The sequence below is a fragment of the Tauraco erythrolophus genome, chromosome 29, assembly GCF_009769465.1.
Source record: "Tauraco erythrolophus isolate bTauEry1 chromosome 29, bTauEry1.pri, whole genome shotgun sequence".
Lineage (NCBI taxonomy): Eukaryota > Metazoa > Chordata > Aves > Musophagiformes > Musophagidae > Tauraco > Tauraco erythrolophus.
The window spans coordinates 5,857,817-5,992,431 of NC_141493.1; the positions used below are offsets into that span (position 1 = coordinate 5,857,817).

At 60.4% G+C, this 134,615-nt stretch overlaps 8 protein-coding genes across 14 annotated transcripts in view; 5 read left to right on the forward strand and 3 right to left on the reverse strand.

Annotated features, from left to right (window-relative positions):
* The window catches only part of NUDCD3 (NudC domain containing 3), a 22,662-nt gene extending 3,290 nt beyond the window's left edge, over positions 1-19,372 (reverse strand). Inside the window, exons 1-3 of the mRNA XM_086628009.1 lie at positions 19,148-19,372; positions 16,639-16,946; positions 1,508-1,640 (exon numbers count right to left, since the gene is read on the reverse strand). Of these exons, the coding sequence (XP_086484135.1) occupies positions 1,508-1,640; positions 16,639-16,946; positions 19,148-19,345 (639 nt within the window). The 5' untranslated portion in view covers positions 19,346-19,372. The remainder of the gene's footprint in view (positions 1-1,507; positions 1,641-16,638; positions 16,947-19,147) is intronic.
* A 21,621-nt stretch (positions 19,373-40,993) lies between these two features.
* SLC20A1 (solute carrier family 20 member 1) lies at positions 40,994-49,164 on the forward strand. Of its 2 annotated transcripts, none has more exons than XM_086628175.1 (10): positions 40,994-41,385; positions 41,492-41,632; positions 41,720-41,805; positions 43,390-43,486; positions 45,165-45,284; positions 46,669-46,923; positions 47,012-47,564; positions 47,658-47,831; positions 48,151-48,235; positions 48,693-49,164. In XM_086628175.1, the coding sequence occupies exons 1-10, from the start codon at positions 41,070-41,072 to the stop codon at positions 48,852-48,854; spliced, it is 1,989 nt and encodes a 662-aa protein (XP_086484301.1). In that variant the 5' UTR covers positions 40,994-41,069; the 3' UTR covers positions 48,855-49,164. The 2 variants fall into 2 exon arrangements, with proteins under 2 accessions (XP_086484301.1, XP_086484300.1); XM_086628174.1 differs by having other exon boundaries at positions 46,669-46,917; positions 47,015-47,564.
* A 1,575-nt stretch (positions 49,165-50,739) lies between these two features.
* LOC147526687 (cytosolic purine 5'-nucleotidase-like) lies at positions 50,740-54,652 on the forward strand. Its single transcript, XM_086628176.1, has 18 exons — positions 50,740-50,834; positions 51,306-51,379; positions 51,475-51,592; positions 51,681-51,776; positions 51,863-51,954; positions 52,052-52,109; positions 52,236-52,329; positions 52,446-52,499; positions 52,595-52,678; positions 52,826-52,867; positions 52,926-53,045; positions 53,192-53,258; positions 53,335-53,505; positions 53,687-53,738; positions 53,826-53,886; positions 54,001-54,177; positions 54,335-54,436; positions 54,544-54,652. The coding sequence occupies exons 1-18, from the start codon at positions 50,740-50,742 to the stop codon at positions 54,598-54,600; spliced, it is 1,614 nt and encodes a 537-aa protein (XP_086484302.1). The 3' UTR covers positions 54,601-54,652.
* Positions 54,653-55,842: 1,190 nt separating this feature from the next.
* Positions 55,843-60,875, reverse strand: CKAP2L (cytoskeleton associated protein 2L). The gene is made up of 8 exons (XM_086628010.1): positions 60,807-60,875; positions 60,409-60,513; positions 58,935-60,070; positions 58,302-58,494; positions 57,536-57,691; positions 56,981-57,044; positions 56,615-56,762; positions 55,843-56,522 (listed from the first exon to the last, which is right to left on the reverse strand). Exons 1-8 carry the CDS (start codon positions 60,873-60,875, stop codon positions 56,279-56,281), a joined length of 2,115 nt encoding a protein of 704 aa, XP_086484136.1. The 3' UTR covers positions 55,843-56,278.
* Positions 60,876-64,688: 3,813 nt separating this feature from the next.
* On the reverse strand, positions 64,689-65,978 carry LOC104374678 (interleukin-1 receptor antagonist protein). Of its 2 annotated transcripts, XM_086628104.1 has the most exons (6): positions 65,938-65,978; positions 65,795-65,843; positions 65,521-65,710; positions 65,240-65,410; positions 64,985-65,130; positions 64,689-64,901 (listed from the first exon to the last, which is right to left on the reverse strand). In XM_086628104.1, exons 1-6 carry the CDS (start codon positions 65,976-65,978, stop codon positions 64,689-64,691), a joined length of 810 nt encoding a protein of 269 aa, XP_086484230.1. The 2 variants fall into 2 exon arrangements, with proteins under 2 accessions (XP_086484230.1, XP_086484229.1); XM_086628103.1 differs by having other exon boundaries at positions 65,521-65,843.
* Positions 65,979-67,946: 1,968 nt separating this feature from the next.
* On the forward strand, positions 67,947-102,864 carry OGDH (oxoglutarate dehydrogenase). 4 transcript variants are annotated; one of them, XM_086628179.1, is made up of 24 exons: positions 67,947-67,980; positions 71,169-71,417; positions 79,354-79,542; positions 83,749-83,839; positions 89,061-89,105; positions 91,466-91,581; positions 92,726-92,880; positions 93,323-93,469; positions 93,959-94,049; positions 95,028-95,207; positions 96,246-96,374; positions 96,870-97,049; positions 97,397-97,549; positions 98,197-98,299; positions 98,506-98,634; positions 99,548-99,698; positions 99,794-99,921; positions 100,007-100,185; positions 100,330-100,401; positions 100,883-101,005; positions 101,545-101,617; positions 102,165-102,328; positions 102,416-102,570; positions 102,657-102,864. In XM_086628179.1, the coding sequence occupies exons 2-24, from the start codon at positions 71,196-71,198 to the stop codon at positions 102,775-102,777; spliced, it is 3,096 nt and encodes a 1,031-aa protein (XP_086484305.1). In that variant the 5' UTR covers positions 67,947-67,980; positions 71,169-71,195; the 3' UTR covers positions 102,778-102,864. The 4 variants fall into 4 exon arrangements, with proteins under 4 accessions (XP_086484305.1, XP_086484306.1, XP_086484308.1 ...); XM_086628180.1 differs by lacking the exon at positions 83,749-83,839 and adding an exon at positions 83,964-84,066; XM_086628182.1 differs by lacking the exon at positions 89,061-89,105.
* Positions 102,865-104,996: 2,132 nt separating this feature from the next.
* ZMIZ2 (zinc finger MIZ-type containing 2) lies at positions 104,997-110,620 on the forward strand. Of its 2 annotated transcripts, none has more exons than XM_086628062.1 (18): positions 104,997-105,061; positions 105,152-105,266; positions 105,360-105,562; positions 105,649-105,841; positions 105,922-106,176; positions 106,257-106,430; positions 106,523-106,588; positions 106,666-106,837; positions 107,570-107,714; positions 108,271-108,481; positions 108,561-108,666; positions 108,964-109,121; positions 109,211-109,278; positions 109,366-109,434; positions 109,560-109,804; positions 109,862-110,058; positions 110,177-110,395; positions 110,513-110,620. In XM_086628062.1, exons 1-18 carry the CDS (start codon positions 105,012-105,014, stop codon positions 110,618-110,620), a joined length of 2,754 nt encoding a protein of 917 aa, XP_086484188.1. In that variant the 5' UTR covers positions 104,997-105,011. The 2 variants fall into 2 exon arrangements, with proteins under 2 accessions (XP_086484188.1, XP_086484187.1); XM_086628061.1 differs by having other exon boundaries at positions 105,012-105,061; positions 109,883-110,058.
* Positions 110,621-111,793: 1,173 nt separating this feature from the next.
* Positions 111,794-114,071, forward strand: PPIA (peptidylprolyl isomerase A). Its single transcript, XM_086628035.1, has 5 exons — positions 111,794-111,898; positions 113,060-113,090; positions 113,194-113,282; positions 113,455-113,627; positions 113,752-114,071. Exons 1-5 carry the CDS (start codon positions 111,830-111,832, stop codon positions 113,885-113,887), a joined length of 498 nt encoding a protein of 165 aa, XP_086484161.1. The 5' UTR covers positions 111,794-111,829; the 3' UTR covers positions 113,888-114,071.
* The last annotated feature ends 20,544 nt before the right edge of the window (positions 114,072-134,615 follow it).

Genomic DNA, 134,615 nt, shown 5'->3' on the forward strand with positions numbered 1-134,615 from the left:
CTGCTTTGGCCCCTGACCCAGCCTGACTGCTTCCAGCCCCCGAGGCTGGGAGAGATTTAAAGAATCACTTTAAAATGAAAAGTCAGCTGCCAAGAGGATCCCCAAGAGGGAATACCACGAGACGCCTCGCAAGGATAAGGAAAGTCCGACATCCCAGAGGGATGCCCGCAGAGGGAAGGGCAGGCAGAACGCAGGGCCCGGCAGGCAGAGCCGTGCCACAGGCAGCAGTGTGGGACGGAGCTGCCCTGACAATCGCTCCCGCTGACACGGAGAGGCTCTTCCGCAGCGATGGCATGGTCTCCAGTCGAGAATCCTGTCCCAGCCACTCTGAGCACCTGCAAGGCCCCCGTGCTCCTGGGTGGCAAAGAACGGGGCGGACAAAGCCTGCTGCTCTTTTTTTTTGGCAAGGGCGCAAAGTTCCCTGGCACAAAGGGCACTTCCCTGGGCAGGGAGAGGCATCGTGATCGCAGTACGATGCAGAGGGATGGAACATCCTTCTGGAGGCTCCCGAATCCTTCCAAGAAACAGCCTGGGTTTGTTTTAGAGACCCACTAGGAAAGATGCATCTCCTGGCCCCCCTGCTGTCCCCGTGGCAGCCGTTTGCACCCTCACCCCTCCAGTGCGGGCTGCTGCTGCCAATTCCACTCTTTTGGCATGATCAGAAGCTGTGTAGGCTGGAGCCGGTGAACAAACCCAAGCGTGCTCATTTCAGCCGCCCTGGCAGCAGAGGAGAAGGAGAGGTGGGGGAGCGCGGACTTCCCAAGTGGAAAAATACAGAATCAGTCGTGGTGAGGGCAGCACTCGGGAAAGACAGGAGAGCCCGAACTTCTGGATCCAACCAACCCCAGCGGCGGGCCATCGCCTCGCCAGTCCCTCGCTGAGAGGGGAGAGCAGCAAAGGAAAAACGAGGCGACCGCTCGTTTTTGAGTAGGGAAGGAAGTTCCTGCCCGAGCTGAGGGGGCAGGCGAGACCCCCCTGCCCACATGCAGGCAGCCAGGGAGAGGGTCCGGCCGCCCAGCCTGTGCCCCAGCTCCCTTCCACCCAGAGCAGGTCAAGTCCCACGTGGGCTGTGCCTGCTCCAGCTCCCAAGTGCCAGAGGAGCTGTTCCAGCAGCTCCTGCTTCAAACGAAAGACAGGAGAAACTCCAAGGTAGAGAGAGCAACTGGGGAAGGGGCGTCCATGCCCAGCCAGGCTCACAAACCTGCGTGTGAGCCTGCAGCCAGTGGAAGCGGAGAGAAAAAAGCGGAGAAAGCACCACGCTGCGCCAGGGAACCCCGCTGGGGCCGGAGCAACAGGACACTGCAGTCACAACGGGAACACGGCCAGGCTGGGACTGTCGGTCCCCACCGGCCGCACACCCAGCACCGGAGAAACAGGCACAACTGCATCCTGCTCCTTGAGTACGAAGGACAAGGAGCCTTCCCGCTCCAAAAACAGCTTCCCAGGAAAGCTGGGCACCTCGAGGGAAAGTGAAAGGCTGACAGACACACCGCTAACGCCGCTTTACCTGCTTGCCTTTCACGATGTGCTTGGGCACCGGCACTTTAATCTCCAGGTCACTGTAGTCTTGGGACCAGGTGTAATTCTCTCGCACGGCTCCGTTGTAGCTGTCAGGGTTTGTCTGGAACTGTTCCTGTCTCCTGGGGGGGCAAAAAAAGGGGTGACATGCTAAGTGTCGGACAGGTCGGAGCCTGGAGAGAGCAGGAAACCTGAGAGCAGGGGATGAGGAGCAGAAGGAGAGGGCAGAGCCTCTGCTCGGCCGTCCTGTGAGCATCCCTAATGCCTCAGGCTGATGCCCGGTCTCTCCCTCGCTGCTGGCAATATCTGGGAAGGGAGAAGGTTGGGGTCGGCCGCCCCAGGATGCAGAGACCCCAGCCACCCTGCCCGTTGCGGGCCACCCGCACGCCCCTCACTGTGGTGTGCCACAGCACGAGCCAGGCCGCCAACGGGACAACTGGTGGGACACACGGCAACTTGGCTGCCCAAAAGGTGCAGAGCTGGCCCCTGGCTGCCTCGAGGCACCTTCCCTGCTAACTCCACTCTTCCCGACCACCACATCTGGCGCAGGGGACACCGTCATGTGCCGCAGGGGGTGTGCTGTCTCCTGAGCCACCACAGAGGTGGTGGCCCATTGCTGCGACCTGGCTTCACCACGGAAAAACAGAGCTGGTCGTTGTCCTCCTGATTTTAGCATGTTTGAGGAAAGCATCAGCTGTCGTGAGCGGGGCAGCTGCTGACACAGAGGTGGTGGGGCTGTGGAGCGGGACATCTGAAGAGCCAGCCTGGCATGGCACTGGAAGGGGGCAACTCAACAAGCGGCTCAGGAGCAAAACACAGCTGCTTCCAGCCGCAGAAATCATAGAATCATGGAATGGTTTGGGTTGGAAGGGACCTCAGAGATCATCCAGCTCCAAACCCCCTGCCATGGGCAGGGACACCTTCCACTACACCAGGCTGCTCAAAGCCTCATCCAACCTGGCCTTGAACACTTCCAGGGATGGGGCAGCCACAGCTTCTCCGGGCAACCTGCTCCAGTGCCTCAGCACCCTCAGAGGAAGGAATTTCTTGCTTAGATCCCATCAAAATCTCCCCTCTTCCAGTTTAAAGCCATTGCCCCTTGTCCTGTCACTACACACTCTTGTAAAAAGCCCCTCTCCAGCTTTCCTGTAGCCCCTTTAGGCACTGGAAGGCTGCAGTAAGATCCCCCCAGAGCCTTCTCTTCTCCAGGCTGAACAGCCCCACCTCTCTCAGCCTGTCTCCATAGCAGAGGTGCTCCAGCCCTCGGATCAAATCTCGAGAGAAGGATGAGGAGGCAGTTGTGAGGGGAGGATGGGATTTATCGGATCGATAAGCAATAATCGATACAGCACTTCCAGCCAAGAAAGGAAATCTCCATCACACCCATGTCCCTTCAAACTGCTGGCAGGCGGAGGATCTGCTTCATCGCAACCTCCCGGACAGGGCTTTCCAATAAACCCAAATCTTTCCCAAAGCCCGCTGCGGCGCTAACAAAAGGCAGAGTTATTTAAAACGTTTCGATACACACCCAGTCCTCAACCTGGAGCTGCACAAACACGGGGCTGCAGCGACTCACGTAAGGGGGGGGCCGGTGACGAGTGGCCCCGGGGGGCAGTGGCGCTGGGGACCGCGTCTCCCCATGCCCCGCCGCCTTCTGGACACCCCCACACCAAGGGGCCTTTGCCAGCACGGGGCGGGGGCAGCTTCCAGCAGCGCGGAGCCCCGAGGATTATGTAAAATCCATTGATTTTAATTAAATTAGGCTCCGAGACCGTCGGAGGGTGTTGTCAAAGGGGCTGTGTGTACAAACATACGCCTTTTTTTTTTTTTTCTTGATGATTTCATGGGGTTTTACCCGCCCTGTTACAACCACCCGCACCCTGGGGCGGATTCGATCCAGTTCTCCGGGCAGCACAGGCAGCACTGGGGTCTGGCAGTGGCCGCAGGCTCCCAGCCACAGGCCAGCGATTTTGGGGGACACCACATCACTTTTTTCGGCATCTTGGCCTTGCCTGGCTGTCACCCATTGGGTGCCCATTGCCATGGAAACGGGGTTGGCATGGCAGCGCCAAACCGGAGCTGGCGCGGGTTGGCTCCAGCTGTCGGTTTCCCAACCGCCCCCGGATTGTAGGAGTCGAACCGGCTGGAGGGCGAGAGGGGGAGCGGTGCGGGGGGTCGGGGTCTGCGGGGCCCCACTCCCACCCCACAGGAAGCAGAGGGGATGAAAGGAGGCGGCGCGTCCCCGAGCATCGTCTCGTGTGTGCCCGGGTCCTCACCTGGAGCCAGCCCAGCTGGGGCACCTGTCCAGCTCTTGGGGCACGATTATCTCTGAGACCATCCTGTGCAAGCCCCTGGCAGAGAGAAGGGATGTTCCTCTGCCAGGCGAGCATCCGTGCACTGCCCGGGGCAGCTTGGCAGGTTAAACGCCCTGGCAGGACATATCCCTGCGTGGCAGGGTGTGCCCAGGCACGGAGCAGTTCCGTGGGCTCTACTTGGGTTGGAGCAAGCACGTACGTGGCTGCACGATGAATCAGAGCACAAACCTGATCAGGCTTTAAAACCTCCTGGGTTTTGTCCTCCTAAGAGAGTGTTTCATTCTCATTGGCACGAACCTGAGCCGCGAGGCAGAGCTCACTACGCTCCTTCCAACCTTGCCAGCGGGACACCTGAGGAAAGGCATTTGGGCCGAGGGTCACCATCCCAAGCACTGGTGGCCCCCTGAGAGCCAGTACAGAACCACACAAGAACCAGCAAATGGCTATTTACTCCCCGGCCGCTTCTCCTCCCAACCTTCCCTGGGAAAAGCTCGAGGGCTGGAGGAGGAGGAGCGAGCGCCGGCCCAGGACAAGGCTAGTTGGGCAGACGCAGAGCACCAAAGATGGGAGAAAACCCATCAGCACAAAGGCAAGTAAGAGGCCAGCTGCAAACGCCATACGGCCACAACACGGATAAAAACGATCCCGAGGCAGCCGCTCGCTGCCACAAAGCCACCAGCTCCGTCCTTGCTGTGCCTCTCAGTGCTGGGGCTGAGCAGACCTGAGCCAGGCACGTCCGGACGTTTGAGCCCCTGGGAGAGCTCGCCGAGCATTATCCCATCGCCCTGTGAGGGCACGAGTGGCTTCACGGCAGCCCTGGGAGGAGTCAGCATTAATTGGGTTATTTCCACAGGGAAACTGAGGCAGGACTCGCTCTGTGACTTCTCTTCGCATGGCATTGCTACCGAACAAGCGGTACGGCTCTGTCCTCGCTCCCTCCGGGCCGTAACTGAAGCGGCGCGCCGGGTGACAGATGGACGTTTCACGGCCATCCCTGCCTCCGCGCGTGCTGCCGGGACGAGCTCGCAGCCCTTCCTGCAGCCCCAGCCAAACCATCCCCGTGCTCGGCCGGCTTCAGCGGGGAGAAGCTTCCCCTTGTGCCTAAACCTCCTTCCAGCCGTGGCTGCTTGTCCTGGGGGCGCGGGGCCGGGCGCCGTCGCTTCCCCACTTCCCTCTTCTCCCTACCAGCCAGCCCGAACCCCTCCAGCCCTTCCCACAGGTCGCTCCTGCTGATCTCTGCTCCTGACATCCAAAATCCTCAGATGTGAAACTAATGGGGTGATTTGTGTCCCCAAACTGGACCACAGGGGGAACTCACGAAGTCCTCAGTAAATTCCCCTGCAAGTTTGAGCAAACGAGGATTCGGGGGGACGAAGGCAGGCCTCCGCCTTGTTAGGCGCCTCTGACAGCTCCACCATCTCCTGGAGCAACTCTTCCTTTCCTGGAGGTTTTCCAGCCAGATCCTGGCCTGGTCCAACTGTGCTTGGCACATGCCAGCGGCACTCAAGAAATTGGACCCATCTCCCTGGTCGGGAGGCAGCTTCCCTCGTCGTCTGCAGGAGACGGCCCCGGCTCACGGCACACTGGGCCGAGTGGTGCCGCCGCGCCAGAGGTGGCTCTCCGGGCCAAACCTGTCCCTTGTGCCGATCCAACAGCACCACCACACAGCGGGCAGAGAATTTCCTGCACAAACACCATCGCCAGGACACACCTCCATCCCCGGACCCACCAGGCAGAGATCGAGGCTGGATCCGGAGCACAGCAGCGCGGGTTGGACGGTGATCCTCCCGGCAGCCCAGTGCCGGCAGAGCTGCTCCCAGTGCGACGGTCAGCTTGCCAGGATGCCAAACCACCCGCCGGGCCAGGGCAGGTGGTGGCAGGGCTGAGGAGAGGCAGAGTGAAAAGGCTTCGTCTTTTAAAAGCCACCAGAGCTTGGCACCGCGTGCACTTGGCTGCCGGGTGGTGGGGATGGTGTGGGTGGGTCTGTGTGTTCTGTCTTGTTCTATTTTTGCTCGCAATGTGTCATTTTGGGGGAGGTGAAACCTTTAACAATGCACCGTCGAGAAGCAGCTGATCTGTTTTCCACTCCCAGGAGCTGCACTGCCACCAGTATCGGAGCCGCTCCCCTCACAGGGGGTCAGACCCCCGACAGCGGCGAGAGGGGACCGGGACCCGCTGAGAGGTGGTGGTGTCACCCAGAGGTGCCGCTTGGGCGAGGCTGGCCAGGGCAGAGCTGGCCCTGGCGAGCAGGCTGGCTGCCCGAGGGTCGAGCCCCACACACAGATTTCTGGGCATTTCTTACTCCGGGATTTCCAGCTCCGCGGGTTGGTGATGCACAAGGAGCCGAGCGATGCAGAAGCGTCGGCAGAGCAACCCTCTCCTGTGCAGACACACGGCTGAACGCGCTTCCCACCTCCAAGTGCAACAGCTCCAGCACCGGACGCAAACCAAGAGCAGGAACCAAACGCCGAAGGATTTGGTTTAATGCTTTGTCCGAGGAGAAGGAGGGCAGCTCAACGAGTTCCCCCTTGCTGAGGATTTTTGATGCAGGAACGCAAAAGTTGAGGAATAGATGGAGCGGCACGGGAGCAGCCACCCTCCAGCCCAATGCTGACGCCCCAGGGTGGGCGAGCGTCGTGGGAAGGAGTTAACACAGGCTCATCCCAATGGACTTTTCATTTCTTCGTAAAAAGAAGAAAAGAAAAACAATCCCAAAGATTTTCAGAACCCAGGAGGGCTTCTGCACCTTACCGGCACCACCGCCGCCGGCCGGTACGGCAGATACCCTCCAGTCACTTGGCATTCACGGAGAGCTTCCTCCGGGGCCGGCGCTGCTGTTTGCTCTTAGACAAGGTGAATTATTTAGGCAGCTTTAAGGAAAACGTGTCAAGCCAGTTAAGTGATGCAGATGTGGAGGCGGGTGAAGAAGAGAAACAACCTCAACAGCCAAAGCTGGGTGAGAGGGACTGGCTGAGGCTGAAGAGGATGATGTGGGGAGAAAGTTGGGCTGGCGCAGCAAAGCAACCAACCCAGCGTACGCAGGAACGCAGACCTAGACCCGCTCCCTCTGCAAAGCTGCTCCTGCAGGAAGTATTTATCACAGTCCTACCCACCCTGTGGTCTGCCATCAGCAACACATCCCATCAACTCCCACAAGCACATCCCAACCGCACCAGCAGGCCTCTCCCCTCCATTCGGAGTGGGGAAAACAGAGGGGAACAGCATTGTACAGAGTCACCCTGCAGGCAAACAGCAGAGAAAACCCACCCCAGCTCAGGATTTTAACCACTGGCAGAGGCCTCGTGTGATGCACGAAACCCTCTTCAAGCTCCAGAGGTTGCCAAGAATGGAAAGATCTCATTAAGTAATAACGAAGTTCTGAGCAAGCAGGGAAAGAGACAACGAGGCACAAGGCGTCCGCGTAACCCGAATACGGATGCGGCGAGCGCGGCCCTTCCAGGGAGACGCACTGCACGGCGTCAATCCAGCCAGCGTTTAGTGCAACCCTCAGACGTTTGGATCAAGGCTGCTGCTCCATGACAGCAGCCTCGAGCGAGTGGCGTCCATCAGCATAATGAATCCCACGGCCCCGGCGCTGCGCTGACTCCAGGAGGCACTGGAAATTCAGAAGGAGAAGTTGCTGCTGACGTGTGAGCGGCTCGGGCAGGCTGCAGGACACCCAGCACCGCGGTGGGGCTGCAGCCGGGGGCTCCTCCCTGTGACTCGCTTGGAAATGCCCACCCTGGGGTGGGTTTCTCCAAGCCAGATGCCTCCGACGCAGCTCCCGGTGCCAGCACCGGCAGGAGCGGAGATGCGACAGCAGAAGGACCCTGCCACCTCTGCCCCACCCAAGGCAGAAGCGTTCAGATGTTCCCACAGCTCGTGGTTAGCATCGCTCAGCCCGGAGCCTCTTGCTGGGCTTCCAAGCAAGTGAGGAGGACAACGTGGAGAAGGACAAGAGGAGCGTTTGCAGTCTGTGCCCCAAACCCCGCTGCGATACGCTCAGCGCTGCTGGGAACCAGCCACTGTCCTCCTGCCCCTGGGCTCCTGCTCCCGTCACACCCCTGGAAGCTTCCAGGCCTTCATGTGATCATAAATCCCCCGCTGGGGATGCACCCTGGAGCACACCTGCACCCAGCCTTCCCAGTGCTGCCCGCAGCCCGCTGGGGTGGGAATCATTGCGGGAGAAGCGGGATGAGGGCTGGCCAAACTGAGCAGGCAGCAGGCAGCCGGCAGGGACCTCTCCGCATCGCTGCGTGAAGGCCACGTTCGCCCGACGGCATCAACATGAGCACTGGAATACAGATTTCCAGAGCTCCTGGCTCCTGGTCCCCTGCCTGCCAGCACGGCCAGACGGAAACTCAAAGCCACCCTAAGTCCCAGGAAGGTCTGTGCACCCCGAGCAGAAGCTTGAGCCGGACCACGGCCAGAGCTACGAGCTTCCCCCGGCTTTTAAGGTGAATTTGAAGAGGGTCAAACACGCCCTCAGCTCCTCGGGGTCCCAGCGCGGCTGCTGGAGCAACTGGTAGAGCAGCCGACGCTTTGAAAAGCGGCGTTTCCAAAGCTGCAGCGACTGCGTGCCTGGAAAACACGGGGTTCGCGCTCCTTCCGCAAGCGAGCTGCGCGGGAGCCGCCCCCTGCCTCCGCGCTTCCCGGCTTTCGGCACGGAAACGTCGGACCGTGGCACTTCACCGCTCCTGGTTTTGCCTGAGAAGCGCCGAGGCAAGAGGAACACTTCCCGCGGGCTCTCGGCATCGCCGCGGCCCCGGAGGCACCCGGTGTTCCGTAACGGCTCCCTTCGTACACGGCACTCCCATCAATTAGGTCTCCGGCAAAGCGTTCGGCAAGCTGAATCCCAAACCCTTCCCTCGTACAGCTCAACTCACACCCGCGCCGGGATCCACTCCGACCCACTCCGCCGCTCTCCAGCTGTCAGCTCTGAGCTCGGCAGGGGCCCAGGGGGGTCTCCCCAACTCTCAGGGTCTCCTCCAGCCCAGGTGTGTTTTGGTTGCTGGGGGAAAACACCCCAAATCCAGTTGTGGAAGGTCTCCTTCACCCCTGAGTGGACAGAAATCCATCAGTGGTTCCCCAGTTGCCCACTGCCCTAGCCTCGGGGCTCCTGGGCACACACCTCCAGGGCTGCAAGGCACTTCTCAATACTGAGACAGGCCCAAGCCGGCAGTCCTGCTCCCAAAAAAAGACTGAGGAATGGAAGTCAATGCCTCCCCCCTCACTCTCAGAAGTCAGGCGTGTCCTGGCCGGGCCATGCAGCCCAGGCTCCAGCCTGTGGGGACCACCATCAACTCTACAGAAAGGTCTCCTCACCTTCAGGAAGCTTCAGGATGAGCTTCAACTCATCACCAATGATCAAAACCAGAGCACATCAAGACACTTTCCCCCTGTATCCCACTGTACCATCAAGCCCAGACAATACGGCAGGGAGAGGGGGTCTGGGCTCCCCTGTACGAGGTGCCCAACGTACCACCCGCATGAGGTGATGCCTCTACTGCCTGATCCAGCAACCAAACAGCGAACCCACCCAACCCCAACCGAGATGCTCAGCCCCTCTCTGTGCCAGGCGAGATGCTTGGTCTTTTCCAAGCTCGCGCTCTTCGGGGGAGCTTTTAGCCTTCCCTTTCGGTTTCCGAGTTATTTACGGAGCCATCCGACAGAGCCAACTTACTGACATTAGGCGAGTTGAAATGCCACCACCAGCTCGCAGGAGAGCTTCGGAGCATCATCACCAGAGGGCTGGATTTCACCGCTGCTGGGATATCTAGGTCAAGGACAGCAGGACATGCTACTGTTCGGAAAAGTCCCCTGGGATCCTTACTGTTCGCACAACCTTGGGTTTCGGAGGTCTCCTCTGAGAGACCTACGCGTGGCCAAACCAGGCTGGATTCAATTATAGTTCCCTTGGAAAAAGGGGATAAGGCCAAAGAAATCCAACGGGATTGAACTGTGGAAGCACAGGAGAAGGTGGTCTCTCAGACCCCGATGCCACCGACACGACCTGGCACCCGGCGGCACAACGGGACCGTGCCAGACCCGCACATCCATGGTAGTTTTCCACATGAAGCTGCTTCCTTCGGTGAACAACGCGACATTAAACCAAGCAAACGGATATCGCTTTTTTAAACAAGAATCAGGCACATGCTGTCCCTCGGCCTCCAGCCCTGGGATTTTCTGCTTGTTAGGAGAAAAATTTATAGGTTTTAATTTAGTTATTTTTGGTCCTGGGACCTAATTTTGGAGCTCAGTACCTTGGTAGGGCAACCAAAGCCCTAAGCAATTCAGTGCGTGACAGGGGAACTGGCGCTCCGCTGCTGATCTCAGCAGCTGGAGGAGTCCGATTCCCTGGGAAAACGCTGGAAAATTGGGCCCTGGCTGATTCCTCCTCAGCTGCAAAAGGCTCGTTACACTCGAGGGCTGCACCGGGCAGAGGGCCGGGGGGATCTCATCCTCGGCTCCAGCATTCCAGCCCTTTGAGAAGCTGCTTCCCCAGCAGCCGAGTTCCCACTGCTACAGGAGAAGGCTTATGTATTAAAATAATTCTCCCAGCGGGAAGCCGCGGCCTCTCTCCGTTGCAAGAAAAAAGACTCCGCTTGGCAAGGGGACTTAACTTGAAGACAAGTTTCTCCACTTCCTCCAAGTACAACCTGAACACATCCCTCCCGGAAACTAAACACGGCGGCACCGCAAAGGCAGCGCTGCGGCTCCGAGAGCAAGACGGCCTTTGTGTTGCACGACGAGCCGAGGATGCGCCGCCTTCCCTCTCCCGGGCGCGTTGGAGGAGGGAGGAATGGCCGACACGGGGCTTTTGAGCAGGGAGGTCTGCATGGAGCTCATGTTCCCAGCCAGCACAGGTTGCAGCTCCCACCTGGAATGCTGGTTGTCAGCGTTGAGGGAGCGCTGGGAGGGGAGGAAAATGGTTTGAGTGATGTCCCTTGACTCGGCGGGACCACGTGGCTGGAAGAGGGTTTCCTGGCCCCATCGGGACAGCCCAGGAGCAAAGAAATGGGGTAGGAAGTGGAGAACCCTGACAGTTTCACACATACAGAGCAGGGGGACAGCCTTCGGCACCCCAGCATCGGCAAGGAACAACGGAGGATCGTGTAGGACCAGGAGGATGCTTCAATAAGAAACAACTGAGCAAATGAGGGCTCTTCGGCTGAAGGGGGAACAGGACACGACAGGAAAACCCCCCACGGCAGAGAAGGGGAACGGGGAAGCGCCTGCTGCCTCTCCACCTGCACGGAGCGGTTCCAAAGCCGCATGGCAGTGCACCCGCTGCCCGGTGGTGGACCTGGTGGCCGGTGGTGGACCTGCTGCAGGACACCGCCACAGAGACCCCAGGCTGAAATAAAGAAACAAAAGGGAAAAAAAAAAGAAATCCACCGAGAGACATGAACAACCAAGCACTCGCTCTGGCTCCAAAGTCACTGAGCCGCGGTTTGCCGCCGGCAGGGGAAAGGCACGGAGGAAGTACCACCGCACGCTCGTTCTGTTCTTCTCCTCTTCCTCAAGCGCCTGCCGCTGTTCCAGGCAGGATACGGGGCCAGATGGAGCTCGGCTGTACCAGGTCAGGCTGTTCTCCGGAGGCCTGGCTGGCTGCTGCTCGTGACGGGCCTCGGCCGCGCCGGGGCAATTCCCTGCACGCAGCCCCGGGTGCCTGGCGGCACTTCTGCGCAGCTCACATGCGCGAAAGGAATCGGAACCAGGACAGGCTCTCCCTTAAATATGGATCGGGATCAGCTCCGTCTTTCTGGGGCAGGCTGGAAGAACAGCACAGACCCTGAGCTCTTGTGGTGAGCTCACCACGAAAGCCCAAGGGGACATCAGGGAAGGAAACCAGTTTAACTGGCTTCTGGTCTGGACAGGTCCCACGCAGAGCCTACTGAACGGGAGCATCCATGGGCTCCACTCCCTTCCCATGCCCATTCTCCTGGAAAAGGCTTGGGAGAAGAAAGCTTGGGATAACGCCGCTTCCGAGTCAAACAAAACTGACCTTAAAGCCAGCAGCGTGCGGTGATACCTCCTCCCCACAGCCCTGCTCCTCCGCTGAGGGTGACCAGCAGCGAAATTCCCCTCCCCGGCACCCAGAGGAGAACGAAGCCACGCCAGAAAGCCCATCCTGCAAGCACCTCGCAAGGAAAAAAAATCCATCTGGGCTCCCGGCAAAGCCAAGTCGTTGCTAAGTCAGATGAGATTCACACAGGAGCCTCATGGAAATTTCCCAGAGCGCTGCTGTGTCATCTCCAGGATGCTCCCCAGCGTGCCCCGCAAAGGGTTAACCCCAGACAGCGCGGGGCTCGGGGAATGGAGTCAGCTCACCAGATGAACACATTTCAGTTCAATTTTGTTCCCTTCTCGCTGGGGACAGTGAAGAAAACACACGAGTGACTTTTGTAGGTCAGCGCTGGGTCCCACCACTCACGTACAGGATGGGACGGCGGAGCAGCGGGCAGGCGGCCCCGGGGCAGAGCTCACCTGGACAGGGTGGCCAGGGTGGCCTCGGGCCAGTGAGGGCCAGGACGGGGCACAGGCCACGCTGTCGCCTGTTCGTGCCCTTCCCTGGAACAACCACACATCACGCGCAGGGCACAGGGAGTCTCCTCCCCAGGCAGCACACGGCACAAGACCTGCGGGGTGTCCTTCGAGGTGTGACCAAGGCAGTGGTGGCACTGCAAACAGACCCTTTCTCACCACAGCCCCATCCTACGGCTTCTTCTCCCTCTCCGTGCCGAAGGAGACAAACCGTCAGTCCACAGAGGCCCCAGGGTTTCGCTCTGCGCTGGCTCAGCAGCGCCAGTCACCATGCCAGGTCCCCTGGCAGGTGCCACAAACCTTCCCCAGGGATGAGGTGCTGCACGTCCCCCTTGGCCTGCCCGGTGCTCACTGGTGCTCCGAGTCCTGCTGGATCTGTCCCGAGCCCTGGGTGCACCGTGCCCAGCATGGCAGCCCATCCCGGGGTGGGTGGGTGCCACGGCTCCATGCCAGCCTGCTCTGACCTGTGGCCCTGCATGGTCAGGGGAGCAGAGGGACCAGCAGCTCCCCCGACTCCCCACTGCCTGGGGGAGGCAGAAGCCAGGCTGGAATCACCTGGAGGGAACCCTCATCTTTGGGGGAACCCTTCAACATCTGTCTGCCCCTAAAGATTCTTCTCTGGGAGACCTCCCAACCTGACAAACCGCTCTTTCTGGTGGATCGTTATCCCGAGATCCAAGACAGTCTCTCACAGATCACCCCAAACAGCCCAGTCCTGAGCATGCCTGGCTGGAGCATCCAGCAGAGATGCAAAGGAAAGGTGAAGGTGAGGCATTCAGCATCACGCCCAGGCTCCAGAGCTGCCATCCCTAACCTCCTGCCACTACCTCTTGCCCGCACACGGAGTAACCCCTGGGATGGGGCTCACGGCACAATGGGAGGAGAGCTTTCCTTTCCATTCATACTCGGAGAAAGAAAGCAGCAGAGGGGAGCCAGGAACCGGAGTTGGAAAGCACAAGCCGAGCGCCCAGGCCGGGCTGCACGGTGCCACACGTGGGCTGCCGGGCTCTATTTTAAATGCTGTGTGGCAAATGTATGCAGGATGACATCCAAGCTGGGGGAAGGAAGGGTGCTGGGCGGCGGAGGTGTTCAAAATTAGGAGCTGAGCTCAGGCGAGGATGGCTGCTGGGAGCAGATGGGGGGAGAGCTGGAGCAGGGGCCGGCGTGAGGCACAGCTGCAACGCTGGCCCCGGCCGAGTGCTCCCGGGATGAAGAGCCCCGCGGCGGGGGGCACGGCCAAGGTGGGGAGAGCACGTCAGAAAAGCTGGTACCATCTCGCAAGATGCTCACCAACCGCGCCCTGGCACCCGGTGAGGCTCTGATGGGAGCTGGCAGATCTGGGATGGTACCTGCCCTACATTTACGGAGCAGTCAGGTTGACGGAATGAGCGAGTTTTTATATAGATTTTGATGGCGGCGGTTTCCTTTACCAGCAGCGGGGCGGGGGGAGCTGGGGGGAAGGAGGAGATGGAAAATATTCTCGTTTAAGCTCTTTCCTGCAATCTCGCTGCCGGAGCGGCACATTATTCATGCGCCCCTCGTAACCAGGCTGGTGGCTCTGGGCTCTGCTCAGAAGGGGCCGTGCGGAATTAAGCAGCCGGTTAAATTATTAATAGTCTGTCGGGGGGTGCCCAGGACACCGCTCCTGGCCTCGCTGCCTTTCGGGGGGCTCCAGTGCCCCCCAGAGGCACAGGAACCAACTACAGCCGCTTGACAAACGCGCTGCCTGCCCTACTTAGCGCCCGCGGGCACCCTGTTCCCCCGGCCTGGAGACCACCGCGCTGCCAAGCCTCGCCGGACGGGTCCTCCTGCTCCCGGTCTCACCCACCACGCACCCAAACCGGGCAGGTGTCAACAGGGGCTGCGGGTGTTTTACCCCGCCGGGGTGTTTGGGGCAGCGGGAGTGGGCGCGGGCAGGAACAGGGAAGGGGGAAAAGCCCGTCGGGCGGGCGGAATGTGCAGGGGCACCTGTATTCAGCTGAAGGCACTTTGTTTTCACAGCTAGACCAGCAGGAGAGCTGTGTTCCATGCCATGTCTGCAGGCTGTCAAGCAGCGCCCGAGGTCTGTCAGGGCTCCGGCGGTGCCAGGACAGATGCTCCAAGGGTGGAGGATGCCGGGGCTGCGCTTCGCACCCACCCGAGGATGCGACAGGTCGGCTCTTCCCACCCACAGCAAAAACCATCCCCGTCGGCTCCACCGCACTTGCCGTCGGACACGTGCTGCCCCAACACCTTCCTGATGCCTCCAGGTTCCTTCCCGCAGCCTTGACATGTTTCCAGGCAGCTCAACACCACCCGTGCCAGCTGCTGCCCCCACAGTGAAGGGCCCGACTCCAAATTCCCCATGGCAGAACGCGACAAACGTCGGCTGCGAAGGGGCACGAGCAGCCGGGGCTCCAGCAGCCCCGCTCCTCCCGCCCGGAGCCTCGCGGGGGACTCCAGCCTCTCCCTCTCCTTTCCCTTTAGGATAAGGCCAGGCTGGAAACGGGTAAAGCCAGGCGCAGCCCGGCCGCAGAGACCCACCAGCTCTAAAGGCTTTTTTTGGCTCGTTAATTTTGGGCTGGGAGAGGTGTCAGACTGACGGCCCCGGGGACAATCCTTCTTTTTCACCGGACCGCTCCAGCACAGGCAGCAGAACGGGGCTTTTCAGGTGATTTCATTTTTGGCTTCTGGCTTATTTTTATCCCGCAGGATGTGTGCCAGACTGGTCAGGTTAAGCACGAGTCCTTCTCCTCCTCCCCACTGGATCAAGTTACTTGGCAGGCGCTGTGTCCGGGCGCAGCCGGCACCTTTCCCCCTCCATACACGGGCTACACTGGGACCCTCCTCTCCTGCTGCCTTGAGCCGAGGCCACCAGCTCCAACTCCACCACAGTCCTGCCACTTCCCGTTCCACTGCCCCCCAGTTTTGGTCCTCAGACCACCCCATCCACACGCTGAGGGCTGATGGCCCCCAAAGTCTGGGCTCTGAAGCCTCTCTGCGCCCCAGAGGCACTGGCCAGCCCACTCCTCCCAGGACTTGTGGCTCTCCCAGCAAACTCTGCTTCTCTCTGGTGCCTCGTCAGCCTGGCCTGGAGGACAGGGATCACTGGCCCTGGCTGCCCTCCTCGCCAAGTGCCACTGGGAGAGTGGGGACGGACCCCAGCGAAGCTGCACGTACGGCCAGGAAAGCAGCAGTGAGTAGGTGACAGGCATCACATGGGGCTCTGGCCACGAGAGAGACACCAGGGAGGAAGGAGACGGCGATCTGCCACAGCCTGCTCGCGGCATTGCTCCCCGAGGAGAGGTGAAGCACTGACTTGGGCAGCGAGGGCACACGGGAGCTTGAAATTAAAGGACAGGTGAGGCCCCAAGAGAGGGTGAGATGGCTTTGCCTCAGCTCAGGGCCATGGTGATGCCCAGGGAAGGAGAAGCAAACCCTGCGCAGGACCCTGCGCTCAGGTAGGCCACGCTGGCCCGCTGGAGCTCACCTCCCACCGCTCTGCGGGCAGAGCCGAGCTGCAAGGGTCAGAAATGCTCTGGCAGGACTTTGAAACAAAGACATTTTTGTAGAAAGCAAGGCTGCCCAGTCCCGCTTGAAAGCGACTGCGGCTGGTGAAAGAGCACAGCTGGAGGGAAAACGCTCTGCAGCACTCGACTGACCTTCAAAGCCGGCCCGCTCCGAGCACAGCGCCGGGCCAGAGACCTTCCGAGGGCTCCGAACCCATTTTTTGCCACACACCTTTGACGCTGCGGCGGGCTCTGCTGCCTGCCAGCCTGCCCGCACCAACCGCGGGTATCAGTGCAACCCTGCCAGGCTGTTCACACCTCTCACAGCACACCCGGCGAGTCTGACGCCAAATTCCCATGGGAAAAAGGCTCAGGATGGTGCCAGGGTTTCGGTGACAGTCAGACAGGTCCATCACCACAGCGGCACGATGGCAAGCGCCAGAAAAGGGACGCTGCTTGCTGCAGGCAGCACGAGGAGAAGCCACATGGACCAGTCCAGCTCTGCGGGGCCGTGTACAGGGACGTGCCACCCTCCCTGCCCAGCGTGGATGGGAAAACACCAAATCCCCCTCAGGAGAACCAACCCCTGCCCTCCCGTGGGGAATTACACGCCACCTCCGGCCACAGGAGCCCGCGAGGGGACTCCTGGCAGCCCCCCGAAGGGCTGAGTGCCCACCCCCACCGAGAAGGGCCGCATGGCAGGACAGCAAACACCACCTCAGGGCTTTTGCCTTCCTCCCTGTGAGGAGCACAAAGAAAGAGACCCTTACGTGGGCAGGTCTGCTGGCTGGGGCTCCGCCGGGGCAGCAGCCCCCAGCGGCTCCGTCGACACTGGGCTGGGGGCTGTGCCCTGGGCTCTGTCTGACTCCTGCACCCCCACAGCCCCCTCGGCATCCGGCGCTGGGATGTACTCCGCTGTCGTCTCTACCTCGACCTCCTGAGCCGCAGGGGACAGCTTTACCCTCTCGGCAGATGCGGCAGCCTCCTCCTCCTCCTCCTTCTTCCTTAGCTTCGCCTCCAGCTCTCGGTGCCTCTTCTCATCGTCCTGCCGGGCCATCCGCTCGAAGACTTTGAACGCCTGGAAGACAAAAAGCGAGCGGAGCAGGTCATCCAGCTGCCAGGCTCTGCCTGGGAAGCTGGGGGAGGAGGAGAGGAGAAGCATCGCGCACTTGGGGCACTTCTTACTGTCCCCCCCACTCCGGTCACCACAGGCCCCTCGCTCCCGACATCAAGTTGCTTCAATTGCCAACAGAACCAGCTGCCGCCATTTCAAAACTCACACGGCTACATTAAACACACCTCGGGACAAAGGCTGAGCTCCTGGGAGCCGCTTTGAATCGCTGAAATCCCTCTGCTGCTGGGAAAAGGGATGATTACTCCAGAGAGAAGCAACGAGCTCCGACTCCTGGCTGGGAAGGGAGCTCTGAGGGAGCTGCTGCCCCTTCAGCCTCCCCTGGCCCGGTGTCCCAGCACTCACTGGTGGACCATTTGCAAACAAACCGACCTGTAAGGCGCAAACGAGATGAGGTGTCCCAGGAGAAGATGGAGGATGGCTTACCTGGTGCCCAGAACTGACTGGTTCAGGCCAAAAACACGCACTCGCTCAGTGAAAAGCCATCCCTCCCCATCCCCGGGGGCAAGGCGGCCGCTGCCCACGCCAGCAGCAGCAGGAGAAGGTCTAATCCCTCAAAGGAGCCTCGAACACGGCCCTCCCTCGCTTCCCGGGAATGTTTCCAAGCCAGCTGCAGTGCTTCCAGCAGGAGACTGACCCTGAGCTGTGCACTTGGCCACAGTGCCGCTCAGTCGCGTCTCCGTCAGGGTGCAGGACACGCAGGGCAAAGGGAGGCAGCACCGGGAGGGCTCTGCCGGCACGGCCGCGGCAGGACTGGAGCAGTGTGTGCTCACACCCCCCGTCCCGGGCTTCTTCCCCACATGGCGACCAGCCTGTGGAACCGGGACACAGGACAGGAGGGTGCCAGGCATCATCCCCACTCTGTTTCATGGAATCATGGAATGGTTTGGGTCAGAAGGGACCTCAAAGATCATCCAGTTCCAACCCACTGTCATGGGCAGGGACACCCTCCACTACACCAGGTTGCCCAAAGCCCCATCCAGCCTGGCCTTGGACACCTCCAGGAATGGGAAGCGTTTGCCTCTTTCTTCACCATCGCTTTTCCTCCATGTGTCCGTCCCCAGCTCCTTCTCTCAGCCAAGCCTGAGCTCAAGCCGGTCCCATGCGGACCGTGCAGAATGACTCCTCGAAACCACGTCCTTGTTCTGGGCTGTGGCCGAGCCAGGGATGGAGGCGAGTCCCTTTGACCACCCCCCGGACCCTCCCTCAGCTCCAGGGCTCTGTGGCACAGCCGCCAGGCCGCCCTGGGCAGCACGTTTCTGGGCACAGCCAACGCTGCGGCTGCTCTGTGTGCCCAGGTGTCCTGCCGCCACCTTCCCACTGCGGAGCAGTCCAGGCTCCGTGCTCTCCTCTCTGCAGCCCGAGACGTCCCTGGGCTCGTTCTCAGAGCCCAGCGCACTCCCGCTGGGGGGACGAACTCTGGGACACGGGGGGTGACAAGGACCCCTCGTGTCACAGAGCAGCACAGGGAGAGGGGCAGGGATCTCCTGCCAGCCTGCCCGGCCTGGGAAGGGAACCTTGCCCAGTCTGAGCAGGGGAACACCCCAAATCCAGCCTTACCCCAGTTTTTATGAGCTTCTTTCCTGCCTGCTAATAAAGATGAATGACAGATCGGACAAGCCCTGACTCAGAGACCCCCAGCGCCACGCCCAGCCCAGCCAGGTGGCAAAACCAGCGGGTCAGGGGCTTGTGCCACCTTCCACTGGTGATCGAGGCTCTTTCCACCAGCGTGTCCCAGCCCGTGGCTGCCCGCGGGGCCCCTCGCCTTGTTACAGGGGTGACGCTTCCCACCCACACCAGCACCCAGCCCCCACCCGACACCTCTCCCGCCTCCTCCTCCTCCTCCTCCCCCACCCCAGCCAGAGGCCGTAACTGGGGGGCTTCTGTGCTGCCCGCCCGCCGTTCCCGCTCTCCTCCACCCTGCCCCCGGCTCCACCGCAGCCGTGACCCGGGGGGCACCCGGCCGGACACGGGGGGGCACGAACACTGTTGGGGCCCAGCGACAGGGACAGCACTGGCCGCCACGGCCTCCGCCTGCCCCGACCGCCAGCACGGCCGGGCCCCGCCGCCGCCGCCCGCCGAGGAGCACTGGTGCCGGGAGGCCGTCCCGGGCGGGGGCGCGGCAGGCGTGGGCGCCCCGCCGGTACCTGGAGGGCCATGGCCTGCGCGGCGCCCGGCGGGAAGCCCAGGCGGTCCCCGGGCCGCAGGAGGAGGCGGTAGAAGTCGGTTTTGCGGTAGAGGAACCCGAAGAGGACGCGCAGGAACTCCTCCACGTTCCCGACGTGCTGCAGGATCCCCAGCAGCGCCTGGTCGTACATGTCGGTGAGCGCCGCCGCGGCCTCCATGGCGGCCCCGGACCCGCTGTCACGGCAACCGCGCGCGGCCGCGCTTCCGGTCCGCCCCGCGCTTCCGGTTCCGGTCCGCTCCCCCCCCACCCCCCCGCGCGCCTCGGCCCGCCCGGAACCCGCCCCGCGCCGCCACGTTCCGGCGGCCCCGATGCCCCCCCACATCGTTCCCCGGGGACCCCCCAGTGGCACCAGTGCCCTTCCAGCACCACTGCGGCTCCCCGGGGACCCCCTCGGTGCCCCCGGGGCACCCCCGGCCCCCCCCGAGAGCGCCGGTGGGACCCCCGACAGCACCGTTGGGCCCGCCCCCCCCCTCACCGCCCACCCCGCTGCGGTACCCGGGAGACCCCCGGAGACCACAGCTCGGTGGCGCCCCCAGCCCCCGGCGGCACCAGTGCCCCCCCGCCCCGCCACAGTGCTCAGGGACCCCCGCCCCAGCAGCGGCAGTGCCCCCCTGCCCCGCCGCAGCACCCAGCGCCCCCCAGCAGCTCCCACTGTCCCCTCCAGCCCGGAGACACGGGGCCCCTCTCGGCCTCACCCCAAGTGGCCCCAGCTCGGGGCCCCGGGGGGCACAGCGCCCCACAGCCCGGGCACTGGGGGGGCACGGGGGGGGCCTGCGGCAGGTTGGCCTCCGCATCTGCCGCGTCACCCCCCGGGGCTGACACCCCAGCCGTACACCAGGCACGGGCCGCCGTGACCTCGGGGTGCGGGGGTCCTGCCCCCCCCGGAGCGGGAGGGTGCCCCATGGCAGGTGGCAGCACCCACTTTCCTCCCCCAGGCAGGGGGACGACAGGGTGCTTCAGGCCCCCGCGGGTGGGCAGCGCCCCCAGCCCGAGCCCCTTACCTCCGCACTGTCCCCTTGTCACCCGTGTCCTCTGCAACCCGCTACCCCCACCCTGTCCCTGCCCCCCACAGCCCCGTCCCCCCCTTGGCCCCACTCCCATGTCCCTTTGTGCCCTCATGCCCCTGGGCACCTCCTCCCACTCCCCCCACGCCCCCCATGCCCCCCATGTCCCCACCGCCCCATCCCCACTCCCGTGTTCCTGTGTGCCCCCACGCCCCGGGCACCCCCTCCCACTCCCCCGATGCCCCCCATGTCCCTGCCGCCCCGTCCCCACTCCTGTGTCCCCCCTCCCGTGGTGCCGCGTCCCCTCACATCCGTTTGGATCTCAAATTCACAGGACGCCGCGCTCCGTGAATTCAGCTCTAATTTCCGTGCTCGTTCGGGAGGCGGCCAAACGCGCGAACGAGGGCACCGTCCCCTCCGCGCGACCCCCCAGCTCGCCACTTGTGGCACGAGTTGCTCACCGGCAAGTTCTCTGATCCGTAACTCGTTACTCCTGCTCCCACGAGGTGCAGGAAGGTGTCCCACAAGGTGGAGGAAGGTGTCCCCTGCTCTCGCTCGGCTGCTGCGGGATCCCCATCCAACGTTGCGTTCGCACCCTCAGCTTGGGCGGTTGGCCCGTCCTGCTCCACGGAGACAGCGGGTTCTGCAGGAACTGCCGGACAATTGGCACAGAAGGACACTGGCTGCAGGAGAGCCTGCGGGGGGCCTGCGGGGGGACCCCCGTGACCCTTCAGGGGACTCTCCGCAGGACTCTCCATGGTGGTCCCCACTGGTGTCTCCTCTGAGCTCTCCAGGACACTCCGTTGGACTCTCCTGAGGCTCCCCGGGACCCTGTGGCAGCCAGGTGGGGACGACGGTTGCCACCTGCCCTGCTCCCTGCCGGGGTCTGGGGAGGGGGACACCGCCACCCCCTGGGACCCCGCTGGCGTCCCCCAGCACCGCCACGGCCACCCAGCCCCCGGGGCGGTTGCCCTCCACCCTGCGCTCCAAGAAGTCTTTGGGAGCTGGTTGAGGCTGTCAGGGATGCCAGGGCCATCGGGGATGGTGTCCTGAGTGCCCGCGGCGCGGCGCCAGGCGGCCACGCTGTTGACATGGGGATGTCCATGGGTCCCGCACCGGCACGTTGGCCCCCGCTAGCTCCGGGAAGCTGCTGCCGGCTTCTGGGCGCTGCCAGGCGGGTGTGGAGCACAGTGGGGGCTGCGCCCAGTGCTGAGCTGTGGGGTGGGGGCATGGCGGGGGGCTGCGGTGGTGAAGCTCACACTGGGCACCACCGATGCCATCAGAGAGGGAGCCATATCGGGGAACGCAATGTCGGCGGGCAGAGCGGGCTGGGGGTCACCCGGAGCGCCAGGAGGAGCAGGAGCCTCGTGCGGTACCTGCTGTGGCGGTTGGGCAGGGGGGGTTTGGTGGGGGCAGACACCGTTCCGGGGGGTCCGTCCCCATGGCGACCACGATGGTTTGACTTTTTGTTCCGCAACTTCCCGTCCCAATGGCTTCCCACCCCCACGACCCCCCACCCCCACAATCTCCCACCCCACGATCCCCCATGATCCCCCATGACCCTCCACCCTCCCGGTTCCCCCCCCCCACGACCTCCCACCCCACGACCCCCCATGACCCCCCATCCCCATGATCCCCACCCCACGACCCCCCACGATCCCCCATGACCCCCCCACCCCCCCGGTTCCCCACCCCTCGACTCCCCCCACCCCACGATCCCCCACCCCGCTGCCCATCGCGGGACCGGGGCCGCAGGACCCGCACCGAGCCGCCAGGCGGCGCCACGCTCCAGCCACGGCCGCTCCGGGGGCGGGGCCTGCGCTCCGGGGGCGGGGCCTGCGCTCCGGGGGCGGGGCCTGCGCTCCGGGGGCGCGGGCGGCGGCGCAGCGCGTGCGGGGCGCGTCGTTCCCGCCGCGCGCTCTCCGTTTGCGGGGTGAGCGAGTCCCGGCCCCGCGGCACGTGGCTCCGGCCCTTCCTCCGCCGCCTCGTCCCCGCCGCTCCCGCCGGAGCGGGGGTGACGGGAAGGGGCCTCGGCCGACTGGCGGCTGGCGGTGAGACACGTCGCGTCTCCCTGCCCGTGCGGGGGGCTCAGGTGCCCGATGGCGTCAGGAGGCTGTGCCCGGGTCACTCCAGCGCACCACTGTGTCCAGACTCCGGCTGTGCCCTCCGCTCGCCTTCGGATCCCCCGGCTGACAGCGACTGGGAGGACTGTCTGTGGTCACCGTGCTGGGCTGGGACTTGGCGGCTGGGGCACCGCGTGGAAGGAGACAGGGATGTGGGGAGACAAACGGTACCGCCGGTTAACCGCCTCCGGCACGCCCAGGTGGCCCCGGGTGACTGGAGATGATGCGGTGGTTCAACTTTGCTCCGCGTGGAATGGGGCAAAGAGTTTCCAAGCCCAGCGCCACTTCCGGCTGCAGGACTGTCCCGCTCCTGGAGTCACGATGGGAACTCGTAAGGCAGAAAGGAGGTCAACATCCAGCGAGCGCACGCTGGGTGAGAAACACACAGGATGAACTGGAAGCGCTGGTCAGTCAGAGCTGCGCGAGGTGCAGCCAGCCACGGGGAGCAGGGTCCCTGCCTGGCTGCAGCTCCCTCCCCGGGCGCTCTTGGGGTGACTGGGGGTTGTTCTGCGGCAGTGAGGCCCAGCCGGGCTCTGGAGCCGAGCGCGGTGGGATCCAAGGAAGGGCGTGATTGCCTTGCGGCTTTGAAGGGCTTTGCAGAGAGGCCTGTCTCAGCGGGATGGGACGCCGGTGGTGCTCCAGACGAAGGTGTTGCAGCCCTTGTTGTCATGTGTGTGTCCCCCTCCCGCCCCCAGGTCTGTCCTTGTCCCAGGGGCTCCGTGCTGGTGTCTGCATGGGGCCGTGTCCATGAGTCCTGCAGGGACCCACCTGCCCCGGCTCACCTGCCGAAGGGCTGCTTCCCCCAGGGAAGGGGACAGGGCATCGCTCCCCGGCATTGCCCGTCCCACTGGCAGTGACACGGTGCCCTTTGGGGCTTGCCATCTCTGATTTGGGGTTCAGTGGGGCTTTTGTACCTCTTGGGTGCTGTTTCCCGGTGCCTCCCGTGCTCCCTCCCCCTCCCACACAGGCATGGAGCTGTTCTGGAGAAATGGCATTTAGCAGAAAAAAAACAAGAGCAAAGGTGTCATGAAAGCTGTTACAATACCAGCCCCTCAGATACACCCCCTCTTGCCCCCTGCTCTCCATCTCATCCCCGCTGTGGGTCTAATCCCACCCCGGCGTTGGCTGCCAGAGCCCTGTGCTTGCTGGGTGGGTTTGGCCAGGTGCTCTTCCACTTCTTCCCCTGCTTTTCTGGGCTTCCTCTTTTCACGTCCTCCCTGCCAGGCTGAGACATGGCACCCCAGGGTGGTGGCGGGTCCGTCCCCACATGCCCCCTCGGCCCCCGTGGCCCCATCCTGACAGTGGTGCGTTGCTCTGTGCTCAGGACTGCGCTGTGGTCTCGGGGACGCTGTAATCGGGATGAGCAGCTCTGTGGTTCGAGAACGGGCCGATGTCGCAGTGGGGGTTGGCTCTGACCCGCATCTGGGTCCCCAGCGATGCAGATGCTGCTGGGACCAACCTGGCTGACCAAGGAGCGACCCAGAAGTGTCTCCTTGGGCAGTGCCATGTCACCTGCTGGCTCCCCAATGGCTGGGATGTGGGGGGCAAGCAGAGGGGCTGGGGAGGACATCGCTGCCCGCAGGGATGTTGGTGCCCGGGGATGCCCCCACGGGGATGGCCATGTTGGAGATGCTGAGCCATGCAAACTGCCTCTCCATGTGCTGGTAGCCAGGGAAGCGTGGTGGCAGCACCACTTGGACTGGGGCCACCGCTCTGCCCTGGTGGTTGTAAGGCACGAGGCGTCATGGTTAGCCCTGGGGTGTCCCAGGGGATGCCCAGGGGGGTCCCGCAGCCCCCGTGTCCCCACAGGGCAGCACCCAGCAGAGAAGCAGCACCGTGGCCAAGTGTGAAGGTGGCCGGTGGAGGCGGGTTGATGCTCATCCACTGGACTTGGAAGAGCTGGGGGTCAAAGGAGCAGCTGCATGGAGCCGTCTGCAGCCCTGGGTGAGTGAGTGGGAGCTGTGCTGGGCTGGGGGAGACCCTCCAGGAGCACCCACCAAGCTGGCCCCCATCACTGATGTCCCCTGGCTCTGCACCAGGCATGGGAGAGCTTGTGGCTGGGGCGCTCCCCGCGGGGTGAGCTGCTGTGCCGGCGGGACAGGGATCGCTTCTAGGAGATGAAATGGGAGAGGTGGCCCCAAGGATTTGGGCAATTGTCTGGCAATTGGATTTACTGGCCACGCATCACCCAGGCGAGGGCAGGGATGCTGGGAGGGGCTTGGTGAACTGCCATGCCAAAAGTGTTGTGGGTGCTGGGAGTGCTGGGGGTGCCAGAGAGGTCAGGGAGCCATAGCAGACAGGGTGCCATACCTGCTGGGGGTGCCTGGGGTGCCCCATCCTGCCAGGGCTGCCCAGGCTGTGGGGAAGGGCTGCTCCTGCCCAGGCAGTCGGCACAGGTCGGCTGAGCCTGGAAGAGAGCCGGGAGCTTTGGCCGGCAGTCACCTGTGCGCCTTCCCCCAAGGGTGTCCCTGGGCTGCCGGGCTCCGGGAGGGGGTCCCTGCCTCAGGGGTAGGAGGTAGCTGGGGCACCGGGGGGGCCCAGGAGCCACAGGGCTGGCAGTGCCATGGTCTGTTCTGTCTGTTGGCTGCTAAGGACTCTCTGAAGTTGCCGGCTTTGGCCTCTGTTTTGGCGTCTCCCCGAACTCCCAGAGCTGCCCGGATCACTGCTCCCCCGCCCTGACCAGCCGCATCCGCAGCCTCCTTGCGCCGCATGGCAAATTCATGTGTGACTGTTGCCGGCCCAAAGGCCACCAACTCACGCCTGTGTCCCCTGGAGCTTCTGTGATGTGAGTGGTGCTCTGGGGGCTCATCTGTTGGACTGCCGCTGCTCCATCCGCGACCCACCGCTCATCCAGAGGAATCGTGGCCCATGGGGTGTTCTGTTGTACCAGGATCTGGGCAATTTGGCCATGAAAATGTTTAACTAGTTGCAAAATTCTTGTCCTTTAGCTGAACTTTACTCATTTTAATAAGAAAACCACACCCCCATCGCTGAAGCTACCCACCTCCTGAAGAAGACCCTCACCCACTGAGCCCGTGCAATGAATTTCTAGAGTTGTGTATGTTTAATTGCAGACAAAGAAAGCTCTTAAGACAATGTTAAATAGAATGGTTACCAATAGAAATGTTGTCGTTTATACGTATGTAATTGCGCACGTATAAATCGCATCCTTCTGGGCACCTCAGTGTGCTGGATTTGTGATTTCACCACCCAGCACCCATCTCTGCCCGGATATGTAATAACCAAATGTCTTGACTCTGTGTGTAGATCATTTTTTTTGCACACTGGGTGAAAGAATCCTCGATTTTGGGACAACAGCTCTACCTCTCCTTCTGGAGAAGTGCATCCTTCTGGACCAGTTGTCCAACTATGAGATGAGCAGGTTGGTGGTGCGCTGGGTGAAGAACTGGCTGAAGGACAGAGCTCAAAGGGTTGTAATGAGTGGAGCTGCATCTGGCTGGTCGTTCCTCAGGGCTCAGTCCTTGGGCCAGTTCTGTTCAGTGTTGTGATCAACGATCTGGACACAGGAGTTGCATGCACCATTAGCAGGTTTGCTGATGATACTCAAGTGGGAGCTGCTGTTGACTGTCTTGAGGGACACAAGCCCTTGCAGAGGGATCTGGGTAGATCTGGCAGATCATGCTTGGGCAAACTCGGACCTGGAAAGCAGAAGACAACATAAATGAAGCTGACACAAGAGTCTCACCAAACCCTGCTGCACGCTTGCCCTCCAGCAAGAAAACGCCCACACAGGGAACATGTCCAAAGAAGCTTCCAGAGCTGATGCAGGCAATGTTTCCATCCCAAACACCTCACTCCCCCAGGGACGAGAGCACACCCCCGCCCCAGTGTGTTTCTCCAAGCCTCTCACTTTCTAGGGGCTTGACTTCCAAGACTTGCTCACCCTTGCCATCCTTTCTTTTCAGCCCAGGTAATGTCATGGGGCAAAGCTTCCTTGGACGAAGGAGGCTCTTCTCAGGAGGAGTCCCTGTAAGTGAGACTCAAGAAATCTCCTCAGAACAACGGCATCTTTGTGGCAGCTCAGACGAGAAGCATATGCAGAGCTGCTCAGTCTTGTTGGGAAACTGTCTACGGCCGTGATCCTGATGGCCTTGGAGTCATGTTTCCAAGGAGGCCTTAGGTCTTCTCTGACAGGGCTCAAATGAAAGATATACGAGGGATATAATGGGCTGGAGTGGGGAGGTGTCCTTCAGCAGATCAGCTGCTGCTGGGAGCAGTGGGCACACATTGCGTAGCCTTGGCTTCCATCCCCCAGCAGTAAGGGAACCTGCAAGCCTGTGTCAGGATTCATCCATTGCTTTACCTTCGCCCCCTTGCTCCTTAGCCGTGTCTTCTCCCAAGCCTCCCTCTTCTTCAGACTGGAACTGTGCCCTCGGGCTGGGTAACAGTTGGTTAGACTTCACTGGAAAGACAGTGAAAAGACGTGAAGCTGACAGCGGTGTCGCAAAACCTCGCTGTGCGCCTGCAGTTCAGCCAGAGCACGCCAGCCCTTGTGAGATGCGCCAATGCAGACAGCGTGCCCAGTGGGAGTCGCGTGCTCCCACCAGTACAAGACCATCCCATTGCCCTCGTCCGCTTCCCCAAGGGCCTCACTTGTGCACTTTGTGCTGTCTTGTTCCCCTTCCGCCCCTTGGCCCCTGGTGAACGCCCCTTTCCGTAGTGGAGACACTTGCCGGGAGGGCTCACTGCAGCTGTCAAAGAAGACAACTCTTCAGAAGAGCAATTTGTGATCGCCCAGGCCAGAGGAGGTGCAGACCTGCTCGGTCCCAGCTTAGGAGTCGGACAGTCCTGACCTTCCTTCTCCCTGGATCCCTCTGCAGGGGAAGAGTCTTTGGCTGTTCTTCCAGGGGGTGCCTTAATCTCAAACCTGGAAAGAAGCAGACACAAGCTGGGAGGAAGGGCTCCACCTTCCCATTACTTCCAGTGACAGAGATGGCCGGCAGCCGCTGCAAGGTCTCTTGCAGCACATCCAGGCTGTCCACCCCCTCGGAGGACTCCGCCAGGCAACCGCGTGGCACAGCCAAGAGCCCCCCGGCTCCCTGGCAGTCCCTCAGCTCAGCAGGGCTTGTCCCAGCACGGAGCTCTGCAGAGCCCCACAGCCTCCCTTCGGGTCAGCAGCTCCCTCCTCTCCTCCCTCTTGCTCCCAGCAGAAGTCATTCCAGAGACTTTGCATGTACTGGAGTCTCAGGAATGATGGGGAAATGTCCCCAGCAGGACTTGTACAGGTCAGGTCTTTAGCCAGCCTTGAGGAGAGGCTTCTTGAGTACAAGTTAACACGCCAGAAGATTGAGAAGCTGTCTTCTAAAATTCTTTTTGTCATCACCCCATCCAGGTCTGTAGCTGTGTCAGGAGGGTAAAGCACAATCCCTTTTCCACCTTAACCCAGGTGAGGACATTGAGAGTCAGGAATAAGAAGGAACATGCATGGAGGGAGCTGGGAACCCATCCTTTAAGGAGGAATTCTTGAATAAGCTTGGGAGCAGGCAAGATCTGGCCACAAAGCAAAGCTCCTACCAAGCAGGAGCTGAGAAGCCAAGAAAATGTACTCATGTGGGCAGCACACAGATCTCCGCAGGACATGTTTGAAAAGCAGCCTGGAGAGGTGTTTGGGTTGAGCTGGGACAGCTCTTCTCCGTGCCTCTCCGTAGCCAGGACCCCCGAACGCAAGCAAGGAGCTCTACGGAAAGCTTGCATGGTGGAAGGCCATGCCTGGCCCGAGTGCTGTGCTGATGACAGCAGGCCAAGGAAGAAGATTCAGGACTGTCAAGGAGCCCTGGGAAACATGTTACACTTACCTGCAGGAGACAGTTTAATACAATTCCAGTGCCATCGAGGCGAGGAAAAAGTCTTTGTGGTATCTCATCGTGAAGATCGTGTTTTGGCTCATAAGGAAACCGATGGCCTTGAAGACAAGGTCACAATCCTCTCTGAGCCCTGCACCCCACAGCTGAAGAGCACCATGATGTCGTTCACACATTCCTTCACTAGCTTCTCTGGGAGGGTCATCCTCAGGGACAGCTGAAAATAGTCCAGGGGGACAATTCTGAGGACATCTGGAAAACGGCCAAAGAGGAGCAAGGTCAAGTAGGCAGCAGCTCCGCAGACTCAAATACACTGCGAGGAGCTGCCCACCCCACCAGCAGTCCTGTGCTTCAGACGTGTCTTGTGCAATGTCCTGGCCAAAACTCAAAGTGCTCTGCAAACTGAGGTGTCAGGTGGAAAGCAAAGGTTTCTTCCAAGCAGAAGTAGGACAAAAGAAGCGTGGCTGTCGGGTAGGACCTCTCTGCAGGGACATGGGTCCAGCTCTCATGGCATGTGGAGAGCACCAGCCCCTGCGGCTGTGCCACACTCGGGCCATCAAAGACTGCACAACAGCCTTGAGGGCCCGCTGGCCATCCCACCCTGTACCCTCATGACTGCTCAGAGGACGTCTTGGCTTTCAGTGACACAAACGTGACACAGATCTTGTGTTTGGATGAGGTGAAGATGTTCTCCAGCTCTCAGCCCAACGCTGCTGCAAGGGGAAGCTGAAGCTTCATGCCGCAGCCTTACCAGGAATGTCTCTGCTGGTGTGGCTGATCTCCTGAGCCCATGCAACTCTCTCTGACAGATGAAACTTGGCTGTGATCACATTCATGTTCACTTCACTGCTGTGCTTTCTCAGCGCGTGCAAAACGCCGAGCACATCTACGGCCACACCCTGAAACCATTGGAGAGCAGAGGAGCAGAAGAAGGGGTCTAAATGCACAAACGAACGGAGGACTGACCTCCTAACATATGTGGAAGGTAAAAGACAGACAAGTATCTCAGAGCTACACCAGGTCCAAGGGGCGTTGGGCAATTGAGCATGCCCTGAGAAGGGTCCCAGGCTGTCGGCTGGACCTCTGCTCTCCAGCAGCGAGAGCTCCAAGTGGCCAACGGGGGCTACAAGAGGCTTGAAGCCTCTCTTCTGCTACAGTCGAATTCTTTTCTTGGCATCCGTTGTCGAGGGAGCAGCTCTATCACGCCTTTGTGCCCTCTGGGACGTTTCCTCTGCTTTCCCAGGAGGGGATGGACACTTGCACTTCATGGTGGAGAGCTGCCTGCCAGCTGATGGTGGAAACCATTTCCAGGCACATGAAGGACAAGAAAGTCATCAGGAGTAGTCAGCGTCGCTTCACCGAGGGGACGTCATGCTGGATTGACCTGATTACTTTCTATGCTGATGTGGCTGGCTTGGTAGGTGAGGGAAGGGCTACCATCTGCCTAGGCTTCATGAAGGTTTTTGACACTGTCTCCAAGAAGATCCTCACAGAGAAGCGGATGAAGTATGGTCTGGATGAGCAGACAGCGAGGTGGATTGAAAACTGGCTGAATGGCCGGTCCCAGAGCGTGGACATAAGTGGCACAAAGTCCAGCAGGAGGCCAGGAACCAATGGAGCTGCAGGGGAGCGCGAGAAGTTGACGCACGAATGTCATCTGGGGACTTCTCACTGATTTAGTGATTTTCCCCTCATCGAGTAATGCTGTACTGATTGGTTGTTCAAGTTTTGCTTTTCCAGCGAGCGTGCAACTGGTGGTTAGTTGCAACACTGAAGGTGAGAAGAGGAAGACCTTGCGGACAGCTGGGCTGGACTCAACGTTTCAGAGCTGGTTGCGCAGAACTCAGGACCTTCCCGTTCTCCGGATGGACTGGATACAATATTTTAGAATTAATAGAGTGGAAGTGAGACTTTCCTGCTTGTATAAGGTGGGTGTGCAAGATGTGAGAAGAGGAAGACCCTAGTGAGGAAGGTGGATCACCGGGGCGACCCCCCAGCTGCCATGCGCAGGCACAACGGTGGGAATCGTATCTAACAAAAAAGGCGGAGTGTTGTACCACTCCTCCTACGCGGAAGGACAAAGGGTGTGACACGGCCGGCACAGGGATACGGGTTGAGATGCACTCCATGGAGACCACCGTTGTCTCTGCAGGGGTGCCTGCTACGTGAAGTGCCTGTCAGCCACGACCCTGAAGCACAGCAGGGTCGTCACCACCGTCATCAGGATGGGAGCGGCGGTGCTGGCAAGTCTGTATACTGATGACACCAAACTGGGAGGAGTGGTTGAGAACGCCAGAGAGTCATGCTGCTGTCTCAAGGGACCTTGACAGGCTGGAGAAATTGGCTGAGAGGAACCTCATGGAGTTTAACGAGGAGAATTGCAGTCCTGCACCTGGGGAGGAGCAACCCTTGACATGAATGTATGCTGGGGGCCACCCAACTGGAAAACAGCTTGTCAGGAAAGGACCCAGGGGTTGGCCACGAGCCAGCAATGTGCCCTTGCTGCAAAGGAGGCTGGCGGTGTCCTGGACTGCAGAGGGAGGTGGTCCTTTCTCTCTCCTCCACACTGGTCCAGTTCTGGGCTCCTCAGTACAAGAAATGGAGCTACTGTAGAGACTTCAGCAAAGGGCGACCAAGATGACTAAGGGACTAGAGCATTTCTCCTGCGAGAAAAGGCTGAGAGAGCTCAGACTGTTTAGCCTGGAGAAGAGGTGCTTTGGGGGGACCTTCTCAATGTACATAAATGGCTGAAGGGAGGGTTGCAGAGAAGACAGAGGCGGGCTCTTCCCAGTGGCGGCCAGTGACAGGGCCAGAGGCAATGGGCGCAAGCTGACACACAGAAGGTTCCCTCTGAACATCCAGAAACACTTTTATACTGTGAGGGTGACTGATCACTGGCAGAGGTTGCCCAAAGAGGTTGTGGAGCCTTCCTCCTTGGAGATTCCAAAAGCTGTCTGGATACAGCTCTGGTCAACTGGTTCCAGGTGGCCCTGCTTGAGCAGGGGGATTGGACCAGATGGCCTCTGGAGGTCCCTTCCGACTTCAACTATTCCATGATTCCATGACTGCCCAGAGTAGGGGAGGTACCTTCACCTTAAATTCTTTGCCTTTCTCTGCAGATGGGCCTAGTCAGCCCAAATACGCTGCTTCTGAGGAGTCTATGAGCAATTCCAAAAGAAGGGATCAAGTTATCATCTCCCAACCTGCCATGGTGTCCGAGCACACACCTGGGGACTTTTGGCAGTCTTACTGACACAGCCTTCCTCATCAAAGGAGAACAAGTTGAATCCCTAAGCACTTTGAATACCTCCAAGGATGGAGACTCCACAATCTCTTTGGTCAACTTGTTCCAGCAGGACCACTGGAAATGCATGTGGAGGAAACTGGTGACTTTCCTTTAAACCAGCTCCTGGGCATTTTTTACTTGACTTCCTGTTCATTGGATGAGAAGAGAACGTCAGATGAGTGCAGAACTGGTACGTGGTACAGACTGACATAACGATGGTGTCAAATGCAGAAAAACAGTTCTCTGGACATGGCGTCTTGAAAGAGCCCTTCCAACAGACTTCAGTTACTTCTGTGGGCTCTTCCTTCCAGTCTTGGGAATGACTCCATCCTTTTTTACACCGCGCTTGTCTTTCACACTCGCTTGCCCGTATGGCCATGAGGGAGGAGTTGACAAGAAAAGCCAAAGGACAGAAGAAGTGATGAGTTGTGGAGAGGGCACCAATCGGTCACCCCATGCGACTTAGGCAGCCGTTGCCTGCCATTGCCCTGGAATTTGACTCAGGCCCTTCAAGTCCAGTGGCTGGAGCTGGTCGCGGCAGTCTTGTTATCTACGGTACTTCTATTAGCATGACCAAAAACTTTCTTTTATGAAGAGAACATGGTTTTGGAAGTCTGGGGTTTGTTGTGGTTTGGTTTTGTTTGCTCGTTTGTTTTTTAACCTGAAACATTAGGATTGTCTCCCAAGCACAATTTGTGCCGATTGTCACCAGCACAAAAAGCGCGAGAAGAGCAAATGAAAATGTTCGTTGGCTTCCGTAGGCAAGAGATGGAGACTCAAACTTGGACTGGGTTGGGAAAAGGCCTGGGGGCTGACTGTTGTCAGACGGGCTGCACAGTCACTAGAGGGCTCCTGGGCTCCTCGGCGGCACTGCCTGCCTTGGCACCTCTGGTTTGTCTCCTTGCTCCTGCTCTGCAGGTAGCGTTCTCTGCCCTCTTTCGCAGTGCTCCAAGGGACACCCAGATGATGCCTTGCAGGTCTGTCGAGGTGACTCTCCTGGTTTCTGGGCAGGGGCTGGGTCTCAGCCAGGGTCAAGAGGGAATTTTTCCCTGTTGTTGTAGCATCTCATCACTAGCGAGAGAGGTTCTGGCAAGGCAGGAGACACATAAAGCCCACTGGTGGAGGAGGAACAGGGAGTCTGGCGCTGCCCTTCCACCCCAGAGAGCCCGTCCTGCCTCTGGCAGAGCACCAGAGCACCCACATGCAGACGCCTTACCCTTAGGGCCAGTTGTTCCTCCTCCAGGAACCAGACCCTGCAGGAGATGGGCAGGACATCTCACCCTCCTCTCTCCATACGCATGGACACATGGACACCTTTTGGGTTGCTCGTTAGGCTTGTGGGGAAGATCACACTCGGAGAGCATCAGGAAATACATGAGGCCTTCCTGGCAGGGCAGCAGAGGCACGAGCAGTCAACGTGCACGGCAAGGGACACTCAAGGGGACTTAAGGAAACCCCAAGGTCAGCAGTGCTGGTGCAAGTGGAGGTGTGCTGGTGCGGGAGCTCCTGCTCCTGCTGCCCTCAGCCCCCTTGGAAGTGCCACAAATTGGGACAAATAAAGTCCCTGGGGCCAGCTCCCAGCTGGAGTCACCAACCTGGACCTGGCAGGGTGTTATCTACAGGGACTCGGGCAGGAGGATGTGCAGTGGATCCGGGGTGGTGGTGGACAGCAGCACCCGGGCACAGCAGCCCCTCTCAGGGTGGCCATGCACGGGCAGCTCATCCCTTTCTTGCCCCACAGGGGACCTGAGCAGGAACAGGGAGGGGAGGGGGGTCCCCAGAAAGGGAGATAGTGGGCACCTCGGGGCACGGGGCTCTCTGAAGGTGGGATCAGCCCCGAGGGCTGCAGGTGAGGCACTCGGAGAGAGTGCTGGAAGCAGAGGAGGTGTGAGCAAGAGGGGAACAGAGGAGACCTGAGCCATCGTGCGGGGCGGGGAAGGGATCGGACACGGAGGCAAGCAGAGAGTGTCCCGGGGGGGTCAGTGGAGGACATGTCCACACGCGTGGAGGGGAGGAAGGCACGTTGGGCATCCAAAGAGGGGGAGGAAGGAGGTGTGGAGAACTGGAGAACGAAAGGGACTTGAGCATCAACAAAGGAGAAGTGGAGGGTCAGCGCGGCAGGCAGAGGTGTGACCGGGCACCGGGGAACGGAGGGGAGTGGGAGACTGGAGGAGCCTTGGAGGGGAAGCGAAGTGCTCTGGGAGCGCAGGGAGGGGAAGGCTGGGGACACGAGTGCTGGGGGGCATGGAGGGGGTCCAGGAGCTTGCAGTGGGGAAGGGAGGGGATGTGGGTGCTCAGGGAGGGGAAGGGATGTGAATGACAAGGGTGGGGTGGTGGGTTGACCTTGGCCGGACATCAGGTGCTCACCCAGCCGCTCGATTGCTCCCCCCCCTCAGCAGGACGGGGGGAAACATGACATGGGTTGAGGTGAGGACAAGGGCGGTCACTCAGCCATCGCCATCACGGGCAAAACACTCGACTCGGGGAACTCATTTTAATTTATTGCCAATTAATAATAGCTTAAGATAACGAGAAATAAGAATAAATCTAAAAGCACCTTCCCCACACCTCTCCCTTCTTCCTGGCTCAGCTTTGCTCCTGATTTCTGCTCCGTCATGGAGCTCCGCGGGCTTCGGGGGCACAGTCTGCCTCACCATGTGTCGTGGTTTGGGCCGATCCGGCAACTAAACTCTGCACAGCCGCTCCCACTCCTTCCCCAGTGAAGTGGAGAGGAGAAAAATGCAATAAAAGGACTGAGGGTCGAGACAAGAACAGAGGGAGCACCCACCCACCATGGTCCCGGGCAAAACAGACTCGGCTTGGGAATAAAGCAAAACAATTTATTAACGGTTACTTGAGAGGATAAAGAGAAACAAAGCCAGATCTTAAAAAGAACTCCTCCCCCTCCCACCTTTCCTTTTCTTCCCGGCTCTACCTCCCCCCCAGCAGCACAGGGGGACAGGGAATGGGGAAGTGCAGGTCAGTTCATCCATGTTGTTCCTACCGCTCCTTTTCCCAAAGGAGGAGGAGTCCTTACACCCTTTTCCCTTGCTCCAGTGGATCCCCTACTCATGAGGAAAATCCACAAACTTCTCCAGCGTGAGTCCTACCCGCAGGACACAATCCTTCCCCATCGCATCGCCCCAGTGTGGGCTTTACCACAGTCTCGGATTCTTAGGGAGTTGTTGCCACTCGCTCCAGCGTGGATCGTCCCACAGACTCTAGATGCGTCTCTACCTCGTCGTGCCCATTCTCCATGACTGTCCTCAGGCCCAGACATCTCTTCTCCAACATGGGTTTCTCCACGGGCCGCGAGTGGGTCTCTGCTCCACCAAGTCCATCCTGGTTGCAGGGGGCTGCCTGCCGTCTCACCACCAGCTGCAGGGGAAACTCAGCTCCGGCACCTCCTCCCGTTCCATCTTCACTGACCCGGTGTCGGTGTGGCCGTTTCTCTCAGATCTCAGCCCTCTCTGGGTGAACACGGCCCGGTGGGCACCCCGGGAGTGGGGCGCTCCCCAAGTTCCCCAGCTGGCTCTGCCGCCACCATCTTCAGCATGTGGAACTGGCTGCCCAGCTGGGAGCTGGGAAGAGGGGCAGTGCCCTCCGCCCTTGAGCAAATCCCCTCTCCTGCCCCCAGAACCCCTTTACATCAACTCATCACACCATGGTCTCCCCACAGGCTGCAGGGGAACCTCTGCTCCAGTGCCTGGAGCACCTCCTCCTCTTCCTCCTTCTTCACTGACATTGGTGTCTGCAGAGTTGTTTCTCTCAGATATTCCCACTCCTCTCTCCCAGCTGCCATTGTGCAGCGGTTTTTACCCTTTCCTTAAATGTGCCATTACAGAGGTGGTACCACCATCACTGATGGGCTCAGCTTTGGCCAGCAGCTGGTCCGTCTTGGACTGGCTGGAACTGGCTCCATCTGACATGGGGGATGCTTCCAGCATCTTCTCCCACTGCTGCCAAACCCTTACCACACAAACCTGATACAGATGGGCACCGGGGGATCTGACGTGCCCAGGCTGGAGGGGATGGGAGCTTGGCTGGAGAGCAGGCAGGGGCTGCGAGGGCGGAAGAGGAACGGAGGGCTCTGGGAGTGCTGGGAGTAGCATCCCCTTGGGTGGGATGGAGCGATGGTGGGGGTCTGGCAGGGGATTGTGGCCTGGGGGGACACCGGAGGAGACCTGAATGAGGAGGAGGGTCTGTGGGGATCAGTCAGGAGTGGGGCTGTGGAGCTGCCTGGGGCCAGGGTGGGCAGGGGTGGTGACTGCTGGGGTGCTGGGGGGTTCCGGGGGGTGCTGGTGATGCCTGGGTGGCCAGGGTGGGCCAGCGAGCGCTGGAATGCCCAGTGGTGATGTTGACCATTGAGGCACCTTCAGGGATCTCCAGATCAAAGCCAGCGCCGAGACTGGGAGCACCGGTGCAGAGCAGCTCAGCTCAGCAGCACCAGGAGCCCCATCCCCCTTCTCTGTGCCATCCCACCGGCACCTCGGGCGCCTCTGCTCCAGGACGCGCACAGCTCCTCTCCCTGGAGCCTTCTGCAGAGCGGGAATGCCCGAGCCCAGCAGGATTTTGGGGAAGGGTTAGCACCCGGCAGCAAGACCACAGCCTCGGAACGGCAAACTGCTGCCCGCGCGTCAGGCGCAGGATTTACAGACTTGAGGGATTTATTGGGGAGGGGGGACGGAGTCTGCAGGTGAAATGGGCATGGGAGGGGCTGGAGCAGCTCCCAGGTCATCTCCCAGCAGCTCCCTCTGCTCCGGTGCCTTAAGTGTCGTGATTCCGCTGCTCAGGGAGCAGAGCTGCAAGGGCAGAGCTGCAGCAGGTCCAAGGTTCCCCCACCCAGTGGAACTGCCCTGTCCTCTGCTCCTGCCCTTCGGATGAGACCTCCCAGTCCCAGGACACAACTGTCCCACGGCCCCGTGGCCCATCACCTGTAGATGCAGCTACAGATAGAGCTCCAGGTGGGAATGTTGACACACAAATGAGCTTTCTTGTTTCCCCAGAAACAGCAGCATTCCCACAGGTGGCACCAGTCAATGAAAATCTTGGGGTCACTGGGGTTTGGAGATGCCACCCTGGAAGTGATGCCATGCCCTGATCTCACGGTGCTGTTCCCAAAGACTTGCTCAGCAGCCCTCTGCCGATACCACCGCAGATCCCACACGTGTTCCTGGTTGCTGCGGCTCCCCAGTGCCCGGGCACCTCCACTTACCTTGGGAGCTGGGGACGTCCCTTCCCTGCTTCTGGACCCCGCACCTCCTGGTGTCCTGGCAGGTCCTCCACCAAGCCACCACACCTCCTCTCTTCTGAATAAGCTGACAGCCACAGCCTGGTCTGGTGGAAGGCTGGAGAGGTGGGAGCACTTGTCTCCTCCCTCCATGGAGCTGGGGACGCCAAACGGGCTTCCCATTTGAAGTCAACCATGAGACGAGCTGGGAGCCACAGTTGCACCACCATTTCAATCCGCCAGAGCACGTAGCACCTCTGCTCGAAGCCAGGGGAGGAAGAGCTGCAGCCATTTGGAACAGGAGATGCTGAGCAAAACACGGAGACACGAAGGGAGAGATCTTAGGGAATGCATGAGGAGGTGTGGGAGGAGAGGAGTGAGGAGGAAGCAGAGGAGACCTGTAGGAGGGGGCACTGTTGGAAGAAGATGTTCCATGCTGGAGGTGGTACACCTCTGAGGGGACTGCAGCCCATGGAGCACCCACGCTGGAGCAGGGATACCGCTGAGAGAATGAAACCCACTGAGGAACCCCCACTGGAGCAAAGGAGCAGCAGGAATCATAGAATAATAGAATCGTTAGGGCTGGAAGGGACCTTCAAAGGTCATCTAGTCCAACCCCCCTTCAAGGAACAGGGATATCTCCAACTAGATCAGGTTGCTCAGGGCCTCGTCCAACCTGGCCTTGAACGTCTCCAGGGATGGAGAAGGGAAGGAAGACACTTTTGAATATCACCATGGATGGAGACTGCATAACATCTCTGGGCAACCTGTTCCGGCGTTTGACCTCCTGAAAGAGTGCTTTCTTCTCTTCACATGGAATTTCCTGAGTTTTTAATTTGTGCCCGTTGCCTCTTGTCCCATCTGTGGGAACAGCTGAGAAGGGTCTGGCTCTTTCTTCATTCCCTCCCATGAGGTATTTGCAGAGCCCTTCTTGAATGTCATGAGGTTCCTCCCGGCCCAGGTGTCCAGTCTGTCCAGGTCCCTCTGGGCAGCACAACCCTCTGCCGTGTCACCTGCTCCTCCCCACTTCCTACCAGCTGTGGAGCTGCTGAGGGTGCACCTACCCTGGTATCCAGGGCATCAACAAAGATGTTGAACAGGACTGGCCCCAGCATCTACCCCTGAAGTAGACCACTAGTGACTGGCTTCCAGTTGGACTTTGTGCCACCCGTCACCGCACTCTGGCCCGGCCATTCAGCCAAATTCAGTCCACCTCACCGCCCACTTACCCACCCACACTTCTCCGGTTCTCTGTGGGGATGTCATGGCTGAAGGACCCACAGCCTCCCTGAGGTGGGGGTGACCAACCTCCACCGCTCTTCCACCCGGCTGGTCATCTCGCTGCAGAAGGCCATCAGGCTGGTGCAGCAAGATTTCCCCCTTGGGCAGCCATGCTGACCACTCCCAAGAGCTTCTTGTCCATCATGTGCTTGGAAACGGTTTCCAAGGCTCCGTCCTCATCCTCCTCGGAGACGGGAATGATGTTTTGTTCCTTCCGGTCCTCAGGAAGCTCTTCGGGTCGCCGTGACTGTTCAAAGCTCGGTTAGACCCAGCTCCCCCACAGACTCGATGCCGCTCCCCGTGTGCGTGGCCCTGCACCCCGTTTTGCTCAGTGCTGCACCCCTCCGTGCTCAGCCCCGCGCCCCACGTCCTTTGCACTGCGCCCGCACGCCCAGCGCTGCACCCCACATGCCCAGCACCGCACCCCACGTGCCCGGTGCTGCCCCCACCCCAGGCCACCTCTGCCCCTGCAGAGAGGTCCCTTCCCAGCTTTTGGGGTGCAGGGGGAATGGACCCGGAGCTGCAGGCTATGGGTTCTCCCAGCTTTATCCATTGGCTCTTGCCTCAGTTTCCCCTGCAGACTCGTGTGTCTCGGGCAGTTGCGGCCCCCCGAGGGTGACAGGAATGCGGATCACAGGTCGTGGGTCACCCCCTGCTACCGCCGCGGGGGGCCGAGAGGGGCGAGGGGACCCCAGGTGCGAGGCACGTGCTCCCCCAGACCCCCGGGCCCCCCCTGGGCCACGCTGCTGCTCTGTGCGCCCAGCGCCGCACGTGGCCAGGGACACGGGCCCGCGGGGACACGGGGCGGACTCTGCCCGGTGACGCGGGGGCAATGGGACAGTAGGTCCGGGGCACACCGGCCGCTTCCCCCGGCCAGGTGCCATCGACGGGCCCACGTCACCGGTGGCCCCTCAACGCGACAGACCGTGATGGACCAGCCCGGGCCGGCACCGAGCCACTGACCCATGCCCGGGCACAACCCCCCTGGCCGGACACCCTGGCTTCCTGCGCTGGGCTGACCCTGCCCGGGGCTCTGCCGTGGCTCTGCCCGCTGAGCCACGCTTCCTGCCGGGCAACGGTCACTCCGAGGTGGGAACAGGCACCGGCACCCAGCCGCCCTGGGGCACACGTGTGCACCCAGCGTGTGCGTGTGCACAGGGGGGCTGTGCGTGCACAGACGTCCACAGGGAGGGACGGCACCAGCAGCGTGCAGGGGTGCCCCCCGCCCCCCAGCTGTGCTGCCCAGGCTGGGGGTGCTGGTGGGACCCACAAAGCTCCTGGTACTCTGCGGGATCCCTCAGGCCGCGCTCGCTCGGCTGCGGGTGCTGGTGCCGCGGCTGGTCCTGGCAGGAGCCGGTTTTGGGCCCCGCACGGCGCCTTTGCTGGGGGAAACCGGGGCTGCCCTCGTGCCGGGTGAGGCGGGTGCCCTCTGGGCTGCGTGCCCCCTGGGGCAGTGCTGCCGCTGGGTGCTGGCCCGCAGCCGGTGCCGGCACAAGGCCCACGTGTGGCACCGAGTCAGAGCCCAGAGCAGCCCCGAGCTGCGTCGTGGTGCCAGGCTGGAGGTCTGTGGCTCAGTGCCCCCCGGACCCAGCGCAGTTCCAGGGCTGTGCCTGGTGCAGGCTGGTCCGGAGCCGGGTCCAGAGCTGTGCTGGGGCCATGCTGGGGCTGAGCTCGGAGCCGTGCCAGGCCGTGCCTGGGCCAGGCCCACATGGACCCAAAGCAGACTGCGCTGGAGCCAAGCTGGCATCTGTGCCGAGCCGAGCCAATGCCACTCCTGTGCTGACTTGAGCCCACACCTGTGCCAGACTGTGCCAGTACCCAGTCGAGCCCACCTCCATGCTGGGCTGTGCTGGACCATGCCAGAGCCAAGCTCACACCCGTGCCAGGCCGTGCCAGAGCTGAGCCCACCCCCATGCCAGGGTGTGCCACACTGGTGCCAGACTGTGCCAGAGCTGAGCCAGCCCACACCTGTGCCAGGCTGTGCTGGAGCTGAGCCCGCACCTGTGTCACAATGGGCCGAGCTGCGCCGAGGCGAGGCGAGCCAGGCCGAACCAAGCCGGGCCGGGCCGAGCCGAGCCGGGTCGAGCCGAGCCGAGCTGAACTGTGCCGGGCCGAGCCGAGCCGAGCCGGGTCGAGCCGAGCCGAGCCGAGCCGAGCCGAGCCGAGCCGGGTCGAGCCGAACCGAGCCGGGCCGAGCCGAACCGGGCCGGGCCGAGCCGAGCCGAGCCGAACCGGGCCGAACCGAGCCGGGCCGAGCCGAACCGGGCCGAACCGGGCCGAACCGAGCCGGGCCGGGCCGAGCCGAGCCGGGCCGAGCCGAGCCGGGCCGGGCCGAGCCGAGCCGAGCCGGGCCGAGCCGAGCCGAGCCGAGCCGGGCCGAGCCGAGCCGAGCCGAGCCGGGCCGGGCCGAGCCGAGCCGAGCCGAGCCGGGCCGGGCCGGGCGCGCACGTGGTGCCGGGCCGAGCCGAGCCGGGCCGGGCCGGGCCGGGCCGGGCCGAGCCGAGCCGGGCCGGGCGCCCACGTGGTGCCGGGCCGCTGAGCCCGCGCGGGCGCGCGGTGCGCGGTGGGGCGGGGCCGGGGCTTTGGCCGGCGCTGCCCAATGGCGACGCGGCCCCGCCCCTCTCCGGCGGACGGGCCAATGGCAGCGGCGCGCGCGGCGCGGCGCGGCGGTCACGTGGGCGGAGGGAGGCGGTAAAAGCGCGGCGGCGGCGGCGGCGGCGGCAGTCGGAGGCGGCGGGGGCGGCGCGGAGCGGAGCGGGTCGGCCTTTCCCTTCGCTTCCCGGCGAGCGCGGCCCGGCCGGTGAGCGGCGGCCTTGGGCGGTGGCGTGCGGCCGGGGCGGGCACATGGCGGCGGGGGCGGGGGGGAAGGAGAAGGAGGCGGCGGCGGCGCGCGCGGGAGCGGCCGTTACCGGCGCGCGGGAAGGGCCGTTATCCGGTACCCACCCCCCCTCTGAGCCCCATCTCTCCCGCAGGATGAAGAGCGGCGCAGGCCATGGCGTGGCCCCCGGCCCGCGCCCCCCGCGGCCGGCGGGGCCGTAGGACGGCGGAGCCCCCTCACCCCCTATAGCGCCCCCCCCCCCCATTTAATTTTATACCTAATTTATTGATACTTTGGCCCACACCCACCCCCAAGCCATGGACCCGACCCCCGCAGTGCCCCCTGCCCCCATGGTGGGCTTCCTCTGGATGCTGGTCCTGGGCTTCATCATCGCCTTCATCCTCGCCTTCTCTGTCGGCGCCAATGATGTGGCCAACTCCTTCGGCACGGCGGTGGGCTCGGGGGTGGTGACCCTCCGGCAGGCCTGCATCTTGGCCAGCATCTTTGAGACGATGGGCTCCGTCCTCCTGGGAGCCAAAGTCAGTGAGACCATCCGGAAGGGCTTGATCGACATGGATGTGTACAACTCCACGCAGCAGCTGCTGATGGCGGGTTCGATCAGTGCCATGTCTGGTGAGGAAATGGGGATCGGTGAAAATGGGGGGGGGGGGGGGGGGGGGGGCAGCAAACCCCAAGGTGCCCTGCTGATGGCTTTCTCACCGGGCTTTTCCTTCTCCAGGATCTGCTGTGTGGCAGTTAGTGGCTTCATTCTTGAAGCTCCCCATTTCTGGTACCCACTGCATCGTTGGGGCAACGATTGGCTTCTCACTGGTGGCTGAAGGGAAAGAAGGTGTCAAGTGGTCTGAGCTGCTAAAGATCGGTAAGTCCAGGTTGTGTGACCATCTGTGCATGTCCTGGGCTTCCCCTTCCAGCAGCGGGATGCTGATCGTGTCTCTTCTCTCCCTAGTGTTGTCCTGGTTCATTTCACCCCTCCTTTCGGGCATCATGTCTGCTATCCTGTTCTTCCTTGTCCGGAGGTTCATCCTCTGTAAGGTAAGGGTTGTCCACCCATTTTCCAACACCTTGGGGCTCCTGGGTGCTCCCTTGTCTGCCCGTTGGACTGGTTGGTTGGCTTATGTGCACCGGAGCTTCTCCAGGCGCATCCGTCCTTGTGGTGACGCTTGAATGAGCCCTTCAGGAGGAGCTGAAGGGATGGGAAGGCTGGACCTGTAGCTGCTCCACAAAGCAGAGTCTGGGAGGTGCAGAGGCTTCACTCAACCTCCTCCAAAACATCTGGACCAGGAGTGTCCTGCCTGGCCTCAGCAGAAACAGCTGCAACTTCCAAGTAGTGAAGTAGCCCAGAATTGATAAGATCAGAGCTCCTTGTCGGGCTTTTCCTAACCCCTGGCCCAAGGCTGGACTTCCTCTTGTGCCAGGCGATGACTAACAGTGGTGGCTTTTTTTGAGCCAGGAGGGCCAGAATTGTCCCTGCTGCTGTGGAAACTGCACTTTCCTCCCATCTAGGGCTGTGGATGAACCCTGGGACACCCAGGCTGGCTTCAGGGACACACTCCCACTGTTGGGAGTGTCGGAAAGCCCGAGGAGAGGCATTGAGCACCCAAAGGTGCGATTGGGCTCCCCAAGGTGCTTGAAATGGAGGTGGCAGCTTTAGACCTCATCTTTCCGAGATGATGACAACCCTGGAGTGCAGGATGCTGCCAGCTCAGAGCAGGGGTATCCCACTGGCTGTACAGAGGAACTCCAGCATTTTCTTCTGCACGTTTGGGGTTAACTGAAATTATTTTTGGTCTTAACTCTAACTATTCCCAGTTCAAGAGATGTTAAGATCTTATCGCTGCTGGTTTCCACCTGACAGCCCTTTAAAACAATTCCGCGTCACCGCTGTCAGAGTAACCTTGCGTAACTGGCCTTTCAAAGCTGGGCCGGCCCCGTCACGCTTCCTTCTGGCGCTGAATGGTCCGGCTGCTCCGTCCTGCTCGGTGTTTGGGACCGCTCGGTGTGTTTGTACCGATGCTGGGCCCCAATTGCTGGGCAGCAGTGGAGATTAAGTGCTCCTGCTGCTCGGGCGAGGGCCTCTGTGCAGGTATGTGGTCAAATAAGCTGCTTTGTGAGTAAGGGACTCTTTTTTATTTTGTCCAAGTCAGCTGGAAAGAGGTAAAAAGCTTTGTCTGACAAATGGTTTTGTTTGGAAGAAAGAAATGGTTTCTTGATGAAAGAAAACTTACGTGCAGCTGGAGGCTGGGGACGTCTGCAGGCTGGGGAGCCTCAGGAGGGGTTCCGGAGCCAGGCAGTGCCCGCCTGCGGGCACAGAGATGTTGCAGCCTTGGGAGTGATGGGACACTGACCTGGTCCTGCCCCGGCTCCCTGGTGAGCCTCACGGGACCCACAGTGTTCTGCCACCTTCTCTACCCACCCCCTTCTCTGACGGTGGCAGCTCCTCACCCACCGCCGTGGGTTGTTCCCGAAGGGCTGTTGGGAGCTCCGGCTTTGGGCAGAGCTTGCAGGGGATCGGTGCTGGAGTCGCTGTCCCCTTTTGGGAAGGGGCCGTGGTGGGGCTCCTCGGCCGCGGTGCGGCCCTCGGTCAGGCTTTCCGCAGCGCTCGTCCTTGTTCTGCAGGTGGATCCTGTTCCCAACGGCTTGCGAGCGTTGCCCATCTTCTACGCCTGTACCGTGGGGATCAACCTCTTCTCCATCATGTATACCGGCGCGCCCTGTGAGTACCCGTCAGAATACTTGAACCTTGATTATAAAATTCTTTACAAAACCTCCATTAAATGCACGATTTACCCCTTTTTTGCTTTACAGGGCTGAAATCTCCTAGAAGGCGGCTGGCCTGTGCTGGTTACGGAAGGCTGCAGGCTAGCGTGCGCTGAGTTCTGGGCTAGATAGTTGCCCAACCAAAGAGACCTGCTCAAATTAAACCCCTCCAGACCTTTCTCCTTAGACTTCCCAGGACTGGCAGATCACATCCCTTCCCCTCCCCTTCTCTTACCTGTGCTAAAACTCAGGTACCTGCCGGCTGCTGCCGAAGAGGCTCCTCGGGCTGCCGGTAGTGAGGCTTAGGAGCAGGGACGGAGGCTGTGCCTCCCGATTCCCCTTGTCCCTAAGAATAAACTAATTCTCTCTGGCAAGAGCAGCTGGCACCTGTGTGGAGGAGTTTGTACTGGGGTTGGAAAAGCCAAATTGAAATGCTCGTTTGGCCATTGTGCAGGGGGACGGGTCGCAGGCAGGACTAGGAGAGGGCTTTGGCAGGGGAGAGCGGCTTTGCCTGCGGAGCCGGAGGCTCCGTGACCTCCAGCCGCCGGAGTGACTCGGCGTGAGCTGTTTTCGGTCTGAGAGTGGGTTTCCTGTTGTGGAGGAGTCACTGGAGGTGGGGTGAGGGCAGCAGTGCTGGCTCTGCAGGGTTTTCTCCATAAACAGTGGCTGGAAAAAATTGTGGAGGGATGTCAGCTTCTCCTTCCCTCGGTTTTCCAGCCCGGGGGAGAAGGCAGAGGGTTGCTGCAGTGCTGCTGGGGGCACTGAGGCCGCAAAGCAGCAGCGGTGCTGCTTGGAGATGGCTTTATGGCTTGGCAGCCCCGAGGTGGGTCCGTGTTTATTCCAAGCCCTCAGCTGCCGGAGGGGCTGGGTGAGCTCCGTGCCGTTGGTAGCCTTGGAGCCAGCTTTGGCGTAAGCAAACAGCCCAAGGCGTGGGTAAGGCGCTGCGGCGGTGCTGGTGGCGCGTCGGGAGCAGTAAGTTGTTGCCTGTGGCAGGAAATGCGGGAGTGGAGCCGTCACGGGCACCTGATGCCCCGGCCGGGGGCTGCAGCCGGCTGCGTCACGCAAAAATCCTCTGCTGAAAGTCACGCTGCGCGTGCCAACGCGTGTGCCCGGGTCACGGAACACCTCGGGTGCTCCGAACTTGCGCTGAAGCTCCCAGGAGTCGGGGAGCCCTCTTCCCCCGAGGAGTCGGTGGGACTCTGGTGGGAGCAGCCCTGCTCCTGCCTGTCCTCTCCCGGTGCGGAGGCCGCGGCGCTGCCGCAGCCGTGCCGGGTGACTTTTGTTCTGTGTGGTTTTTTTTTTTTTTCTTTGACATTGCAGCAAGCGAGGAGACAAGGGCTGTGCGGAGCCTCCGGGCCCTGCGCGGTTTGGCCATGGGAGGGAGGGAGAAGGGTCTGCACGTGGGAAAGATCAGCTTTTGGTGGGGGAGTCCATAACTGGGGGGGTTCTGTATGGGTTAAGCTCTCGGTTTCGATGCGGCCGGTGACGGTTCCCTGACGGTGTTTCTCCCTGGCAGGCGAATTAGCTCAGGGATTTTGCAGGTGATGGAGTTCCCCGTGTCGGGAAGAGCAAAGTCATGTGTCGAGGAGGCTTTTTCCCGGAGGTTTTCAAAGATCCGTTGTTTTATTTCCTAGTGCTGGGCTTTGACAAACTTCCTCTGTGGGGTATCCTCCTAATTTCGGCGGGGAGTGCTGTTGTCTGTGCTCTCGTCGTCTGGTTCTTTGTATGTCCAAGAATGAAGAAGAAAATCGAACGTAAGTAACGCCTCTCTCTTGTCGATCCTCCGGGGAAGGGCACGCTCGGACTAACGCACCGCTTTTTCCCAGAGGGCGATCCCATTAGCCGCAGGGCTGTTATTAGCAGCCGTCCTCGGCCGCCGTTATCGCTTAAGCGGCTCCACGGACCCTGAGTCACCGAGGCCCTCGGCGGGCTGCACCCCACACCCCAAACACCCCTCGGAGCGGGCGCCGCGGCGCTGAGCCGTGTCCGGGGGCGATCCCTGCGGGCGGTGGCACGCAGCCCCGCTCCCTCTGCACCGGGGCAGGAGACACCCTGGCTGTGATCCGCCGTGACCTTTAATCCCGGCGTACCTGCCCGGCAGCCCTTGGCCGGGCCGATGCCGATCACAAGTTTAAAGCTGATGAAATCCTTTCCCTGCAGCGCACACACAACATAATCCCTGTTGAAAGGCGGCCAAAAGAGCAGCGGTCCTGAGCTCTGCTCCTGCGAAGTGCCGGCAGCTCCCCGGGAGCTGCGTGTGGTCTCGCATATAAATTCCGCCCGCAGTCTGGGGCGCTTACAGAACCGGGGCCGAGGGGATGTTCAGTGTCCTCAAACTGGTGTAACTGGGGAGTGACACAGCTTTATGGCTGCCCTTGACGTTCTTCCAGCTGTTGGAGCTCCGGCTTTAACTCCTGCCTGCCGGAGAGCAGCGCTGGCGGGAGGAGGGGATGGGGGCGATGGGCTCTGCAGGGGCTCAATGCCAGGGTGAGGGGCTGGATGCCCCAGCCTGGCCCTCACCATGACGCAAACCAGCTGGAAAAGAGTCGTGTTTGCAACAAGGAGGTGGTTTTTGGTGTTGTCCGAAGGAGCTGACCTCATGTTTTCACCTGGAGAAAACAACCCTTTTCCTGGTGGAGGGGGAGTAACGGCCTCAGCTCTGGGGCCGGGTGGTGCCCGCATGGCTCTGCCCGCGCCAGGAAATGGGAGCTGGAGCGGAGCCTGGGCGGGCGAGTCCTGGCGGCGGGCTGGCGCTGGGGGGCTGGCAGAGGAGCCACCCCAGGAGCAGGTCCAGGAGCATCCCACGGCCTCCGGGAATGGGGATGGGACAAACATGGCTCAAAGAGGAACCTCTGCTGGGGGAAGGACAGGCATAAAAGCGCCATAATGGTGCTCACCACACCCAGTGTGGGTGGGGGGGTCGTCTAAAAATAGGAGATGAGCTGGCTTGTGATGGTCTGGCTGTTGTGCCTGGGACAAGGTGCGACTGCCCGGCAGTTTCCAAAGTTCAGGATGGGGGGGGGAAGCTGTGAACTTTATTTGGATGATGTGAATCCGAGAGGTGAGGGGCGCAGGCTCGCTCCCGGCGGTGGGTGCGGTGGTGGGAGGGGGTTTGATGGCAGCTGCCTCCCCTCGCAGGAGAGATCAAATCCAGTCCTTCAGAAAGCCCCTTGATGGAGAAGAACATCAGCCCCAAGGAGGACCACGAGGAGCCCAAGGTGCCCCCGGGTGATGCCAAGAGCCCCACTGCTGACGCGGGGCCGGCTGTGCCGCACCGGGCAGCGGTGGAGGAGAGGACAGTCTCCTTCAACCTGGGAGACCTGGAGGAGGCCCCGGAGCAGGAGAGAACCCCCAGCCTTGACCTGAAGGAAACCAGCATCGACAGCGGTGAGTGCTGGGGGGTTGACATGAGAGTGCTGGGGGGGTCTCCCCACCACCCCCTGGGTACCCCTGGGTGCTGAACCCCTGCCGTCTCCCTCAGCAGGAGCCGTGCGGCTGCCCAATGGCAGCCTTGTCCAGTTCAACCAGAGCATGGGCCACCAGCTGAGCTCTGGCGGGCAGTACCAGTACCACACCGTGCACAAGGACTCCGGCCTCTACAAGGAGCTGCTGCACAAACTGCATCTGGCCAAGGTGGGGGACTGCATGGGGGACTCAGGGGACAAGCCCCTGCGGCGCAACAACAGCTACACCTCCTACACCATGGCCATCTGCGGCATGCCGCTGGACTCGCTCCGCGCCAAGGAGGCGGAGGAGATGGAGAAGCTGACGTGGCCCGTGGCGGACACCAAGAAGAGGGTCCGCATGGACAGCTACACCAGCTACTGCAACGCGGTGGCGGATGCCCACCCAGCAGCTGATGTGGATCTGAACACGGCCCAGGTGGAGATGGGTGTCAGTGACCACAAGGGCAGCAGTAGCTCCCTAGAAGAATGGCATGACCAGGACAAGCCTGAGGTGTCCCTGCTCTTCCAGTTCCTGCAGATCCTCACCGCCTGCTTTGGCTCCTTCGCTCACGGTGGCAACGATGTCAGGTTGGTTGGGTTGGCAGGAGCGGTGGGGTTTCTAGCCGGGGCTGGTCCCCACCTCACCCAGAGCCTCTGGACCAGCTCTCCTTTCTCTTTCAGCAATGCCATAGGGCCCCTGGTCACACTCTACCTGGTCTATCAAACGGGCGACGTGGCAACTCCCATCTGGCTGCTGCTCTACGGAGGAGCAGGGATTTGCATCGGCCTGTGGGTCTGGGGCAGGAGAGTCATCCAGACGATGGGGAAGGATCTGACTCCCATCACGCCATCGAGGTAAGGTCTGCCATGGGGCAGGGGGAGGCTTCAGGCAGTTGTAGAGCTGCGTCCCACTCCTGGAACCCCTCTCCGTGCTCTCCTTAGGGGTTTCACTGCTCCAGTGGTGGAGCTGGGGGGTGTGTGGCCCTATAACACCTCCCTGTATCCCTCATGGGGGGCTGCGGGGGGGCTGGAGAGCCAAGTGGGAAAGGCGGCCCCACTGGGCAGGGTCTGCCTGGGGTGAGCAGTGCCAGGTCTGGCGTGGGCTCAGCCCCCCTGGCCATGCCGGGTGGTGCCAGGTGATCCCGGGTTTCTCATGCGCTTTCTGTCTCCGCAGTGGTTTCAGCATCGAGCTGGCGTCTGCCCTGACCGTGGTGATCGCCTCCAACATCGGCCTCCCCATCAGCACGACCCACTGCAAGGTAGGCGGGGGGGGGGTGGCAGGAGGGACTGGCACCGGCTCGCTGCCACCTTGGCATCTCCCAAATCCCGGTGCTAATAAGGCTGAGGCGATGCGGGAGGTCCTGGACTGGGCTGCTGGCTGCCCGTCAGGTCCCAGCTCTGCCACTCGCATCTCAATGTGGGGTGGCAGTGGCTGCCCAGGGCTGGGGGGAGTCCCTGGGTGAGGGGGGGGGCACTTGAGGGGGGTGATGAGAACAAAAACCCTTTTCATGGATGCCTGGGCTCTGCCAAGCAGCCACGGGAACACGGGTGCTGCAGTGCCTTGTGCCCCCCTCCATTGCTGCTCCGGGAACGGCAGCTCTTTGCCCAGACACTCTGCCTGGGGTCTGCGGGGTCCCCAGGGCTGGGGGGGTGGGGTGGGCAGACACCCGGTGGATGGCCACGATCCTGCTGAGCTGTGCCTGGTCCTGCGGGCAGGTGGGCTCCGTGGTCTCGGTGGGCTGGCTGCGCTCCAGGAAGGCGGTGGACTGGCGCCTCTTCCGCAACATCTTCATGGCGTGGTTCGTCACCGTGCCCATCTCGGGTCTCATCAGCGCTGCCATCATGGCCATCTTCAAGTACGTCGTGCTGAAGGTGTGAGGGCACTGGGGCGCTGCCCCCCCCTGCTGCTGCCTGCCCCCCAGAGCCGGGGAGGCTCATCCCGCTGTGGGATGGGGGTGACCATCTCTGGAGCTTCCTCAGTTCTGCCTAGTGTTGTCACTGAAGTATTTTTTTTTTTTTTAATATAAATGTCTTAGTGCTCAGTTCTGAGGGGGGGGTGCAGCGTGGAGGCTGTGCCCACCCCCAGAGTGACTCCCCTGCTGTGCTGTAGCTTTAGATGAGCAGTTACGGGAGGCCGCTCTTCTGATTTTTAATGACTTAATTAAGATTCCCCCGGCAGTGATTCCTCCTCCAGTAAGGACTGGGGCTGGGCTGTGCCCCGGGGGGGGCTGGGGGGACCCCTCCCCTTGCAGGCTGTGCTGTGTTCAGCTTTGCCTCCATTGCTGTAGTTGCCCAACCATCTGGCTTGGGGGGTCCTGTGGGGGGCAGCCCCCCAGCTGCCCCCTCACTGCTGCTACCTCGGACACAATAAAGGATTCCTTCGTTATTCCAGTGTTGCTGGTGGTCCCGCGCTAGTGGGGGTGCTGGTGTGGCTCTGGGCCACTGTCATGTGCTGCCTCATGGCCTCTGCCCTGGCACCCTGGCACCCACGCCCTGGGAGGAAGCCGGGACTGGGGCAGCTGATAAGGGCCCCACGTGGCCCCCAGTGTCACGGGACGGGCTCTTACCAGCCCAGCGTGCACCCCAGCCCCGCGGGGGGTGCTTATCAGGGCCCCACACCTGGGTGGGGGGGTGGCAGGTCCTGACCCTCTTGGCAGCCCTATGGCCCCCCCCCCCCCCGGCCCTGGGGCAGGAGCTGCTCCTGCTCTGTGTCCCCATCCCCAGGGATGCTCCCTGCTGGTCAAGGCCGGGCTCAGGGACCCGCGTCAGTGGGTCGGCACTGGGGTGTTGCAAGAGCTGTGGGCGATTGCAGCGGGACCCGGGGCTGGCACGGGTGGGTGGGGGCCAGCCTGGACCCCGGGGGGTGCTGAGCCCTGCGGGGGGGTAGAGGGATGGGGACAGGGGGACGAGTGGGCTTGGGAACGTGTCTCGTGGGATTTGGGATGTGCTGGGACTGGACTGTGTCCCATGGGACCTGACCCCTGGCTGCCAAGAGGGTCAGGACCTGCCACCCCCCCACCCAGGTGTGGGGCCCTGATAAGCCCCCCCCCGCAGGGCTGGGATGCACGCTGGGCTGGTAAGAGCCCGTCCCGTGACACCGGGGGACTCCTGTCCCCGTCCCTCCGGTGTGAGGTGCCTCCTGCCCCCCCATCTCCCGCCCCTCGCCGGCGGGGCCGGGGCGCCCATCGGGGCAGCCTCGGGGCGGCGGCGGGGCCGGTCCTTGACCCCGGTTAATGATTCGCCGCCGGGCGCTCCCCGCTGCCAGCGGCCCCGCTGGGCAAACACCGGCCCCGGGGGCTCCGCGACGGGGCGGGTGCCCGCGGCCGCTCCCGGCGCCGTCGGGGCCGGGGCCGTGGGAGGGCGCTTCCTCCGGGGGGCGGCTCGGGCACTGCCCGGGGGGGGGGGGCTGGAGGGCACGGGGGGCACTACCAGGGGGGGACACGGTCCGTGAAGGGGGAAGGGAGATCCTTTTGGGGGTGCACGGGGGGGTCACCGCCCCGTTTTGGGATGTATGGGGGGGCGCTGCCCCGTTTTGGGGTGCACGACGTGGGGCGCTGCCCCATTTGGGGGGGGCATGTGGGGGGACACTGCCTCATTTGGGGGCGCATTGCTCCATTTTGGGGGGGGCCACCACCCCGGCGTACCCAGGGTCCCGTCCCGGCTGTTGCTCCCGGGGGGGCCGGGCCGGGGGCCGGGGCGGGGCGGTCCCGCGGGGCCCCGTTAAAGCGGCGGCGGCCGGAGGCGGTGGCCGGAGGCAGCGGCGATGGGCAGCGAGGGGGAGCGGGGCCCGGCGGCGGCCCCGGCCCCGGCCCCGGGGCAGGGCGACCCGCGGGCGCTGCGGAGGGACTGCCAGCACCGGTGGGCCGGGGGGGAGCTAGGGGGGTAGGAGTTTGGGGGGTCGGGGGAGTCGAGCAGGGGCAGCAGGACGTGGAGCGGCGGGGAAAGGGTTTGAGGGAGCGGGTATAGGGGGGGGCACTTTTTGGGGGGGGTGCAGGACTTGGGGGAAGGACCGCAGAGGTGCAGGGAGGAGGGGGGGGAACACGACTCGGGGGGAGTGCGGGAGAGCGCAGAGGCCACCATCTCCCCTCCCTGCCCTGCAACACCGCCTCCCGCCCCCCCCCTCCCCGCCGCGGGCTCCTTTTCCAGCTCAAAAGCCCATTTTTCTGCTCCAGTAACTCGCTATGGGGCCTCTGGGCCAGGGCAGGCACGCAGTCCCCCCCGCAGCCCCCGGCCAAGGACGGAGGTCCCCATCCCCTCCTTCATGCCGCCCCCCCCAGTCCTAGACACCCCCCTCCACCCCATAACCCCCCCGCCCCCGATCACTCCCAGGATCTTTGTCAACCGGAGCCTTGCACTGGAGAAGATCAAGTGCTTCGGCTTCGACATGGACTACACTTTGGCCAGTGCGTTTTTGGGATGTGGGGGGGCTGAAATGGGGTGGGGAGCAGTGGGAACCCCCCCCAACCCCTGCCCACACCACCCCCCCACTCCACCCCAGTGTACAAGTCCCCCGACTACGAGGAGCTGGCCTTCGCCCTGCTGCTGGAGCACCTCGTCTCCATCGGGTACCCCCACGAGATCCTCGCCTACAAGTACGACCCCACCTTCCCCACCCGGTGAGTGCCAGCGGGTCTGGGGGGGACACAGGGGGCAGGGTGGGGGTGTCGGTGGGACCCCCACCCGCTGATGGGGCGTGCGGCACAGGGGGCTGGTGTTCGACGCCCTGTATGGGAACCTGCTGAAGGTGGACTCCCATGGGAACCTGCTGGTCTGCGCCCACGGCTTCCGCTTCCTCAAGGGGTGAGTCTGGGTCCCCCCCAGACTGGGGCTGGGGAGGGACAGGAGGGACCCTCGGCGTGGGGTGCAGCTCTGCCCTCCCTCCCCAGGGCTGAAATCCTCCACTATTACCCCAACAAGTTCATCCAGCGGGATGACATGAAGCGCTTCCACATCCTCAACACCCTCTTCAACCTCACAGGTGAGTGGGCCACCACCCCCACCCCGACCCCCTCACCCCATCGTGGGGTGCTGCCCTCCCCCCGTGCCCCCTGGTCTCACAGCCCCCTCCCCGGCAGAGGCCCACCTCTACGCCTGTCTTGTGGACTTCTTCACCAACTGCTCCAGATACGTCAAGTAAGAGGGAGATGGTGGGTGGGGGCTCGGACCTGATGGATCTGGGGTGGGGTGGAGGTCTCCCCTTGGCAGGGCAGACCCTTCACCCTCCCCCCCCCCCCCACCTTCTTTTCCGCACCGTTGCAGCTGTGACACCGGCTACAAGCACGGGAACCTCTTCATGTCCTTCCGCAGCATGTTCCAGGATGTGCGGGAGGCCATGGACCACGTCCACCTCTCGGTGGGGGCAGTGGGCAGGGGGCAAGGGGGAGGTCGCTGGGAAGGGGTTGTGATGCTGAGGGTGCTGGGGAGGCCCCGTCCTCCACTCAGGGCCAGACCCGTCCATGCCCTCTGCAGGGCTGCCTGAAGGAGAAGACTCTGGAGAACCTGGAGAAATACGTGGTGAAGGACGTGAGTGTCTGTGCCCCCCCCCAACACCAGCCCCCCTCGGCTGGGTCTCCATGGCCCCCTCACCCCCCACCATGCTGACTCGCCCCCCTCGCCAGCCCCGGGTGCCGCTGCTGCTGAGCCGCATGAAGGAGGTGGGGAAGGTCTTTCTGGCCACCAACAGCGACTACAACTACACCGATGTGAGTAGGGGGGGTCTGTGTCCGCCCGGCCCCGCCCCCGTGTGCTCCCCGTGCCCCCCCAGGTCCAGCCTGCCCTGGGGGGCACAGCGCAGGCAGGGGTGTGCCCCCGCCCAGGGGCAGTGGTGGAGCTGCCGGATGTCCTTGCAGGCCATCATGTCCTACCTGTTTGACTTCGGCCACGGGGACAAGGTGGGTCTGTGCCCGGTGTGGGGTCGGGGGGGGGGGGCGGGCATGGTGCCATCAGCAGCCACTCGCTGACCCTGGCACCTGGCAGCGCCCGTGGCGATCCTATTTCGACCTCATCGTGGTGGACACCCGCAAGCCGCTCTTCTTCGCCGAGGGCACTGTCCTGCGCCAAGTCAACACGGTGGGGGCCTATCGGGGGTGGTGGGCACCATATGGACACGGCAGGGGTGCCCATGGGCAAAGCACGGTGGCTTTGCCATTGGGTGGGCACTGAGCGGGCACAGGCAATGGTACCTCCCCGTGTCGGGGGGTTCTCTTGTCCTGCAGGACACGGGGAAGCTGCGCATCGGGACGTACACCGGCCCGCTCCAGCACTGCGCTGTCTACTCCGGTGGTGAGCGCCCGGCCAGGCTCCGTGGGTGGCACAGGGGATGTGTCCGTGCCATGGCCCTGACTTCTGGCTGTCGCAGGCTCCTCGGACGTGGTGTGCGACCTGCTGGGCGTGAAGGGCAAAGACATCCTCTACATGGGGGACCACATCTTTGGGGACATCCTCAAGTCCAAGAAGCGGCAGGGCTGGCGCACCTTCCTGGTGGTGCCCGAGCTGGCCCGCGAGCTGCAGGTCTGGACGGAGAAGAGCGGTGAGCAGCGCCCAGCTGGTGACACGGACCCTGCCAGGCCGGGCACGCGGCCGAGGCCGGCTGGGGGAGGTGGCCCAGGGCTTCCTATCGCCCTCAATGGCAAAACCGGCCCATGTGGGATGTGCCCTGATGGGTAGTGGGGGACGTTGCCAGGGCTGAGCCGGCTCCGTTGCCTTTGCAGAGCTGTTTGAGGAGCTGCGGAGCCTGGACCTCTTCCTGGCAGAGCTGTACCAGTGAGTGGGCACAGGGTGGGCAGTAGGCAGTGGGCAGGGGTGGGGGACCCTGCAGGCGAGCCTCCAGCCGGGTCTCTCTGTCTCCAGCCACTTGGACAGCAGCAGCAGCGAGCGCCCGGACATCAGCTCCATCAAGCGCCGCATCCAGGTGATGCCCACAGCATCGTCCCAGCTGGCACACAGCTCAGCCGCACCCCCCCCCCCGCCATGGGGGGCACCCCAGAGGGCGCTGGGTGCCCTGACCATCCTGCTGCGTCCGCAGAAAGTGACGCACGAGATGGACATGTGCTACGGGAAGATGGGCAGCCTCTTCCGCTGCGGCTCGCGCCAGACACTCTTTGCCAACCAGTTGATGCGCTACGCGGACCTCTACGCCGCCTCCTTCATCAACTTCCTCTACTACCCCTTCAGCTACCTCTTCCGGGCACCCCCTGTTCTGGTATGCAGCTCTTGGCCCCCTCCACACTCACCCACCGTGCCTCAGTTTCCCTCCCTGCCTGAGTAGGGTATAGGGCTGATGGTAGGCATTTGGTGGACACCCAGCCCCTTGTCTGGGAGGTGCTGGACCCTCTCTGTGAGCCTTCTCCCTGCCACAGATGGCACACGAGTCAACGGTGGAGCACGGCCGCCTGGACACAGGGGAGGCAGGCACGGCCCTGGCACCCTGGCTGGTCCAGCATGGGCACCCCGGCCAGCAGGTAGGTGGCAGGGGACAAGGGGGCAGAAGAGCACAGGGGTCCCAGCACCAGCACTCTGATACCAGGTGGGGTCCTGTGCCCACAGAGTGCCTCAACTCTGTTTTCAGGTTGCTGGGGTCCCCCAAGACTGCAGCGGGGAGGAGGATGATGATGGAGAAGCCTGAGCCCACCCCAGTGCCAATGCAGCTGACAGGTGCCAGCCCCCAGGAGGGCATGCAGTGGCCCTGGACCATTTGTGCTGGCAGACTGCAGCCACCTGTGGTCAGCCACCATCTCCAGTGACCACATGACAGCTGGTGGCCCTGGCCTGTGCCCCATGTCACACCTGTCCCAGTGCAGCGGTGCCCTTCTCCCGACTGCGCCAGGAGCTGGGAGAGGGGCCACCCCCAGGGCTGTCCAGTGCCCCCACTTTCACCCATGGCCCCCCCCCAGGCTGCTTCTCCCAGCCACACGATGCCAGCCTGGGGCTGCCTAACGCCAGGGATCCAGCAGCACCGCTGGTGCTGGGCAGCACTGGAAGTGGTCGGTGGTCCCAGCAGCTTCTGCCCTGCCAGCTTTGGTGCCCAGTGCTGGCCCCACAGCCTTGGGGCCTGGCTCGGGGGGGAGGTGGGTGGCTGTTGCTCAAGCACAGGGGGGCTCCGGAGGCAGCTGCTGCTCCCTGGGCATCCCTTTTTACCTGCTGTTACCCACTGCTGGTTTTCTGCCCTTTTCAGTTTGTAGAAGACCCCCAAACTCTTGGAACCGCAGGAACAGCACACTGGCTATTTTAAAGGAAAAGGGCTTTGCCCCCACGCCTGGGGGCAAAGGGCAGCTCTCCAGTCCTTGACCAGCAGCTGGGCCAAGTGCAAGCCCTTGGGCAGAGGGTGGCAGCCCCAGGACACCCCCACCTCTGCCAGCACTGTCCTGCGCCCCAGAGCAGGGGCCGGAGCCAGCCCTGCGCTCACACTTCCAGGTGCTGCTCCCAGACCCCTTCCAGCATGGAGGGGTCTCAATAAAGGTGCTGAGCCCCCGGTGGTGGCTGTGTCATGAGGCGGCAGAAGGGTGGGATGAGGACAGGGCTGCTGGGGATGGGAAGGGAACGGGGCTCCCTTCCACCTGTCACGGCAGCCACACCGCTTCACTCCTGGCAGCAGGGAAACCGTGCCAGCCCCCAGCAACCAGCCCCTCACCAGCAGCCCTGTGCTGCCACCTGCTCTGGGTGCAATGTGTGAGGTAGGGGTCCTGGGTGCACTAAGAGTGCTTGGCTGTCCCATCCCAGACCCCCAGCCGTGTCCAGGGGCCTGGCCTGCGGCATGCCAAGACCTCTGCACCCCATGTGTGCCACCTGCAGCATCCTCGGGGCCTGTGCGGAAGCCACTGTGGCCCCACGGGTACCCCAGCCCCCCCCCCCCCCCCCCCCCCCCCCCAAGTCTGGCATGGCTGGTGCTGCCACGCTGCTTTGAGACACTGGGTCTGTGCGTGCCTCTTGGCAGGGAACGCCGTGCAGGTAGGGCACAACGCCACTCTGGAGCAAATCCCTCAGGCCATCTTCCAAAACACCGGGAGGTGCCTGGAGTGCTGCAGTCTCCCTGACATCATCCTCCAGCGGGAAAAATTGGGGTGTGTGGCACAGCAGAGGGGCCGAGGGCAAGCCCGGGGGCACGGCCCGTGTCTCCCAGCCCCAACCTGGCACACTCCTCTCTGCTGCAAGTTTTGTGTATTTAAAATGGGGCTTACACAGCGGAAACGGGCTCACTCGGAGCCACCCCCGCGAATTTACATCCCAGAGGCAACTCCAGAGGCATTGGAGCGTGTGCGAGGCAGCACAGGGCAGCAAGCGGCCTGCATCCCGCCGGGAATCGCTCAGCAGCGCTCGGGGGGATACAAACTCAAACCCTTCAGCTCCGCCACCTCTGGCAAAGCCTCGTTTTTGCGGAAGAAGAACTGCGCGTCCTCCTCAGCATCCAGGATTTCGCTGAGGGATGACACCACAGGGTCGTGGTCCTGCAGCATCTCCGGGTAGCGGCTCCCAACTCGCTCTATCCGCAGCGAGCGCCGCACTGGCGTCACCAGTTTCAGCTCCTGGCCTTCCAGAAACTCCTTTCTCCTGCAGAGAGGACGGATGCTGTTAGGTAAGTGCTGCAGAGGAGCGTTGGCACAGAGGGTGCTTGCTGCCAGGAGCGGGCAGCTCAGCCTCACCTGGATGCAGACGTGACTTGCAGCTTGATGGAGACAGGGAGGCGGGTCAGGGACCTCCCTGTCGGGTGGGGAGTCGCCACCACGTGCTCCCTCTGGCTCCGGCAAGGCGTTGTAGGCTCCCAAGGAAGAGGCTGCTCGGCCTTTTTCCCTGGCAGGAGAGGAAAAGGGCAGCACAGTCACAGAGAGCAGCAGCTGGGGAGGGATTGCCACACCGTGGCGAGGGCACCTTGCTACGGAAGCGTGCTGCGCCAGGACTGTGCCCAGCCCCAGCAGAGGAATCTTGCCCCATTTTTGAGAATCTTGCCCCAGCAGCAGGGAAGCCCAGCGTGCCCACGCCGCAGCCTGCCAGCCACATGCGCACGTTACCTTCTGACGTTTGGTCTCCGGCCTTCAAAATATCAAGGACAACTTCTCTGAGCTCCTGCAGCGGCTGCAGAAAACACAGAATGCGGGTCAAGCTGGGAGTTAAAACTGAAGAGCAGGAAAGGTTTTTGCTGCATCGCACACCCCATGCTGGAGACAGTGGGAAAAGGCTGCAGAATTCCCCCTTCTCTGAGTGAGATCTGTCAGCGGATGGGCAAAACTGGGCAGATGCCACCAGATGTTGCCATTACGCTTCCCGGCCCAGCACAGAGCTGCCATCACGTTGCCTCTGGCTACAGCCCTGACACAGTGCAGGGTGTGTGTCCCCCCGGCCTCCCCCAATCCCGTTCGTGCCCGCGCAGCACCGCCTGCTCGGCCGGTTAAAGCCAAAGGTGTTTCTACAGGACAACACGAGACCGGCAGCTCTAACAGGCTTTTTTATCAGTGACTAGTGCTCCTAACCTCATCCCAAAATCCAGCCTCTGGATCCTGAGGAAAGCTGCTGGTGCAGAGGCAGAGGACGCGGGGAGGTACAGGAGAGCCGCGTGCCTCACTCACCGCAGCTCCGGCGCAGACCGCCGCCTTGTACAGCCCCGTCACGTCGAACGTGCCGCTCCGGGCCAGCAGCTTCGCTTTGCAGATCCAGAACTTGGCAAACTTCTCCGCCTGGGGCACGCGGGACAGTACTGCAGCCAGCTCCTCTGCCTGGACACCCTGCAAGAGGGAGGGCAAGGTCCCAGAGAATGGCGTCAATGGCAAGGGCCGGAGCACGTAACCACTCTCCCAGCGCTCTCCAGGAAAAGAAGGGTCTGAAGAATCTGTTTTTTCCAAGTCTCCTGCATGACTGTGGCCTAACAGCTTTCCTGCCTCTGTTTCCCCCTCGGGAAACGCGTATTTCAGAGGGATGTTGAGGGACAGACTCTTCAGTGCCGGCACCAGTGGAGCTGCTAGCCCCCAGCACAGGGCTAGTGGCCAGCATTCCCGGAGGTGACACTTCCCAGCAGCCGTGAGGCCCACCAGGGCTGCACCTCACACTGGCTCCATCAGCTGCTGCAGATTCCTGCACTTCCAGGCACTGGGACACCCGCGAGCCCCATATCGCTCCGTGTAACTCGTTAGTGCGTCTCGCCGCACACCGTTGCCTTATCCATAACTCCACAAGGACTTTTACTTTTCCTGTGCTGGATGTTACCCCCCGAACTGGTGCCAAGCAGGAACGCTTGCTCCAGACCTCTCTGTGCCGGTGGGGGAGAAGGAGCCCTCATCTCCTAGGATGCTCCAGGAGAAGAGGAGCCGGCTCAAGCAGCCCCTTTCCCATTCCCACCTCCTCAGCGAGCTTCAGGCATTCAGCCAATACACTGTGGATCTTCTCCAGGCAGAGCTGCTCTGGTTTCTCCGGCTTCTCCTTCTCCTTGACATTTCTCCAGGACAGCTTCACTGGGTTTTTCTGAAGCAGCGTCATAGGTGGCCGCTTGTACGTTTTGCCTTTGGATGCCAACCACTCCTCCAGCTGTTTCCTGTCAAAGGACCAAGGGCTCACCGTTACCACCCCAGCGGACTGCCAGCACGTGCCAGCCTACTGTTTTCCCTTGGAATCTCCCTCCAGCTGGCTTCAGCTGCTCCGGAAGAACCTCTACATCTGCCCTAAAATAGCAGCCGCACTCTTGGCGGGGAAAGGAAAACCCTCTTGGGTTTCAACACCTCGAAGATAAACCAGGAGAGCGGCCACACGCTCTCCTCCTGCTTACTGAATCAGTGCCAGAGGAACCCAGGGCACCACCAAACCGCATCCCTACCCTCCTCTTCTGGGGCACCAGCCTCCAAACAGGCATACACCGCTCATGGGGGCACTTTGCACCCTGCTTTCAGCAGGTCAGTGGTGGTTCTCCCAGTTAAACGCTTCCAACTCTGCTGTGCCCCAGAGGCAGTGACAGGGTCGGCCGAGGCTGCTACTTACTTACGGTCCGCAGCCGATGGGGTCTTGGGAACACGCCTGGCCTGTGGCACGCTCGCCTTTGGCAGCTCTGGTTTGAACCTCTCTCTCCCATCCCGAAAATCATTCTCAGCTGGTCGAGTTTTGGAGCCATGGGTGCCGCAAGGCTGGTTTGGGGGGGCTGTCACTCGGGATGCTGCTGTGTGCCCGGGAGGCATCGCCTTCATGTCCTTCCTGCCCGCCCCCCCCGGAGCTGCGGGCCTTTGCCACCGCGCTGGGCCACCCGGTTTCAGGCTGGAGCTCAGGTTCGTGGTTCCCTGGGGCCTGCTGGGGGCTAGAGGCTTTGTGGGAGATCTTTTCAGCTGTGGGGGTCTGCTATGGTGCTTGAGGCCTCCTGCTGGAAGTGTGCCGAGTGGCTTTCCTGGGGGTTCCCCTGCTGTTTTGGATTTCTCTTGGTTTGCTCCTGGTTTTTTATGGAGCACACGAGCAGAAGCAGTAAGTGACCGAGGGGGCTGCAGCGGCTGAGTTCTGACACTTGGTTTTTGAAATGTGCTCTTTGAGCCTGGCAGAGTTTTGCTGAATGTACCCTGAACCAGCTCTTCCTTAGCCCGGTGGCTATTAATTCTGTCCTTTGGGCCTGTCACGGTTCTCGACAGCGCAGCTGAGCTTTGCCTAGGAGCCAAGACTCTCCTGTTCCCGAGATTGTTTCCATCAGACTTTAAAACTCTGTTCTGCACAGGGCATGTAGAGATCTGTGCTCGGATGTTCTCTTTGTTGCAGACCAGCCTGTCCTGCAGACCCTCGTTTAGGGAGCAAGGTGCCTCCGGAGGGGGGTGGTCACCTTCAGCCCGATGTGCTGCAGCAGTGACAGTCTCCTGTGCAGGCTTCTTGTTCCTGTCTGGATTTGGGTGGCCAGAGTTTGAAGCTGGGAGCCTCCCTCTGGGCTGTGTAGAGCAGCTCACGCTTGGCACGAGCCCCTGGGAAAGCTTTGTGCTCTTCCTCGGCTGCTCTGGACGCGCCACTGCCGCTCTCTGGGATGTATTCGAAGACTTCTGCTGAGCAGCATGGCCAGTGTGCTGTGTGGATTTGGCACCGAGCTTGCCGTCCCTCTGAGCACCCTTTGGCACGTTTCTGAGAACGTCCTTCTTGTTCCTGTCAACCTGGAGAGACAAAGCAAACCTCAGCTGCCTCCAACCCACCAGCTTGCCCCTGCCCCAGCCCTGCTAGCCCAGGGGATGTCCACGGGAAGGCTCATGGTGACAAAGCAGCTGTCAACAGAACAATGACACAAGACCCACTAGCACATGGGCAGAGGATGAGTCTCCCACACCAAGTTCCTCTGAAAAATGATTAGTTGACTTATTGCTGGCTACTTGGCAATCTGCTGACTGCACCCCGTTTGGGTCAGGAACTCACCACCCTGGTTTGGGTACCCTGTTCTGCCCAGACTCACTTCAAGTGCGAAATACAAAACTGGACTCAGAAGATTTCTACTTACACCATCTAGCTTAGAACCTGGTTCTAAGGGTGGATTCGGGCGATTCCTCTGGTCCTTTGAAAAGGGTCTGTAGGAAGTTAAACGATGTGCCAGGTTATTTAACAGCTGTTGCAGAAAAGGTTAAATATCTAAAACACTGCTCCTTGGCTCAGTCACACCTTTGGAAAACTAAGAGCTGCCAAGGAAGTACCACGTAATATTAATTCTTTTTCTTTTGGGTGGCAACAGAAAAGCAACACAAAACATGGACACCCAAGGCTGTCACCAAACTTGTGGCTTCCACCGACAACAAAAGTAACCAAAATGGTTTTTGCACACAGAGGGGCCCAGCAGGCAATGGGTCTGGAGGGCTCCTGGTGCTGCTGCCCCTGGCTGGCATCCTGACCTGCCCTGCGTGCCGCAGGCAGCTGAGGTGCGTCCGAGCCAGCTGGCACCACGCTGCAGGTGCCGGCGGTGTCGGAGCACATCCGTCAGGGTTTGCTCCGCCACGGGGAGCTGCAGCGGCTGGTTCACAAGCTCCTCAGCTGCTCGAGTCCTGGCAGCGACGCGGGGAGGTGGGACAGCAGCCCTGGCTGTCAGCTCCCCCCATCCTCTCCTCCTCCCTGCAGTGCAGCCCTCTGACAGCAGCCAGCTGCGGGGTTCTCCCACCTCTCTGCTCCAGAGCTGGCAGCTCGGTCATTAAGGAAGACTGATGCCCGTGCAGACATTTTTCTGGAGTGAAAGAGCCCGGAGAGTTCGGGCATTGTCCTCTGTTCTGCACAAGTGACGAACTATGCCGTAAAGAAAGATCATGACTCTTCTCTCCTTATTTCTATTGTATTCCCAGAGCCTGGCACCAGGGACTCGGTTTGCCCTTTCTGGTCTCTGATCCTGCTTCCCTTTATCTTCTCTCCACAGAGAAGTTTTACGGCTTCCTCCCACAACGACGTCATGAGAAACACTCACTGCAACGGGGAGTCTTTCAAGCGTTCCAGTTTGCCAAGCGCATCAGCAGCTCCATTTCAAAGCTTTGCAGAAAAGCGCCGCGCTACCCGCAGCCTCACAGCGGCACATCTGCACGGAGCCCGGTCCAGAGACACTGAGCAAGGCAGCGAAGGGCTCCCAGTAACTCATTTAGCAGCTGGCTGTACCCATTTCCTTTTAAATGCCCCGAAAACGCCCTTGCCTGCTGTTAACCTCCCCCAGGGGGCCACTGACAGCTGCAATTAAAAAGCAGCAGACTTGAACCACCCTTTCTTCCAGACCTGGTTACCAAGCTGAGCTGTCGGTGCCAAGGCCTGTTCTGTCACACCCAGGAGCGGGGATGAGAAAGTCGCCCGGCCACTCGGAAAATAGCCAGACGAGTCAGCTTCGCCTCAGAGAATCACTGAGCGATTTGGGGTGGGAGGGACCTTTACAGATCATCTAGTCCCAGCCCACCATCCTTCTGACTTACTTTGCACTCAGGCGTTGCAGATATTCTCTGGCTGCTTCGTGCTCCTGGAGCCACATTCTCCGCTCTCCTGCAAAGAGACGGCAGAAAAAGCCGTGCACACCCCACGACCTCGTTATTCGGAGAGCCGATAACTACGGATTTCTTTTACATGCACAGCACCACCACGCAGCTCTCCCACCCTCCCTGCCCAAGCCTGGCAATGCTGTTCCCAGAAATTCCTCGAGTGTTTCCATGCACATGACACTGCCCGGAGGCTCGTGCGCACACAAAGACTGGGGCACTCTGACGCTCATGGTGTGACGCTGGTCAAAACCCCAGTGGCGTGGGGCTTAGTCAGTTTGCAGAAGTAAAGAGGAGGTGTTGCTGATGACCCGGCTTTGGCTACGCATCCCATGAGCCTGTACCTCACTGTGGCCGAGCCCTCTGCTAACAGCCAGGAGCATCTCAACTGCAGGGGCAGGACATTCCCAGTTTGGCTGTGGTACTGGGGCATCTCACAGCAGGGACAGCCCGGCCTGGCTGGAGTCCAACATCGCCCTGTCCTCAGGGCCTCGCCCTTGTCCCTAAAGCTGGCCCACCCTCATCCGATAGCCCACACGCCCAGGGTCCTGAGGGCACCTCAGTCATCCCCACCAGCCCCCTGCCCCCCAAGCCACCCCATGCCCTTGATGTTGCTCCCCAAGGCCTCCACAGAGCCCCAAGAGCAGCACACCACCCTGGGTGCCCCCAGTCTCCAAGGCACTCCCAGGCACGCCCCGAGCCCACCCACACGCTGCCTGCCCTCCCAAACCACATCAACACTCCCATTTCATGGGTCACTCCCCGCACACCCTTTCATGTACGCAACACCCTCACGCCCCCAGACCTCCCCAACTTTCCTCCCCAAGTCCCAGCAGCCACCCAGTCCATCCCTGCCCCTCTCCACCACTCCCCAAGGCAGGCCCACCCACCCCACCAGGCCAGCCAAGCCTATCTCGGATCACCCCCTGCCCCCCCAGCACTCCACAGATCACCCCTACCCCCCCAGCACCCCGCAGATCACCCCCTGCCCCCCCAGCACCCTGCAGATCACCCCCTGCCCCCACCAGCACCCTGCAGATCACCCCCTGCCCCCACCAGCACCCTCCAGATCACCCCCTGCCCCCACCAGCACCCCGCAGATCACCCCTGCCCCCCCCAGCACCCCGCAGATCACCCCTGCCCCCCCCAGCACCCCCCATTCCACGGGCACTCGCCATCACCACAGAGTCCCCCCAGACCGTACCTAGCGGGGTGTCCCACCCACCCCAGAGGGCCTCCCACACTCCCGCCCCACAGGGCCCTCATCGCCCACAGCCACGGGGGCGCACTCCGCCCCACATCAGCCCCTGCCCCCCGTCACCTCCCACCCCGCAGAGCGCCCCGCGGCCTCCGCTCCACAGGGCCCGCCCCCAAGCCCGCAGCGTCCGCAGCCTCACGGGCCTCCGCCCGCCCGTCACCGTCACCCCCACCCCATGGGACCCCGCCGGCCCCTCACCCTCCGTGGCCGCCCTCGCCCGCTCCGCGCCAGGCGCTCGCCTCAGCGCAGACAACGGCCCCGCCAACCGCCGCGCCGCGCTCATTGGCCACCGCCTTCTTCAAACCGACCAATGGAGAGCGCAAAACAGCCGGCTGCGCGCGGGGCTGGCGGGCGGGGAGAGCCGTGATTGGTTAGAGGCGGGCAGGGGGGCGGTGACAAAGTGTCCCGGCTGGCAGCGTTGTTCACTGCGGGGCGGGGCGGGCGGGGCCACAAAGAGGGCGGGGCTCGTTCGGCGCAGGGGGCGGGGCGAGGGCGGGGCGAGGGCGGGGCGAGGGGCACACATGGCGCCGGAGCCTGCCCCGTCAATTAGACCCGTTGTCCTTCAATTAGCGGGCGGTGGGGCGGCCTGGGCATGCCGCATCGTGCAATGGCACACAGTGCCACGGCATGCCATGTCGTGTCATGCCAATGTCATGTCAGGCCACGCCATGCCAGACCATGCCATGCCACACCGTATCATGTCATGCCATGCCAATGTCACGCCGGGCCATGCCATGCCATGCAATACCACGCCACACCATGCCATGCCGTGTCACAGCACACCACACCGTGCCATGCCACTCCACGCCGCACCATGTTGGACCGTGTCACACCATGCCGTGTGGCACCACACCGCACCACGTGATGTCACGTCGTGCCAGTGCCCACCACGCCATGCCTCAGCAGTGGGTGGTGGCAGCGGCTGGGGTGAGGTGGCAGCTCTAGGGTAGCTGCTGGGGGCTGCGGGTGACCCCCACCTGTGCGATGCCCACCTCAGCCACCACTGCAGGGCGAGCATGGAGATGGGGCAGTGCCGAGGCCTGGGGTGGTCCCAACGCTGAGGGGGTTGCCCCCCACCCCCTGGCTTTGCCCGCAGGCCTGGAAAGCTCGCAGAAACAGTGGGATTTTCCAGCCATAAACCACCCCCACCTCATTTAACCCCCGGAGCACACAGCGCTGAGCGACGCCATTTGAGAAATCTGTTCCCAGCTCCACCAGCAACAAACACTCCCATTCCCAATAACGAAACCACAATATTTCCAATAAACTGGATATATAAAGTTAAAAGCAAGGGCTGGACACCATAAATAAGTACAAAAGCCGTGCCAGACACCATAAATAAGTACGAAAGCCGTGCCGGGCACCATAAATAAGTGTGAATGGGGGTGACTGGGGCCCACGGGGCCCAGAGCTGCTATTTCACCTGAAATAGAGGGGGCAGACAGGGGTCCCCGCTCGGGGGTCTGTACTCGGTACATACAGCCTGAAAACCGGCGACTGCCGGTTGGGTTGGGGCGCGGGAGCTCCTCAGCGCCCGCTCAGCTCGTAGGTGGCAATGTTGACCTGGTCGGGCTGGTTGGTGATGCCGACGGGCTGGCGGGGCTGCAGGGAGGTGCAGATGAACCAGCCGGGGAAGGCGGCGGACTCGAAGCGGGTGGTGCCTTCAGCCGGGCTGTCCAGGCGGTAGAAGATGAAGCGAGTCAGCTCCACGCTCTCGATGTCCCTCCTGATGTCAGCTTCCTGCAACCGGGGGGACAAGGTTCAGCGGGGAATGAAGCCCCCAGCCCCGTGGGGGACGGAGGTGGCGGGACCCCCCCCCTCACCTCCAGCTGCAGCACGGGCTCAGCGCCGCTCATCACGCACGACATGTAGAGTTGATAGCCCTTGATGCCCAATGCCACGGGCACCCGCCCGGTCCCCGGGCCACCCTGTGATGACCGGGGACGGTACAGAGCGATGTTGAGCTTCACTGCAGACAGAACGGATGAGTTAATGGGTGGTCCCGGGCCTGCGGGTTGGCTCCCGGGTGGTCCTGGGGTTGGGGATGGGCACATTGAGTTGGGACCAAGTCACCTCACCTTTCCGCCCCGCAGAGGGTCCCTGCAGGTGCAGGGCCACCAGCTGGGTGGGTGACTCCAGCACGAAGCACTTGTGGTCGATGTCAAGGATGTCGAAGGACTGGGAGCGGGTGTAGCGGTAGACAGGTGCCCCAGCGTGGCTGCTCTTGATCTGCTGGAAGGAGACGGGCTCTGCGGGGAGGGAGGTGGTCAGGGGAATGCTGATGCACCTGGGTCCAAGAGCCTCCCCCAAGAGCACCCCCCGGCTGGGGTGACACCCCCGACACCACCCCCTCACATACCGAAAATATCATCCAGGAAGCCCCCGAGGTCACTGTCGGCAAAGTCCCTGTGTGCCGGCCGCTTCAGGAGCTTGGTCACAGCCGCCACAAGGACGGCAGCCTGGCGAAAGGTCCTGGCGGGGTGCCCCTTGGTCACTGTCACCTGGATGCCCACTCCAGGTGATGTCACCTCCGAGTCCAGGAGGGGTTTCTGGGGAGACAAGAGGCCATGGGGTGAGAGCCTGGCTTCCCCATCACGAGGGTCTCGGGGCCATTCCCATCGCCCCAGTGTTACCTTCCGTGGGCAGGGGCAGTCAGAGCTGTAAAACGTCTCCTCGTTCAGGCTGGAAGGGAAGGAGAGATGGTGAAGCCAGGGCCACCATGGCACCAGAGTGGCATGGTGTCCCCAGTGTCCCCTCCCAGCACAGCCATGCTTACCTGCTGCTCTCCAGTGTGTCCAAATCAGGGACGAACGCCATCTCTTCCGCTGACTGCGAAAACCTGGGAGACAGAGACCTGCCGGTACCTGCCAGCTCTCGGCTGCCTGTCCCTGCCTGTCCTGCCCGCAGCGTTGCTCGGGCACTCTCTGAGCGTGGCATCAGCGCAGTGGGTTTTCAAGAGCTGCTGGAAGGAAGCACCGTCAGAGCGGAATTTCCATCTTTTGCAACGCCTGGGGCTGCCCATTTCCTCTGGTGAAACTGGGAGGGCTGGGGGGTGGGCTGCCCACAGGCAGGGCTGTGGTGCTGAGCGAGGGGCAGAGCTGGTGTGTGGGGCAGAGAGCGGGTGCGATGTTTGGGGTCAATGTGTGGGGTGAGTGGTCGTGTGCTGGGCTGACCCAGCAGGGACTGCCCGAGCCCCAGTCCCATCCTACTGGGGCCGCGATGACGTCTGCCCTCGTCGGGGCTGGGGACTGCGGCTGCCCCAGAAGGAGGCAATGGCGCAAGCACTGCTGCTCCGCTGTTTCCTCACAGCTTCCCCCTGCACTTCCCAGGCCCATGGCTCCGCGGCCGGCAGGGCCCTCTCCATCACCCTGCCTATTCCCACAGCTTCAATATCGGAGGGCACAGAACCCTGCTGTCCCCTTGGTCTCTTGTGCCCACCCATGCCACCCTGGGGACATGGTCTTTGGGGTGACCATGTCTTGGGGACACTCCTCGTCCCCGTGCCGCAGCTGGCCCTGCGTCCATCCGGGCTGCCAGCAGTTGCGCCATGCCGGCTGTGCCACGGATGTGCGTGTGGCCAGGTTGCGTGGCTGTGGGCTGTTGGGGTGTTTTCCTGGTACCTGTTTCACTTCCCGAAAGTGCTGGCTGGTCCTGCGTGGCTACTTGGCTTGGGGCTGGCACGGTCATGACTCACCCGGCAGGAAATTGCCAGCAACACCAAAACTCCCTGGGGGGCCGACTGCCTGCCCAGCCCTGCCTGTGCCCCCCAGCCAGCTCTGCCTGTGCCCCACGCAGGGGTGAGGCCTGCTGGCTGTCACCCACACTGGGACTGGGATGCCCCTGAAGGCCTGAGGCTCCCCAGACCCTGGGGTTGGCCATGCCAGGGAGTCCTCCTCACTATGGTGGAGGTCCCCAGGCCATGGAGGGGGTCGCCAGGTTGTGGCAGAGGTCTTCAGATCACTGCAGGAGTGCCCTGGCCATGGCAGGGATCCCCAGGGCATAGTGAGGGTCCCTAAGCCATGGTGAAGGCCCCCGCGGTGGGGATCCCCAGGCTGTGGTGAGGTTGCCATGCCATGGTGGGGGTCCTCTGGTCATACTGCATGACCCCAGGCTGCAGTGAGGGTCCCCAGGCTGCAGTGAGGGTCCCCAGGCCATGGCAGGGTCCCCAGGCCATGGTGAGGGTCCCCAGGCTGTGGTGAGGGTCCCCAGGCCATGGCGAGGGTCCCCAGGCTGTGGTGAGGGTCCCCAGGCCATGGCAGGGTCCCCAGGCCATGGCGAGGGTCCCCAGGCTGTGGTGAGGGTCCCCAGGCCATGGCAGGGTCCCCAGGCCATGGCGAGGGTCCCCAGGCTGTGGTGAGGGTCCCCAGGCCATGGCAGGGTCCCCAGGCCATGGCGAGGGTCCCCAGGCTGTGGTGAGGGTCCCCAGGCCATGGCAGGGTCCCCAGGCTGTGGTGAGGGTCCCCAGGCTGCAGTGAGGGTCCCCAGGCCATGGCAGGTCCCCAGGCTGTGGTGAGGGTCCCCAGGCCGTGGTGAGGGTCCCCAGGCCATGGCAGGGTCCCCAGGCCGCGCCCGGTAACCATGGCAACCCTCCTCTCGCGCCTCCCGCTCCCCCCCGCCCCTGGAGGTTCCGCCCCGCCCGACGAGCGGAGGCGGCGGCGCAGGCGCCTTGGGGCGGGCTCGGAGGGGGCGTGGCATCCGGCGGGGGTGTGGCAACGCGGTGACGCAGCGTGCGGGCGGGGCGGCGCGGGGCGGGGCGGCAGCCGGCGGTTTGGGGCCGCTGTCAGAGCCGGGGCCACGAGCGGGGCGGGCGGACGTGCCGGTAGGTGCCGCGGCGGGGCCGGGCCGGGCGGCGGGGCCGGGCCGGGCCGGGCCGGGCCAGGCCAGGCGAGGCGAGGGCCGGGGCCGGGAGGAGCGGGAGGGACAGCGCGCCGGGCTGGGGGGGCCGCGGCCGCTCCCCGGTGTCCTTGGCGCCGCCGCCCGGGCGCCTCGGGGCGGGGAGGGGGAGGCGGGACTGCCGCTAGAAGGGCAGCCCAGTGCGGCCAATGGGAAGGCGGCCGGGCGCATCGCGGCCCTCCTATAGGCGGCGAGGAGCGCGAAGCCCGGGCGGTGGCGGCGGGCGCTGATTGGCGGGCGCGGAGCAGGGGGCGGGCCCATAGCGCGCGGATGTGTGTGTGTGGCGCGCGCGGCGGGCGCGGGGGTTCGGTGCCCCCTTCCCGCGCCCGCCCGCACGTGGGGCCGCGCTCCCTTCCCGCGCCCGCTCCGCGCCCCGCTCCGCCCGCCCGGAGGGCGGATCCCCCGCTCCGACCCGGGGCGGCCGCCGAGGGCTGAGATGGGCGGCGGGGGAGGGGGGTGGTGAACAGTGCACCCCCCGGAGAGGGCCGGTGTCCGCCTCCGTCTGCACCGGGGCCCTGCGCTGCCGCGGCCCCGGAGGCGCCTGGCGCTGGAGCGGCTGCGCCAGCAGCCTGCCGCCCTGGGGTGGCACCGGCCCCGCCGCTTCCTTTTATCCCAAAAAAGCGCGATTCCCAACGAAGTGCCCTTTGGGGCAGGCGTCAGGGCTTCCGGCGGCCAGAGGTCACATCCAGTACCTTAATGCGCTTCACAGCGCGCTCCTGCGCCTCTCAGCCCCTAATCTGGGATGAATATTCCTGTTGTTTGACCTCTGGGAGCAATGTGGGATATGTGGGCGCTGATCCGGCTGTTGCCAGGAGGGCCGGGCCAGCGAGCCATGTGTCCTTTCCTGAACCTCTCTTCAGCCATAACTCCGTGCGTGAACTTTGTACCCATGTGCGACCCCTGGATCCGTTATCTTGGACTCGCTTTCCTACGTCCTTCCTCTCGGTCATCGTGCATTGTTGTGATTTACCTTGGAAACATCCCTGCTCCGAGCTCGCCCTGCTCTGCAGCGTGGCACAGACTCCTGCGCCTTCGGGAAGCCAATCCTTTCTGCAAGAGGCCCTCAAAGACCAGCTGGTTCTTCTCATTTTGGGTCAAACCCTGGCATCAACCCCGCTGTTTTCCAGAGAGTTCACCGGAATGCTGCTGAGTGGCAGCACCGAAACTGGACACCAGAGCCGGAGACGCCACCGCCGCTTTCATCCTAAAGCTTTTTCCCTTGCCTATGTGCCAACACCCAACTCGGTCAGCTCTCTAAAAGATCCACGTGTGTTTTGCTGCTTAAATCTGGGAAAACATCAGTGCTGCTGTGCTGGTGGTCTGGCACCCGCCTGCTGTTTGTGGCCTGTTACAGTCCCGGTTTGACCGCGGGCGGAAGCGAGCAAGCAGGGTGGAAAGCCCGAGCGGTCTTCCCTTCTTCTCCCAGGGAATCTGTGAAGCACCTTGGCAGAATTAGGGCGATCCCGAGCCTCCGTTGGGCTCTTTGGGACCAAAATCTTGTGTTTGGAGGTGGGAAGCGTAGCTGCTGCCGTGCCAAGTAGCCAGAACTAGATTCAGCAAGTCAAATCTGGAAGCTCAGCTGATGAAACACCGGTAATGAAGGTGGTTTTTTTTTTTTTTTTTCCTCCCTCCTGTCTGCTGTGAAACTTCATTTTAACCTGGTGAACGCACGATAGCTGCTTTGACATTGGGCTGCTGCTGCTCGTTAAACTGGTCAGGGATATGGAAACTGGCCAGTTGGGTCACCTCCAGCCTCGGGTCGTGCCTCTTGCTGGAGGAGCTGGGTGGAAAGGGCAGCTCCGAGAGCTGGCTCCAAGTGCCAGCGCTTCCTCTGGGATGATCTTGTTCCAGCGCTTTCCCTGGAGCTGCGGCTCTCGGTCGGATGTGTGTAACGAGGAGCACGATTAACTCCAGGCTTCCCTGCACCCCACCGAGAGCTGCAAGGTGGAGGTTGCTGGGGGACCTTTGAGGGGTCCTGTGGCAGCTTGGGGTTGCTTTTTTGGGTTCTCTGGGTGGGGGAGAGCCCCTCTCTGGATCTTTCAGCTTCGTTGGCCTTCTTGAGTCTGAGCTTTTAAGGAGAAGCCAGGCAGTGGTCTGTCCTGGAGCCCACATCCCAAGGGCTTTGCACCACCTTACCTCTACTTGGTGAGGAGTCTTCCCCGTAGATCGTTTCTTCCCAGCTCTATGCCAGAGCACGTAATACAAACGGACAAGGAGAAAAACCTCAGCCAAGCAGAGCGGTTGTGGGATGAGTAACGGAGCAAAAATTGAAGCCAAGACCTTTTACTGGGAGAGAGAACGACAGAGAAAGCTTCCGTGTTGGGTCAGCGTGACGAGAGTTGTCCTGTGGCTCGTGCGGTCCTGGAGGAGCGTGCCCCGAAGGAGTGTACTGTGCTAGACTCGACGTGAAGCGGAAATCCAGTGTTAAAATCCAGCTGGTCACAACTTTTTTCCAGCACCCTTCTGGGCACAGCGCTTTAAAGTGCTTTTCTGGCTGAGCTGCTGCAAACGGGAGGTCGAAGGGCCAAAGTGTCCAATTCCTGCTGGAGTCTGAGTTTCGTAGAGGGGATTTTCTCATTAAAAAACAGAGGATTCTCGAAGGAACAACTGAAAAATCAAAAGAAATCAAAGAATGTGGGTTTATTATTGGGAAAAAAAACGATGTTGTTGGCTAGGAGCTAAAGAGAAAAGTTCCAGGGGAACCGGATACCTTACGCTGTTAATCCGGGCTGTGTTTCACCATCAGACATTCCTTATTTTTTGTACAGAGGTGCTGATATGAAAACATGCGGGTGGCCTTGACGTGCAGCGGCTCGTTGAGGCTGGAGGCGGGTGCCCTGCTGGGCAAATCTGCTTTTCACCGTCCCGACGGGGCAGACGGCGGTGCCGTGCCGGCAGGGACAGGGGAGGCAGACCCGGCTGCGCCGAGCGTCCTGAGCAAAAACCGCGTTTCCCGTCGTCGGGTATCGGCTGTGGAATGGGGTGGATGTGTTAATCCAAATTAAAAACTGATCCTGAGCTCAGTTCTCTGGGCTGGGGGCAGAGGGGAGGTGGTCTCTGCTCTGCGCTCTCCTGCAAGAATTTGTAACCTGCTTTTCCTTTCTCTCCCGACAGGACCTTGCGTGAGGCGACGGGACAAACATGCTCAACTTAAGGACTTGTGCTGCAAAGCTGAGGCCGTTGACGGCCTCACAGACTGTAAAGACAATTTCCCAACACAGGCCGGCAGCACCCAGGACGTTTCAACAGATCAGGTGCTACAGCGCACCAGTGGCTGCCGAGCCTTTTTTGAGCGGGACTAGTTCAAACTACGTGGAGGAAATGTATTATGCTTGGCTGGAAAATCCCAAAAGTGTACATAAGGTAAGGAGCAACCTCGCGAGGATGTCGCCTTCGCTTCTCCCCGCGTGTGTCTGAGCAGTGGGGTCAGGTAAGTGCACATGTCTCGAGGAGGATCGAGTTCAGCCGGAGGGGCCGTGGCGGTTGTGGATGGTTCTTCTGCCTCGCTTCACCCCAAAGCAACGTCGGCAATTCCTTGAGCAGCAGCCAAGAGGAGCTTCTCTGTTGAAGAGAGAACGCCGTGGGCTTGCAGGACGTGGAGAGTGTCCTGGATCACAAGTGGATACAAGGAATGCCTTCTCCTGGGAATCCACCTTTAACAAGCTCCCGATGCTTTATTTTTTCCGTCAGAGAGGCTCATCAGGAGGGTTTCTTCTGGAGGAGAGGATGGGGGGAGGCCGGGAGGGTATTCTCCGCATCTTGACTGGTTTCCTTTTCGTTTCAGGCACGGGTGGTGCTGCGTGTTGGGGCAGACGGGCTGTAGCTAAGCTTGACTTTGAGCTTGTGTGCATGAAGCCAGGCTGCAGCCTGGGGAGGGGCACCGGGGTCTCGTGGCCAGAGGAATTCCCACCAGCTGCTCCTGAACTTAAAATTGGGAAAACAGGCCAGCTGTGGGCAGTATGTGCAGAGTCTGTCTTGATCCGAATGGCCGGAGCTCCTCTGGTGAGGCCGGCTCTTTACCGTAGGGTCCCGCAGGTGAGGGCTCAGCTGGGATGAGGATTTCTGAAACCCCACTGCAGTTTTCCCCATCCCCGCTGTTTCCCAAGGAAAACGTTCCTCTGGTGACTGAGTCTCAGGGGATTTTTAAGACATGGCCTGATGCAGAGCAGGAATTTTCTGCACTCGGTAGCGCGTGAGCAGTCTGCAAACCAGGACCGGGCGGGTACATGGGCAGCCTGGGGTGAGTCAGGAATCTTGTGCCCCGACGCTTGCGTCAGCGTCGAGCATGTTTTCGATGGCACCGCACCCGAAATGCACAGCCTGTAGGGTACTGCAAAGGGCTTCAGTAGGAATTTCAGGAATTCAGAGCCAGATTTTCACAAACGACGTTGACTTTATGCTTCCTCCGAGGCACACGGGTGGCTGAGCCAAGCAGTACTGGCTCGGAAAGCAGAAAAATGCTGGTTTGGGTCGTGCCCTTTGTCAAAGAGTGGCTTGAGAGCTGCCCGAGCCCACGCGCGTGGTGCAGCCCGGTCTGTCAGAGGTGGGTGTTGAATTAAAAGCCGTGAATCTCAATGTGGTAGTGTAAAAACAAGCGAGGGTTACGCCACGCTTGTCCCAGTGACCGGCACGGTTGTGTCTTTGGCAAAGAGTCTTCACGGTTCAACAGCGACTCTTTGATGGTCAGACCCTGCTCAGCGCTGAGCTTCGCTCTGAGCGGGTGTGAGAGTAAAGATCAAGACTAACTGGGGCAATGGGCTGGGAATGTGTTTGGGTCCTGAGCCCAGACCTCTGGCTCTCTTCTGGCTTGTCTCTAAGGTAGCCCCTGTAGCTTCGTCAGCTTCTCCATAGGTAGACGGTGCACGCAGTGCTGTGTGGGAATCCTCATGCACGCTCGGCTGAAGAAACTGGGGGAGAATTCAGGTTGAAAGGAGCCTCTGGAGCCTCTGCCCCGGCATGGTTGGCTTGGAGGTGGCGTCCAGCTTCACAGCTAGGCCCAGTCACTTGGGGCCTTGTGCGGTCAGGTTTTGAGGAGCAGCAAGGGTGGAGCTGCCACCACCTCTCCAGGCCCCAGTCCGATGTTTATGGTCAAGAATTGCAAGTGTGTATTAGCCACCGCTCGAAATCAGTGTCCCTTGAAGTGCTTTTAGGTGCTTAAAGAGCAATGCAGGAGTTGACATAAGATTTTGCCTCCAGCACGGCTGGGAATGGTTTGTAACAGTGGGAAAACCAGTATGAAATTGAAATGGGGTCTTACCATTGCCAGGAAGTGAACCTGATGCCCGTAAACGTAAAAAGCAAGTCTTACGGACTGCTTTTTAGACTAAATCAAGCTGGCATCCTGCTTGGCACAAAGCAGGTTGGACCAGGGGCGTTGGGCTAAATGGTCTTTGAAAGTCCCTTCCAATCCAAACCGTTCCGTGATCCTGTGAAATCCAGCTCCAGGTGCCAGAACTTCTGGTGGGGTTGATACCTGAGGTTTGGCGTGGACTTTGCTCTTGCTGCCTGATGCACTTGACCCTTACACTTGACTCATATCGCCTGGGTGGATCCCACCTCGTTGCGCTGACCCCTTACCAAGATCCTTTCCCAGCTCCTAGCTTTGCCCCTTTCTCCTCTCCCCACTTTTTCATGGCTCACTCTGCTCCTGCTGGGACACTGAGTCGCTGTGGTGGGATCGGGGTTACGGCTGGCCCTGGTCTGGGCTCGTGGGCGATCCCCATCAGCCTGTGTCGCCTCCGGCGTCACACTGGAGCACGTCATCCCCGTCCCTGATAAGCGTTGGCCTCCATCCCACTAGACGTAGGGTCAGATCCGAGGGTGGAGCTCCCGAAAACAGCCGGGCTGTCACACGGATCGGGCTGTGGCTTATCTGTTCCCTGCAGAGCCCGGCTGCGCCTCGCCGTGCGCTTTGCGCTGGTGAGGGTGAGACCTGCAGCTGGGGGAGAGCTGGGGGTCGGTTCTTCGCCGCCGTCACCAAAACCCTACGAGAACTGCAGCTGGCACCGCTGTCCCGGCTGAGCAAAGGGGCTTCAATTCCTCTGCGCAGACGCTGGTGGTTTAAACTGTAGGAAATGCTGAAGTGTTTGTTTAGAGTAGGGAAGATGTTTTTTTTTTTAAAAAAAAAAAGCTATTTTAGGCACTCACAGAATCACAGAATGTCAGGGATTGGAAGGGACCTCAAAGGATCATCTGGTCCAATCCCCCTGCTGGAGTAGGACCACCTAGATCAGATCACACCAGAACGCGGCCAGGCGGGTTTGGAACATCTCCAGAGAAGGAGACTCCACAGCCTCTCTGGGCAGCCTGTTCCAGTGCTCTGTTCCCCTTACTGGGAAGAAGTTCTTCCTCATGTTGAAGCGGAACCTCCTGTGTTCCAGCTTGTATCCATTTCCCCTTGTCCTATCATTGAATGCCACTGAGAAGAGCCTGGCTCCATCCTCATGACAGTCACCCTTTCCATATTTATAAACATGAATGAGGTCCCCCCTCAGTCTCCTCTTCTCCAAGCTAAAGAGACCAGTATAGCCCAGTACAGCTCCCTCAGCCTTTCCTCATACGGGAGATGCTCCACTCCCTTCATCATCGTTGTGGCCCAGCGTTGGACTCTCTCCAGTAGTTCCTTGTCCTTCTTGAACTGGGGGGCCCAGAACTGGACACAATATTCCAGATGTGGCCTCAGCAGGGCAGAGTAGAGGGGGAGGAGAACCTCTCCCGACCTACTCACCACCCCCTTTCTAATACACCCCAGGGTGCCATTGGCCTTCTTGGCCACCAGGGCACATTGCTGGTTCATGGTCAGCCTGCTGTCCACCAGCACCCCCAGGTCCCTTTCCCCTGAGCTGTTCCCCACCAGTTCAGTCCCCAACTTGTACTGGTACATGGGGTACACTCCTTTGGCTGAACTCCAGTTTTGGAGTCAGATGAGCAAGTAAGAGCAGAGCTGGGAAAGAGGTGGTGAGGGTGCGGGGTCGGTGCCAACAGGTGCTGCAGGGTCAGTGCCGCCCGGTCCTGGGATCGCTGACGCCCTCGTCCTGCCCCGCTGGCCTCTGGCTCTTTGCCACCTCGGGCACGGCGCTGGCTGCTAGCGATGCTCGGCATGACCCGCGCTGTCTCCTGGCACCCCGAGCTTTGACCCACCCTCGCTTGCTTCAGGGCGGGTGGTCAAGAGCTTTGGCTGCAGGTGGGTGATGCCGCAGCTGTAAATCTGCGCCCAGTGGTGCCTTCCTGAACACCAGTACCTGTGTTCAGGTTGAACTGGTGTGAAGAGATACAGCTCCCCTGGGGTGTGTGTACGTCAAACAGCCTTTAACGGGGACTTCTTGATGTTCCAGTGTTCTGATTTTTATATCAAAAGTGGTTTGATGACCACAGCGTACCTGGACGTGTGTGTAACCCCAGCATCCGTGATGTGATGGTGGGACCCCACCGTTCAGCGAGGCCAGACCCCCCGCCCAGCCCTGGGAGGTGCCTTTGCCGTCGCGCTCACAGATGGGGCGGAATTCGGTAGGAGTCTCGCTTGTGAGTTTGAAACCTTTGGGTTTCATCAAGTGAGCACCCTGAAGAGCTGAAGGTCCTTGTTTGTGTTGATACGGGACAAGGTGACGTGCAGAGCACGGACCGATGGATCGCTGCCTGACGCCCTGCTCCCAGCAAAGGTTCCCTGCTGCAAACGTGCTTCGGGTTCCTCCTCTTCCAGCCTTAAGCTCCGAACGTTCCTCCTTGTCTCCCTGCTGAGGCAGGAGGTGCTGCCTGGCTTGCTGACCGTGCGGAGCACGTCTGCCCGGTGCTCTCTGTCCCTCGGGATCCACGGCAGGAGAAGGAGCAGGGACGCAGCCTGAGCTGGAGGGAGAGGCCATGCCTCCCTCGAGCACCTCCCAGCCCAATTCCAGGTGCCCAGTTGGAGATGTCACCCCTCTCCCCTTGCCGTGCGTGCCTGACCTCCGAGCTGGCTTTGTGGGACCCACAGCCTTCTCCCGGAGCCAAGGCTGATAAAGGAAGTGCCAGAGGCTGGTTTCGCTCGGTCGGCTGGTTTTGGGGCCGTTCTCGGCCGCGAAGCCCGCGGTGAGCTCAGCGCTCGGAGCTGAGCTCAGAATCCCCCAAAAGCCTGAACTATCCCGGCTCGCTGCAGTCAGCTGGCTCTCCCGGCCAGCGCGGCCGGCGCACGAGCCGTGGCTCAGAGGGGCGTCGGGAGGGCTGGTTCGGGTCAGCGCCCTTCGGTGGGATGTGTGGCCGCGGGGTGATGCGTGAGATGCCGAGACCTGGGGGATTCCTGTGTGCTTAGGGGTGGGGAGGGGAGATACTGGCTTTGAGCCCTCTTTGTAAAAATGAGGTGAAACTGAGCTCTCTTATATCCTGTATATATATATAAATCTATATATATAGGGTATACACACACTCCCTATATATATATATACACACACACACATGCCCCCTATACACTGCAGCATTCCAGTGCTTAAAGGGGCCTACAGGAAAGCTGGAGAGGGACTTTTTACAAGCACATGGAGTGACAGGACACGGGGCAGTGGCTTTAAACTGAAAGAGGGGAGATTTCAATGGGATCTAAGGAAGAAATTCTTCCCTCTGAGGGTGCTGAGGCACTGGCACAGGTTGCCCAGAGAAGCTGTGGCTGCCCCATCCCTGGAAGTGTTCCAGGCCAGGCTGGATGGGGCTTTGGGCAACCTGGTGTAGTGGAGGGTGTCCCTGCCCATGGCAGGGGATTTGGGACTAGATGATCCTTGAGGTCCCTTCCAACCCAAACCATTCTGTGATTCTATGATTCTATGTAGGTTTTTATATATATATACACACACACCCTCCCCTCCTATATATATGTGAGTGTGCATATATACACACACACAGAGACCTATATCTGTATATAGGGTATAAGAGCTGAAGGTGCTTGCAGAGCTGCCCTGGGCACGGAGAAGGTCTGATAGGAATAACCCGATGAGCTTTATTACTGCTGTTCCCTTCGGGTAAGGCAAAGTCCTCTTTCCCTCGATAACGCCGATGGGGCTGTTCAGCCTCTCCCACGGGATACATGAGCTCCAAAGGCACCTCCGTGGTCGCCAGGAACCGCCGGGGTGGCCCTTGGCTACCCTCGAATTCCAAATCACATCAGCAACTTGAGGGCTGATGTTTTTACAGCGCTTATCAGGGCTGCTGCCTGCGGCGGGGCAGGGCCGCGCTCGGCCGGCCCGAAGTGCTCTGGAATGACGTTGGGCAACGGAGCGTTCAGTGAAAGTGCCCGAGCTGACCGAGCCGGCGCCGCACCTTGTTTGGAGAGCTTAGAAGGAACTTTTTCTTTCAGAACAGAAGCAAATTGCACCTCAGAGGTTAATATTGTGAAACATCAGAAGGAAGGAGGTCACGAAAGCAACACCTCTGCCTCCTGGCTCCGTCTGGTCCCCCTGGCACCGCTGCCAGCCCCCTCCCTCAGCTGGCATGTGCTCCCTTTCGCTCACCTGTCTTTATTTTCCAGTACATTCAACAGCCTTAAGCCACCGAGCAAAGCAGCCAGCCAGATTCCTCCCCGTCCCAAGGGCACGGAGCCCATCCCGGGGTGCTCGTCCCTCCCGCTTGCAGGAGCCGGTGGCCTCTGGGGCACCCGTGAGCCTGCGGAAGGGAAGGGGCTCGGGCTGCTCTCGCCAGTGGCCAGGAGTAAGGATCATACAAAAAGCAGCTCTCCCTCTTTTCCTGCTGAAATTCCCTTTGGCAGACAGCAGTCAGAACTGGATCGGGTGTTTTCTTTTTTTTTGGTGGTGGTTTTGGTTTTTTTTTCCCTTTGAGAGAGCTATTGTTTATCAGTTACAGTGCCAAATTGTTCCAGATTTTATTTATGTTCCTACAGGAGTGTAACTTGTTTCTAAATTTAATCACTTTGTGCAGCCGTGTAGATGGGGCGTCTGGGTAAATCTGGGCTGGAAATAGCTTCCTGGGGCACGTGATGGGTGCTGCAGCCGGAGGAGCTCCAGGGAAGGGGGAGAGCTGGTGCTCCTCAGGCAAAGGTCAGCTTTTTAGTCCCCTCTGGGGTGCCAGAGCTGCTTTTTCTGCCCCAAACCAGCTCTGGAGCCACTCTTGTGATGCTTTTTGACTTGGTTTAAACACGCCAGGGTTGGCTGGGCAGCACTTTTGCCTGGCTCTGCACCCCCGAGGTTGGTCCGGTGCCCTGCACAGGCACGAGGTCCAGGGGCATGCAGGGTGCTGAGCACTGGGCTCCCACTCCGTGGAGACCCCCTGGGCTGAAACCCACGTGCAAATCCGATGGGATCCGTTTGCTCTAGCTGGCATTTTGGTTATGTGCTGGCAGGCAGGCGCCGCCTCTCCTTCATCTTTTGCTGTCGCCCCATGGCACACGGGCGGTGGGCAGTGGCGAGAGCGTGATGGGGTGACATGGCTTGGACTTTGCTCTGCTGGTCTCTCCCCTTCCCCAAGTCCGTCACTGCCTCTCCCAAGTAGATAAATTAACTTGAATTTGACCTGGGACGCTTCGAAGCTCTTCAGGCACTGCTGGATAAATACCCACAAAGTGACAGCGCATCTGTTGAGGGCTTTTATCGGGGTTGTGCTTTGTTTTCTTAACATCTAAAAATGCTGGGAGTGGGAGCAGAGGTGATCCCTGCCTTGCTCAGGGCACGGAGAGCCGGTGCGGGAGTATCCGCACAGTGCTGGCGTCGCTGGAGGATGGGGGGAAAATTGAAGAGGGGACAGAAAAAAGAAAAAAAAGCCGTTGCTGGTTGAGGGCTGCACAACACGGCTTACACTGGGGCTCGGATCTCAGGGCGTTTAGACCACAGAAAAGAGGAAGAGGAGGTATATTTGATTACAGGCAAAAATCTTTTTCAGCAAATATACTGGTATTTAGAGGGCAGTGTCCTACCCTGGAGAGAAGCAAACAGGAGCCTGAAGACTGTGCTGGAGCTCATAGCTCAGAGTAGTGGTCTGGGAGCTGAGCTGGGCAAGGACTGTCACCCATGTCCTGTCCTGAGTGCTGCTGCTGAGGGAGGGGGGGCTCCAGGGACAATCTGATGCCAAAAGAAACAATCCAGATGGATGGGAATTAGGATAATGGTGTAACTGGAATAGTAGGAGAGCTTTAGTGCTTCCCTGTCCAAGGCAGGTGTGTGCCTTTGGCAGCGGCTGCAAGGAGCTGGGGCGCAGGGGAGGGGGCAGCTCTGCACCCGGGGGGTTTTACTGCTGGGGCAATAGAGCTGAGACCTCAGGAACCTCGAGCGAGGAGCTGTTTGGGGCATGGGTAATGACTCTGTTCCTTCTCTTCTTTCCCTTTTCCTAGTCATGGGACATCTTCTTTCGCAATGCCAATGCTGGAGCTGCTCCAGGCACCGCTTACCAAAGCCCCCCTCCACTGAGTACCAGCCTTTCCACGCTGTCCCAAGCCCAGTTCCTGGTCCAGGCACAGCCCAATGTAGATAAACTGGTGGAGGACCACCTCGCAGTGCAATCTCTCATCAGGGCGTATCAGGTAAGGAGACGGGCTTTGCACCGAGGAGGAACGTCTCCTCCGTGGAGGGGCACGCGGTGGCCGAGGTGGGCTGGAGTCAGTGTGGTTGGTGCTCGTGTTTTGCATGGAGAGCGTGCAGGGTGTGTGCTGGGCTGCCTGGCGCTGGACAGGAGCTGCTGATCCATTTTGGGGCAGAAGCTCAGCTGATGCTTTGCTGGACAATAGGAAGATTAAAGCTATTGTCACCCGAACAGAGTGATTAGGGTGGCAGGGAGGGGGAGTTCTTCTCGGCGGGGGTGGGTTGCTGGCTTCTGGAATGATGCTCCTGTGCTGTGGGCCCCTGCCATGCTCAGCGGCGGCACGTGACACCCACCCTGCTTCCCCCATGTGACTGAAGGAACTTTTGAGGTCCTAAAAGAAAAGTTCAAGGAATGTTTCCTTGTGATTTGCAATCTGGAAGAGGGCTGTGGTGCCACTGGGCTGCAGCTCACACCGGTGCTGCCAAAGTCAGTCCGTCCAGAGAAACAAGGAAGGAAACGTCCTCTGGCCAGGGGATGGCAGAGTGTGTCCTTCTTTCACCTTTGGTTGCGCTCTGCTTTGTCACATGTGGGGATTTAATTGAGGCTGTGGTGAGAAGTTAACAAACCCAGCTGCCGCGGAGATGTGACTGTGGTCTTCTCACCTATTCCTGCAAAGAAGCATCCGCTGCTGGTCGTGTTCCTGCTCAGGTATGGGTAAAATCCAACACACGAGGCCACAGGTGAAGGCAAGAACTGCAACGCTGGGCAAGTCCAAAGGTCTGCCTGGCCTTGGCCTTGCTCTCTGGCTTGAAGAGAGTGCCCCTGCCCTGCCCACCTCCGCAGCCGAGGTGCCGACGCCAACGCTGGGGCACTGCCTTGCTGTTCTGTAAGAAGGGGAAGCTGAGACGTGTTCCTGAGGACCTGCGTGTTTCCTTGTGCCTGATTTCATGGGAGGTGACCTCCTTGCCAGCTCTCTCCAGCTTGGGTGGATCCTGGTGAGCCGTTTCCAAAGGCCATGCAGCTCTTGCTGGTGGAACCAGCAGGCAGACGCCAAGTTCAAACAAGTAATGACTGATGTAGTTGGAGGCAGCAGCTCCAAGTCAGCGACTTGAACACAAAATAACCTCTTCTGCATTCCCATTGCTTCGTCAGACTCCAATTGGCAGCACTGGGAGGTCCTTGCTCTTGGATGTATTTTTCTAAGCTGTCTAAGTGAGAAATCCACCTCCCTTCCTACCCTGGTATCGCTGGTGGGCTGTAGCTGCAGTGGGGTGTCCAGGTGGGGAAGTTTAGCACAATGGATAGAGGTATGAAAGAGTAGGAATGCAGGAGGAAGTTCTGGCTGTGATGGGTAACCTTAAAACATCTGGCAGTTAATTTCTTAATTGGATTGAGCAGGATTGTCCCTGTAATTATAGGTGAGCAGTGACCCTGCTCTGCTGCGGCATCAGTGATGGCTTCTTAATGATAGCTGTGGTTGCGTGTCCCAGTCGTTATTTCTTTTTGCATCATAGAACGGTTTGGGACCTTAAAGGTTTGGGTTGGAAGGGACCTTAAAGATCATCCAGTTCCAACCCCCCTGCCATGGGCAGGGACACCCTCCACTACACCAGGTTGCTCAAAGCCTCATCCAGCCTGGCCTGGAACACTTCCAGGGATGGGGCAGCTACAGCTTCTCTGGGCAACCTGTTCCGGTGCCTCACCTCCCTCAGAGGGAAGAATTTCTTAGATCTCATGGAAATCTCCCCTCTTCCAGTTTAAATCCATTGCCCCGTGTCCTGTCACTACACACCCGTGTCCAAAGCCCCTCTCCAGCTTTCTTGTAGCGTCTTCAGGTACTGGAAGGTGCTGGAAGGTCTCCCCGGAGCCTTCTCTTCTCCAGGCTGGACACACCAACTCTCCCAGCCTGTCTCCAGAGCAGAGGTGCTCCAGCCCTCGGATCATCTCCATGGCCTCCTCTGGCCCCGCTCCAACAGCTCCGTGTCCTTCTGATGTTGGGGACCCCAGAGCTGAAGGCAGCACTGCAGGGGGGTCTCAGGAGAGCAGAGCAGAGGGGCAGAATCCCCTCCCTCGCCCTGCTGCCCACGCTGCTCTGGGTGCAGCCCAGGGCACGGTTGGCTTTCTGGGCTGCCAGCGCACGGTGCCGGCTCATGTTGAGCTTCTCATCCACCAGCACTCCCAAGTCCTTTTCCTCAGGGCTGCTCTCAATCCATTCCCCGCCCAGCCTGTACTTGTGCTTGGGATTGCCCCGACCCACGTGCAGGACCTTGCACTTGGCCTTGTTGGACTTCATTAGGTTCTCACAGGCCCATCTCTCCAGCCTGTCAAGGTCCCTCTGGATGGCATCCCTTCCCTCCAGCGTGTCCACAACACCACACAGCTTGGTGTCATCTGCAAACTTGCTGAGGGTGCTCTGGTCTGGTCTGGGAAATTGTCCTCAACGCACTCCAGTAGTTTCTTGGACTACTCATAGTTTGCTGTGCTGCTTTTCCAGCAGATGTCTGGGTGACTGAAGTCCCCTCTCAGAATCAAGTCCTTCAAGCATGATGCTTCCTGCAAATTTATCCTATGTTCTTGTTTCGAGTTGGGGAAAAATAATCCGCGTTGCATGTGGAGAATAATGAACAGCACGGCTCCTGCAGGGAAAAAGACCTTCTCCTTGCTCCCACACCATCTGAAGATTTGCTGTGCACCTGCAAACTGCTGAGTTGACCCCAAAGCCACTGGGTGCTCCCAGCTCGAAGCCCTTTGCTGGACAAGGTGGCCTCCTGGTCCTGGTGAAACCATCCCGGCCACCAAACCCCACCAAACCCGGCTGCGGGGAACAGCATGGCGAGCTCGCATCCTGCCGACTGCTAAACGATGGGCTAGCTCCCGCGCTTTGTTACGGGATGGGCAAGCAAAGAGTTCCCAGACAAAGCCGGCCCAGAAGAAGAGCTTTCTGTGTGGCCACCAGTGCTCAGGGACACGTTGTCATCTGGCCCTGGAAAGCATGGGTGGGATCGGGACTTCCTTAGCAGTTTGCCTTCAAGCCAACAGCTGGTTTCAGGCTCTTTGGCTGGTAAAACCACAAAAATCCTTGCCTAAAATCCCCTTGGGATGCTCCGAATAGGAACGCCTTTCGGGTGCATGAGGTCAGATCGGTACGTCAGGTTTGTACCAGAGGTTTAGTAATCCCCTCGTATTCCAGTGCTTTTTCTAACTGGTAACGGATCCGGTGGCCGGGAGTACCATTTTTGCAGCGCAAAGGCCCTGCACCCCCTGCCATGGCTGGGATTCCTGCCCGGCTCCCAGCTCAGCCCGAAGCTTTAAGAGCAGGAGCTGTTGAGAAACAAACAGTCCCTTGCCAACTGGAGGGCACCAGCCACCAAGACGCGTTGAGTTTGCCCAGCGTGATGTGGCGGGGTCCATCTGTGGGCATCTCCTCCTGTGCAGGCAAAAAGCACAACTCCTCCTTGCCTCTCATCGCTCTCCGCGGCTCCGGATGCGGATTCAAACCTGGCATGGGAACTCCTGGCCCAGCTGGTACCACCAGGAACCGTCAAGGCTCTCTCGGTGCCAAAGCTCTTTGGTATTTCCACACCTGCCTGTTCCCAGAAGAGCAATGTGAGTCCTGCTGTAGGCTCCTCTCTCCAGAAGGATGCTGCGAGCTGCTGACGTCTCAGCACCATAGATGTTCCTCAGACACGTTCCTCTGCATTTCAGGAGCTACCACTGCTGGTGGCAACACTTGTCTTCTCTGCCATGATGGCAGGAGAGCACCTAGATCTGCCAAAATCTGGAAAATCGCTTCTTCCTTTGCTGTGATGCTTAGGAGGAAACCATCAGTGTGGAGTTCCCGCATCCGTAGGAGGAGGTGCTTGGGTTGGGCACCAGGCACAAGTGGTGGGAGACCCTGGGACCTCCATAATGGAAGGTCTCTGCTGTGGAGGAGGTCACCTTCCCCTGCCTGCCCCGCTGAAGTCTGGCTTCAACAGAGCGGAGCCGTCCTCCCCGCTGGTGGCACTGACACCTACACGCTGTAGTTGAACGAAAACCTGACTCCTCCAGGCTTTAGCTGCAGCCAGAAATTGGGATGGGTCTGCAGAAAACGTGAAAAGGGAAGGCGTGCGTGATTTGGGTTTGGTTTTTTTTTTTCTTTTTTTTTTTTAAGGAATATCTCTTCAATTAACTTGTTTTATTGACTAATCTGTGTTGTTGCTTCCAGGTCAGGGGTCATCACATTGCAAAGCTTGATCCTCTCGGCATTAGTTGTGTAAATTTTGATGATGCGCCAGTAACTGTTTCGCCAAACGTCGGTGAGAATTACTCTGCAAATTAATTCTAATGTAATTTAACTTTTTTACCCCTCCCCTCTTTTGTTTTTCTCCCTTTCCCTTCTCCCTCTTGGTACCTGTTCTCCTTTCCATTCCCGGCCCATAGATTCGAGGGCATCATGTAGCACAACTCGACCCACTGGGCATCTTGGATGCAGATCTGGACTCCTCCCTTCCAGCCGATATTATCACATCCACAGACAAACTGGGTGAGGGCTTTGAGAGCAGTCAGTGCTGCATCGCTTGAGCTCCTCTCTCTGTCACGCCTCTGTAGGTAGATGCTTCACCAGCCACGGGGGAAAGGTCTGAAGTTTCCTTAGTGATGATCACTCTAAATTTCCAGCTGACATGCCGCCGCGGAGCAGTTCTGCCCTCCTCCGGCTGTCGCGGCCAGTGAGTCCTGTGCCAAACCCCTGTCGCTCGGCTCATTGTTCCTCCTCCAACCGGTGCCAATTAATTACGTCATTGAGCTCGCTCAGCCAGGGGGGGAAGCGACTGCATCTCCTGGGAATGCAAAGCAGAGAGGTTTTGCATTGGTGAGAGCTGGAGATCTGTTCCCTCAGCTCCTCTTGCAGCTCTTGGGACCCCGAGAGCTGCGGGGAACGGGCTGGCTTCGTCTCTGCGGGGCTGAGAAGTGCCCCGTGACCATGCCCTGCCCTCTTTCGCTCCCAGCTTGCTGCAGCACCTCCAAATCCCTTAATCGCCCCTTTTTCCAAGACTGAGCTATGAGTCCCTGCCAGTGATCATGACAAGGAAGCTTTGGGATGCGTTCCTGTCCAAGTAGAGAGGTGGAAATCCCAACACCTTTGAGTGAAAGATGCGTGAGTGTTGCACGGAGGCGTGTGTGTGGTGCCCAGGACGTGAAACCCTAATCTGATAGCGCTTGAACGCGGCACTTCTCAACGTGCTTTAGATCTCATCTCCGTAGTTCACTGCCGTTCTTCCAGCTGGAGCGCGGCCGCGGCGCTGAGCTCTTCCACCTCGCTGGTGCTCTGCGAGGGTCGTTTCCCGGCACTGCGAGCGCTCCACAGGCATGCTTCTAACGTAGAGTAGAGGAGCAGTGATGATTACTAACCCTGCACAACTGAACCAGCCGATCGGAGTGTACGGTGCATGTCAACCATCTGCATTCCTTGCTCAGCTGCCGGCGCAGGGACACCAGCCCTGGACCTGCTGGACCCTCGTATGGGATTACATGCACTGGGAGTGGTAGGGAAGGATTAGGTTTGGGTGGTCCCAGCTCGCTGGATGATGGAGAAGCTGCTTTGTCCCAAGGTCTGGACTTCGGATGTGCTTGTCTGGAGGACCAAGCCCTGGCTGCGCCTTGGGAGCTGGCCGGCTCTGGGGCGGTGTGAGCCCAGTGCCCGGGAGGTTTTGATGGGAAGGGATGGGGAGATGGTGGCCATGAACGCAGGCACAGGAGAGGACATGAGTGCTCGTAGTGGGCACTGCGAGGGGAGCAGGGAGACACTTTTTAGGTGACTTTGGAGCCAGTTTCAGTGTCTGGGGAGAGGAAAGGATGAGGAAAACCTTTTCTAGCTCAGGGCTTTTGGCCTCTGCTGTGGGCACTACAGTCCTCCTGAAGCAGAGGAGAGTCCTGCAGCCCTGTGCCTGCTGGATGTGTTTCCCTTTTGAGAGGAGAGCAGGGTCTGGGCAAAGCCCCGAGCTGCCCCGCTGCGGGTGGGTGCAGTGAGTGCTGTCCCTTACGAGGAAAGGGACCGGGTGTGGGAGCGGAGTTACTGTGCCGCTCCATGCGTCATGGACTCACAGAGTGGTCTGGGTTGGAAGAGACCTTCAAGGGTCAACTATTCCATCCCCCCTGCCATGGGCAGGGACACCTTCCACTACACCAGGTTGCTCAAAGCCCCATCCAACCTGGCCTTGAACACTGCCAGGGATGGGGCAGCCACAGCTTCTCTGGGCAACCTGCTCCAGTGCCTCACCACCCACAGCATAAAAAACGTTCATCCTTACATCTGATATAAACCTGCCCTCTTTCGGTTTGGAACTCTGGCTCCTTCTCCTGTCACTGCAGACCCTGGTAAAAAGTCCCTCTCCATCTTTCTCATAAGCCCTCCTTATATACCAAAAGGCCACAGTAAGGTCTCCCTGGAGCCTTCTTTACTCCAGGCTGAACCACCCCAACTCAATCTCTCTGCACAGGAGATGTTCAGCCTTCTGATCATTTTCGTGGCTTCCTCTGGACCCACACCAACAGCTGCTTGCCTTTCTTGTGCTGAGGACCCCAGAGCTGGATACAGGGCTGCAGGGGGGGTCTCAGGAGAACGGAGTAGAGGAGCAGAGCCCCTTCCCTCGACCTGCTGCCCATGCTGCTTTGGATGCAGCCCAGGATATGTTTGGCTTTCTGGGCTGCCAGCGCACGGTGCCGGCTCGTGTCCAATTTGTCACCCACCAGCATCACTAAGTCCTTCTCTGCAGGGCAGCTCTCTGTCCATTCATCCATCCATCCATCCATCCATCCATCCATCCATCCATCCATCCATCCATCCATCCATCCCCCAGTCTGTGCCGGGACTGGGGATTGCCCTGACCTTTGGCACTTGACCTGGTTGAACTTCATGAACTTCACATGGGCCCACTCCTCCCGTCTGTCCAGGTCCCTCTGGACGTCATCCCTTGCCTCCAGCATATCAGCAGCTCCACTCAGCTTGGTGTCACCTGCAACCTGGCTGAGGGTGCCCTCGATCCCACTGTCCATGCCATCGATGAAGGTATCAAACTGTATTGGTCCCAGTACAGACCCTTGAGGGATGCTGCTCCTTACTGGTTCCCACTTGGATGTTGAACTCATGGGGCTGCTTGACTAGGGAAAGTCAGTTCCGAGGGCTTTTCTTCTGCTTGGACCATGGGGTTCCTCTGAAGCAAGGTGTACTCCAGCAGCGTCCTTGCTTCAGAGGCAGAAGATCCCAAGAGTCCTAAGCGGTCCAAGACCAGGTCCTCCCTTGGAGCCCCAGCTGCAGAGCTGGACTAGTGGCATTGTCACAGCTGTGACAAAATCTGGGTAAAGCGATGTGAGCTCTGTTTTTCCTGCTCCCTCAGGGTCAGTGGTCAGGAGCCCAGCAGCGTGACGCAGCCCAGCTTCCCGCAGTGGAAAGTGTTCCGTCAGGGCTGGTCCGTAGGCATCAGCTGGAAGAGAATCTCAGCCCACCCTCTCCGCGTCTGAGCCGGGCGTTAAGTTTAATTTCTGTTTCTTTGTGGCTTTGGCACTAAGATATCTGCCATTGCGGTTCCTGGTTGTGATTTAATTACCAAGAATCCATGAATGCGTAGGAAATAACGAGTCCTGGGAAGAAGCTGTGCTGGTATCAGCCACTGGCTCCTGCTGGGCTTGTGTCTCATGGCAGGACCCAGCCTCAAACGGCTGTGTCTGATCAAAGGAGGCTTTATTATCTCCCTGTAAGTATTATTTATGACTGGATAGACTTTCCCCTGGTGTCCTCATCCTGGAAAACCTCATCTGGTCGGTCTTAAAATACAACTTGGTGAACACAGCTTGCCAACGACGCTCGGCGAGAGGAGGAGAGCCACGCTGGTGCCGAGCGTGGGCAGAGCTCCGGCTGAGCCCGCGATCGGGTGTCGCCTGCCTGTGGCGGAGAAAGCCAATTTCTAAGCAGATCCTGCTGGCTTTTTTTTTTTTTTTGGCTTTCAAAGAGTATTTCTTAGCACTTGACAGAGCAGTTAATAACAGGAGTGGTTTTGAAACTTGCAAACAATCTTGTTTCCTCTTTCTGAGCAGCTAAATCCTTAAAGGTCAGCTTTTGTGGTGCGAGCTCTGCTGCCAAAGCTTAAACCGTGGCTGGGCAGTGCCATAATTCAAAGGAGTTGCATGGTTAATCTCGGAAATCGATCTTTCTTCTCAATTGCCCTTTGTTTAGCAACTGGTTTGTGTCTGGTTTGGAAGCTCTCTTTGGATTAAGCAGTGTGAGCTTTGGAGAAAACGTAAGGGGGGAAAAACCTGCCTGGGGGTGCTCAGTCTGACAGAGCTGTGAGGCTGGAGCCACCAAATTCCTCTCTCTTGTCTTGTCTTTTTCAAAAAAAACCAAAATAATCTTATCCTGGTCTTCTGCTGCAGCTGATCTGGCATGGTAAGTGGTGTAAAACAAGGACAAGGTGACTGCAGGAGCTTGACGTGACCTTTTCCAAGGAAGTAATACCTTATAGCATGCCACGATCCAGGTGGTGCGTGGAAGGTGGTGTGTGTCTGAGCATCCGTCTGTCTGTCTGTCTGTCTCTCTCTCTCCATGGAAGGCAGCTGCTCCTGCCTCTTGCCCAGGAGAATTGATGGAAATTGTCCTCCAGCTTGGGGAGAGCCAGAAGAGCCCCTGCGGGAGACGGGCTGGGGGTGCTGCCACCTCCCTCTCCCCACTTGCAGACCTCGCTGAACAAAACGTCTCACCTAAACGGACGATTTTTCCCCCGCTGACCAAAAGGACGCGTGTTCCCAGAGCCGTTCTTGTCACCCGGGTGAGACCGAGGCACTCAGGTCACCTCTGGCGACTCGGCTGCCCGCCGCTCCGGCAGCACTGCCTGCATCCGGCATGGCATCCCGGTGCCCGCGCCGAGCCCGCTCCGCAAACGGTGATGGCGTTGTGCGTGCCTGCCTCACCATGGGGCTTGCTCGTTAAGGTGCTGCTCGTCAGCGCCCCGACCCCCCCCAGCCTGTGTGCCCCCCCAGCAGCAGCGGCGCTTCCTCAGGCGTGACTTTGAAATCCTCCTGGGAGCGAGGATCCCGGTCATCCTCGGGGAGCAGGTGTCGTTGGGAGGCAGCTCCGTGCCCTGCGGATAACGCCCCCCTCGGTGCAGCTCGGTGGGACCGTGCCTTTTGGTGGCAGTGGGTGAAGGCGCGGGGCTGGGCGCTCGCCTTCTCCCGTCCGAGGAGATCTCAAACCATGCAGCTCCACTGCTCCCCAGTGTCTGATGTGTCCCCCCGCCCTGCTCCCCTCCCTCCTCCTCCTCCCTCCTCTCGCCACACTTTCCACCAGCATTTCTTTTCCACCTAGTGCGTAGTCATCCTCCATCCCAACCCTTTTGCCCCTGATGGTTTCGGACGATTTTAAATACGGTATTTTTTTGACTTGTGCTTTCCATGACTGGTTTTCACGGTTCCAGGTTTTTTTTAACTAACTTTGACTGCGTCTCTCTATCTTCTCCCTTTCTGCTCCCCTTTCCCTGCCCACCCCAGATCTCGCAGTGTTCAAGGAGCGGCTGAGAGTGTTAACAGTAGGAGGTACGCAATTCATGAGCCTTTAACCCTCTGGAGTGCAGGACTCTCTTTGAATAGGTTATTCTGGGCATGAACCAAGCCGGTAAAGCAGTCCCCTCTCTTCTCGCACCACTCTTGAGTTTTGTGACGTGTTCATTTTTCATTTTTTCCCCGCTCGAAGTCTCCACGTAGGTGCTTGGTTAGTGATGCTTCACCTGTAGAGCTGCCCCGTGTAGAGCCTCGCAGGCCGCGTCCGCGCGGTGCCTTCGCATGCCCAGCTCGCTCGAGTACTCGTTTTGTCGTGAACCTTAATTTTACCTCAATCTCCCCGATTCGAGTCTCCTAAAATTCCAAACTGTCTTCTCCTGACTCTGCCTTGGTTTTGTCCCAGGGAAAATTTGGCAGCTCATGCCCCAATGGAAGATATCGCTGCCTGTAAATACCCGGCACTGCCAAAAAAGCTGGTGGGCTGCAGCAAAGCAGAAGCAGAGGTGTTTAGAGCTCTGAAAACTCCTTGTAAAATCTGATACCCCCCAAAGCGTGCCAGAGTCTTCCAGCCGGTGCGGGGGAGCGAGCTGGAGCCCTGTGCCGCAGGGCTGGGAGCCGCAGTGAACTACTGAGGCTTCTCCAGACCTCCAGCCAGCAGCTTATCTGGGATGCTCCATGCTCACGCCGCCTCTCTCCAGGACTTCTGTTTGGATAGGAACCACAGAGAAATCCTGGAGACGTGGGGCCAGACCCTCAGCTCTGCCCGGCTGTGGTTCAGTGCTCCCAAGCACGGCTCGGAGCTCAGCTCCCCAGGGTCTGGCTTAATTCCTTCCCAGGGGACTAGCAGCATCCAGGAGGGTGATATGGGTGGAGGAAGGGATGGACAGCTGTGGCAATCAGGAAAACCTCCACTCTGGGCTTGCCGTGGGTGTTCCCGGCCTCTGGTAAGCGCCGTCCTGGAGGGATGAGCTGTGGCCACCCCATCTCCAGCTCATCCTCCATCCCTGACCAGCAAGTGAGGGACAGACCCTTTTAAGATTAAGTTCAAGGAGGGCCAGCTCCGGAGGGGCCAAGGTTTGCCTCCCTTTGCCCAGAGGAAGGTGGGTTATGCTGCCCTGGAGTGTTTAGGGGGTGGCACCCCCCGTACTGTCCCTAAAAGAGACCCCAGCCGGGGTGTTGGGCTGCTTTGGAGGGAGCTAGGGGGAGCGGTGGTGACTCTGGCTCCTGCCCTGGGTTAGAAAACACCGTGAAATCTGTCTCTATTGGGAATTTGGGAGGGACAGACAGGGCCTGAGGGAGGTGTTGGGGGCAGCTCCGCTAGTCCACCCCTCTTCCAGCCAAGCTCCTGCTTCAAAAGGGTCTTGGGACTCCCCAGTCCCCTTCCCGGCTCTGCTTCTGCCTTGCTGCATCAGTTCAGCAAGTTCATTGTCCCTCCTCCTTTGTGCCTCAGTTTCCCTAAAGACAACCGTGAGCTTCAGCGGGTGCTGAGGCACCTGCCATGGTTTTGGGGTGCCGGTTTTGGGGTGCCGTGGAGCTGCTGCGGGTGCTGGCGGGGCCCCGCTGACGCCGTAACGGCAGCAGGTGGCGGGGGGGGGGCTCACCTGCAGCTCTAAAACGCGACGCTCGCCTCCGAGCCCGGCTCGGCACCGTCTCCAGGCGCAGCCCCGCGTGCCGTAAGTAGGAGCCGCCTATGAACCACGAGGTGCCAGCACCAAACCGAGGGGGTTTGCTGAGCAGAGCTAAGCTAAGCCCCTAATTAAAAGGCTGTTAATTGGAGCGAAGGGGGTGTCTGGGCAGCAGAACCCCCGGGGGCCGGCTGGCTGCTCCGCTCCGGGCTGAGCTATTCAGGAGAGTCCGTCGCAGAGCCCCGATGCCGTTTTCTCTCTCTCGCTTCTCTTTTTCCTCTTCTTTGGGATTTGTCTGTTTTAACTGTTCCCTTCTCCGCTTTGACTCTTCATTTTTAATTCCCGCTGTCTGGTGACACCTTCGTTGTGCTCGGGGACTCCTCAATTCCTCTCTCTCTTTTCTCTTTCCCTCTGTTATAACTTGCGGTGTGTTTTTTGCGTTCCTGGGGCTCCAAAACTTCCCGACTCACCTTGGATTTTAATGACCGATTTACACGCGTGTGTATATTGCTTTTGTGTTTCGTTTCCTGCGTTACTTTTTGTCATAACTTGGTTGGTCTGTGCTTAATGTCTTTTTGTTTAATTACGGCTTGTTTTTTATCTGTATAAACCTCCTTCATGCTTATTTTTGGTTTTATGCTGCTTTGTTTTGCCCCTTCCCCACCCCTCCCAAACGCACCCGGTCCCTGCGCGACGGCGTCCCCCACCCCGTCCCCCTTCCTTCCTTCTCTCTCTTGCTTTCGCTTGTCCCACCCATGAAAAATCCTGCAGGCTTTTACGGGCTGGATGAATCTGACCTCGACAAGGTTTTCCACTTGCCCACAACCACTTTCATCGGTGGAAACGAATCAGCTCTTCCGCTCCGGGAAATCATCCGTCGGCTGGAGGTGAGGAGGGGCAGGGAGGGCTGTGCCAGACCTGTTTGCAGCCCTGAGGCAGGGGCAGAGCACTTGCTCTTCGAGGGTCCTGGGCCAGCCTGGAGGTTTGGTCTACCAAAGCGATGCGTTTGGTCTACCCAAGGTGGAACAAACCCCAAGCAGTTAAATATTGCATTTTTGGAAACCTCTCCAGCTACATTTCGGGTTTAAAGCAGCAAATGGTGCTGGGGGAGCGCAGGAGCGGGCTGGAGGCAGGCAATACCCCCTGTCTGGGTGCTGCTGCCCTGCATGGTGGCTCTTTGGAGGGTCTCAGTGCGGGATCAGCTCCAACCTGGGGCCGGGGCTTCCAGCTCTTGCAGCTGATTCTCCTTTCCTGCCAAATTTCGTACCCTGCTCTGCCCGGTCTGAGAGTGCAGACAGCTCCCAGACAAGCTGCTGGCTTGCTCAGATGGTCTCTGCTGGGACAGGTTGACCTTGGGAGAAGCAAAGCTACATCAACATCTTGGATAAGCTGGAAGAACAGGCTCCTTGTTCTTTTGGGGAGGTTGTTTGGCTGATTCTCTCCCTGCCATACGAAGTGGGGTTGTGGACCTGGTCACAGCTGACGCCACTGAGAGGGAAAATCTCACCTCCAAGGTGGATGTGAAGGACTTGAGGGTCTGATCCTGAGCCCCTTGGGAAAAAGGGAATGAAACATTTTGATGCCAGGTCATGTGCAGGGTCCGAGCTGCCCCGCAGCATCCCAGGATGCCCCTTGTGGCATCCCCTTTCCTGGAAAAACAGCTCAAACCAGGCTCCCAAATGGGGCTGGCACGGTGCTGGCTGCCGGGCGCTGCTCACGGATCCTCCCAGACTGCCATGGCAGGGAGCGCTCGCCAGCGTCGGGGCAGCGCTCAACGGTGTCGGGGCAGCGCTCGCCAGTGTCGGGGCAGCACTTACTGGTGTCAAGGCAGCGCTCGCCAGTATTGGGGCCACGCTCGCCGGTGTCGGGGCAGCGCTTGCCGGTGTCGGGGCAGCGCTCGCTGGTGTCGGGGCAGCGCTCGCCAGCGTTGGGCTGCGCTCGCCGTTGTCGGGCCTGTGCTCACTGGCATTGGTGAGGAGGTGCTAAAGCCCTGGCTGCTGTCTCACGGCCCTTCTTCTCCCGTCGGGGCAGATGGCGTACTGCCAGCACATCGGCGTAGAGTTCATGTTTATCAACGACCTGGAGCAGTGCCAGTGGATCCGGCAGAAGTTCGAGACGCCGGGCATCATGCAGTTCACCAACGAAGAGAAACGCACGCTGCTGGCCAGGCTGGTCCGCTCTACCAGGTATTCTGGCGGGGGTCTTCACCTTCTCCTTCTCCTCTCTTGCTGCCCAGGCTGGTTTGCTCCCAGCCAGACCGACGTGGTCACCACCTGAGTCATCTCTTGACGTCATCTGTCGCAGTCAGCTTAATCAGCAGGATGACGCCAGTGAGCTGCTGGGCTGGCAGGCTCAGGTGCTGGCAAAGAGCCCGAAAACGTGGATGATCCTGAAAGAAAAGGTCTAAGAATAAGGCTTAAGTGCAGCACAGTGTCGGGGTGGGGGAGCGGCCAGCTGGGCTCTGCAGGAGGGGACTGGGGTGGCCGGGAAGGCTGTCGGGCTGCTGCACGGTGCCCGCTTAAGCATCACTTGGTGCCGTGGCTCCCTCGGTGCAGTCCCCATCCTTTCTCTGGTTTCTGCCCCCGGCTGTTGCTCTGGCACTGATCCCTCTCTCCCTTTGCCTTCCAGGTTTGAGGAGTTCCTCCATCGGAAATGGTCTTCGGAGAAGCGTTTCGGTCTGGAGGGCTGCGAAGTGCTGATCCCAGCCTTAAAGACCATTATTGATAAGTCGAGTGAGAAGGGAGTGGATTACGTGATCATGGGGATGCCCCACAGGTAACCCTGCCTCTGTGTGGTGGTGCGTGGGGCGTGGAGGTGCGGGATGCTGCTGGGGTTCGGTATCGCAGGATACACTGGTTTCTGCCATCACCTAACTGGTCTTGGCTGGTCTCCATAGCTGGAGAGCTCAGGCCTTGGCTGCTCTCCGCTCATTACGGTGTTTCAGCTTCAGCTCATTTGTAAATCCATCTGGACAGGGGTGGTGGCTGGAGCTGCGGAGCTGGAATCCCAGAGCAGGATTCAGCCTGCCCGCTCCGGGGCAGCTGTCGGATTGTGGTGGTGATCGGTCTGTCCCTGTGCTCAGGGGTCTGCAGCTCCCTCGGGTGAAACTGCAGAGCCCTCTCCCCGGTTGACCCTACAGCTGCCACGGCGGGTGTGGGTTATCGCATCGCCTGTGTGTGACGGTGGCAGTGGATGGCACGTCACTGTCGGCACTCGATGCCAGGCTGGCACAGCTGGTTGCCAGCAACAGTCTTGCTTTTGCAGGGGACGCCTGAATGTCCTCGCCAACGTGATCAGGAAAGAGCTGGAGCAGATCTTCTGCCAGTTTGACTCCAAGCTGGAGGCTGCTGATGAGGTGAGTCTCCTCCTCCGCCCGTAGCAGGCTGCCGTCACCTGTCCCCACGCAGACCCCGCAGGCTGCAGCCACGCAGCGTGAGCTGGATTGTGCCACTGCTTGTGGTGTCACTTGGTGGCATCGGTGTCACAAGGATTTACACCTTGCATGCGTGCTCCTGCAGCCGAAACCTTCATGGTGGTGCCAGCGCTGGTCTGTCCTTGCCTGTCCTGGGGGGTGACCCGTGCCCTGGCTGCTGCTGGTGTCTCCAGCACAGGCTGGGCAGTCAGTGGCCGTCCGTGGGCAGAAGGTGGCCTTGGGGTGAACAACGAGGTGGGGTGAAGGTGGACAGGAGCAGAGGTTGGCTTGTACCCTTGCAGCAGCCCTGAGTCCCCACATGGGAACCTAAAGCCACTCCGAAAGCCCCGTGTGCCGCAGGCTCCGTCGCTGTGACGCATTCATGCTCCAAAGCTCCCAGCATCCTACGCTGGGATGGTTTGGCTTTTGGAAAGCGGGGCTGGGCTGGCTTTATCCTGCCGTGCCCTTCAGGTGGGCTCTCGAGGTGAGCAAGCAGCAGCCTGGGGTGTTGGGGCGCCTCGACCGGGAACTGCAGCGTGTCGCGAGTGGTGCCAGGGACAGCCGTAGTGCCACCGCGCGGGCAGAGCTCAGGGCAGCGTTAGCCTGGGTCTGTTTCCCAGTGTCTTCTCCAAACCCACCACTCTTGCTTCTTCCCCTGCACCTGTGACCTCACCTAGATGGGCTTGATGCGTGTCTGAGGTTCGTGGACAGTTTGTCACCTGGATCAGGCTAATTCTGCTTTGCTGAATGCCAGCTCAGCTCCTAAAGTGAGTGCCTGCTGCTTCCTGCCAGTGCCTCCAGGAAATGCCTCCTTTTTCCAGCCCCTGGGGTCAACGCCGCCCTGCCTCGGGTCTCCTTCCATGCCCCAAAAGCTGCTCCTGTTCCTGGGGGTGACTGTCCTCTCCTCTCCCTTCCCATCAGGGCTCCGGTGACGTGAAGTACCACCTGGGAATGTACCACCGTCGGATTAACCGCGTCACTGACAGGAACATCACCCTTTCCTTGGTGGCAAATCCTTCTCACTTGGAGGCAGCTGATCCCGTTGTGCAAGGCAAGACGAAAGCAGAGCAGTTTTACTGCGGAGACACGGAAGGGAAGAAGGTGAGCAGTGCTGAGACCAGGCTGGATGGGGTTTGGTGAGAAAGCGCAGAAAACCAGCTGGTTTTTTTTGTTGTGTCCCTTCGCCTGACTTTGCCCACCCATCCTTCCCCGCTGTCTTTGGGGATAACTTGGGTACAGGCTCGCCCACCCCAGGCTCCCGCTGCATCTTCCTGCATCTCTAAACGACCGGCTCAGCTGGGCTGTAGGGAGCAGCGGACGCCCGAACGAAGTTCGTTGGAAAGCAGGATAACGAGAGGAGCTTTGGAAAGCCAACTCCAGCATCACAGCTCGGAGGGCTCCACAGTAGGAGCCTCAAGCTGAAGGATCTCAAAGTGACCAGGGATAACCGTTCCTGGGACTGGGGCAGGCTGGAGCCGGCAGCAGGAGGCAGCTCTCCGCAGCCGGGTGGGAGAGCAGGGGGGGAAGGGGCTGAGGGGGGAGATGTTTGCAGTGCGATTCATCACAGACATGTCTCCAACACCAAGAAGTGGAGGGGTGAGATCAAAAGTGCTTCCCTTCCTCCTCCACCCCAAGGGCTGGCTATAAATAGACAAACTCTGTCCTCGTCTGACAGGCGGTGTCCTCAGCCACCCTGGGTGCCACGGCAAAACAATGTCGCCGCAGCCGGAGTGAGCTCCTGGCCCGGCTCCTGCCCAGAGGTCTCCTGGGGTGAAAGTGTGGGGGAAAGGGGCGTTTTTCCTCATCTTCCCCCAGTTAGAAAAAGGCCTTGCTTTGAGATGTGTGTGGTTTTGGGAACGGGACCCACCTCCCAGCCGCTGCGTGCCAGGTGCCGTCCCGCTGCCCGATGGAGACACCCCGAGTGTGCCACCCCTGCTCTGGGGCGGAACCGGTGGCCACAGCCTTCTCCCCAGTGGTTGTGCCAACCATGGCCAGCTCCACTTTGATCCCCGAGAAAGCTCTGGACGCGTTGATGAGCTGCTCCGTGTCCTGTCCGGGACACTGAAGGCCCATGGGGATGCGACTGGGGCTGTTTCCCCGCGGAGCCCCTGCTGACGGCCGCGGCTTCGCGTCTTGCAGGTGATGTCCATCCTGCTGCACGGAGATGCTGCTTTCGCTGGGCAGGGCATCGTGTACGAGACGTTCCACCTGAGCGACCTGCCCTCCTACACCACCCACGGCACCGTCCACGTCGTGGTGAACAACCAGGTGAGGAGCAAATCCCCTGCGGCCCTGGGGGTCCCTTGCAGACGGGCTCAGGTTTGGGTGGGAGCTGGCAGCAGGCGGTAGCTGTTTCCCAGCCAATGTTCCTGGCATGCACCCTAATCCTGGGGTCAACAGAGGCTACTTTATACCCAGCTGCTCAACAGCTTTTGTCTGTAGCAGCTTTTGAGCCCAGCCTGGCGCAGAGGTGGTGCACCATCACGCAGGGCTGCTCCGTTCTGCCTTCACGTAAACCAGAGTCGTTTCCCTGGAACCAGCCCAGCCCTGTGGGCACAGTGGGACGACGGCCCAGGTGCAGGGACTGGGACAGGCTGTGGTGCCTGAGGTGCAGGAGATGGGCAGGTTGTGCCACGTCTGAGTGGCTCAGCCATGGGGGAACCCCCAGCTCAGCCGCAGCAGCCGAGCTGCCCTGGAAGCTGCATGTGCCGCGTTCCGAATCCTTACTGCTGTGCTGCTCCTCTTCCCTCTCACCTGCTACAGATTGGCTTCACCACGGACCCCCGGATGGCCCGCTCCTCCCCGTACCCGACCGACGTCGCTCGCGTGGTGAACGCTCCCATTTTCCACGTCAATGCGGACGACCCGGAGGCTGTTGTCTACGTTTGCAACGTGGCGGCAGAGTGGCGAAGCACCTTCCATAAGGACGTGGTGGTGGATTTGGTAAGAAACGTGGCACGAGGCTTTATCCTAAAGTGGTGGCTCTGCCGTGGCTGCCCACCAGTACCTCTCAGGGGGTGTTTTCTGAAAGCTGAGGTTTCTCCTCGGGGCTCCTCTGCCCCTGTTGGCGTGAGGGGAGGAAGGAGGTGGTGTAAAGGCAACGAGGCTGTAATAGCACTCGGAGAGGCGGCGCTGTCTCCGTACGGAGCCTTCTGCGCTGGGGAGGACACACTTGGGTCCCTTCTGGGCTGTTTCGGACCCTTCCTTGCAGAGACCCAGGTATCTCGGACCACGTTCGGAGCTGTGGGGTGCAAGCAGCAGCTTCCAAAGGCTCCTTCCCTTCCCGGCAGGTTTGTTACAGGCGCAACGGTCACAACGAGATGGACGAGCCCATGTTCACGCAGCCTCTGATGTACAAACAGATCCGCAAACAGAAGCCAGTGCTGCAGAAATACGCGGAGCTGCTGATTTCCCAGGGGGTGGTAAATCAGCCGGAGTATGAGGTACTGTCCCTTGGCACCTGGGAGGAAAACCGTGGGCGGCATCTCCGGAGAAAAACTACTGGTTTGGTTCAGACCTGGGTGTGAGCGATGCGATGGGGCCCGTTTCCGCCCATGCCTGTCACCTAAAGGTGGCAGAGCTGTGCTGGGGTTGGGCAAGTGTCGCAGACCTGGCAGCGACGGGGTTAGGAGTGGAGGCTCCTCCTTGGACTGTGCCAGCTCCGACCAGCACAGGAATAGCTAGTTCAAGGATTGACCAGGGCAGCGCAGGCCACACGGTGCTGGGCCACTGCGGCACAGGTGGGACCCACAGGACAGTCGGGCTCTGCAGCGCTCGGCCTCACTGTGGCCTGGGGGGTGTCTGGGGCAGGTCCCCCGCCCCGGCTCTGCCACCCTGGCAGCGAGCGTGGCAGCTGCTCCGCTGGCTCCTCCTTGCCCCGGTACCACTGCAGCATCTTTAGGGCTGAATGTGAGCTGTGGGTTCGAATGGCTCTCTGAGGTTGAGATGCACAGCCCTGGGGCTCCCCTGTTGCAGGGACCAGCTGTGCCCTCCAGCACCTTGGCGAGCTCGTGCCGAAGCCCCGAGGCTCAGCACCCTTCTTTGGAAACCCCTTGCTAATGCTTTTCCGCCTCCTGGTTCTGCCTTCCAGGAGGAAATCGCCAAGTACGATAAGATCTGCGAGGAGGCCCATGCGAGATCCAAAGATGAAAAGATCTTGCACATCAAGCACTGGCTGGACTCGCCCTGGCCCGGTAAGTCACTGGCAACATTTTGGAGGTCCCTACTCCAAAATGGCTTCTCCAGAGCCATGGCAGCTATTTTTTAGTAAATCGCCCAGGCGGGAAGGTGGGTTGGTGCTGGCATCCCCACTCTTGCTTGAGGGTGTCCGTGACCTGAGCTCTTCACACGAAACTGGGCACGGCTCCCACAACATGGTGCACTGCTCCTCCTTCTGCAGGTTTCTTCACTCTGGACGGCCAACCCCGGAGCATGACCTGCCCTTCCACCGGCCTGAATGAAGAGGACTTGACACACATTGGTCAAGTGGCCAGCTCAGTGCCAGTGGAGGATTTCACTATCCATGGGGGTAGGGGCTTGTGGAAGCTATGGCAGGCTGGGCGTTTGTTCCAGAGAAGATGTGGAATAGGGCTGGAACGTTGCCTGGAAGGAAGGGATCTGTTACAGTGCTTCAAGATGTGTGGCCAGCAGGTTGAAGGAGGGGGTTCTCCCCCCTCTACTAGGCTCTCCTGAGACCCCCCCCCCCCCCGCAGCACTGTGTCCAGCTCTGGGGTCCCCAGCACAAGAAAGACATGGACCTGTTAGAGGCCACAAAAATGATCCAAGGGCTGGAACAGCTCTCCTGTGCAGAAAGGTGGAGAGAGTTGGGGTGGTTCAACCTGGAGAAGAGAAGGCTCCGGGGAGACCTTACTGTGGCCTTTCCGTATATAAAGAAAGGCATGGAGATTTTTTTTTTTTTACCAGATTCTGCAGTAATCCTGGTAAAAAACCCTGGAGAAGGGGCAAGGGTTTTAAACAGGAAGAGCAGGAGTTTAGATTGGACATGAGGAGGGTGTTGAGACACTGGGACAGGTTTTCCAGAGAAGCTGTGGCTGTTCCATCCCCGGAAGTGTTCAAGGCCAGGTTGGATGGGGCTTTGGGCAACCTGGTGTAGTGGAGGGTGTCCCTGCCCGTGGCAGGGGGGTTGGACTAGTTGACTTTTGAAGGTCCTTTCCAACCCAGACCCTTCTGGGAGTCGATGAGAAGAGGGAGCTGTGGTTAAGGGAGGTGAACCAAGGAGCAGCTCTTCTTCGGAGCTGATCCTTCCCTGCAGTCCTGAGTCCTTGTCCCTTGTTCATCCCTGGGGCAGAGGTGGATCTGTTGCTGGATTCCCTGCCGCCAAGCATTCGTAGTCTGTCAGTCCCTGGGCAGGTTGTGGGACAAACATGGTGTTGCTGGAGCGCTCTCTCTCACTGGCTACGATCCATCTTCTGTGCTGGCAGGTTTGAGCCGTATTCTGAAAACCCGGGGGGAGATGGTGAAGAACCGGACGGTGGACTGGGCCCTGGCAGAGTACATGGCATTCGGCTCCCTGCTCAAAGAGGGCATCCACATCCGCCTGAGCGGCCAGGACGTGGAGAGGGGGACGTTCAGGTAGAGCCGTGCTTTTGGTGGCTGTAAAGGCGATTCTGGCCTTTCCGGAAGGGATCCGAAGGGTGACACTTGAGTAACGCTTTCCTCTCTTCCAGCCATCGTCACCACGTCCTGCATGACCAGAATGTGGACAAGAGGACCTGCATTCCCATGAACCACCTCTGGCCCAACCAGGCTCCTTACACCGTCTGCAACAGCTCCCTGTCGGAGTACGGCGTCCTGGGTGAGCGAGGAGCTCTGTGCCCATCGCCCGGGGGAATGAGGCCCCTCCGGGAGCGTAACCCTCTCGCTTTTCTCCTGTCCCTCAGGATTCGAGCTGGGCTTCGCCATGGCCAGCCCCAACGCCCTGGTGCTTTGGGAAGCCCAGTTCGGGGACTTCCACAACACCGCTCAGTGCATCATCGACCAGTTCATCTGTCCCGGGCAGGCCAAGTGGGTCAGGCAGAACGGCATCGTCCTGCTGCTTCCCCACGGCATGGAGGGCATGGTAAGGGACCCCCGCACTCGCGGGCACCCACCGGCCGCACCGGCAGCAGAGCTGAGGGCAGCAGCAGCAGGTGGCACTGCTCGTGGTGTGGCTTCTCGCGGCAGCCTCGCCCCCGGCTCACTCGTCCCCGCGTGGTCCTCGCAGGGTCCGGAACACTCCTCCGCCCGCCCGGAGCGGTTCTTGCAGATGTGCAACGATGATCCCGACGTCTTCCCCGTGAGTGACGGCCGCGCTGAGCTCAGCCCGGCCCTCCTGTGTCCTGGATCCAGCCGCTGCCTGGAAATGGGGAGGGGGGCAATAACACCGGGGTGGCCGCGGCACAGCGCTGCGGTTGGGGTGGGTGTCACGAAGCCGGTAGCGAGGGGCCAGAGGTGGCCTGGGCTCGTGCTGCAGCCACGGAGGGGTCGGGGAGAGGGGCTGATCCCAGTGCCCAGGCTGCACCTCCGCTGCCCCTGGGGCTGCTGCGCAAGGTGAGGCAGAGGTGTCCCCAAAAGCGGTGTGGGAGGGGGCTTCTGGGGCCACCCCAAGGTGGGGTCACAGCCCTGCAGCCCCTCCAGGGTCTCTGTGTGCTCCGAAGGGAAAAAGGAGGGAGGGAGGGAGGGAGGGGTGGGTGGGTGCTGCTCTCCCCGCTGCTGCCGGAGCCGCGGGGCCAAGAGACACTTTGTGTTTCTCGACGTGGCCGCGACCGCTGAGGCAGAAACTGGATGACTTCGACGTGCGCCAGCTCTACGACTGCAACTGGATTGTCGTGAACTGCTCCACTCCGGCCAACTTCTTCCACGTCCTCCGGCGCCAGATCCTCCTGCCCTTCCGCAAACCGGTCAGTGCTGGCAGCTCCACGCCCACCTCGGTGCCAAGGCAGGGCAGCCCCGTGTCCCTGCCAAGCCTGGGGACGGGACGCCGGGCACCTCGTTCTTGCGCCTTGGCAGCAAACGCGGGCGATTGGCCTCTGCCTGGGCCAAGGACCTCCTGGTGTCGGGGCTGGCTCGGTACGGGGCGTGCTGCCGGCCGGCTCGTGCCAGCTGGGGTGGCTGCAACCGCCTCCTGCGCTCCACGGGCAGGTCAGAGATGTTGGGGCTGGGGGGCATTCCCCTTCAGCTCTGGCCGCGGGGCAGGCAGGTCCCCAGCAGCCTCTTCCCCAGGGGAAACCCAGACTGGGAAAGCTGGTGCTGTCAGAAACCGGAGCCCAATCTGGCAGAGCGCCGCAGCGAGCGAGGAGCAAATCCCTCCCGGCTGCTCCTGTGCTCGGGCAGGGGAGGGCAGGTGGGACGGGCAGGTCGGTGCCGCAGCCTTTGCTGGCAGCGGAGGTGGTTCTGGTGGGGCTGACCGCTTCGCTCTGCCTCTTCTGCCCCCCTCCAGCTGATAATCTTCACTCCAAAGTCGCTGCTGCGTCACCCCGAAGCCCGCTCCAGCTTCGACGACATGCTGCCAGGTACGGGCAGCGCGGAGGTGTTTGTTTCCCCGCCCCAAGCCGCTCCGCGCGATGAAGGGTGAAGGGCAGGAGCTGGCCACCTCGGGTAAAGTCTGCCTGGCAGCGGGCTCCCCGTGCCGGAGAGCGGCCGAGCGAGGCTGACGCTACCGGCATCGCGGGCAGCCCATGCGGAGAGCTCTGTGCCATCGCCCGCTCCGAGCCGTGGCTGGGGCGTGCCAGCTGCGGCGGGCTACGCAGCAAATTGGAACCACCCCTTGTTAGTGCCAAGTCTGGCACACTGGAGAGATGTGGCTCAGCTTTCCAGGCTTGGCCGTGGCGCTTCCTCCATCCTCGGCTGCTTCCCACCAGAGTGGTGCAGCCGGGGTCTGGCAAACGCCAGTCCCACAGAGCCGTGGGATGTGGTACCAGCTGGTCTGGCTCTGCCTCTCTGGTTTCGCTGCCCAGGCTGGGGTCCCGGGAGGGGCTGGCATGGGATGTGGGTGCAGGCAGCTGCCGGTGTGGTACCCTGGGCTGCCGCGGGTGACGGTGCCGTCCTCTCCCTTGGCAGGCACCCACTTCCTCCGCGTCATCCCCGACAGTGGCCCCGCGGCCCAGAGCCCCGAGCAGGTGAAGCGGGTGCTGTTCTGCACCGGCAAGGTCTACTACGACCTGACCCGCGAGCGCAAGGCGCGGCAGATGGAGGCCGATGTGGCCATCACCAGGGTGGAGCAGGTGAGCTCTGCCCCCTGCTGAGCCCACGGGCTGGGGGTGCCGTGACCTCCACGCCACCGCTGTGACGCCGTTCTGTCTCGCCGGCAGCTCTCCCCGTTCCCCTTCGACCTGCTGCAGCGGGAAGCCCAGAAGTACCCGGGCGCCGAGCTGGTGTGGTGCCAGGAGGAGCACAAGAACCAGGGCTACTATGACTATGTCAAACCCCGGCTCCGCACCACCATCAACCGCGCCAAGCCCGTCTGGTGGGAACTTGAGGGGTGGCTGTGATGCTGTGGGGGGGGTCTGGGGGGTGCAGATCCCCCCTCACTCCCCACCTTCTCCCCCACAGGTACGCAGGGCGGGAGCCAGCGGCTGCCCCTGCCACGGGCAACAAGAAGACCCACCTGACGGAGCTGCAGCGGCTCCTGGACACGGCCTTCAACCTCGACGCCTTCAAGGACCTGGCCTAGGCGCCAGCAGCATGCGCCCGCCGTCCGTCTGTCCGTCCCTCGCTCGCCCTCCCCTCCCTCCTTAACTACAGACCTTGTCAAACCCCACGCTGGCGCCTCCAGTCCTTGTCCGGCTCGCGCCGGGGCCAGCGGTGGTGCAGCCGCCCTGGGAGCTGCCCCTGCGCCCCGGGGGAGACCCTCAGCACCCCCGTCCCCCGGGAGGGGCTGGATCCCGGGCTCTGCTCTGGGGGTGTCCCGTGGGATGGGTCCGGCCGCCTCCCCGTGGGATGTTGTACTTGTCTCCAGAGCTGCTGCCTCGTGCGGGGCAGGGAGAGGGGGAGGCTGCTCACCCTGCCGGGCCCGGGCAGGTCTCGGGGTGCTGGCCCCCCACCCCAAGCCCACCCCCAGCTTCCAGGGCACCCACACGGCGGTTTGCCCATCCATGGGGAGCGCCGGCCCCCTCTTACCGCGCCGGCACCGCGGCCTCGAGCCCCCGCAGCGGCGCTGGGGGCTGCGTCCCCCCGTGGGGGCCGGGGCGGGGGGCGGGTTCGCTTTCGGTTTCCCCAGTTACCACCGGGGCCCCCCGGGGCCGCGGGGCGGGGGTGCCGGCGGCGGGGGAGGGGTTTGCACACGCACCCGCACACCCACGGGTGTTTGCACACGCGTGCGCGGCCGCGCCGGTGCCGGTGTCGCACGTGGCGTCACCGGCGCACGCGGGGTCCGCGGCCCTGCGCGCGCCCCCGCCCTCGGTCCCCCCCCGCCCCGCTGTCAGTGGCGCCTGTCGCGCTGTCACACGCGCGTGTCGCGCCCCATCGCCCGGCACGCGCAGCCACACGCTGTGTCCCACCTGCTCACGCGCAGGTTGTCACACACGATCCCCCCCCCCCGGTGTCACGAGCACGCCCTCCCCCCCCGCACAGCCGCACGCTCACCGCCCCCCCGCCCCCGCTCTCCCGCTCGGCGCTCGGCTGCCCGCGCCTGGCGGGGCGGGGCGGCCCGTGCATACTGATGAGCTCGCGGCCCCATTGTGCGCGGCGGCGGCGCGCGGGCTCGGCTCGGCCCGGCCCGGTTCGGCTCGGCTCGGCCCGCCCCGCCCCCGCGCGCCGCGCCCCGCCCCGCCCCGCCCCCCCCCCGCGCCGCCGCCGCCGCCGCCGCCGCCATGGAGCCGGGGCCGCGCGCGGGCTGAAAATCCCGCGCAGCTTCCGCGCAGCCGCGCGCGCCCGGCGCCGCCAGGGCCATTTTGGGCCGCTCGCGACGGTGAGTGCGGGCAGCGCCGGGGCGGGCGGGGGTCGCACCTGCGGGCGGCCCCGCACCGGGACTGGAAATGCCCCCGCGCCGCCTCCCCTGCCCGCGCCGTGCCCGGGGGCGGCGGGGGGCGGTTGCCATGGCAACGACGGGGGGTGGGGAGGGCGGCCCAGCCCCGGGGCCCGGCCCCCCGGTGCCGCCGGGCCGGCGGCCGGGGAAGGGGGGGGCTGTCACCGCCGGCGGGGGGGCGCGCCTGGGGCTGGGGGGCCGCGGCGGGCCCGTCTCGGCGCGGGTGCCCCCCCCCACACCCCGCGCCGCGGCAGCCCCGTCCCTGCCGCCCTCCCGCGGGGCCAGGAGGGAACCGAAAGCGCCGGGGTGACCCCGCGCCCCCCCCCCCCCCCCGCTGCCAGGCCGGGCTGGAAATACCCCGGGCGGTACCGGCGGCTCCCGGCCGGGGGCGGGGGGAGATGCCGGGGGGAGCCGCGTGTGTGTGTGTGTCCCGGGTCTCGCCCCGGAAAATCCCCGCGGCTCTCCCCACCCGCGGCCGTGGGAAAGTCCGCGGCACGCGCGGCCCCGGGGGGTGGGGGGGTCTGTGCCCGCGGGCATTTCTGGGGGGAGGCCGCGGTGGGCCCGCACGGGGGGGTTGGGGTGCGGGGGCTTCCTGGGGAGCCGCGGACCCCTCGTGCCCCGCGGCGGGGCCGGCGCGGCGGGGGCGGGCGCGTGCCGGCCGGCTCCCCGTGCCAGGCCCGGGCAGGACACCAAGTCCCGGTGCCGGAGGCCGGAATGGGGGTAGGGGTGGTGGGGGGAACCGCACAGGCTCCGGGCGTCCCCCCCCCCCTTCCTCGGCCTCGGCCCCACCGCGGGCACGAGAGGGGCCCGCGGCCCCTCCTGGGGGCGGCCGCCCCCTCACCCGCCGTTTGCTCTGCCTCCCGCAGCCCCGGTGACGGTGACGCCGTCCCGCAGCGCCCGCCGCGGCCTCGGAAGACCCACCCTGTGCCCGCCTGCCGCCGATGACCTCCATGAACCCCATGAAACCCTCCCTGCCACCCACGCCCCACGGGTGAGCATGGTGCCCCGGTGCTGCACCCGCTGCGCCCCGGCCCGTGGTCCCCTCCGTCCTTCAGCTTAATTAATTTGTTTTTCTTTCTAGTGATGGTTCATTTGCATACGAGGCTGTTCCTTGGCAACCGAGCACCAATCAGCCGGCGGGATCCCTCTCCGTGGTAACCACCGTCTGGGGTGTCAGCAACACCTCCCAGAGCCAGGTACCGGCAGCATCCTCGTCCCCACCCCGGGGCCCCCCCATGCCCCATGGCTGCACCATGCCTGACCTGCTGCCCCGCCCTGGCACCCCCCAGGTTTTCGGCAGCCCCATGGGCCCCGGGGGGAGCAGCTCCAGCACCCCGCTGCTGCCTGGCATGGCCGGCACCGGCTCAGGCATGAGCTCGCCGCCGTTCCTGCCGCAGCAGCCCTTCGCCGAGGGGGCGCCGGGGAAGGGCTACGTGCAGCCGGGTGTCTACGGCCGCAGCGCCTACCCCAGCGGGCCTGGCTTTGCCGCCAGGTAAGGCCGGTCCTGCGCCCCCTGTCCTGGCACCCACCTCGCCATGAGGCTGCCGCATGCCCCTTCCCCACCTCTCTGTCCTCCAGCTACGCTGGCAGCCCTGGCGGCCCAGGTGGGATGGGGCTCCCCTCGCACGCCGGCCGACCCCCCACCGACTTCACCCAGGCAGCTGCTGCCGCCGCTGTGGCCGCTGCCGCTGCCACAGCCACGGCCACGGCTACAGCGACGGTGGCGGCACTGCAGGAGAAGCAGAGCCAGGAACTGAGCCAGTACAGCACGGTAAGAGCCCGGCTGCGGCACAGCTGGGGAGCCGGTGGCCGTCCCTGCCACGCTGTGACCCCCGTCTCTCCCCGCCGCAGATGGGCACAGGGCAGCCCTTCAGCAGCCAGTTCTTGCCCCACGCTGGACCCCGCGGCCCTGCTAGCATGAGCCCAGCTGGCATGGCAGGTGTCATGGCTCCTTCCGGCGTCTCCCCTGTGAGCATGAGCCCCGCGCGGGCCCCTGGTGCCAGCCCCCTGTACAGCGGGCAGCGGATGCCACAGCACGCCTACCCCGGCCCCCCCCCCAGCCAGCAGCTGCCCCGCCAGGGCCTCAAGCGAGCGTACTCCAACGAGGTGAGCATCTGCACCGGCGGGGGCCGCGGCGTGCCGGGACTGTCCGTTGCCCTGCCGTCGCTGACCCCCCGGCCCCGCAGGGATACCCGGCACAGCAGTACCTCCAGGGTGGGCAGTATGCCGCGGCCAGTGCCCAGTACGCCCCCAGCGCCCCACAGCCGTCTGCTCCGTCCCCCTCCTACCCCAGCCAGAGGCTGCAGCAGGGCATGGGCCAGTACCTCTCTGCCTCAGGCAGCACCGGACCCTATTACAAGGTACTGGAGGGAGGAGAGCAGGCACAGGGTGGCAGGGCTGGATGCCCGCTCTCCCCTGGTGCCAACCGCTGACGATCTTTCTCCTCCCGTAGCCGGCTGACCAGTTCAACGGGCAGAGCGCCGGCTTCAGCACCTACAACCAGGCAGCTGTCAATGGAGTGAGTCCTGGCACTGGGTGGGGTTGGGGGGCGATGCCAGCCTGGCCGGGTGCTGAGTGTGCACGGTGCCTCCACAGCCGGGCCGGTCACTGCCAGGGTACCCCAGCTCGCCGCTGGCCGGGAACCCCACGCCGCCCATGACGCCAGGCAGCGGCATCCCCCCTTACGCCTCCCCGGGTCAGGATGTCAAGTCGCCCTTCCTGCCGGACATGAAGCCCAGTGTCACCTCCCTGCACCCATCTCCCTCGGGTAGGTGCCCCCAGTGGGGGGGCACATCGCGGAGACCTCCCCCCAGCGCCCTGGCATGGGTCCCGCTGCTGCCAGCCCAGTGGCCATTGCTCCTTTAAGGGGGGGTGCTGTGGCGGGGGAATAAGGAAAGGGGCGGGGCTTCGGCACAGGGGTGTGGCCACTGCCAGGGAGTGGCAGGGGAGGGCGTGGCTCACAGGCACTGCCCAATGAGAGGGTGGATTCAGGCAGTGGGAGGAGCTTCCTGCAAAGGGCAGGACTGTAGTGGGAGGGGCTTGAGAAGGGTGGGGCTGAAGTGGGAGGGGCTTCAGTCGAGTGGCTGCTGTGGTGGGCGGGGATTCTGCTGTGAGGGCGGGGCCTCGTGGAGTGGGAGGGGCTTTCTGCCTAAAGGGGGTGTGGCTGCCTGTAGTGGGAGGGGCTTCCTGCTTTGGGGTGTGCCCTCCCGGGGGGGGTGGGTCTGTGGTGTAATGGGCGGGGCCTCTGGTGGAGGGGTGGGGCCCTTTTAAGGGGGATGCCTTCCTGCACGGGGGTGGGCTGTCCTGCAGTGGGAGGGGCCTCTACTGTGGGGGTGGAGCCTCAGTGGGAGGAGCTTCCTGCATGGGGTGGGGCTGAGTGGTGGGAGGAGCCTCTGTTGGGCGGGGCTTCCTGCAGAGTGGGTTCTTAGCCTGTGGGCGGGGCGGGGCCGGGGCTCGGCCCGAGGGTCCCGAGGGTCCCTGCTGAGGGTGTCCCCGGCAGGGCCGGCCCCCGGCGAGGAGCTGCGGCTGACCTTCCCGGTGCGGGACGGCGTGGTGCTGGAGCCCTTCCGCCTGCAGCACAACCTGGCCGTCAGCAACCACGTCTTCCAGCTGCGTGACTCCGTCTACAAGACCCTCATGATGAGGTGGGGTGGGGGGTTGCGTGGCACAGGGGGGCAGAGCACAGCATGGTACTGCACGTAGCACTACGTGGCACAGCGACATGGTGGCGTGCCACGCGCCGTTGTACAGTGCTGCTTGGCGTGGCGTGGCACAGCGCAGTGCGGCGTGGCATGGCGCAGTGCCACACAACGTGGTGTGGCTTGGCACGGTGCTGTATTGCATCGTGGTATGCAGCGTGGCTCGGCTTGGTGAGACATAGCATGGTTCAGCATGGCACAGTGCTGTGTGGTGTAGCGATACCCAGCATGCCTCGGCGCAGCGTGGTGCTGTATGCGTGGTTGTATGTGGCATGGCTTGGTGCTCTATGGCATGGTGGACATGGCGTGGCTTGGTACAGCACAGTGTTGCGCGGTGTGGTGGTACCCGCCATGGTTTCTCACACCACCATACGGCTGGTGGTACAAGGCATGGCTTGGCACAGCGTGGTGTTGTACAGCACGGTGGTACCCGGCACAGTGGGTTGTGTGCAGGCACACCCCCTGCCCGCACCCCTGCCCATACCCCTGCCCGTTTCGCCAGGCCAGACCTGGAGCTACAGTTCAAGTGCTACCACCATGAGGACCGGCAGATGAACACCAACTGGCCGGCCTCCGTGCAGGTGAGCGTCAACGCCACGCCGCTCACCATCGAGCGCGGCGACAACAAGACCTCCCACAAGCCGCTCTACCTGAAGCACGTCTGCCAGCCCGGCAGGAACACCATCCAGATCACCGTCACCGCCTGCTGCTGTGTGAGTCACCGGGGGGACCACCAGGGGTGGGGAGATGGCAGCTGAGGCCATGGCTCAGCCCCCCCTTGTCTCTCCGCAGTCCCACCTCTTCGTCCTGCAGCTGGTGCACCGGCCCTCGGTGCGCTCGGTGCTGCAGGGTCTCATCAAGAAGCGCCTGCTCCCTGCTGAGCACTGCATCACCAAAAGTGAGTGCCATGGCTGGCATGGGGAGACGAGGGGCTGCAGCATGGTGGTGGCAGGGACACCCGGGTCGGGGGGCTGCAGCACGGTGCGAGTGGGAACATTCTGGTCTGGGAGTTGCGGCACGGTGGGAGCGGGGACACCCTGGTCCAGGGGCTGCGGCACGGTGGGAGCAGGGACACCCTGGTCTGGGGGCTGCAGCACAGTGAGGGTGATGGGGCACCATCCCCAGATACCACCATGGTGCCACCCCCATCCCGGTTCTGACACTTGGTGCCCCTTACCCCTGCTCCCCTCTCCAGTTAAGCGCAACTTCAGCAGCGGGACCATTCCGGGGACCCCGGGGCCCAATGGTGAGGACGGTGTGGAGCAGACAGCCATCAAGGTGTCCCTCAAGTGCCCCATCACCTTCCGGAGGATTCAGCTCCCGGCCAGGGGCCACGACTGCCGACACATCCAGGTAGGGGTGGTGGGGGCAGGGGGCTGGGGGGGGTTCTCCATCCTGTGTCCCCCCACCCCTGCCTGCTCAGCCGCCACTCTCCCCTGCAGTGCTTCGACCTGGAGTCCTACCTGCAGCTCAACTGCGAACGGGGAACGTGGCGGTGTCCTGTCTGCAAGTGAGTGGGGGCCCAGCGGGGCCGTGTCCCCATTTCCCTATCTGCAGGAGGGTTTCCCTGCCCTCACCTGCCTCTCCCTGCCTGCAGTAAGACGGCCCTGCTGGAGGGGCTGGAGGTGGACCAGTACATGCTGGGCATCCTGATCTACATCCAGAAGTAAGTGGCCCCACTCCATCCATCTGTCCCTCTGTCCGTGGCCGGCACCATGCCACCCCCGAGGGGCTGTACCACTGCTCCTCCCCAGCCTGAGCTCCCCCTCCCCGCCATCCTGCCGCCCCCAGCTCGGAGCACGAGGAGATCACCATCGACCCGACCTGCAGCTGGAAACCCGTCCCAGTCAAACCCGACGTCCACGTCAAGGAGGAGCCGGAGGGGCCGGCGTTGAAGCGGTGCCGGACCCTCAGCCCCACGCACATGGTGCTGCCCAACATCATGGAGATGATCGCGGCCCTCGGGCCAGGCTCTGCGCCCTTCCCGGCGCTGCCGCCACCACCGGCAGGTGCTGGTGCCGACTACGGTGCCCCGGGTATGGGGGGACTCACAGGGGATGGACCTTGTCCATGGCCCCTGCCCCCCACCTCAGTCACCTCCTTTCCTCCTGCAGGTTCCAGCTTTCCAGGACCCGGAGGCTTTCCAGAGCCATTCCCCACCTCTGGTGCCCCCGGCACGCCGACGCTGAGCGACTTCGCACCGGGACCCCCCCCCATCTCCTACCAGTCTGACATCCCTGGCAGCCTCCTGGCTCCTGAGAAGCCCCCCGCACCCCCTCTCCCTGCACAGGTCAGCTGGGCTGTGGGTGGGGGACTCTCCCCAGGCCCTCGTGTCTCCGCAGGGGAAGACCCAGGGGAGGGGGGTTCCCAGTGGAGGAAGGGTCTCATCATCGCGCTCTCTCCTGCAGCTGCCCCCGCCGGGGCGGATGGAGCCGTCCCACCCCGGGGTGCAACCGGGGCTGCACAATCCCGGCCCAGGCAGCCAGCCGGCACAGCTGCTGCACCACCGGAGCGCACCGGCACGGCCCCCCCTGGGCCCCCCCGGCCCGGTGCACGCCGCCGACCTGGCCTTCCCCCCCGCGCCCAGCATGGCCGGGACGGGCGATGGGTCAGAGCCTGCCCTCGACGTGAGTACCCCGGGGGGGGTGGCTGGGGGTCCCTCTGGCAGTTTGGGACCCCGGCCGCTGCGGGGGGAGCGGGGAGGAGCTGGGGGGGGGCCGGTCGTCACACGCTGCCGCCCCCAGCTCCTGCCCGAGCTGACGAACCCTGACGAGCTGCTCTCCTACCTGGGCCCCCCCGACCTCCCCAGCAGCAGCAACGACGACCTCCTCTCCCTCTTCGAGACCAACTGAGCCATCTTCGCCCCCCCACTGGACCCTCCCACCCCTCCACGGGGCCGGGGGGGCAGCGCCAGCATGCCCCTCCCCACTGCAGAGCTGGGACCCCCCCAACAAGGGGGCTGCCCTGGAAGGGACGCAACGGGATGAACAGACGGACAAGCTCAGCCCCCCCAGAAGCACAAGGCTGTACATAGTGTAGAAACACTACTGCCCCCCTCCCGCGACACCCCTCCCCTATTTAAAGGCAAGTGCATCCCTGCGGGGCCGGCCCGTGCCCCCTGTATAAATGTGCATACGCTGCTTCCCCCTGTACCATACGCGCCCATCCGGGGGGTGCAGGGGGTGGGGGGCTCGGCCCCCCGACTGCCCCTCCCCCCCCCCCCCCCCCCCGCCGTGAGCTCCCTGTACGTCTCCTTATCGCTATTAAAGGATTTTGTTGCGGTGGGGCTCATGCGCGTCGCTGGGCGGGACGCGCCTTTTCCCCCTGCTGTGGGGTTGGCCCCGTGCCCCCCCTCAGCGCCGGCAGGGGTCCGGGGGGGTGGATGGACCGATCTGCCCCCTCCGCGGGGCGGTGCACCGCGCCCGCCGCCGTCAATCATTAACCGGGGGCTGGAGCGGCCGCGCTGCCGGCGGGATGGCGCGCCGCGGCGGGCGGGGGCCGCGCCCGGAGCTGCGGAGGCTCTGCGGCTCCTGCGGGGCAGCAGCGGGAACGGCCGCCACACCGGCCGGGGCACGGCGCCCCGGGGGAGCTCCAGCCGCCGCCCGCCCGGTGCCCCGGGGCTGCTCCCGACCTCCCGCCGCTCCTCGGGCCCCGGCGCGGCCCCGCTCCCCCCCTCCAGCGCTCGGCCCACCCCGCGCGGCGCGGCCCCGCGTCGTTCAGCCTCAGCTCGGCGCCGCATCCCCCCTCCCCATCTTCCTTCCCCCCATCTTCCTCCCCCTCCAGCTCCGCAGCCACCGCGCATGCGCGCCCTGCCCTGCCGCTGGACCCGCGGGGCCCCCGCCCCCGCTTTTTTCCCCCCACCCCCTTTTCAAACGCGGCGCCACCCATTGGCCACCTCCCCCGCCACTCCGCCACAGGGCCCGCGGCCGTTGGCCGGCGCCGCGGAGGAGGCGGGCCCTCCCCCGGCCCTATATAAGGGGCGGCGGGGGAGCGTTTTCCTTCTGCTGCGCCGCGCCCGCCGCACGAAGCCGTCGCTGCCGCCGCCCCGCTCCCGCCCCGCCATGGCCAACCCCGTCGTCTTTTTCGACATCGCCGCCAACGGCGAGCCCCTGGGCCGCGTCACCTTCGAGGTGGGGGGTGGGCTGAGGGGGGCGGCGGCGGCGGCGGCGCGGGGAGGAGGGGGGGGAGGGGGGCAGCGGCGTCGCCATTTCCTCGTCGGGGTCGTTTCGGGGGGAGGGGTGGTGGGCACTGCGCCTGCGCCGCCGGGGGTGGGGGCGGCGGGCGGCCCGAGCCCTCTCCACGTGGCCGCGGCTCCCGCGCTCGGGGCGGCGGCGGGGAGGGGACAAAGGACGCGGCGCAGCCCCCGGGGCCGCCGCCTCCGCTGCGGGCAGAGCGCGGCGGAGGATGCGGCTCGGCTCGCCCGGGCAGCGGTGCGGGTGCAGGGCGTGCCCCCGGCTGCGGCCCCGGCCCGGTAGCAACGGCTCCCGTTGGCCTCGCCGCCGGCCCGCGTTCTGCCGCGCCGGCGGGGCCGCCCGTCTCGGCGGGGAGGCTCCGCTCCGCCCCGGCGGGGGGAGGGCGCCGAGGCGGTTTTCCCGCTGCGGGAGCGGGGCCGCGGCCGCCCGCGCCGCCATTTTGTCCCCGTCCCCCCGGGGCGCGGCCCCGCCTCGGCGGGCGGCGGCAGCCCCCGGAGCCGCCCGGTGCATCCGAGCGAGCCGAGCCCCCTCGCCCCCGACCCGAAGAGATGCTTCTAAGATGCCCGTTGCGCTCCCGGCTCTCGGGAGGCCGGCGGGGAGCGCGAGCGGCGGCAACCCGATCGCCGCGGGATTCCCAAAGCACTTTCCCGGCGGGCGAAGCATCTCCGGCACGGCCGGACTGCGCCCCCGGGATCGCCGCGCTGCGGCTGCCGCAGAGCGGGCCGGGAGCGCGCTCCGTGCCTGGCCGCGCTCAGATGGCCGCCGGCTGCCCGAAATTCTCCTGGAATAACTGGGAGGTGGCGTGTGCCCGGCCTGGGAGGGCTCGTGGCTGTTTGATTCAATCCCAGCCAGCGGGAACGGGCGCGCATCTGCCCCGCTGAGGAGCCGTGCGGCATATTTCGGCTCCTTCGGATGCCATGTCCCTTAGTTCAGAGTTTCCAGATGAAAGCTCCGCAGTTACAGGCACTGCCGGAATCCACCTCCCACAGTGGGTCCCTCTGCACGATCCGGGTTGGGGGATCCCCGTGGGCTGGGGGTGTCTCCAGCCAGTCTTCTCCTTAGCCGGACTAATGGCTTCTCCTTTTCCTCTCTTTGCAGCTGTTTGCAGACAAGGTGCCCAAGACAGCAGGTTGGTAAAGCAGTGCTGCCCACGCTGCGGCTGCACGAAGCCCGATGCTCTCCCGAACTGGGCAGAACAAGCCGTTGATGGTGGTTTTGTTCTTATTTTGCAGAAAACTTCCGTGCCCTGAGCACTGGCGAGAAGGGATTTGGCTACAAGGGGTCCTGCTTCCACAGAATCATTCCTGGGTTTATGTGCCAGGTGCGTGGTGGTCCCGCTGCAGCAGGGAGGTGGGTGGGTGAGGAGATCCGGTGCTTATGTGGGCTGGCAGATTTGGGGTGGGAAGGCAGCTCTGCCTGCAGCCCGTGCAGGGCCACTGTGCCTGGTTCAAGAGTCTTCTGTGCCGGTGACATGAAACACTGCGTCTTCGCAGGGCGGTGACTTCACACGCCACAACGGCACTGGCGGCAAATCCATCTATGGGGAGAAGTTCCCCGATGAGAACTTCATCCTGAAGCACACAGGCCCTGGCATCCTCTCCATGGCCAACGCTGGCCCCAACACAAATGGTTCCCAGTTCTTCATCTGCACTGCCAAGACTGAATGGTGAGCCGGGGGCTGTGGGAGGATGAGCTTGGGGGTCCGTGGCACTTGGCCCGGTGGGGGCCTGGTGTTGAGGTCCCTGCGTGGGGACAGCAGGTGCTAGCTGTGACCAGTGCTTCTCCTGCAGGTTGGATGGCAAGCATGTTGTCTTCGGCCGTGTCAAGGAGGGCATGAATGTGGTGGAGGCTATGGAGCGCTGTGGCTCCAAAGATGGCAAAACGAGCAAGAAGATCACCATTACTGACTGCGGGCAACTCTCATAAACCTTCGTCTTAATAAGTGACCATTCCTTCAGCAGCCTGGGTGCTGTGCCCTGCTGCAGCTCACCCTGTCCCACCCCGCTCCTGACTTACTGCTGCGTTTCTACTGGGTCTCAGCCCCGTGTGCACGGTCCAGCCGGGCCGCAGAGTTACCTTTATGAGTCTAAATAAAACGAGTTAAACCACAGTGACCCTCTTCTCTCTGCCTTACTGGGGGTGGGGGGGGAGATGGGGCTGGTGGGGAAGGAGCAGGAGCTTGGGGGACTCCTGCAGTGTGGCTACAGCAGGTCCTCAGTAGGGTCCAGAGTAAACAGGTGCAGACAGCTGGTCCTGGCACAGAGCCTATCTCTGAGGGCCTCAGTGCTGCAAATTGGGGAGTGGGACCCTTTACCCACTGTTGTGGGGCCCTCTCCAGCTGTGGGGCTGCCCCAGTGGGGTTGAAACAGCCCTCCCAAGCCCCAGCCTTGGGCATGGAGGGGGAAGTGCCCCCCCACTTCAGGGTGCCTCGTGGGCCTGTGTCAATGAGTGGCATTGGGGACTGCTGGCCCAGGCTGTGCTGGGAATGCCGAGGCATCCCAGTTGTCCCGTTAAGGGAGAGTCCAGGACTGGGAGCATCTTAGTAGTCTCTGGGGGAAGCAGTGGTCCCAGTTTGTGGGTGCCCAGCTCTGTTAAGATTCCTGATTTGGCACAATCCCAGTTTGGGGTAGCCAGTGATCCCAGTTCAAGGCTGCCCAGTTCTAGGACAGTCCCAGGGCTTCCAGTTAGAGGGCACCTAGCTGGGGGTAGACTCCAGTACTGCTACTCTGGGAGATTTCCACCCTCAGGAAAAAAAACCAAACGGAAAAGCCCCAGGAGCAGGAGCCCCGGAGTGCTTCCCGAGGGTGGAAACGACGTTTCCCTTTTCCAGCCACCGGGACCTCGCGGGGCTGCCGTGACCGCCCAGATAGCCCGGAGAGGGCTCAGCGGCTCCGTGGCCCGTTCCCTCGGATCTCCGGGATGCACCTCCCGGCCCCCGCGGGTCTCGGACCAGATCCCCGCTCCCGGGGGGGCTTTGCCCCCCGCCCTGCCCCGCCCGTCCGCCGCCCGGCGCGGGGGCAGAGACACGGCGCTGCGCCCCTCAGCCGCCCCCGCCCGCCGTTACCGGGCACGGCCCCGGGGGGCGGAGGGGCACAGCCCCGTCGGCGGGGCTGCGAACGGGCCGCCGCGGGGGGCAAGGGCCGCCCCCCGCCTTCGGCCGGGCACCGTCCGCCGGGCAGCGCGGGGCCGGGCCGGGCCCGGTGGGGGTGGGGCCGCCCGGCGCGGGCGGAAGGGGGGGGGGGGGGGGGGGGCGGTTCGGAGCTGCACGGGGGGCGGGGCGGCCTCGCGCTGCCGCACCGGGCCGGGCCGCGGAAGCGCACGGGAGGGGGGGGAGGGGGGGAGCTGCTCGTCGCCCCCCCCCCCCCCGCCGGTGTTTTCCCCTTTCCCCCCGCAGCGCTGCGGTCGGAGCGCGCCGCGCCTGCCGCCTCGCGGGGCTCGGGCTGCGGGCCGGGGAGTGCCCCGGGGCTCCGGTCAGCCCCCGGGCTCCGGTCAGCCCCCGGGGCTCCGGTCAGTCCCCGGGGCTCTGGTCAGCCCCCGGGGCTCCGGTCAGTCCCCGGGGCTCTGGTCAGTCCCCGGGGCTCCGGTCAGTCCCGGGGGCTCCGGTCAGGCCCCCCGGGCTCTGGTCAGTCCCCGGGGCTCCGGTCAGTCCCGGGGGCTCCGGTCAGGCCCCCCGGGCTCTGGTCAGTCCCCGGGGCTCCGGTCAGTCCCGGGGGCTCCGGTCAGGCCCCCCGGGGCTCCGGTCAGTCCCCGGGGCTCCGGTCAGGCTCCCCGGGCTCCAGTCAGTCCCCGGGAGCTCCGGTCAGGCCCATGCCCGAGCTGTGCAGGGCTGCGGGTCCCTCCGATGTCTCTTCCTCAGCCCCCTTTGGGACCTGTCGGGGATGCTCCCGGAGCCCAGCTGAGCCAGGGCGCAGGGGAAGGCTCCCTGTGGCTCCCAGTACCCCCTCGCAACAGCAGACTCTGCAGGAAGCACACCCACCCCCTGCCCCGTGATGCTTCCCTGTGCCTGGGGTGGGCCCCTGGCATGGCCCCACCAGCCATCCCCGGGAAGGGGCACATGAACATCACAGATTCGCTTCTCCAGTAGCAAGATCAAGACTGGCCGAGTAGCAGCAGCAGTGAGTTCTGGATGTCAGGTCCACCCTCAGGCCCAGTTCTGCTCTTAGATTTTCATCATGAGGTCATGAGGCAAACAGGTCTCCTCCGGATGAAGGCTCTGGAACAGGCACGATGCGACAGGTCCATGGAGGGAGGAGGTCTGTGCTGCAGAATCAACCAAAGATCATCCCTTCAAAGGGAAACATGCTCACGACGAGCAAAGGCAGACACAGACTGACACACGAGTTACACCGAGCGAAACCAGAATGTACCCAGGCCCTTGCTGCTCTGGGGCTGTGCAGCTGAGGGTTTGCAGGACTGACCAATGACTCGAGACTGAGGCAAAGCACTGTGGGTGACAAGTGCCCAGAAACTGAGTTCTCATTTGGCCAAAGCTGTGTCACAGGCCTTCAGCTCCAACAGAGGTGCCTCTTGCCTGCCCCAGCCCCTCGTCTCAGGCTGCTACCCGCATCCCCAGGAACACCATCCCCACCCCGTGTTTTTACCATTGCCCCCAGTACCTACATCCCCCATCCCACTACAAGCAACTCCTACAAGCACCTCCTGAGGTCATCCCAAGGGTTCTCATGAGAATCCATTCCCCAACTATTGCATCAATTAATCTTGAGAGTATGAAATTGGATCAAGTTCCTTGGGATAGATAGATAGTTTACGTTGTTTACTGCACAGCCGTGGTTCAGTCAGCACGACTAAAGGACTCCAGCTCATTGCAAGGAGAAGGACGGCCCCCACCCTGAAGAAGAAAGGACTACCAAGATCACACCAGCATCCCAGCCCCTCCAACACCTCTGTGAAACCCTCCCCTTACCTGGCATCAGAGATAAGGAACTGCAGCAAGACCAAGTCTAGGGATGTCTAGATCAAGAAAGAAGCAGATGGGTGACGATGCCACAGAACTGGAGCTGCAAAACGGCATCACGTGTCCATGTGTTAAGTAGTGGTTGGTCAAATCATGTTGTACCTGAAAGCTTGAAAGGCGTAAGAACCATGAGTGAAACTGCACTCAGGGTGCCCCAGCTTGAACGAGACAGCTCGTGTGCATGAATGCAAGAATTCATCTTGTGATGCTGCACTCTGCATCCCAGGCTCTCTCTTCAGTCGTCACTGGACAGTTGTCAAATGTTCCTGACAGCTCCCCAACATGGTACTGGCACCAGTTCCACCACAGTTGGTAGCAGCAGTTGCCTCCCAGGAGAGGACAGAAGCAACTCAAAAGGGCCCTAATCCCCGATCCCCGCCACTGGGGTGGGATGGGGCAGCACACACATGTTGACATTGCAGGGCCACCAGTACCGGCCCCATCACTTCCCCTTGGACAGGCGATTCACCTTCCCCTCAGAAATCGTGCCTGGGATGAGAAATCATGGGGATGGGAAAACGCTGGGATAGGAAACCATCACGGGGCTGAGAAATCATCATTGAGATGGGAAGCCATCATCAGGATGGGAAATCATCACCAGGATGGGAAATCATCCCTGAGGACAGTAGAATGGGAAATCGCTGAGATGGGAAGTTGTTGTGTGAAAAATCTGACCTGGCAAGACTGGCTGAAGCAGCTGCTGGCAGAACGATCGCCATGGGGACGGACCCCCCCACAAGGCAGTACAGGGGAGCGAGCCCCTGTACTCCATGGGCTCCTGCCTGCTGCGCATCCCTGCCCGCCCCACCACCTCGCTGCCCCGCAGCTCAGCACTAGGAGCAGGGCCCTGCTGTTCTCCACACCCTGCCTGGCAGTGCCCAGAAGCCATCGGAGACCTCCACCAAGGATGCAGTGGCCATTAAGGACAGCATCCCCACTGCCAGCCCCCACCAGCCCACCTTGGCTGTTGACTGGTAGAACCCCGATGAAGCCCAAAGGTGAGTTTTGGGGGGTGGCAGAGTGTTCGTGCAGGTGGCCCATGGTGAAGAAAAGCTTGTATCACCCTGGGTTTGGGTTGGTTTTGTTTACTTTTTCAGCAGCGGTGACCCCCCCCTGCAGCCCCAGGTAAGCCCCCAAGCAGGGGCCAGATGCCTCCGCCGAGGTCTTTCCTCAGCAGGCAGGTGGCACCAACATCAATACTATGCTCACCCGACACAACCCTGCGGGTGGCACAGACACTGTCCCTGAAGTCCCTGACAGCCCCAGCTTGACCGCCTTCCTCCACGAGCTCCCTGACCTCTCTGAGTACGTGGTGAAGGGTGGTTGCCTCAAGGAGCATGTGGAGGTAGCGGGGATGGGGGCCGGTGAGGCCACTGTCCCTGATGTCCCTGACGTTCCTGACAGCCCTGCCTTCCTCAGACAGCTCCCCAGCTTCTCGGAGCGCAGGTTAGAGGGTGACTGCCCCGAGGACCGAGAGGCAGCAGTGATGCTGGGGGACGCTGACCCCTCCTGGGAGGTGGTGATGTCCCCCTTGCTGGATCCCAAGAGGAAGCAGGGTGTGGTGGTGACGGTCCTCCCCACCTGGCTGGCAGAGTCCCAGGGAGCCTTTTCAGGAGAGTCCCACGGAGACTTCAAAGGAGAGTCCTCCGGAGAGTCCCTGGAAGGATCCCCTGAAGGGTCCCCTGAAGGGTCCTCTGGCGTGGCCCCTGCTGAGCCCCTGCAGATCCTGCTGCTGCTTTTATTAGTTCTCAGGTGACGACTCGAGCTGGGTGCCTCCAGAGAGGTACTCCCTACCCCACATCACACCTCTGTTATGCTTGTGCCACCCAGCACTTGATCCCCAAGTCCAATCTCTTAATTCTGGTAGGTGGGAATTATTAATAAATAAAAATGAATCAATATTATTAATATTAACACAAAACAATTATTAATATGAATAATTAATAACAAATTCCTCACCATCAATGGGAACAGGCAGCAAAGTTGCTGAGTTCAAAACATGACATCTTTTTAAAGAAATATTCCGTGCATTTGGAATCATTAGTTCATAGCGACGCGCTCTTTGTGGTGACGATGCTTGTATAGCGTCGAGTCAGTCCTACTTCACGCTGGACACAGGCGGTTCTTGGGTGACCCAGGACTCATGATCTGCTTTTTTTTTTCCCCCATGATAGTTGCTGTGGCTGCTATGGCTTTAACACAGGAGTTATTCCCTGTGGCTCCAGGATCCAGTAAGAGGCACCGGGTGGTGGTGTGGACTCAGCTGTTGGGGTCCAGACTCTGCTGCCTTCTTCTTTGTTCTCATGCACAAATAGTTCAAAGGACTTGGAGTAATCCGGCAGCCCCAGCAGGCACTGCACCATTAATGGCACTCGTACCAAGCACTGCAGAGGGTGGACAATACCCTTATTTCAATTAACATTTGCCACTTGTATTCGCAACCGAGCGTGGTTCCTTTTTTTTCCTCTCTTTCAGGAATTTTGGATGAATTGCATGTGGATGAATGGGTATGCCTACACAAACCTCGTGTGTACAGGGCCTATTAATTTTAGTTTTAGCTGCAATACTATCCTTATTGGTCATGACCCCCCCAGGAATACTGTGTTCAGCTCTGGGGTCCCCAGTACAAGAAGGACATGGAGCTGTTGCAGCGGGTCCAGAGGAGGCCATGAAGATGATCTGAGGGCTGGAGCACCTCTGCTCTGGAGACAGGCTGAGAGAGTTGGGGCTGTTCAGCCTGGAGAAGAGAAGGCTCCGGGGGGATCTTATTGCAGCCTCCCAGTGCCTAAAGGGGCTACAGGAAAGCTGGAGAGGGGCTTTTTACAAGGGCGTGGAGTGACAGGACACAGGGCAATGGATTTAAACTGAAAGAGGGGAGATTTAAATTGGATATAAGAAAAGAATTTTTCACTCTGAGAGTGCTGAGGCACTGGACCAGGCTGCCCAGAGAAGCTGTGGCTGCCCCATCCCTGGAAGTGTCCAAGGCCAGGCTGGATGGGGCTTTGGGCAACCTGGTGTAGTGGAGGGTGTCCCTGCCCATGGCAGGGGGGTTGGAACGGGGTGATCTTTGAGGTCCCTTCCCAGCCAAACCAGTCTATGATTCTATGATCCCCCCGTGCGGGTGCCTGCATTGCCATAGCAAGTGGTCGCGCCTTGCGAATGCTGCGCGCAAGAGGGATCGGGTGCTGCCTGGCCCCCACCATGTCGGGCGTCCACCACCAGTTCTTTTTGAAGCTCAGCTGTGATACCATCACCTTCAACAGACCCCACATCTCCCTGCGTGACCTCAAGCGCCAGATCATGGTCGGTGTGAAGCTGAAGGCAATCAGCTGTGACCTGTGGATTGCCAACGCCTGGACCACAGAAGGTGCGTCGGGTGTCGGGAACCGTCTGGCGGGCAGTGATGCTGACCGCCGTGCGGTGGCCATGTCCTGTGGGAGCCGTGCTGTGCTCTCTGTGGCTCATCCCTGCATAGCATGTGTCCACCCGGGGCCTGTCCCACCGCTGTCTGGGGGGACTGGGAGGGCGCACGGTGCCAGGGGTTGAGTGGGGTGGGAAGTGATAACGCGATTCAGCCACCCTCGGTAGCCATGACCCATGTTGGGGGCCTCACGAGGCTCTTTTGTAGCTGCTGTTCTGACAACGACCTTCAGATCTGTCGTCTAGACGCGGAGCTGGGCGTCGAAGAATACCAGGTTGATGTGCAACATACAGTGCTTACAAAAATTTGGGTTTGCTGGAATTCTTCTAGGTAAAATAATAAGGAAATAAGGGAGAATATTGTAAAATTACAGATTTCCAGATTTCTTTGAAATCTGGCAGGGAAAGATGAAAGTGATAGAAATAGAACTGCTGGATAATTTGAGGAAAAACCATTGTTTTGGTGACTTAATTTTGTCTTCAACTTGTTTTACTCCACTGCATTGGAAAAATGGATTTGTGGCTGTGGCAGACACTGCTCACTAGCAACACTGGTGTGTCGAAAACACAAAGTGTTTTCATTCCTTAAACATTAAATTTCTTTTTTTTTTTTCCTGTGGCTCTGTGACACTCTTACAGCAGTCTTCTCTTTAAAATGTGTTTTTTTCCTCTTCCAGTTTCGTGTATGAAAACTGACTAGCATGCACACTGCAGTGACTGTAGCTTCAGCCCCAGCCTTTAAAGTGGTTGGACCTAAAGCTCCCTGTTTATCTGTAGATATTTAAACTGTTTTCAGGAGAATGTCTGGGAAGAGACTTAACAGCACAACGTGAGGGGTCTTAGGGATGCCATGGGATTGCGTGACACGCGTAGGGAGAGAGACATTTTGGAAGTCTTGAATTTTTCTAGTAGCATTAAATAAAATTGTCAAGAGCTTTTGAAAACGGTTTCATTTGTTTTAAGCGCTTTGCTGCAGAAGGCTCTTTGAATTTTGTCTTCAGTTACTCCTGTGCTTTCAGCTTCCATGCTGGCAGGATGAACGGCCGGCTGGCTGATGCCGCTGCTGTAATAGTTGGGTCAGTGTAAAACAGAGCCTTAAACCCAGAATGTTGGATGGGAATAAATTGTGATGGAGCCCAATTACTATCAGCAGAAGAAAAACTATTTTGAAAGAGGCCAAACAGGTGGATTCTGTGATAGCAGGTGAGGACCAGAAAGCAAAGTTTTAGAAGAAAATGTTATGCTCATGCATATGTTACCCCATAGAGCCTTACTCTACTCTGTGTAATACCAGTGTGTTGCTTTGTTTTCCTCTGTAATCAGAGTCCAGTGCAGCGAAAGTATCTGCTTCACCAGGTTCTGTTAAACGTGGTGTTGCCTAAAGGTGAAGTTAGAGAAGGAACATCTTCCATCCTCTGAAGAGTGTCACTCTTGTTTAGCAGCGACAAGATCCTCCTCTAGGTGGGTTGTGTTGCACTTGGACCTTTGTAAAATGACTATCAAATTTTAAACTTGGTAGATTAGTGACACAGATGCTTATTGAAGCTTTTGTGAGGGTGTTTTTCCATGTGAAACTGCAAAAATCTCCCAGTGGCTTTCAGAGGAAAGCTAGAGAACACTTTTTTTTGGTTTATATGCATAACCGTGAACGTTGTTTTTTATTAATCAGATGTAGGTGGTTAAACTCACCTTGAGAAGCTAAAGGAAGAAACTAGACCAGGGTAGTCTGCCTAAATGAGATGTCTGGAATTCTCACATGTGGACATAAAGTATTGGTCTTGTTAAGTTTGTCTGTGTTGAGGAGTCCTGACAAAATGTTGAAATGATCCTGGAAAGGACAAAGCAAACCTTGTGTGAAGATGCCCGACTTGTTCGGATTTTTCCGAGTACTGTAACCTTTTACAGCTCAGTAACTGCTACTTCTTGTAATGGAAATCTAGTAACAGAAGCAATGCTGATGTAAGCTGAAAGTCAACAGGATTTTATGTATCGGTGGAAAAAAATGATAGGATGGACTCTTTTGAAGATGTTGGGAAGGCAAAAGGGATGGTTGGGATCTGTTTGAAAAGGCCTTAAGGTGGTGGGATGTGTCCTCTTCCATGCTTGCTATGGAGACATGTACTCTAAAGGCAGAATTCCCTTGGAAATGCCTATGCTCAAGAATGATGCGTTTCAGCTTGCCTCCTTTTAATGTGATCTGAATTTCTTGATGCATCTTTTATAATGAATATTCTCACAATACTGTGGAAGAACTGCAGACTCCAGAAATCAAGTGTCTTTGAGTACTCTTCCCATGCCCTGTAACGTTCTGACCCAAAAATGCTCGGAGAATGTGCTATTCTGCTTCTCAGGCAAAATACAGAAGAAAACTAACCAACCCAAAATGAGACTCTGAACTGGTCTTAATCTGGTGGTTTGTGATCTGGGCCAGAAAGAATACTTGGTGTGACTCCGTTCAGCAGGTAGAAACAGCTGCTTTGGGCTTCTGGAACTGCAACTGGCACCATCTCCTGCTTGTTTGCCTGGGCCTCAGAACTGTTTGAGCTCCTTCTCCACCAAAAAGTCCCAGCACAGGCCTTTCTTGACTGGTGGCTGCGTAATGGTTAGATTTTCCTTCGGAGAAGAGCTCTAGGGGTTGCTTTCAGGAGATGACCTGTGTAAAAGCTTCTGTTTTCATCATTAGTTGTTCTTTCTCCTACAGTTTGAAGCTTCTCTGGAGTCCAGAGGAAGCTTGGTGTTCGGTCCTCTAGGGGGAAAGTTCAGGATTTAGTTTCAACTAAATGATTTCTCAGTTTTCTGAAGAAAAATTCTGTCCTTTGAAAATAGAAGTTAATTTCATGGTTGAAATCATGTCTTCTGGTAGGTTCGTTTTGGTCTTAGAGAGCTTCCTGCCCGTATAAAGAACATACTGAAAAACAGAGCGTAAATCGTGAAATACTGCGGGATCACTGAGCCAAACCACCCTGCCAGAGCTTGGCTGGAGACAGAGCATCCTTGGTTTTGAGATCATCATGCTGGTTCGGTCTGCAAAGGTGAGGGCTTTTAACATTGAAAACTGTAGGCAGGTGACAGGGAATGGCTGCTGGCAGTGCTTTAAAATATTTAGTCCTGTGCAGCTTGTGCAAGTCCCACGGCGAGACCTTTGCATTTTACGCGTACTCAGTCCGAGTGTCTCAGGCAGTTGGTTTTAAGGCTTTTCTCCTCTTTGGAAGACTTGGATGGTGTAAGCCAAGGCAAAGCCTGGGAAGCTTCAGGCACAGACTGTTTGCAAAAGGCTTTTCCAGGCTGTCTTCATCAGTAATTTTGCTGGAGTCTCTCTGCGCTGCCAAAAGTGAATCGAAGGAATCCACATCCCTTTGGTTAATTCCAACTAGATGGTGAACTCAAGAGGGGAGATACCGCTTTAGCTGGAGCCAGTCCTGCCCTGCTTGTGCAAGCAAGCTCAAAAACCCCCAAAATGTTTGTGATCCAAACTCTAGCACTGCCAGTTCTGTTTCCATTTCAACGTAAAGCAGCTGAGAAGTGTGGTAGTTGATGGATTAAGCTCCAAGAAGGAGACAGAGGTGGCCGACTCCCTGCAGTGTTCCGTCAGTCCTGAGCACCAGCAGCTCTTGGTGAACAGCTACGACAGCAACGGCGCGGAGTTCTCTGCTTTAGCTGAGTGCCTGTTTGGTGGCAGGGCAAGCTAGTCGGACTTTAGAATGTGGTTTCTGCAGGTGAGACACTGCTGTGGTTTGTTTTTCTCCCAAGATCTCTTGGCTTTGTAGCCTACCAGAAGCAAAAGCAACCGAAGCTGGATCAAGGAAGAACCTCATGCAGTAGCAGACTCTCCTTTCGTGACTCGTGAGACCATTTTGCTGTTGGCATTCAAATGATTTTAAAGAAATGAAACAGATTTTGCTGCTTGTGTTTGACAACCAAACCTGAAGATGTTTTGAAATGCACTGTTAGTGCGTGAAGACAATAAAAGTGAGATGTTACATCTAAAGTTTTGCTTTTATGTCTGGAAAGGGATTCTCTGAAGTGCTACGGAATTACATGGGAACAGACGTTGTTACGAAGGGACGGCTGGTTCTGTGTGGGAATGTTGCTTCCAGAACACGCAGCTGTTCATGCGCCGACTCCTCAGAACCCCCCGGCTGCCGTAGGAAGGGTCCCTGCTGGGAGCCACTGCGGCCGGCAAAGCGGGTGTTAGGCAAGTAGCCACAGAGCATCCCAGCATGCCCCGGGACTACAGCTCCCAGCATGCCATGGGACTACATCTCTCAGCGTGCCCCGGGACTACAGCTCCCAGCGTGCCATGGGACTACAGCTCCCAGCGTGCCCCGGGACTGCAGCTCCCAGCGTGCCCCGGGACTACAGCTCCCAGCGTGCCCCGGGACTACATCTCTCAGCGTGCCCCGGGACTACAGCTCCCAGCGTGCCCCGGGACTGCATCTCCCAGCGTGCCCCGGGACTACAGCTCCCAGCATGCCCCGGGACTACAGCTCCCAGCGTGCCCCGGGACTACAGCTCCCAGCGTGCCCCGGGACTGCAGCTCTCAGCACGCCCCGGGACTACAGCTCCCAGCGTGCCCCGGGACTACAGCTCCCAGCACGCCCCGGGACTACAGCTCCCAGCGTGCCCCGGGACTGCAGCTCCCATCGTGCCCCGGGACTACAGCTCCCAGCGTGCCCCGGGACTGCAGCTCCCATCGTGCCCCGGGACTGCAGCTCCCATCGTGCCCCGGGACTACAGCTCCCAGCACGCCCCGGGACTACAGCTCCCAGCACGCCCCGGGACTGCATCTCCCAGCGTGCCCCGGGACTGCATCTCCCAGCGTGCCCCGGGACTGCATCTCCCAGCGTGCCCCGGGACTGCAGCTCCCAGCCCGCCCCGGGACTACATCTCCCAGCATGCCATGGGACTACAGCTCCCATCGTGCCCCGGGACTACAGCTCCCAGCGTGCCCCGGGACTACAGCTCCCAGCGTGCCCCGGGACTGCAGCTCCCATCGTGCCCCGGGACTACAGCTCCCAGCGTGCCCCGGGACTACAGCTCCCAGCGTGCCCCGGGACTGCATCTCCCAGCGCGCCCCGGGACTGCATCTCCCAGCGTGCCCCGGGACTGCATCTCCCAGCGTGCCCCGGGACTGCATCTCCCAGCGTGCCCCGGGACTGCAGCTCCCAGCACGCCCCGGGACTACATCTCCCAGCATGCCATGGGACTACAGCTCCCAGCGTGCCCCGGGACTGCAGCTCCCAGCGTGCCCCGGGACTACAGCTCCCAGCGTGCCCCGGGGCTGCAGCTCCCAGCGTGCCCCGGGGCTGCAGCTCCCATCGTGCCCCGGGACTACAGCTCCCAGCGTGCCCCGGGGCTGCAGCTGTGTTGCCCCCAGCGCGCGGCACGGCCGCTCCCGGCCGTTGCTCCCGCGGTTCCCACGCTCCCGCCGCGTTCCCGGCCGCGGCACAGCGCAGCCCTGCGCCCCGTGCCGTGCCGGGCACAAACGCGCCGAGGGAAAAGCACCGGCACAGAACTCGCGCTGCAAACCGCGTCCTCTGGCAGAGCCGCTGGAGCGTTTCCCGGATCAATGAAGGGTCCGATCTGCTCCCCTCTGCTCTGTGGGAAATGGCGAGCGGATCAGGAATGGTCATTTTTGGCAGCAGCCGATGGTGGCCGCAGTGTCCATCGCAGGGCAGTCTGCAAACGGAGCTGTTACGGATAACACCGTATCGCCATCGATGCTGGTTTGTCAGAGTTGAAAAATGGGAGGAGGTACCTCCTGCAGATTTGTTCGGTGCTTCGTGAAATAATGAGGAAATTGAGGAAAAGTGGACTTGTGGATTCGAAGTATCAAAATGGTGTTTATTTGGTTAAGACAAAAATAGTGATTCTTGTTGCACGAACTGTAAAACACAAGGGAACGGCGCAAAGGAGATTCCTGCGTATGTGCATGTTCTGTTTGCCACCTCCAGTTTGTTGAATTGGAAACCAGCAGTGGGCTCGTGGCGGGACAGAAAGGCTTCTATAGATATGTCAGTGATAAAAAGAGATCTAGGGAAAATGTAGGCCCTCTCCGGAAGGAAACGGGGGACCTGGCCACCCAGGACATGGAGAAGGCTGAGGTTCTCAACGACTTCTTTGCCTCAGTCTTCACTGGCAAGAGCTCCAGCGGCACAGCCCAAGCCACAGAAGGCAAAGGCAGGGACTGGGAGAATGAAGAACCGCCCACTGTAGGAGAAGCTTTCCAGTACCTAAAGGGGCTACAGGAAAGCTGGAGAGGGGCGTTTTACAAGAGTGTGTAGTGACAGGACAAGGGGCAATGGCTTTAAACTGAAAGAGGGGAGATTTCGATGAGATCTAAGGAAGAAATTCTTTACATTGAGGGTGGTGAGGCACTGGCACAGGTTGCCCAGAGAAGGGTTTAGGGGTGCTTATGAGAAACAGAGCAAGAAAGAGTCTGGAATCAAAAGACAAAGAAACGACTGTTCAAAACCAACAGCCTTATTCGAATTAACAGTTGTACTATTCTTATTGGCCAGAAATGTGTTAACCAAACATCATCCTGTACAGGAATTGTGTCAAATTTATTGAATTTATTGTCATTTATTGAATGTCACACTTGACTATAAAAGATTTACATGTGTCGCTCCTAGAAGCATGAGGTACTGACAGTATAAAATAAGATATGGAACATGGTTGAGAGGAAATTGAGTAAAGGAAGGACACTTTATGGGATTTTTAGGAAAAGTTACAGGACAGTTACTTCCCTAACGATTTCTAATTTTTCAAGAAATTTCCATCTCTCTGCAACATTTCAATGCAGACATGGTGTTTATCTCATTTATTACCAAAGTAAGTATGTGAATAGCGTTTATTAGTGAATGCACACAGGAGATTTTGCTGGCAGCTGCACCTGTTGCCTGCAAGCACAGAGCACCACAGACTGAGCAGGCCTCCAGCGCGCGCAGCGTGTCCTGCTGCTCCTGTTTCTCGGAGATGCTCAAGCACTGCAGTAGCTCCAGTGGTGTTGTGCTTCAGCAATCTGCTGCCCACACTCCCCTGCAAACACTAGATCCAAGTGTAGCGACCCACCGGCCAAGAGGTGGGTGTACCATACAACTAGTGTATGTACCATACAACTAGTTGCTTGCGTGCACAGTCGAACTTGTTTCCTTCCTGCCATAAAACCAAGCAGTAGAAGATCCTCCTATGATCCACGCTTCCATTATATTCCTTAAACACCAAGCAGGATATTTTGTCAGTGCACTGTGGGAGTACACTTGCCCAACGGGCTACAAAGAGAGTATTTCTAAGGCCTGTCCTATACTTTTTCAACAGTTTGTGCCACTGTTGTCACCCATGTAATGTTATTGCTGCCTTGGTCATGTGTCTGCGTCTGTTAAGGTGTCCGTGCCTCAGCAGCAGTGTGGATGGCACCAGAGGGCACACCAGGCTTCCTGCTGCTGAGTGACCAGCCTCTGAAGGTCTGAGTCTCTGCACTGGTGTGAAATGTATAAGGATGTTTTCTGCATGTCTGAGTGCTCGTTTGGTTATTTCAGAAAACTTCGCTGGTGGGATTCTCCCAGGAATAGCCAAACTTGAGATTTAGTTTAAAATTTAGATTTAAATTTTCCACAGTTCGACCAGCTGTCTTACATAACTTAGGTTTGTGGTGGCGATTGAAGGAGTTGGGAAGCGGTGCTGACTCGATATGCCTGACAAAGAGGCGCTGCTTTGCTTAGGAGAAGCGACATGAACAGGGAAGCCATGTGGAACCTCTCCGCTCCCCAGGGCAGGCGCTGCGGGGCCAGGCGCGCCTGAACTCTGCCCACACGCCCTAATGGAGATCGTGGCTCCGCAGCTTCCTTTTCCCACCCAGGGACACGTCCACATGAATGTGTCAATACCCCCTGAGCTGGCACGGCACAAACCAGCTCTGGTTTGGGAGCTGTTGGCCCGTGCCACCCCAAGAGTGCTGTGCTGCTGCAGCAGAGGAGCCCTCCTGAGACGGGCCGTTACGTCTCAGCCTCTGCAACACCAGTGCCACCCAGCCGGGCGGGTGCCGAGAGGGAGGACGAGTCTTCTTGCTGCCTCTGAGGCCACGTGCGGGGCCCTGGTCACCTTGCGGTACAGGAACAAGCTGTGGGAGGTGTGACGTCCAGTTTCTTACCACCTGGTGTGTAAAGGACAGATTTTTGGTGCCCAGTAAGGAACTCAGAGGTGATTGTGTGGTTAGAACAACCACACCTTTCCTGACATTTTCCGGTGTCTTGAAAAGGTTAATGCTGTTGCCTTTGCTAGACACAAACACTAATTTCAGCTTGTTTCTTCTACTCAGCTGCTCCCCCCACACTGCCAACTTGTGGGAAATTTATCTCCAGGACCTCTAACTTCTGCCAGGCTGAACCAAATCAAAGCCTTAAAAGAATTACTGCAAAGAGTGGATGCACAGATAGTGCCATTGCCTACGCCTCATTTCCTGCTGGAATCCTCAACATCTCATTTCTTCTCCTCTTTCCTCCTCCCTGCTTATCCTCAGTTGCACCAAGAGATTTTTCACTTCTGATTTACACCCCAAGTAGGATCACCCTGCACAGACCCAGCATCGCATGCAAGATAATCGTTTGTTCTCAGAGAGAAGGAAACCACGAGGATGCCGCCTCTGTTGCCTGCCTTTCCCTTGCAGGTGACCGTAACTTGCTCTAAAACGGATCACGTTGAACAAAGGGGAAGGATGGCCCCTGCCTCACCTTCCCCGCTGACTGATGCGAGGCTTTAACGCTGTCCTGATGGGCAGAACTGGTAAGGGGGAACTGGTAGAGGAGCCAGGTTTTGGACTACACAGCAGATGCCGTGATTTCTGGGTGGGAACCTACAGACAGACTGCTAGGTGCCGCTGTAAGGCAAGCAAAGGGCCTGACGGGCAAGTCAGGGAGATGTGCGGGGAGGTGAGTGGGCAAGCAAGGAGCGCTCCTCACCCAGCTTCACCTTCTGCTAATAAACCCACCGTCAGAAAGTGAGAGGACCAGGCTTTGCCCAGTGCAACAACAGGAGCTGGAGCAGATACACTTCGTGTTTCTGCTGGGGGGTTCAACACAACAGGCTCATATACGCGCCGCAGTTTTCACAACTGATGAAAGCACCCAAAAGCCAAGGGGAAACCCAGCTCCTTTGCTTACTGCTGGTGAGGTCTGTAACCTCTCCTGTGATCTACTTAGTAACTCCAGCCGCTACTTGGAAATCAAGCATGCACTGACACAATTCTGTTATCAGAAGAAAACTCTCAAGTCTGTTGAAACAAAATCACAAGAATAGGAACAAAACCAGCGACATACAGAGACGGCAACTGAAGCCTCAAGGGAATTTTGTAAATATTGCTGTTGTGCCTCTTGCCATTCTCCTGCTGGAGCCTCTTCTCTTTGTTACCTGATATCTGGGCTTCTGACAACTCAAAAATTAAACACCTGACTGGAAAAGTCCCTACACATCCATTTAATATCCACTTGACAGAAAATCAGTGAGCATTGAATATATTGACGTGGGATTAGCAGACCTCTAAGTATCATTTCGCTCAACTTCTCCCAAGTGCTGAGCCAACTAGGCCAGTGTTGCCTTCTTTTATATTAACAATTTTTAAGATGATAATAGTCTTTAAGAAGATGACTACACGATATTATTTAGAGCATTCTTCTAAAAATTACCCTGCATCTGTCTTTTTTTTTTTTGAAATAGAAGTGCCAGGGGTTTAGATGTGTGACATATTTATATAATTAGAAACATATAAACCCAATATTTGCATTTTCCATAATTGTATTTTCCGTAATTAAGCAACTACTGAACCTCTTTAGTGGCAATAAATCACAGTTACCTGAGTACCTCATGCCAATACCAGCTCTAATGCAACTTAACTAAAAAACCTCCACTGAAGAGGAAAGCACCTTACCAATTCCGCAACTAATTCTTGAGCTTTTCTTCTTGACCCTGTCATACCACCTCCTGGCATGTTCTGCTAACCTCCCACACACTCCTTTGAGCCTGAAACTCTTCTCAAGCATAAGCATGGAAATCCAGCCATAGGTTGTCCCATAGGCATGCAAAGATGAACATCTCAGGTCTCCTCCGACCACACTCCCGAGGATGGGAAGCCAGAAGTGTTGTTCAGTTACTCAAGTCTAAATAGGTTGAGGGTCTTTACTGGATTTGGAGAAAGACAAGCCTAAGAAATATTTGCTCTCTCTCTAATCACCACTGACACGCTGAATCCAAAGGAAGCAAAGGAGAACGGGAGACACCAGGTCTGCCAAGCAAAGAAGCTGAGGAAGTTTCTCCGTGCACAGAAGCACAGCTGGAGACATAATTCCTGCTGACACGCAGTCACAAGGATTGAACTTCAGCCATTTGGGTCTCTTGGAGAATGCCAAGCACCCAGATTGTTCTGGAGGATGGATTTTACATAGGGGACCCCTGAAAGAATCCGAGATGTGCAGTTTTATTCCCTGGGAAAGTGCTCTGATGCTTACCTGCTCCTCAGAGAGCGCAGGACAATTGAAACACAGTAACTCCTCAGTAAGCATGGGCTAATTTCTGTCCCATCAGGATTCCGACAACAGCGAACAAATCCCTCAACTAGTTTTGTTCAGACTGTATCTGTGACAGTTATTTTGCTCTACGTTTTGGGGGAAATCAGATCACACAACTCACTTCTTTGACATAGAGGGCTGGCTTTCATAAGCACATGTCCCAGTTTTAGCTGGGACAGAGTTTTTAGCAGCCAGAAGAGCTCCGTGTTTTGGTTTCACTCAGAGGCTCACTTTGAGAAGAATGCTGATAGCAAGTTGATGTTTGTGGTTGGACGTGAGACTCCAAGGGCTTTTCAGTGTGCTGGAGTGCAGAAGCACGGCGGGATAAGGGGGGAGCATAGTTGGGACAAGGGGGACGCGATTCCCCTTGTGATTTGTGGTGGAGCTTAAGGTTGAGGCCAAACTGGCCAATCAGTATTCCATATCATGCAGCGCCATGCCCAGTATAACAGTGAGGGGCAGCCGGACAGAAGGGCTTTTGCGCTTTGGCTCTTTCGCCGCTTTTGCTCTTTTGCGCTTGCTGCGCTGTTGCTCTATTGTTTTTCTTTCTTTTTTCTCTCTCTCCCAGTACTCCCGCTCTCGGAGTACTATCTCTCCCTCTCTATTTCGGGGCCTCGCGTTCGTCCGGGACTGCAGCTTCGGGACGAGACGGGCTTCGCATACAAGGGGGTGGTGAGCATCTACCCTGTGTATTAAATCATCTGTATTAAATCACTCTTATCTCAACCCACGGGTTTCCTGTTTCCCCTTTAATTCTCTCCCTCATTCCTGGGGGTGGGGGAGGGGGGGTGACCGGCTGTGTGTGTGGGGCGGTTCAACCTAACCCACGACAGCACGCTACAAACCCAAAAGAGCTTGGCGTGGGACCGCTTATACATAAAACAAATATTACGTCACAAGCCATATTGCATGCTTCTATCAGAGAAAATGGGGATAAGAAGACACATGGGAAATGGGTCATTTGCTCAAAAAAAAAAGGAAATCCTGAACAAAAAGAAGTTCATAGACTAAAACAATACATGATAACCTTTTTGTCTCTAAATCCATGGGGAGATTTTATTCCTTCGCTGCCATCCAAAATTGTTGAAATTGTACTACTGGAGGCACTTTCCATGTAAAATCAAGCAAGCTCAACTTGGAAAGCAAAAATCCTTCTTAATGGAACTAGAGCATCTGGGCTACAACACACCTTCCCCCTCACTTAAACATCACAGCAGAATAAAAACAGGTTTTATATTCCAAGCTGAGAAATTCTAAGTTTGAAAACCAGAGGACATTCCCATTTTAGCACAAAATCATTAATTTCTTTTCACTTCTCCACCACCCTTACCCTAGTGTGTCTTGTTTTTCATGCTGCAGCATGGAAAGCCAGTACCCACATCTGCACAAAGACTTCCACTGCTCAAATCAGTGTACAAAGGACTTTTGGCTCAGTCCTTGCAGTGCAGGAGCAATCCATCTCGAATGCACTACACGTTTTGCATTTCAGGGTGTCACATAGAGATGGTTACTTACTGCTTTTCCACCCAATAACAACAAAAAAAGGAAAAAGGAACTCTCCTCGTTTCCATGGCTCTTCTTTCCAGGCTAGAGATTCATGGCAGTGAGTACCTCTTTAACCCAACATACAAGCCAACTTTTGAACACTATTCAAAGCTGGCCCAAAAAAGAGATCCTAAGTACTAATCAGGCTAAAGATGACCAGAGGTCTCTGCTCTACTGGAGCTCTTTCAAGGACTTAATTGCATTTGTGTGCAGCACCCCATTGCATGGATTTACGATTTTAGTGCCAAAGGTTTTGTGTGCTACAGAGATGGACACCTTTAAAAGAGCAACTGTAATGATGTCATCCATAATTATACACGAAGACGCTCTAACATCACACGTTTGTAACTCAATGGAGGCTCCTACTAGAAGAGTGGTTTCTTTCCATAGCAACAGAACAAGTAAAAGCATGGAAAAAAATGACCTGATCAAGCTCTAAAGTAAAATTTCTATTTTCATTTAGCTTTAATTTACAGCTGCACTTAGTGGTGAACAGTGCCAGTCTGACTGCTCTGGCTAAGGGTGGGTCAGGGACACCCAGCAGCTCTGCCCAGTTCGTGGCCACCAAGGGCAGGGACAGTCCCCAGGGCTCCTGTCCACGGGAACCGCCTCAGGGCAAGCACCTCGAAGGCCGCCCTCTGAAGGATGTGGGGCAGCCGGCGGGGTTGTGTCAAGTGGGGCTCCGCATGGGCAGCCCCATCACCTCCATGTCACAGTGCCACCAACGCAGCAACGCAGCAGTCATGTTCCCCAGGGCAGGATAAAGGAGAGCACCCTTCTGTGTCCTGTTCCCAGAGCTGGCCCAGGGACAGCCCAAAGACATCTGAGAGGACATCCTTGAGGAGTTGGTGGAATTACTTGGTGGGGGTTGAAGGAGGAAGGGTGGAGGCTAGATGAGGCTGATGGAGGATCTCCGCTGCAAGGCCAGCTCACAGCAGGGCCACCTTCCAAGCCCATGGATGGATGGAAGTCCTGCTTCAGCCTTCAGGGAACAGATGAAAGTGCTCAGGAGATGAGAACCACCAAGCCCTGGAGGTGCCTGAGGCTATCAGGCCTTTTCAATTGGATAGCAGTGGCAAGACCAAGGGAATGCCTTCTGAGGAGCACTACAGAGCTCGCTGCCCTCAACCCCTGTATTGCCAGGGGTGGCAGCTGTAAGAAATAGGATGCAGAGATGTTGCCAGGGGTCCCAGTGCTTTGGAGCAGCCACTGGTATCCTGCCAGGCATAGTAAGGATTCTTGCCCCTAAGGCTGATCAGGCTGGGGGCCTTTGGCCAGTCTCAGAAGCCCCTGAGAGAGTTCCAGGCTCAAGAGAATAGGTCTTGGGCATCTCCTGTGAGGCGTGACCAGCCTGTGGGACGAGGTCTTGCTCATATGCTCAGGGAATAGACGATGTCCAGCACTGGGGTCAGGAAGACATTATCCCCCGGGTCAGATTGACACCAAGTCCTGGGTTTTTTTTTGCCTTCTTCGGCAGCATCAGGCATGACCATCCATCAGGGCTCCTCTCATCCGTTTTGGCTGGGTTACTGCCTGCGGCTCACTCACCACAAAGATGGCCTCTTGTGCCCTGAAGCTGTGGGGAGGACAGCTTTTTTCCCCCCACGGTGGGCTAGTAAGAGTCCCCGGCAGTTTTTGCCTTCCTCCACAGCATTGGACACAGCCCCTTGCCCAGCTTCCTTTGGCCCATTGTGGCTGCATGCCAGCTACTCCTGCTCCCAGAGCTGCAGGGAGCATCACTGGGCCCCAGTCATGCACAGAGGGAGAGGGCACCTCCGGGTCCCAGCTGCAGAGGGACACAGGGAGCAGCTCCGGGGACAGACCGTGGGCAGTGGCGGGAGCAGCAGGGGACCTGACAGTACCCAGGGACAGGGTGCAGTGCTGGGGCTCAACAGGGCACAGAGATGGGGAGCAGCAGCACGGCCCCTCTCCACCCTTCCGGCTCGTGGCTTTCTCCGTCTTTTTGGATTATTTGCACGATAAACCTGGCATTTTCTGGTTATATTGTCAGCCAGAGTTTGCATTTTTGGACCTATTGCATATTGCTGAACACTGGTTATCATTGCAACAGCTCCCATGGGAGGCTCTTCATGTAGTTTCTTGAGGAGATATTCCACCATTGCAGCTGTACCAAGAGTTCGTTGATCAGGGG

Coding starts and splice junctions, on each gene's coding strand:
- SLC20A1 (XM_086628175.1), top strand. CDS start 41,070: ATGGACCCGACCCCCGCAGTGCCCCCTGCCCCCATGGTGGGCTTCCTC. Junction 41,386..41,491: donor TTCGATCAGTGCCATGTCTG/GTGAGGAAATGG, acceptor TTCCTTCTCCAG/GATCTGCTGTGTGGCAGTTA. Junction 41,633..41,719: donor GTCTGAGCTGCTAAAGATCG/GTAAGTCCAGGT, acceptor TTCTCTCCCTAG/TGTTGTCCTGGTTCATTTCA.
- LOC147526687 (XM_086628176.1), top strand. CDS start 50,740: ATGGGCAGCGAGGGGGAGCGGGGCCCGGCGGCGGCCCCGGCCCCGGCC. Junction 53,506..53,686: donor GGTCTGGACGGAGAAGAGCG/GTGAGCAGCGCC, acceptor TTGCCTTTGCAG/AGCTGTTTGAGGAGCTGCGG. Junction 54,178..54,334: donor TCCGGGCACCCCCTGTTCTG/GTATGCAGCTCT, acceptor TCCCTGCCACAG/ATGGCACACGAGTCAACGGT.
- CKAP2L (XM_086628010.1), bottom strand. CDS start 60,875: ATGTGCTCCGACACCGCCGGCACCTGCAGCGTGGTGCCAGCTGGCTCG. Junction 60,071..60,408: donor CAGGTTCTAAGCTAGATGGT/GTAAGTAGAAAT, acceptor TTGTCTCTCCAG/GTTGACAGGAACAAGAAGGA. Junction 58,495..58,934: donor CCATCGGCTGCGGACCGTAA/GTAAGTAGCAGC, acceptor GTCCTTTGACAG/GAAACAGCTGGAGGAGTGGT.
- LOC104374678 (XM_086628103.1), bottom strand. CDS start 65,978: ATGGCGTTCGTCCCTGATTTGGACACACTGGAGAGCAGCAG. Junction 65,131..65,239: donor ACCCTCTGCGGGGCGGAAAG/GTGAGGTGACTT, acceptor TTCTGTCTGCAG/TGAAGCTCAACATCGCTCTG. Junction 64,902..64,984: donor AGCCCGTGCTGCAGCTGGAG/GTGAGGGGGGGG, acceptor CCCCGGTTGCAG/GAAGCTGACATCAGGAGGGA.
- OGDH (XM_086628180.1), top strand. CDS start 71,196: ATGCTCAACTTAAGGACTTGTGCTGCAAAGCTGAGGCCGTTGACGGCC. Junction 99,922..100,006: donor GTCGGAGTACGGCGTCCTGG/GTGAGCGAGGAG, acceptor CCTGTCCCTCAG/GATTCGAGCTGGGCTTCGCC. Junction 101,006..101,544: donor TCCTGCCCTTCCGCAAACCG/GTCAGTGCTGGC, acceptor GCCCCCCTCCAG/CTGATAATCTTCACTCCAAA.
- ZMIZ2 (XM_086628062.1), top strand. CDS start 105,012: ATGACCTCCATGAACCCCATGAAACCCTCCCTGCCACCCACGCCCCAC. Junction 105,563..105,648: donor GGGCCTGGCTTTGCCGCCAG/GTAAGGCCGGTC, acceptor TCTGTCCTCCAG/CTACGCTGGCAGCCCTGGCG. Junction 110,059..110,176: donor CACCCCCTCTCCCTGCACAG/GTCAGCTGGGCT, acceptor TCTCTCCTGCAG/CTGCCCCCGCCGGGGCGGAT.
- PPIA (XM_086628035.1), top strand. CDS start 111,830: ATGGCCAACCCCGTCGTCTTTTTCGACATCGCCGCCAACGGCGAGCCC. Junction 111,899..113,059: donor TGGGCCGCGTCACCTTCGAG/GTGGGGGGTGGG, acceptor CTCTCTTTGCAG/CTGTTTGCAGACAAGGTGCC. Junction 113,628..113,751: donor TGCACTGCCAAGACTGAATG/GTGAGCCGGGGG, acceptor CTTCTCCTGCAG/GTTGGATGGCAAGCATGTTG.